The following is a 143,347-nucleotide window of genomic DNA, read 5'->3' on the forward strand; positions in this document are numbered from 1 at the left end:
GAAAATGTTACAGCCAAAAGACACCTCATCAAAATTTAGTACAACAGCCTAAAATTTCAAAACAGAAAACAGGGCAAAGAGATTCACAGATATTAAGGAATAGAAAGGAAAGTAGTACCTGGGGGCTCTTGGGTGGCTCAGTTGGTTCAGCGTCTGACTCTTGATTTTGGCTCAGATCACAATCTCACGGTTCGTGAGTTTGAGCCCCTCATCAGGCTCTGCGGTGACAGTGTGGAGTCTGCTTGAGATTCTTTTTCTCTCTCTGCACCTACCACTCTCTCTCTCTTAAAAAAAAAAAAAAGAAAGAAAGGAAGAAAGAAAGAAAAAGAAAGAAAGAAAGAAAGGAAATTAGTACCTGGAAGTAAAGAGAAGGTTTTATTTATTTATTTATTTATTTATTTATTTATATATTTTTTTAATTTTTTTAACGTTTATTTTTTATTTTTGAGAGAGAGAGAGAGAGACAGAGCATGAACAGGGGAGGGTCAGAGAGAGGGAGACACAGAATCTGAAACAGGCTCCAGGCTCTGAGCTGTCAGCACAGAGCCCGACGCGGGGCTCGAACTCACAGACCATGAGATCATGACCTGAGCCGAAGTTGGCCGCTCAACCGACTGAGCCACCCAGGCGCCCCTATTTATTTTTTTAACGTTTATTTATTTTTGGGACAGAGAGAGACAGAGCATGAATGGGGGAGGGGCAGAGAGAGAGGGAGACACAGAATGGGAAGCAGGCTCCAGGCTCTGAGCCATCAGCCCAGAGCCCGACGCGGGGCTCGAACTCACGGACCGCGAGATCATGACCAGAGCTGAAGTCGGTCGCCCAACCCACTGAGTCACCCAGGTGCCCCTAAAGAGAAGGTTTTAAAAAACAACAGTAAGTCCTGGATTTAGAAGTTATGAAATAAAGGTTTGGAAAATACAGTTGTTGTTGTTTTTTAAAGGGAAGCATTACACCAGTTATTAAAAGTGGTCCAGAATTTCAGTCAGATGTTAAAGTAATCCTTTGTAGAAAAAAAAAAAGGAAATATCTGTAGTATACATTTGATCCAATTTTATCTTTCTACACTTTGTCCGGCATGCCAGACAAAGGTGCTACAGGTGCCACTTTGATGATTTAGTTTTGCTAAATTTAACAAACTAGATATATGTACTGTTTTGGCATTTTTCTGAATTGGTAAATGTGTCTCGTGAGTAAATACCATGAGATTTTAAGTATTTTGACATTTACTTCTGAATTGTAAGGAGATTAAGGGTCAATGATACAGCCAACATCCCTGGACTGGGGTATCTTTATAAATAAGCCAGTTTAGATTGTAGGGGCTGTCTGAAGTCTTGTGGTCTCCATCCCCTTTGGTAGAATTACATACAGATTTGTTTTCTTTTCTTTTAAAACTTGTAAATCATTCTGCTTAATTTTCATCATTTTTTTTTTGTCTGTAAAAAAAGTGTTCATTTGTCCCCCTTATTACAACAGGGTGACTAGAAGTTATCTGGCGACCTCCTTAGATCTGGCCATCTAAAACAAAAAAGGCAAAGCAAGTGTCAACAGTGTATGACATGGAGAAAATTCAAGGGCTGTGATGTGTTCTCTGTGTTCCTTTAGTATTTATAGCTTTAGGGGCATCTGTGTAGCTTAGTCGTTTAAGCGACCAACTTCAGCTCAGGTCATGACCATATGCCCGTGGGTTCAAGCCCCTTGTCCAGCTGTGTGCTAACAGCTCAGACTCTGGAACCTGCTTCTGATTCTGTGCCTCCCTCTCTCTTTGCCCCTCCCCCGCTCAGTCTCTCTCATTCAAAATAATAAACATTAGAAATTAAAAAAAAATATTTAGTAGCTTTAGGGGATAGGTTCCCAAATTTCCTTCCTGTCACTGGTTGCGTCAGGACATTTGTTAAAAATATTGATTCCTGGAGGTGACTGGGTGGCTCAGTCAATTAAGGATTGGGCTCTTGGTTTCGGCTCAGGTCACCTTCCCAGGATCATGGGATTGAGCCTCACGTGGGGTTCCTCGCTGAGTGCGCAGCCTGCTTAAGTTTTCTCTTTCTCTGTCTCTCTCCCCCTCCCTCTCCTCTGCTCATGCTCTCTCTAAAATAAAAAATAAAAAATAGAGTCTAGCAATATAATATAGCACAAAAATACCATAAAAAATCACGTAATTAAAAAAATATATATATATGTATATATATTCCTGGACGCTACTCCAGACTTACTGAGTCTGAATGCCGGGAAGTACTTAGAAACACGCATTTTTTAAACAAGCCTGGAAGTTGGCTTGCAAACTGCTGCGGGGATTCACAAGCCCTTCACCCCTACTAGCTTTCACTAGCTTCACGCCACCCCAGGTCTTCACGCCGCTTCCCGCCCCTGTCCCCGCCCCTCGTAACCGGCCTTACCCAGGCCCCGCCCACCGCGGTCTCGTGTGGCCTCGCGGGACCATTCCCATAATGCCCCGCGCCAGGCCGCGGTTGCCAGGCAACGCGCGGGGTCCCCGCTGCGGGTCGCGTGGGGTTCCGCAGGGCTATGGGTTCCCCCGGCCTTCGGCCGCTCCTTCTTGTGCTCCTGGATTGCTGCGCCTCCGTGAGCGCCCAGGCCGCTGCCACCCCGCCTGTGACGACGGAGGGCTTCAACTCTACGGAGGCAGCCTGGATGACTCTCCGACCCGCCTTGTCTCCTAGGCCCCCCGGAACCCCCAAGGCCCCCGGGCCCTTCTCTGGCCCCAGGCCCACTCCGGTCACGGACGGTGGGTACCAAGTGGCAGTTCCTGGGGATCCAGAGTGATCCAACCTGGAGCGGTTAGCCCGGGTGAGGATGTAATAATGATAGTTAACATTTATGGAACACGCAGCTGTGTGCAGGCATTTCTAAGTATTTCATAGGCTTTGAGTCTCTCAGCAGCCCTTAAGGGTAGATAGACCTCATTATCCCTCTCCTACACATGAGAAAATTGAGGCTCACAGAGCGTAAGTGTGACAGTATAAAATCTTTACAATTACTTGCAGTGGTCCTGGACAACATTATGCTAGAGGTAATAATGAACGAATTGTTACACCTTTGCAGCCAAAGGTGAAATTATGTAAATCCAAAGTTTCTGGGCAGTTATGGAAGTTGAATGCGTAGGATGCGTTGAACTTTTGATTTATCAAAAAGAGACGCCAGATGTCTAGTTTACTAAATGTGACTAGGCCCTTGTCTGTTGACTTCAGTTATGAAAACCCAGGATTCCTCCCATGTTGAGTTGGAGGTGGGAAGCGATGAGGTGAGGGGTGATGCCCACCTCTTAGGATTCATCCTGAGGGATAATTAACATGTTTCTCAGAAAGTGACCTAATGCTGGAGTTACACATTAGTGAATATTGTATAATGTGATAAGACATGGATGACTTAAGGGGATGGCTGTAACCCTGAGATGCTCAGAGTGCAAAATTTTGTGAATATGCTTTTTTCTGGGTGAGGGTTCTTAGCAGTGAGCAGTTTCTCAAAGGGGTTTGTGATCTCAAAAAACAAACCAGACCAAAACATCAAAACTGTAAGCCCTCTGACTGCAACCCCAATAGGCATGAAGTATTTTTTTTTTTCCTTTGTGAGAGAAAAAGATCTTGAGTAAGGCTCAGTGTTAGTTGAAAAGTTGTGATTGGCTGACACCATGTACTCTAGGACTTCAGTTCCTGAATCATCATTTTTCTAGAGGGCCTCCTTTATACATTATGTGTAAGGAAACATACAGAGAAATACATTTTTACATTTTCTGTTTCAGTATATATTAACCAAACTTCTATATTGAAACTGTCAATTTGGTGAATTAGGGGAGGTAAATAAATGATATACAGGAACAGAATTCAATATCCACAATTCTCTAAGGTTGGGACTGGGTTATCCTTTATCCATCTAAGTATTCCATCTGTTTATGTACTTTCTCCCCACAATAAATCTATTCTTTTTTTTTCCAACGTTTATTTATTTTTGGGACAGAGAGAGACAGAGCATGAATGGGGGAGGCGCAGAGAGAGAGAGGGAGACACAGAATCGGAAACAGGCTCCAGGCTCTGAGCCATCAGCCCAGAGCCTGATGCGGGACTCGAACTCACGGACCGCGAGATCGTGACCTGGCTGAAGTCGGACGCTTAACCGACTGCGCCACCCAGGCGCCCCGCAATAAATCTATTCTTGAACCATCATTATTCGGGCATGTGTTCAGGGCTGTTTTTCCAGTATGGGGGATGCATTTGCATTTCATCTTTTTAAAGGACCCCTCTCTAGATCTGTGACTATAATGGTAAGAAATGACAGTTGGCATTTATTAACTGCTTACTGTGTAGCAGCAGGCCCTGTGCTAAGCTTTTCATCTTAATGTATCTCATTTAATTCCCAATGGTGTGGGTTATCCCCATTTTCTGGGTAGGTGAATTAGTTGCCTGATTTTAGGTCCCACCCCTGCCCTGAGTTGGAGCAGCAGCTGATGGAGTGGAGAACTGGATACCACGTGCAGAATGGGTTATAGGTAGAAGAGAAAAGTGATAACTTCATTCTTGGTCTGAGCTCTGTTCATTAATATCTTGCTCTAGAGCCAGGCATGTAGATGTTAAGAGGTCTAGAAGAGCAGCTGAGCGCTTCTTAGACCTTGGGAGCGCTCAGCAGATACTTGTTGGCTGATTAAGTGCACTCACATCCTGGATAGAGACCTTTTTTTTTTTTTTCTTCCCTAAGTGGCGTTCTTAAACACTATTGCTTTGTCCTTACTGGTCATATAGTTACTTACAAGGGTTTTGAGTTCTGAAAAACAAGTCAAGGTTGTAATTTTAAGCACATAAGGCAGGGAGCCTAAACAGTTTTTTTTTTGTTTTTTTTTGTTTTTTTTTACATTAGCTTGCACACGTTGCCTTTTCATTTCTCTAAGCACATAGGAGAGTCCTTGGCTAGAGGGAAGTATGTAAGCTTAAGGGGAAAACTTTTGTGTCTCAGATGAAGAAAGGATTGTGTATTTATTGGCAAAACCTTCCTCTTACACTTCCTTCCAGAGGATGCTGTTGTACCTTTTTTGAGGTGTATTTTGTAAAGCTGATTTTTGTTGTGAAATAGTTCATTCATGCAAATCAGAATGTTGAATTGACTCTCTACCACTATTTGCTTAAGATCCTTGTTTGTTTTGCATGAGATTTTTTTTTTTTTTTTTGAAAAAGGAAACAAAACATTTTACGTAAGACTGAAGCATGATCTTATTCTCCTCTTCTCAGGAATAATTACTACCATGAATTCCCTGTTTATCATTCTTATGCTCTGCCATCTTTAAAAGGGTTCTCTCCCCTGTTTGACAGAATAAAATAGAGATTTAAAAATCCAGATAGTCATTATTAAATATTAAATGTTGTGAACTGGGGAGATTTCTACCCTTTCTATCCCCCCCCCCATGTTTTATTGTCTAAATTACCAAAGATATTTCCAGAACCCCAGGTACAAAGCACCTGAGCCAGTTTGATTCTTGGTTAATAGTTTGAATGTGGGCTCTGTTTTAAAGCTGCAAGGTGACATCTGAGGAGAGAAATAAGATTGAGAACCCTGATTCCTGGTGGCCTTCATTGGGCTCTTCCTCTGAATCAGAGTCTCCAGAGGAGGGGCTTGGGAATCTGTACTATTACACCAGGTTCTTATGGTCCAGCAAGTGATTTAGCATGCTGGTTCTTAAATTATCAGCATCACCTGGATAGTTTTGAAAAACACAAATGTCTGGGTTTCATAGCTTACCAAATCAGAGTCTTTGTAGGTAAAGCACAAACAGAACTTTCCAAGTGAGTCAGATGATTAACTATTTTGGGGAAACTTCAGATTGAGGAGTATTCAAACTGACTAATTTTCACTTCACAAATTTCCCTCTCCGCCCCCAACCTGAAGTGCAGTGGGAAAAATCAAATGGACCTTTTGTATGATATGGACTTTTGGTACTTTGCAGTGGCAGGGGGCAGTCACTCCCTGCTGATTGTGAAGTTCTGCATCCCACCTCTTTTGTTTCTGTAGTTGCTGCTCTGTGTGTCTGTGACTTGTCTCCAGCACAGTGTGACGTCAACTGCTGTTGTGATCCTGATTGCAGCCCCGTGGATTTCAGTGTCTTTTCTGCCTGTTCAGTTCCAAGTGTCACGTAAGTTTGTGATGCATGCAGTTTTGATGGAATTGAACCAAGATTATAAAATTTGAGGACAGAAAGTGAAAACTCTTCCAGGCTGAAAAACCCATACCTGGTTTCCTGAATTTTGCATCATTCAGAAGCCATGCTGTCCAAACCAATATGTTTGGAGTATGCCTTATTTGCATCCAGCCAGCTGATAGTGCAGGCCAAAGAGAAGAGAGAGTCTGCTTGGTTGAGAGTATAAGGGAATCTTTGTTTCCAGAGACTGAATTACATTTCACTCTGATTTGTAAACAGATAATGTGCACGTTTTTGTATAGGTGAATTAGTCTCATGTATATAGCGTAGGGTGAAAAGTGCAGTTTAATTTTACAGCTTTTGTTGTGGATATAGTACTTGTAACAAAAAATTAAACAGATAGGAAAGCTTTGTTTATACTTTTATGATGTGTAAATCTACTGGGGATTCTCACAGTTCACATTGTATAGGAGAATAATGGCAAATAACATTCCCAGTTGATTATCAGGTTAAGAAATAATCTCTTCTGAATGGTTTGTTTCTCGTAATTCAGATTTCAAAGCTCTTTGAAAAATATAGCACTTAAAAGAGGTTAATTTATTCAGGATGGGACCAATTTATTATTCAGAGATAGCTAACTTAAATTTAGCTATCTCTGTAGCTAAATTTGTAGTAAATTGTAGCAGTTGATACTTGACAGATTGAATGCTTTTTGGAAGTAGGATGTGTTTTTCCATGAAGAACTATTTTATTGATCAATGAGAAAGTGAATCTACTCCCAATATTGTAAAAATGTTTGGAGAATGGTATGTTGTAGTCCGATTACTTTTCTGGTTATCTGGGCTACATCATAGTTAAATCTTTGTTAGAAACCATTCTGCTTTTCTGCCTTAGTAGGTAACAGGAGCCTGAGAGAGATTTCAGCTGCAATTCGAGATGATTATTTAGAATCTTTTTTTTTTTATTAGTCAATACTAAATTTTAGATATAGACTATTTAGAATATGGGTCAGCAAGCTTTTCCTGTGGAAGGCCACATAGTAAATATTTTAAGCTTCACAGGCCGGGGGTGCCTGGGTGGCTTAGGCGGTTGAGTGACCAACTCTTGATTGCGGCTCAAGTCATGATTTCACGGTTCATGAGTTCGAGCCCTGCATCAGGCTCCACACCAAGATAATGTGGAGTACGCTTGGGCTTCTCTCTCTGTTCCTCTCTCTCCCCACCCTCCCTCCCTCCCTCTCTGCCCTTCCTGTGTGTACTCTTTTTCTCAAAATAAATAATAAACTTAAAAAGAAAGCTTCATAGACCAGTGGTCTCTGTTGCAACTTCCTCAACTCTACCATTGATGAGCAAAAGCAGCCATAGACAATGTGTAAATGAATGGGCATGACTGTGTTTCAATGAAGTTTTACAAAATTAGGTGTGGTTTGTGGACTCCTGGTATAGACATTAGAGCTGAATCCATAGTGCCCTCAGGAAAGGACCTCAGAATTTTTTTTGAGTTAGTTTTCTGCCCCCTTATTTATTTATTTATTTACATTTAAAAAGTTACATTTATAAATATTCATTTTTAAAAATTTGTTTAATTTACATCCAAGTTAGTTAACATATAGTGCCATAATGATTTCAGGAGTAGATTCAAGTGATTCATCCCCTATGTATAACACCCAGTGCTCATCCCAACAAGTGTCCTCCCTAATGCCCCTCACCCGTTTAGCCCATCTCCCTACCCACAAACCCTCCAGCAACCCTCAGTTTGTTCTCTGTATTTAAGAGTATCTTATGTTTTTGTATCTCCTTGTTTTTATGTTATTTTTGCTTCCCTTCCCTTATGTTCTTTGGTTTGTATCTTAAATTCCTCATATGAGTGAAATCGTATAATACTTGTCTTTCTCTGACTGGCTAATTTCACTTAACATAATACCCTCTAGTTCCATCCACGTAGTTGCAAATGGCAAGACTTCATTTTGATTGCCGAGTAATACTCCATTGTGTGTGTGTGTGTGTACATATATATATATTCTCCATATCTTTTTATTTGTTTAAAAATTTTTTTTAAGTTTATTTTTGAGAGAGAGATATATGTATATTCTCCACATCTTTTTATTTGTTTAAAAAAATTTTTTTAAAGTGTATTTATTTTTGAGAGAGAGAGATAGCATGAGCAGGGAGGGGGCAGAGAGAGAGGGAGACACAGAATCCGAAGCAGGCTCCGGGCTCTGAGCTGTCAACACAGAGCCCCGTGTGGGGCTTGAACTCATGAACTGTGAGATCATGACCTGAGCCGAAGTTGGACGCTTAACTGACTGAGCCACCCAGGTGCCCCCCACATCTTCTTTATCCATTCATCCATCAATGGATATTTGGACTCTTGCCATACTTTGGCTATTGTTGATAGCGCTCCTATAAACATGGAGGTGCATGTGCCCCTTTGAAATAGCATACCTGTATCCCATGGATAAATACCTAGTAGTGCAATTGCTGGGTCATAGGGTAGTTCTATTTTTAATTTTTTGAGGAGCCTCCATACTGTTTTCCAGAGTGGCTGCACCAGTTTGCATTCCCATGAGTTAGTTTTACTTACGACTTTCTCCTAAATATGAAGTGTAGAAATAATGAAATAAAAATTAATAATCCTAATTAATTATTTTCATTATGTAGGTTCTAATTCATAAAAGGTTTGTTTACATATGCTTAACTGTCAGCAGCTAATTAATGATTTGTAAATTTATTGTTAAGGTTATTAGGTTAATGTCTGTTTTCCTCACCAGATGTGAGGTTCATGAAAGCAAGATTAATATCCCTCTTACATACTTTCTGTCACTAGTGCCTAGTCTAGCTCCTGCCACACAGTTGGCCCTCATTAGAAGTGAGTTGACTCTGTGGGTGAGTTTCCCCCCTCCACCCCTAACCGGCCCTCTGGTATTCTCTTTTGACTTCTCTACCACTGTCCTCTCAGGAAGACAGCCAGGCCAGAACCTGCAGGCTACCCTGACTCCTTCCTCTTCTTTGCCTTCTCCATCTAGCTGTCTTTCACACCTTGTGCTTCCATGAGCACCAGTGTAGAAGATGAGCTACATGCGGCCCTGCCCTCCAAGAGCTCACTGACAAAGGGAGACAGAGGAATGGTGGCAGTGCTGCCCCAGGCACTGAGACAACTGAGAAGAGTGGCATCTAACCTGGGCAGTTGGACTAAGGAAGTCTTTCTAGAAAAGACAATCTGAGCTGGGTCCTGAAGGATGTGAAGTTGGCCGGCATGGAATCGGGGAGGGCATTCCAGGCCGAGGGAGCCACGTGACAGAGTCCTGGGAGTGAGGGGGTATGGCCTGGCCTGTTGCCTTAACTGCAGGTAGCTGAGTGTGGCTGGAGAGCGGGACTGAGAGGAGTATGCTGCAGTGGCCGGGGTCAGATCCTGAGGGGCCTTGTGTGCACACTGAGGGTTTGGGTTTTGTCCTGAACTCTGCAGGATGCCGGGGGTGAGGGGATTAGATTCCCACCTTAAGCAGTTGTGCGGCAGCACGGATGATGATGGATCACAGGGCTAAGCCTGGTGGCAGGGAACCAAGTAAGAAACTGTTGGAGATACGGATGAACAGGTGCCCTCCTCCCCACGCTGAAGGTCGTGACTAGAGACATATGCAGAACCGATACCCCTCCACTGCACAGGATTTGAGAGCAGGCAGACTGGAAGGGGAAGAGTAAGGAGTTCCGTTCTACTGAATTCTTTACACTAGCCCTTGTGTCTGTCCATTCCTACTCCCTCTGTATAAGGTCACACCCCATTTTGTTGCTTGCTATAAAAAAGCCTTCAGAAGCTCTCATTACCTACATACTTCTTAGCCTGGATTCAGATCTATCCCGATTCAGATCTATCCCCAAACTCTTTCAGATCCTACTTCCTACTAACCCGTCTTGTCTCCTCCATGCATCCGAACTTTGGTACTCAAGAATTTTCTAGACCCCATCAGTACATTACCCATCCTTGGCCAATGCCATTCTTGCACTCTCTAACTCCTGTACATCCTTTAAGACGCAGTAGGCCTCGTAAATTTTTTAGTGATGGATCTTTTCTCATAAATACTATTTATAGGTTCTTTATGCCCACAGTAATGACCAATATGCCATTAGAAGTATACAGAGCTTTTGGAAAAGCAGCCACTTATAAAATTGATAGCTTCCTTATACTTCAGCAATAACCATCAAAAAATATAATGAAAATGGATCCTATTCATAACACCCCATAGAAATGTCACATAAAACGTAAGTACTTAGAATTTATGTGAAGAAAACTGAAATATGGTGCGAGACCTAAAACATTTGAATACATGGAGAGATAATTTTTGTAGTGGGATGAGAAGAATCATTATGTAAACACTTTAACTTATAAAAACTTAATTTGTAGGGGTGCCTGGGTGGCTCACTTGGGCACCCGGCTCCTGATTTCGGCTCAGGTCATGATCTCATGGTTTGTGTGCTGGTACCACACAGCGTGCTTGGAATTCTGTCTCTCCCTCTTTCTCTGCCTGTCCCCTGCTCACTGTCTCTCAGGTAATTAAATAAATAGATAAAAATAGTTAAAAAAAAAAAAACCTTAATTTGAAGTGTAATTCCATTGTCAGATGGGGGTGGGGTGGATAATACATCAGCATGATTGAAAATTCATCTAGAAGAATAAACCTGAGAACAGCCAAGACATTGAATAAGAAGAGCAAACTATCAGCTTTCAAACATGTCGTAACATTATAGTAATGAAAGTAATGCATATTGCTTCAAGACAGGTAGATCAGGATGAGAATAGTCCAAAAATCCGTTCTGTGTACTGATTTTAAAAACCCACAAAATACTATGTATTTTTTTCCTGTTTAATATATAGTAAGTATGATTTTACAACAATGGAGTAAAGTTTGGATCACTCAGTAAATGATGTAAGATGGTAACTATTGAAAAGTAAAAATGTTAGACTTCTGCATCATAGCAGAAGAGATAGATCAAAGAGTAAAATGTTAAAAAAATTAATGAAAAAATGAAAAATATAGGTGAAATTTGTTGTTCTTGTGTTAAGGAATGTCTTTTAAGCATAAGCCCACAGGCAAACCATAAAAGATTGATAATTTTATTTAAAAAATCAAGGGTACCTGGCTGGCTCAGTCCACGGAGCATGTGACTCTTGATGTCAAGGTTGTGAGTTCAAGCCCCATGTTGGGTGTAGAGATTACTTAAAAATAAAACCTTTGGGTTAAAAAAAATTTTTTTTAAAGTAAGGCTTCATGCCCAGCATGGAGCCCAACACCAGGCTTGAACTCATGACCCTGAGATCAGGACCTGAGCTGAGATCAAGAGTCTAATGCTTAACTGACTGAGCCACCCACATGCCCCAAAAAGAAAATCTTAAAAAAAAAAAAAAGATTAAAACTTCTTTATGACAAAAAACACCATAAAATTGAAAGGTAGCAAACAGGGAAAAAATATTTACAACACATGACACTCGAGATTCTTAAAAAATGGATTCTTGCAAACCAATGAGAAGACAAATATCCTCATAAAAAATGTTGAATAGGTATGAAGAAGCACCTTACCGAAGAAATACCAGTGAGCAATAACCATATGGAAAAATGTGTACACTCACTAGTAAATGAGAAAAGTCAAATTAAAACAATGAGATAGCAGATTTTTGCCTGTGAAATTGGCAAAGTATAGAAACTGAATAATGTGTATTCTTGGCAATAGTACAGGGACATAGGCACTCTTAACTGCAGTACTGGTGAGCATGCGTCTTCCCTTTCTGAGGGAATCTGGCAGCATGTCTCAGAAGCCTTGAACAATACACCTACCTTTTGACCCAGCAATTTCCCATCGGGGAACACAGCCTGAGGAAATAGCTGGAGACGTTCATAAATATGTGCAAGGGTGATGTTAAAGCGTTATATGTAATCGGGGAAAGCGAGAAACAACCTAGACCAACAGTAGAGAATTGGCTAAAAAAAATTGGGGTAGCTTACTTAAATAAATTGGTATAGAATGAAGCCATTTCATATAGTATTGCAAAAACATATTGATGACATGAGAAATGTTGGGCAGTATATACTGAGAAAAGGTCTTAAGAGCAGCACATAGAATATGATCCCATTTTTGTTACCTTGCTATCTTCACACCATACCTGAATCAAAATGATTACACTTTGTCAAATCTGGGATTGGTTGAAGTCTTGACTGTACCCTAACTTCTAAGCCCCCAAACTTCCAGATGACTTCACATTTTCTGATTTTCAGTCTGTTGAAGGCAGCTTTATTCTAAAGACAAGGAATTTTGGATCCATTCTGGGTACTTGTAAACAATCTGAAGTTCTGCAAAATTTTATAATTGATGGTGTCAGAGTTTTACAAGGTTCATTTACATCAAAATTATACCCTGATCTATATTCTGTACTTGATACGATTTCCTTAAAGGTTATTCTACTTGTTTAATATTTTCTCTGTTAAAGGAAAAAGTTTCAAATGCCAAACATTTTAACACTGAATAAACCAAATAAAAATGGATTCAGTTCTAACGTCACGCTTTCATAAATATCTTCCATGTAGTTGTTAACATAGTACGGTACAAGCATCTGACAGTTTTAAAATAATCTTGCTAAGATTGTGTGCATATGCCTTAAAATTTTGTATTATTATTTTTTAATTTCCAGGGGTGATAGTCAGTTTTGTAGTCAAAAAGCAGCCATCTATTCATTGAATTTTACAGCAAACCCACCTCAAAGGATATTTAAACTTGTTGACCAGATTAATCCATCTATTTTCTGCATTCATATTACAAACTGTAAGTATTTGATGCTGATATACTTTGAGAAGCCCTGGAAATTTTTTCTTTAAAAAGTTCTTTTATGGAAAAAATGTCTCATTCAGTTAGATTTAAAGCATTCAGTTTATGGTTTGGCTCAGGTGTATCTTCTGAGGCCTTTTCACAGGCGACTGCAAAAACTTGATAGGCCTGTGGGCACGCATGTTTTCATTAAAACTAATGTGCTTATGTAGTTGTCTTTTGAAGTTACATACTTTATTTCACAGGTGTTTATAATATGTAGGCATGCGTAGGAATCTAGATTTATTTAGGTTGTGTGTATATTTATGTAGTTTTTTATTTTCTCCTGGTTTTTTAATGGTTGAAAATCAGGTTCAGCTTTGGTTTCAATTTCCTTTTTTCTCTTTTATTTTTACTAAGAATATTTGCATGAAAACAGGATCTTTATTTTTATCTGAGCATTGAGCTCAGATAGGGGTCTAGAGCCAAAAGTACATATAAGTGCAAAGTGTTATTAAGATATCCAAGATCATTCTGTGTCTCCCTCTCTCTCTGCCCCTCCCCCGTTCATGCTCTTTCTCTCTCTGTCCCAAAAATAAATAAACGTTGAAAAAAAAAAAAAAAAGATATCCAAGATCAAAGACATATTTATGGTTTTATTGCTTAAACTTCATCATCTTTTCAGAACGTCTTTATATTTTGAGTTCGTTCCCTTGCAGTCGAAAACCAGGTGAATGTTCTGTGATTGGTAATCTAAAGTAATGACTGGTCAGTTATTGTCGGGTCCTATGACATAAGACCAGGCAACTGAGCATACCAGCCCATTTCCTCCTCTCTATTCCATACACAGCACATTGTTCTCCTGGGCGTTGGTTGGAGGTGGCTGCGTGATGGTAGAAACACAGTCTTTTGTCCCTGTCACCATCTGCAGAGAGCTGCACCTCAGAGGTTGATGCAGCCGGCTCCCCAGTCCGTGGGCTGCAGAAAGATTGATTATTATTGGCTTTTGTTGTGCTTCGCCTGCAGGCTTTACAAACCATTACTTCCACACTGTTAGAGAAACAGGCCGAATCTAGGGATCCTGTTTATTTAATAAGACTCGAGAAATTTTGGGTAAAGTAAATATGGAAAGAGACACTTTTTTTTCGTATCAGCCTTTAAAAAAAAAATTTAATGTTTATTTTTGAGAGAGAGCGAGCAAGCGAGCACGAGCGGGGGAGGGGCAGAGAGCGAGGGAGATACAGAGTCTGAAGCAGGCTCCAGGCTCTGAGCTGTCTGCACAGAGCCTGACACGGGGCTTGAACTCATGAACTGCAAGATCACGACCTGAGCCGAAGTTGGACACTTAACTGACTGAGCCACCCAGGCCCCCCTCACATCAGCCTTAATGCTACTTAAAAGCTGTTTCCGAAATATTATGTGTTATATATAATGCTCATATTATATTGTATGCTGACTTAAAATACTTTTTCTAAAAACAGATAAACCTGCATTATCATTTATTAATCCAGAAGTGCCTGATGAAAATAATTTTGATAAATTGATGGAAACATCTGATGGTTTTTCCTTGAATTCAGAATCAGAGATTTCTTTCACAATCCAGTCAGATGCTCCAGATACTGCAAAATATGAGGTGAATCAAGAACTTGATTAAGTCCATTCATCTTGTTGCAAATATCCTGTCCTTGTGAGTTAATTTTTCAGTATGTTATCAGCAAAACTGGTTTCCCTGAGACAGAATTCACATTACAGAGGGGAAAACTTCATGTTCATGCCTACAAATCAAAGATCACAAAGATTAAAATTGAGTAGTTGAATTCTAACATAAGGTTTTTTTCTTCTTTAGTAAGCCTGCATTTTTCTCTGCAGAAATCTTTGTGCTTCTCCACCTCAAAAGACGCAGCAGAGTGTGTGAGTCATGCTGTTGGGGACACAGAGTGGATTAGTTGTGTGCCTGGTCCACCTCTCAAAGCTGTATTTAGTTTTACAGATTTTAGAAAAATGTGTGCTATTTTATATACTATCCATTAGTAAACTTTTCAATGTAATATACATTAACTTTGAATAAACTTCAGATTTTTTGGAAACATCTTAAAAGAGAAATATAAAAACATTCTGTGCTAATTCTAAAAGGTAAAAGCATCGAGGTACATATGATGGAAAGGCCATAGTGTCCATGAAAATGCACATTGGAAATCACTGTTAATAGATCAGCATATATTCCTGATTTTTAAATGCCTCTATAAAGATATACATGTATAGTATTGTATGGAAGTAGGATTTGTAGTTATCTACATTGTTATGTAAGCTTCCTTTTTTATTCAGTGATAAATCTTACGCATCTTCCCATATCAATATAAAAATTACCATTTCTTGATCATTTTCCACATGCCAGGCACTGTGCAAAGCTTTCCAGACATTACTTCACACAATCCTGAAATAACGCGTCTTGTCCCCATTAACCGATGAGAAAAAGAAACTTCAGTCTAGGAAAGTAACTTATCAGAGCTACTGTCGGAGCTACAGTTTACTGATACAGAGTATACCCTCTGTGTATGTATCATCATTTATTGTTGAACCATTCCACTATTAACAGACATTTGTTTCCGGTTTTTGCTATCATAAATAATCCATAAGGAACATTCTGATAGATACGTATATCTTTGTCTGATTAAATCCTTAGGATACATTCCTATAACTGGATTAACTTGGGCAAAATGAATGGAAGTTTAAAACCTCTGTCTCAGGTTGCCCTCCAGAAAGATTATAGGAGTTTAAACTCCCAGGTCCAGTGAAGGAGAGGGCTTGTTTCCCTAGATCCTTGTTGGCACCGAGATTCAAGAAAATTGGCTGTATGCCCCATAGCTGCAAATTTGGATTTGAATATTGGGGAAAAGTTTCACATGGTTTGGTTTTGGGAAAGAAGACCTGTCATTTTTATGATTTTTATGTATACCGTATCTGTTATTAAATAATTATTGCTAATAAAAAATAATTACCTGTCTCACTTCCGTTGCTGGCTACCCAGTTTCTGTCTGCATTGGAAGATGCTATGTCAACTTCTTATATACCTCTCTGGAGGAATTCTGTAATAAAAAAACAAAACAAAAACCCTGCAAATACAATAATGTTCACACACAGAGACATACATCCTTGAAAGAAAGGGATGGGGCACATGGGTGTAAGCTCCGTGTGGGCAGGGACCATATCTGTTTTTTGTTCATCACTGTGTTCCTGATGCCTGTAACTCTGTCTGGCACATAGTAGGTGTCTAGTAAGTGTTGAATGAATGCTTTTAATAGCACCGTAATAGCTATTGGTTGGTCTGTTCACAGTATGGTGTTCGTCTGCAGACTTCAGATTCATTCTTGAGATTTCCCTCTCCCCTTACGTCATCTCTCTGCACTGATGATAACCCTGCAGGTAAGACAGTGGGCAATTTTTTCTTTCTCTCTATAAACAGAGTTTGCTCTTAGTTTAAATTTATAGTAGTCATAATGGAACAGGCTTCATAACTAGAAATAGTCTATCTTTGAAAGAGGTCTCAAAGGTTATGCAGTTTAGATTCCCAACCAGTGCCCAAATCTTTTCTACCATGTGACTGCATGAGCACTTGTAGTGATGGGGAACTCACTACCCGAAACCAGCCCACCGTTGTTTAACCCTGCCAAGCTTGGGGGGAGTTCTTTCTTCACTGGAGCTAAAGTTTGTCAATAGCTAATGTTTATTAAACACTTACTTTCTGCTGGGTATTAAGTGCTTCCATGTGTTTTTCCATGAGGAAACTGAGGAACATTCAGTTTCTTGCTCAGGCCCGCTCAGGCAGTGGCAGAGCAGGGATGCAGCCCATGCAGCTGCTTCCCATGGATCCTGCTTCTCCTTTCAGGAGCATCATAGACTCTGTGGAGTCACCGTCCTGGCAGTGGGAGGCAGCAGACATGGCTCTCCAATCCTTAAGGCAGCATCACAGTGAAGAAGCTAGCTGAGTAGTGTATGGTCACACGTGGCCAATGGAACATCATTTCGTACAGGAATGGAAGTGGATTCTGTTGAAAGGATGCTCAATCTTGCTCACAATAGGAACAGTGTAAATTAAAACCAAACTGAGATACCATTTCCATCCAATGGATTGGCAAAGCTTAAGAAATTTAAGACTCTGGAGAGTCTTGATCTCCAGGCATTGATCTTACATACCTGGTGGGACCACAAATTGGTACAGCCTCTGTGAAGAGCAATTTAGCAGTATGTGTCAAAATTGCAGGTGAATATGCCCTTTGACCTACTGTTCTGCTTCTAGGAGTTGGTCCTACAGAATGTCTGGCCCACATGCAAAATTGTAGATCGCAGCATTGTTGGTGATGGCAAAGCCAGAGATAACCTAAGCGTCCATTAATGTGGAACTGGTTGAATAAATTGTGGCAGATCTATGATAGAATACTGATTATCCCTAAAAAAAAAAAGGAGAAATCTCTTCATATTCTGAGCTAGACTGAACTCCAAAATATATTGTTCAGTGAAAAAAAGTGAAGGGCAGAATATATAGCACATATTTGTTTCTAAAAGGGGAAAGGAATACTAAAAATACATATACCCACGCTTTTATTTGCGTAGAATATTTCCAGAAAGATACACAACAAACTTGACGCTGATTGTCTCTGGAGACAAGCAGTTTCTGGTGGTGGCTGGGCTGGGGCGGGGATGGGGGGAAGGGGACAAGGGTTGGAGAGAGACTCTCAGTATCCTTTTGTGCCTTTTGAATTGTGTGAATGTATAACCTATTCAAAACACAATTTCTTAAACCCTATTTGAAGCATGTTGTATATCTGTGTTATAACTTATTTTACGATTTTACTTAGATTACAAGTTTTTAGTTACCATTGGACAGTTGAAAAATTTCTTCTCTCTCTCTCTCTTTTTCCCCCCTTGGGAACGTTATGATTTCTAGCATTTCTGGTGAACCAAGCTGTTAAGTGCACCAGAAGGATAAATTTGGCACAGTGTGAAGAAATTGAAGCCCTGGGCATGGCTTATTACAGCAGCCCTAAAATTTTGAGGGTAAGAATTATTTTGAAACGAAACTTATTCATCAGGTTTGTTTTCTGTTCTTTGCACTCTTTTATTTTTATAAAAATTTTTTAAACATGTATTTATTATTGAGAGACAGACACAGAGCATGAGCAGAGGAGGGGCAGAGAGAGGGGGAGACACAGAATCGGAAGCAGGCTCCAGGCTCCAAGGTGTCAGCACAGAGCCCGATGTGGGGCTCGAACCCACGAACTGCGAAATCATGACCTGAGCTGAAGTTGGCTGCCCAACCAACTGAGCCACCCAGGCGCCTCATGTTCTTTGCGCTCTTTTGAAATAATGACAAGTATAGAAAAATTTCAGTACCTGATTGACAATTCAAGTTTAAATTTGTCTTCTCTGGTTCTTCAGTATACTGTTACCAAAGATATTGAAATAATCACTTAAAATAATTTTTATTTTTACATAGCTCATATTTTGCTTTTAGTCATTGTGGTTTTGTTTTGTTTTTTTTTTTTTTGCGGGGCGGGGGGCTCTCGCTCATTTTCATGGTAACCGATAATGTCTGTCTCCTGAATAAAAAAAGACTTTATTTAAGAACTGAAAACTTTAGAAATTATAAAAACATCTTAATGTCTGTGGCAGAAATAATCACATTAGCACCAAAAAGATACCTCTCTGAGAAGCAGGCTGGAAAAGAATAGAAAATCCACGTTCTGGTTCACTGATGAAATAAGCAGGAAAAGACAGGTAGGAGATAGGGTTGCTGGAGAAGGGGAAGAGGTCACGGTGTTATCGAGGCCCCTTCTTTCTGGTTGCAGTGACCAAAGCCGGAAGGGAGTCAATAAGAGAGGCCACTGGCCCACTTGATGGATGGCATGGAGGGTTGTGAGAGGTAAAAGTTATTTTCAATAATGAAAAACCATATGATTGCTGTGAACCCTCACCTCCTGATTTCCTTATTTTGGGGGGAACGGGAAGGGAGGAGGGTGGTCCATGACATCAGTATTCATCTGGGCTGCAGTTTTCAGAACCAAGTTTAAGCTTTTCCTCTCCCATCCCTTTCCCTCTTCCCCTCTCCTCATAAGTCAGCCGTGTAGATCTTTGAATTCTTGCAGGTATCTGACCTCTCATGGTGCTGGAAGTAGCCCCTCAAGCGTGCAGTCTCCACGCTCTCAGCCCAGGCCTCCCCAAACATGTCTACTCAGCCCCCACCCCTAAGTTCCCTTTGGCCTGGTAGGGTGTCTTATGATGAAAAGTGAGGTTGGGGGAGACGGGGATGGAGAGTGAAGGGAGGTCGAGGCCTTCGGAAGAGTACTCTGCTGTGTTGGGGACGCAGGAGCTCGCCATTGAGTAGTTGGGCTAAAGGCAACAAGAGCAGTTAGGAGGCTGTGGAATCACCTGGGCCGGTGACAGTGGCCTTCCAGTGAGGACAGGTGCAGGAGGGTGACCTAGGAGGATAGGAGCCACATCTCCCCCACAGTACTGTGTCACTGGTGACCATGTAGAAGGTACGTAAAGATTACAGTGAAGCATGGAGGCTTCCAGAGACCAGCTCTGTCAGGCTGTTCCATTAAGCTTCCAGTCTAAAAGAAATTAATATAGAAGGAAGACATAAAGTTACCTTTGGATTAGGAGATAGATACAAAAATATGTTGGTGGCAAGTCTTGATTAAGGAAACTGTTTTCTTCTTTGTGAAGTCTGTGATAAGTTGAATATATCCTTTAACCTGCGGTCTGAAAAAGCAATAGAAATGTTTCTTTCCATTGTACTTAACAAAATTTGTTGTTTCTTTTTGTTTAGGTGCCTGGTTTAAGAACAAAGGCAGAGGTAAGAGTATTTCTTGGTGGAAAGTAAGATAGATTATAATATATGGTCTTATTTCTGAGCCCTTTGAAATGAATACACTTATGATTAGAAGGGTACCTTACTGCCAATAACAAAAACATTTGCCAAAAGGCAAACAGAAATGAAATAGGGAAACTCCTTAGTAGAGGACCTTTTTGTAATTAGAGATTTTGAAAATTTGTAAAATTTTGAAAAATACAAAATTTTCAAAACCCCTGTTTTCATAGTTTGCACTTTTTCATATTTAAATGGTTTAGCTATGTTATTGACAATGGGTTCACACCCATTGGCTTCTGAGCTTTCCAGACATCCCTTTAGGTCTTCTTGGTCTCCTGTCAGGAGAGCTGGTTAGCTACCAGGATGCCGTCTGTCCATCTGTCTGGGGTAGAAGGTAGAAACAGTGAATGGTCCTGTGAATGTCCACACTTGTGTAGGAGCTGAACCCTCTTGGTATAGCTTCAGGGGTTGAGGTATGGGTGTCGATTCTGTCCGACCCCACTCCAGAGGCTCTGTCAGGCTGTGGTCGGGAGGCCAAGGTCTTCTCGTGGGTATGTTAGAGCAAAGGAACATGAATCTACCCCTTATTTTTGGGTCTGCACCCTGTGCCTGTGAATACAGTTCCCAAGGAGGACCAAGTTGATGGCCTTGTCATGGTCTCCCACCGAAGCTCATGGAACTGGTTGACCTTGGTTCAAAATTGAGCTTCGCCATTATTTTCTCATATGACATATGCCTCACTCTCCCCAGTTGTTGAGCAGATGGTAAGTGTGTGCCCCAGAAAAGGTGTAAAGCTTGAGTGGGAGAATGCACATAGGTACTCTGCACAGTGTCTGGTGCCCAGGGAGCACTTGGGACAGTGATACCTACTGTAATTGATTTCGTTAAGTCTCTAGACACAAATGTGTTTGAGGTAGACATTTGAAAGGAAATAGTCATGTGATTTTGGACTTCACACTTCTGTGTGTAGGCCTGGATTTCCTCATCTGTGAAGGTGTTTTCAAACTTGTTCAGAGTTTTTCAAATGTGATCTTAAGCAGAACTCTCCCTACTGTGTTAAGTTGGATTGAATCCAAAGCCCCTGGTTGGAGCAGGGGTGGGGCCCAGAGCTCTCCACCTGCCTGGCCTCCCCATCTCTCTCCTGTTTAGTCCTTCTGAGGAACCTATGGCTCCCAGGAACCCAGTTTGAAAACCATACAATAGACTAGCTTTCAAATACCTCAAATCAAAGTGCTTTGATTCTACCATTCAAAACTTGAACGGTCTGTGGGGACAGCGATCCTGTCCATCTTGTCCATGACATATCCATAGTAGTAAGCTGGTGCCTAGTATGTACTGGGTACTCAGTGGGTTACGTGTTAATTGAATCAGTGCCTAGGGGATTGGTTCAATCAAGCAGGGAAGACCTAGTGTGAGGATGACGGGTGTTATGGGAAGGGGCGTGCTGTGTGCTGAACACTGTTCTCATTCCTGTGCACGTCTGAAGTCCATTAGTCTGTTAGTCTCAGCAGTCCTGGGAGTAGGGCCTGTTGTCATTCCCTGGCACATGAGTTACAGAGCAGTTGAATTAGCTTGCTCAAGGCTGCCCAGTGGGGAAGTGGCAGAGCTGGGATAGGAATCTCCAAAGACCTAACTCTCAACCACAACACTGGACAAGCTATACTGTGTGCCAGGCCCCCAGTTACAAGCTTCACACACATTCCTTCTCTGCCTCCTATGGCCATGCAGTCAGGAAGTGGCACTGGGACTTAGAACTCAGATTTGTGTGATACCAAAGCTTGTGCTCTAAAGGACAAATATATCAACTAATATCAGAGATTGTTTATAAAGATTTTTAAAAAGCAACTTCCAAGATTTGTTAGAGGACAGGAGTATAAAAATTGGATCTAGGCTCCCCATTAAGTGCAGCCTGTTAGGCTTGCCTGGAATCGTTGTTAATATCTATTGAACCATCAATGAAAGATTAAGTTACGGCACTATATTTCCACTGTTACGTATGCTTTAGTTCTTTGCCACAGGGTAGCTTGGGGGTGGGATAGGACTGAATAGGACATTCAGGAAACCAGAGTAGCCCCACCATTTTCATTCTGTGACTATTCCAGTGGCTGTTGCCAGACCAGTCTTTCCAAAGCTTGTCTAACCTGGGCCCTTTGGTTTTTGCCAACTACGTCTGTATACCACCGGAATGGCTCCATCACAGGCTGGTGTGGAAGGGTGTGCGCTTTCTTAGAACCCAGGATTCGTGCTGAACCAGGGATCAGTAGGTTCAGATAAAGAGATCCAGAGTTGTCTTTTGAGGATGTAAACCGAGGAGTTCATTAACTCATAGCAAGGGACTCCCTATGTAGGTCTTACGTGGATTGGTGGGCTTGTCATGCAGAGGGTGTTGTGGTGCTTGGTGGTGCCCTTTTGCCACTGTTGTCACATGACAGCTTGTCTTTGCTTCCAAACCCTGTCACGTTCCTAGAGGTTTGACTTATAAGGACAGTTACAGGTCCTCTTGGTCATGGGAGCAGATGTGTAACAACTACTTATTTATCTATAAAATGACAGCTTAAATACCTAGTAATTTTGAATTATAAACAGCATGGTACATGATTGAGGGCAAAGTTCAAAGCAATATAAACAACTAGATACAAGTTAGATTCCTTCCGAAACAGTGATTTCTGAGCACTGACATTTAAAGCAAACATCAGATTTGTCACATGGTATGAAGAGGCCCAACTCCCTAGAGGGTTGAGCCATTTAAAGGATTGCTTGCTGCTTGTTGTTCTGCTGGCTGTGGCCATAAATGAAAAATGTCCTTTATTTTTTAAAACAATGTTATTTATTTTGAGGGAGGGAGAGAGAGAGGAGCACGCAAGCAGGGGAGGGGCAGAGAGAGAGGGAGAGAGAGAATCCCAAGCAGGTTCCATGCTGTCAGCGTCCAGAGCCCGACACGGGGTTTGAACCGACACATGGCGAGATCATGACCTGAACCAAAGTCAAGTGTTGGACACTCCACCAACTGAGCCACCCAGGTGCCCCATGAAAAATGTCCTTTAATAGCATTGGGTTAAGCAGAGCTTCCTGATTCTGCTTGAAAGATTTATCTGTCTCTGTTTTCTCTTACCATGATCCCACCACTGTGTGTGTGTGTGTGTGTGTGTGTGTGTGTAAGGGTGTGTGTAGAAGTTGGGTGTGAAGTGGGCCAAGGGTATATTCAGGGAGGGTGTGGGGGTATAGGGAGCTTTGTTCTGGGACTGTGCAGAATGTGCTCGTGTGTACAGAATGAGTGCATTTATCGGTAGGAGCTGTGCTCTGGTGGTGAATATATGTGAATGTGAGATACAATTCACATACCATAAAACTCACCATTTTTAAGTGTGTGATTTGTGCAGTTTTTAGTATATTCACAAGGTTGTGTAACCATCACCACTACCTAATTCCAGAACATTTTTTAATTAATTTAAAATGTTTATTTTTGAGAGTGAGAGAGAGCGAGCGTGCGCGCGTATGTTGGGGAGGGGCAAAGAGAGAGGAGACGGGATCCGAAGCAGGCTCCAGCAAGCCCGAAGTGGAGCTTGAACTCACGAAATGTGAGATCGTGACATGAGCTGAAGTCAGACGTTCAACCAACTGAGCCACCCAGAACATTTTCATCACCTCAGAAAGAACCCCTGTGCTCATTAGCAGGCACTCCTCATTCTTCTCTAATCCTCTCCGTCAACCCCTAGGCAACCACTAATCTACTTTCTGTCACTGTGGATTTGCCTGTTCTGGACATTTCCGATAAATGGGATCATGTAATATGTGACCTTTTGTGTCTGGCTTCTTTCACTTAGCATCATGTTTTCAAGATTCATCTATGTTGTGGAATGAATCAGCACTTCATTCCATTTTATGGATGAATAATATTCTTTTGTATGGCCATACTACATTTTTCCATTTATCAGTTGATGGATCATTGCATTGTTTTCAGTTTTTGGCTGTTAGGAATGCTGCTGTGAACATTTGTGTACAAGTTTTTGTGTGAACATAGATTTTCGGAGATAACCACTTTGAAAGATTTGGTAATATCCTTCTCTAGTATTTTCTGTGTAAATATATCTACATATAAGCAAATGTATTTTTGCAAGTGTGGAACTATAATATGCATACTGTTGTGTGGCATGCTTTTCCCTGCTTGGCAGTCTGTCGGCGGAGTTTGTCTCCAGTTTTTCGTTACTGTAACCGATTCATCTCTGTTGGACGGTGTCCTCAGTGAGCCATCTCCTTTACTTGGCAGATCCCTATCACTGTTCAGTCCATCCTCATGGAGTCTCTGAATAAAACGCTAGCCCGACTGGAGGACACAGATGTAGTGAACCAGACTCTTGTTGAGGCTGGGGACGTTAAAATCTGCACTAACGTTGTTCTTGAGGTAGGTGCCCAGTTTGGCTTTGAAAGCAGAGTCTGTGTGGCAGACTCAGGCTGCATGGCCCCGAGGGAGGACCTGGACGCCCTTCAGAGGGGGCTCTGGCCCATTCTGATGTGTCGGTTTTCTTGGCTTGCCCTCCTGCTTGCCTTCATGCTCTGTCATTAGAGGATGCTTCTTTAGGCTCTCTGAAAGAATCACGTGTGATTTTTCTCCACAAACCTAGTGACTTTCAAGGATATACCAAAATTTGTTGTCGTTGCTGTTGTTTTACCACATTTCCCCTGAGGAGATGGACTGATCACGATCTGCTCAAACCTGCTGATTTGGAATACACGTAACTTGGTACAGAGAGGCTCAGATGACGCTGTCAGCTGGGGGTGGTGAGGCAACTCGTCCTGAAGTCTGATGAGCCAGGACAGAAAAGCTTCCATGAATAGAGAAATGGGAAAGGACTTGCCTTCTATATGTATTTTGAATTATTAATACAGCTACAGAAATGCAACAGGAACAGGTGGATTTGGAGTATCGTTTTGTTTTTAGGTCAAGTACAGCCTCACATATACAGATGCAGGGGAAATAACCAAAGCTGATCTCTCTCTCCTTCTGGGGACAGTGAGCAGTGCAATGCTTCCACTTGAGCAAAAGTTTGAAATTCGTTTCATTCAGGTAGGTTTGATCAATTTTGTACACATATTTAATTGCAAATAAAAAGAAATCATAACATCTTAGGGGAAAAGGTATCCCAATTTAGAAGTATTACCATCTATCCATTTGTACTAAACAAAGGGTTTATGTAGCATGTGTTTGTGAGGAAATCAGGCAGAGTCCTTGTATCTTATCCTTTCTGGGAGTAAGATTTTCTTCCATGTGAGCTTGTTCTTTTATAGAATGATCTACTCCTACACTCAGCAGATATATTTATAGTTCTGAGTAGGGGGGAGGAATTCTTTTATTGGTTGGAAATCCTAGATTTCACTGTGAAAAGCATTTTATTTTCACCCTATTTCCTTATTAAATTAAGAATTATTTGGGGGCATTTCTTCTTTGTCTTTCAGCAAAATACAAAGCCGGTTCCTCTCAGTGGAAACCCTGGTTATGTTGTAGGGCTCCCATTAGCTGCTGGATTTCAGCCTCAGAAGGGATATCCTTTTTGGTTCTGTAGACAAGGTTGATTTCCCTGTCCACTTGTGTGTGTCACTCTTCTCTTTATTTCTGGGAGTCCTGTGAGCTGGAGGCTAGTTCTGGCCAGGACTTCTCTGGTTGGCTCTGGTGGGTGGTGGGTCTGGCCGCAGAGCACGGGAGGTACGTGGGGTGGTTGGGGGTGAAACAGCGTGACCCTGGGAAACGTGTTTTATAGTGAAAATCTTAAGACAGAAAAGTTGACAGACTTTTAGATATATTTAATTGCATACTTAAACAGAGACTCTTAAACACATTTAGTGATTTTGAAAAATTGGAAATATTTTAAAGGAGGAACGGTTTCTGAGGATTTTCCTTCTGAGGATCTCCTAATCAAGGAGAATAGAACCGTTTTTTGCTCTGTCCCAGGAAATAACTGTCAAAATCGCAGATGCCTAGAGAAGGGATATTTGGGTTTCACTTCATGTCACACATGTGTCACTGTCTCCTGAAAATCGGACTGCTTTTGTACTGGGTGATTGTCCCTTAACTTTCTGTGAATATCTGGGATTATTCAGACCATGAACAGATATGGACAACTTACTATTCTTCGAAGCACAGCGGAGAAAGACTGCTTAGCACTCGAGGGGATCCGGACCCCAGTGTTATTTGGTTATGATATGCAATCTGGCTGTAAGCTAAGGTAAGAGAGAAACTTGTTTCTTTTGGAACTTGTGTTGATCAGAAAACAAGACATTCCTACTCTTCCCCCATCTCAGTCAAACCTCCCCATCAGCCTGCAAGCGCATGTGAAAGCCCCAGTGTGACCTGTTGGCACTAGTGACAGTACCTTTGTTTTCTAATTTTAGTTTTCACAGCCATACACCATTTGTCATGATTCAAAGGAAAATTGTTTAGATCATTTTTCTTATCAGATGTGGCAGAGTAAAAATCTCAAGGCTTTTGGAGATTTGGTTTTAAGGTTGCATACATAGCATCTGAGTTCACAGCAAAAAAAAAAAAAAAAAAAAAAAAAAAAAGCTGTCCCTGAAAGTCCTTTCTATATTTCTGAAATTTAATATACATAGTGCAACAAGCCCATTGAGAGGAAGCCTGCATGTGATCTCTGTTTTTACCATGTTAACATCAAACATACATATAACGTAAAATGTCAGCTCCGCATGGCTTACCCTCATTTCCCCCACTCTGCAGGCAATCTCTTGCAGTTCCTATAGCTGAGTTTTTGGAAACTTACTCCCAAATCTGTGAATAACCTTTATGTAATGCTGCTTCTTGATATTTTGGTCTTATGAATTATTGAGTCCCCACTATGGAAGACCAAGATTTGGCTCCTACCCCTTTCTTCTCCTACCCTACACTTCCCATCCCTACCTCCCCTCAGGGTAATTATAGCATTGTTTTGGTTAGACCAACACATTCCATTTCCATTATTCGTTCTGATCATTTTAGACCAGTATTTCTCTGAGGGAGTTTCAGGGACTACATTTCCACAAGAGTCAGTAGGGGTATGTCTGTGGTCCAATCAATCTGTTTGAGCAACACCAAACTAAAGTTAAAAACATGATTCCTTACTGTAAGGAGAGCCTCTAATATGCCAGTGTGCTTCAGGAGGGATGTGGGCATGCAATATTTCCCAAACTTTTGGCCATGGAAACTCTGCTTGTACAGAGCTAACCGAGATTTCTCAGAGTTAGAGACAGTTTGGATTCTGTCAAATGATGGGTTTGGAGTGAGAAAATAAAGCCAACTGGAGAGGGCACGTGTGTTGTTGAGCCGGTGAAAACTGTTGGAATGAACAACAGCCTCATTGCATCAACCTCTTCTTCCTTCCCACGAGACTGACCAAAGCCATCACGTGTCAGCTCGCAGTGCAGAAAGTGAAGAGCCTCCTGAAGGGCCATGGCTTCCCGGATTATGTGGCCCCTTTTGGAAATTCCCGGGCCCAGGATGTGCTGGACTGGGTACCCATCCACTTCATCACCCAGGCGCCCCACACGAAGGTAAAGGGGAAGCAGAAGGCCGCACCTCCGCGCGAGTGGTCTCTCCTATTCCCACTGCTCCCCCACCCCCGTGGGGAGGTAGGGGAGCTGTTGAGGAGATGGATGGCTCTGGGCCGGAGCCCAGGCTTTGCTGTCAGATGGGCCTGGGTCTTGAAAACTGTTTTTGCCCCTTGTTAGCGCTCTTGCCTTTGAGGGTTTGAGCCTGTTTCCTCATCTGTGAAATAGGGAGTGAGGGCTACAGTGTCAGCCACACGGGGTGGTGGAGTTAAATGAGGGACATTCGTGGTGCCTAGTGGCCGCTCCAAACGTGGAAACTACCACCCATCACCATCCTGACTTCCTATGATCACTGCTGGTGTGACGTGAGGCATCGTGACAGGACAGGGGAGTATGAGGACTGTCACAAAAAGACTCCTCCTGTCCACATCGCTGTCCCATCTCTCGTTCCCTGGTCTATAAAGGCAGCCCACATGTGAGAGCTTTCAGTTCCAAAGTTCCCTGAAGAGTTTAATGGAACTTGACATGCTACAGAAAGGTTCCTGATCACATGTGATTGCTCTGCCCACCTTTTTCTTTTGTCTCAGCCGTCAGAGCGTGGGCTGGTCCCCATCACCGGAGGCGTGCTCTCCATCTTATCCTTTAATTGCCCAGCGTTTGCTTGTGGCAGCTTCTCGGGCCTCTCATTATCTGCTTAGCGTATTTATAGCATGGGGACAATGGGGCTGAGGACTAGCTCTCTAGCTCTGATCCGGCCCTCCTCCTGAGTCCCCTGCAGAGACCCATGATTACTCAGTCCCTGCTGTTCAGCTGCTATGTCTTGGCTCGGGTCTGCCACCTCGGAGCGAGGCAAATTGCTTCTGGCTTCTGGCAGTTGGGTTGAGACATCCAGTTATTAGGACCCCTCAGAGGGGAAAACAGGTTGGGAGGAGAGGCAGTGCAGGCATTAGCATTTTCAGGGCTTTGCTGGTCCAGGGAGCTCAGAGGGCCTGGAGTGGGTTTTGTACTCCCCTTCCAGGAAACTCCAGTAGCAGACATGAGAGCTTGTGCTAATAAGCTCAGTTTCTGCCAGTGGTGTATCGCATCTTCTAATAACAGGATAGTCACAGGGATTTTTTTGCCTGCAAACTTCTTAAAAGGCAGTTCCAAGCTAAGGAGTTCCACCAGTGCCTTTTTGGCAGGCACCAAATTTAGCAGGCTTGGTAGCTTTTCATGCCCTAAAGAGGCGTATTTTTAAAAACTTGTTATTGTGGGGAAAATGTCAAACACACACACAGAAGTAGAGTATTACAATGGAATCCCTTCTACCGGTCAAGCAGCTTCAGTGGTTATCACATTTGCCAACAAACCAGATGTAAAGGCAGGAAAAAGGTTGGGAGGCTGCTGGCCTGTTCTGCCTGGGGGCAGAGGCCTCAGGAGGCGCAACTGTGGGAGCAATGCTCTCAGTCCACAGGAGACTTAGTATCTTTGACAACTTACAGACTCATTTCTATACGTTCCTGTGTAACACCTTGATTGCTAACTGATGAGATTAAATAAATGGAAAGAGAGCAACTGCATTTCTTCCAGGTGTGTTTTAACGTGATCTGCAATTAGGTTTAATTTCTGTGAATAACCCCATCCTCTCTTCTCTCCCCACCCAATGCCAGTTTCTCCCCTAAAGAATCCCTGAGCTGAAGTTGGGGCATTTGAAGCCCTGTGTTCCAGTTTGGTGTTGGGATCTCCACAACTTCCCAATGATGGCTGGTCTTTCTAGAAATGGGAGAGCACGGAAAAATGATGCTTTAGGTGTTAAAATATTTTTGGAGCACTGAGTACTTTAAAATATGTGCTCTCAGCTGTTTTCGTCTGAACTTCTAGAGTCTATTCACTCTCTTGTTCAGAACATTTTGTAATTTGCGAAACATTTTATAATTAAAACTGAACTGCAGATTAAGTTTGACATGAGGTTGTGTAATGTTCAGACTGGTGAATGGCATTTTGTTTTGCAGGATTCCTGCCAGCTCCCAGTGGCTTTGGTTATAGAAGTGAAGTGGACAAAGTACGGATCATTACTGAACCCACAGGCTAAAATAGTTAATGTCACTGCAAATCTAATTGCATCCTCATTTCCTGAGGTACGTCTAACTTGAGTACAAAGGTATTGGTTAAGGGGCCCCTGGGTGGCTTGGATGGGCGTCAAGACTCTTGATTTCAGCTCAGGTCACGATCCCAGGGTCATGGGATTGAGCCCTGTGTTGGGCTCCACGCTGAGTATGGAGCCTGCTTAAGATTCTCTCTCCTTTTGCCCCTCCCACACTTTTCTCAAAATAAACAAACTTAAAAAAATCAAGGTATTGGTTAAGATGTAAGTCCAGACAAAACTCAAGTGTGATAAAATTTATTCTGTGAAAAAATTATTGAAATTTAAACACTTTAGCAGTCATTTAGTTAGAAAATTCTGACAAGAGTTGAATTCACATTAGCGTTCTTGTTTAGATTTGATCCTTAAAATTCATTGAAAATTGAGTTGCAATTGACATTGATGGGTTAGGACAACCTGGGTAAAAGTGGTATCTTTCATCCAAGTTAGTGGCTGATGGGTCCTCCGCATACCTATGAGATGCACTGACCACGGTCACGTGCGGAAAAGAACGCAACATGTCTCATCTTTGTTAGCACACTGGAAGGCAGGGCTTACATCACTCTTTTTATTACAGACCAACTCAGGAAATGAAAGAACGGTTCTTATTTCCACTGCGGTTACTTTTGTGGATGTGTCTGCACCTGCAGAGGCGGGCTTCAGGGCTCGGCCAACCATCAATGCCAAGCTGCCGTTTAATTTCTTCTTCCCCTTTGTTTGACGTAAGTTTTTAATCAAGGAAATGACACCACACCTCTAGAATCAAGTGCTGTGGGGCGTGGGCTCCCTTGGAGACCTCCTGTGGTGTTACACCTCTGACCTGTGGGGTTGCCCTCAAACCACACATCTCCTCTCTCCGCTCACTTCCCTCCTTTTTCCTTTTGGAAATTCTACTTAGTGTGACCTTAGAATGGGGCACCGTCTGGTCTTGGCGATTTCCAGTACTGTCGGCACGTAGGCCACGTGTGGAAAGCAAATTGCAGCTTTGGGAAGATGGTACAGGGGACAGACCCTGAAGTAGCTCAGGCATCGAGGGCTCATCCAGTGTGTTCATCCTCTGCTTCAACATGACTTATTTTACAAATACTCACTGTTTGTAGCCCAGGTTTTCTTTCCTTTACTGGTCCCGTGGAAGCGAATACAAAAATAGCAAAACTGTACAAAATCATGCAAGTAGAGCACAGGGCCTCATGAGGGGATCTTTCCCCGGTGTCACCTCCACTACATGGAGTCTTGGGTCTAATTGCTATTTCGGTGGCCGGCACTGGAGCTCTCCAACGGGTGGGTTGTACAGGATACCACAGAGCAGTTCCTAGCAGTTGATGCTGGAAAGAATAGAGTAGGAGGTCCCGAGGGAGGGAGTTGCTTTTCTACATTAATTGCACAGTAATTGAGAAAAAAGTTGTCAGGTGGCGGAACTGGGTAGAGCCAGTTAGAAGCTAGATGCGGCAGAGGAGGGGCTGGGTACCTGAGGACAACCTCCCTGGAGGAATATGCACCAAGAGGAGCTGTTGAGAACAGCTTGGGAAGAGAAGACTTTTCTAGAATGGGCTGGTAGCTAAGGTAGCTTTCTTTTTTCCTTTGTCTTTCAGAATGCCCATGTGAAAGAATGCACTGGTTCCTCAATATACACGCGAAATGTGAAAAGTACACTGATGAGATAAAATTTTATATACAACTAGTAGTTGTCCAGCTTCGTTCATTTTCAAGCAAAAGTGTCAACATGAGAGAATATAGTTTATGATACACGGTGACATGGAGTGAGGACGGGATGGGAAGCTCTTGGTCACGCCAAGAAAGGAAGGGCAAGCCTTTCCCCCGCCTTCCCCCCTCCCCCTACCACCTGCCCACCCCGGAATCCAAGCTGGGTGGAGGTGAGGCAAAGGCATCGAACCAAACCTCTTCCCGAAACGGGCCCAGGAGAGGCAGCTTTCTCTCAGAGACACAAGCCCGTGGAAGCAGGGTCTTCTCGTTGGGGTGGAGCAGGTGCGCATCTAGTTGACCTCACCAAGAAGTCCGTGCTGTCTCAAGAGCTTGTTAAGTCTTTCAATTTCTTGTTCCTGTCATTACAAAAGCAGACAAACAAGTTTACCTTCTGAGCCTCCCCAGAGATGTGGCGAGCATTCAGCGGGTCCCCCGGATGCACAGCCGAATGAATGCTACACTCCTACTGGAGTCTGCCAGTGGAGCCTGCCTCAGTCAGATGGGGTCCAGTGGGCGACTCCAGTGACAGGAGGTACTCAGAGGAGGGACACTTGACATAGCTCTGGGGAAGGACGCGATGCCTAACCTGAGTCTGAAAGAACAAGGAAGACTTAGTCGAGGGCTGTGTCCGAGCAAGGGCCTGGCAGGGAGAAGCGCAGAACTGAAGGCAGACAGGTGGCATTTTCCCAAAACTGTGGTCTTACCTTCTCAGAGCAGCTGAATTCAAGGTGTTGGATCTTGGCGGCCAACTGTATATTCATCTGTTTTAACCTCAATAGTTGCCGTTCTGAACGTGTCTTAACAGAGATAATTATTCCTGTAAAATAATTAAGGGTCTCAGTGATACAGGTTTCTAGTTTAACCACTTGGAAAAAGCCCTGTATTATTTATAAATGTGTCCAGCTGGTGACAGCATGGTCAGTCCCTTAAAGACATAAGAACTAGGAGGGTCAGAGTTTATCTCTGAGCTACTCAGTACCCAGGTGCTCCCCAAATGAATATTCTTAAGGAACTTTAATCAGACCTGAACTGGCTCCTAAAGATTTCCCTTTTAGCCCACATGGGCTAAAAAGTCCTTAATAGTCCCTGACCACGTGAGTGTTAAGCTCCTGAACACAGAGCGTGTTCATGACAGCGTGGCTTATTAGCACTCTACACAAAAGCCACGAAAGTACAAGGCTGGAAATGCTCAAGCTTGGCCTTGGAATTGTCACTGTCCTGACTTTCCGCCTCCCACAGCTATGGCCAGTTCAGCTATCAGGCCATCAACAAAGCCTTGGCTGACAGGGGGGTCATCGGCCTTATTTGGTGGCTCCCAAATGCCCATGCCACAGTGGGGACATGACCTCAAAAGACTGCAGCAACTGGGGATGCTCTCTGCCTTCCAACTAAGAGTGACCATGTGTGGACTCGGTAGCCGTAGGTCGGGGAGCACTGGCCCCCGGTCCCCAGCATTCTTGATTGTCTGAATCCAGTTGAAGCTTGTGTTGCTTTCTCAGACCTTTCATGTCCTGCCCCTAAATTTGATAGCGATGCAACAGTGCGCATTATTAGGCAGTCCTGTGCCCTGCTACCATTTGGACCAAGAAAATGAACAGAGCTCAGGCTTTCGGTTTTATCTGTAAAAGCACATCTCACAGTGGTGTGCTAGGAGAGTAATGGGTAGTAACTATTCCGGAGTCATTCATAGTTTGTAATGGTTGATCCATTTCAATTGTGCTAACCTTTGCACAGAGTATTTCCGTTTGATGAATGAAATAATCAGCATAAGCATATTCAGTAAAGTGGAAAGCTTCCTTTATTTCCTTTGATGGAGCCCAAATTAATTTTTTTTTTTAATGTCTGTTTATTTTGTGAGAGAGAATGGGAGAGAGTCCCAAGCAAGTCTCCTTGCTGTCAGTGCAGAGCCCGACAGAGGGCTCAATCTCACAAACCGTGAGATCATGACCTGAGCCGAAATCAAGAGTCGGATGTTTAACCCACTCAGCCCCCCAAGTGCCCCCCAAGGGAATATTCTTAATAAACTTTAATCAGATCTGAACTGGCTCCTAAAGCCTGTGGGAGCCTGCAGTGCCCACAGGCAGAGCCCTGCATCGGAGCAGATGTGACCCCTCACCGCCAGCACGGAAGGCCGGGGTGGGACTCGCTGCTGCCCAGTGAAGGAGCTGCACATCCTAGGATGGGCCTGCCTCACTCTCCTGGCATTGACCTACAGTCTGTCGGGCTGGACGCTTGTCTAGGGATTCCCAAGCCTGTCTGGACACCCAGGTCACCTGGTAGCACTTCAGAAACAGACACCCCACGAGGGCCCACCCAGACGTCACATCAGACTCTCCAGTGAAAAAAACAAGAGCCCTGAAGGGGATTCTGGTGCGGTGGGTCTACAGACAGGCTTCAGAACAACCTGACTCATTCAGGGAGAGCTGAACCAGTTGGTGATCACTGTGTCCACCCAATAACAGCACAAACATGGCTTCTCCGAAGCAGAGCCTCCCTGCACCGACAGGGTGTGTATGAGGAATATGGTAGAGCATTCTTTCCCCAAGTGTGCTGTCTAGAGCCAAAGTCTGCATCATGTTAAGAGGTGTTACCTCCCCCCCAAACTGTCCAGTTTGTCCATTTGGGAAACAGTTCTCAAAGTCTTCCTCATGTTAACAAGTGCTGTGACTTCCTCAAAGGGCCAGAATCTAGGGTGCAGCGTTTGTCAGCTTACTTGCACCCCTTTTGGATGGTACCCCTCCCAGTGGGTGGGGTGTGGTGGAACAATCTTCGGGAAAGCACCACAAACAACAAAGGTGCTCGGGGGACCAAGCTGTAGGGACCAATGAGGCATTCGTCTGACCCCTTCTATAAATATCTTCTAATTATCATGAAAACAAGGCCTACAGGAGAAATGTGGTTCCTCTTTGAGCATGTGACGCCGTGTCGATTTGTAGCCACAGAGGCGGTGGTAGGAACCAACTCAGATCACCCCCTTTTTCCCTAGAAAATGCTAGCCAGAAGGAGGAGGAACCATGGCCTCTGGGTCCACTCTCAGGCTGTGCCCACCCTCCAATTCCCTCTGCAGCCCGGGAGTGCAGGGAACATACCGTTGATGATCCGGGCCACCCGCCACAGCCGGAGCAGAATCAGTAGGCCAAGAGCCTCAAACTGGTGCTCATGGAACAGGAGGACAATGTCAAGGATGAAGGAAATCACCACCACGATGGTGTCCAGGATTTCAAACTTGTGGTGGAAGAACTCCAAGCGGAAGACATATAATTTTAGAAAAATCTCCATCATAAAGAAGGTCAAGATGGCAATGCTCATGCAGTGAAACACCTGGAGAGGACAGAGGCAGCACAGTGAGTGCAGATCCAGGGCTGGTCATAGGCTGGGGCAGGGCACACAGACGAGCTGGCCTTGAGTGCACCTGCCCGGGCACCGGAGAGTGAACTCATTGATTTGACCCCAAACTCCACAGGCACAGTTCTTGGCCTGGGAATACGGCCGGAACACCACAGACCGGGGCTCTGCCCTGCCTGCCCTCTGACAGGCAGTTGGGCAATGGCAGGATTTGAAAACCATGTCCTTTGGCCCGGTGACTCCAATGCTAGGAATCTATCCTACAGCTAAGCTGACACGTGCACAAAGGCATGTTGTAGGGATATTCGCTGCAGCATCATTTACAGACAAAAGATCTTCTATATTCTTGGCAGTATAGAAATATTAGAGGGCATCTGGCAGATGCATTATGGCACCTCCATATGGAGCACTGGGCAAAGGACCAAGGCTGACTCCTACGTACTGACGAGAAATGATCTCCCAGGTAGACGGTAATTGAAGAGGACTGCTAGATCTTTATTTATAAATACTACGTTTCCTTAAAGTAACCATTTCCATTCTAGGACAGGGAAAGTACAAACTCAGCTGGGACATCGTCTTGCGCCAGAGAGCAAGAAATGCTCAGAGCCTACGGGGTTATGTTAAAAAGATATAGTCAGTTTGAAGAGGCTCACAGTGACCAAATTTGGGACAATTTGAACAGTGAACAGAAGGACTATGATTATCATACACTGAATACACCCAAAAAATCCACGAGTCCCCCATAGTGATATGTATACACACATGGGGGGAAAAGGAAAGCTCTTCTTTATATATATATATATATATATATATATATATATATATATATATATATATATATATATATATATATAAAAATTACCACCTACTAGATGTAAAATGAATGATGGAAATCTGAGTTCGCATCCCCCAATGTATTCACCGACTCAGACAGTGACCATCAGGTGGACGCTAATTGGAGAAGAGGATTTTTGCATGGCAGTCAAGTGTCACTGCAGATTATCTATAACTGAAAAGGGAAAGTGTCCCTGGACAGTGGAACAGCTCAGCAATTACTGCCTTAAGTGGTCTCAGTGAGGATCACCGGTAGCGATGTGCTCTGCTATAAAGAAAACACCCCACCAGCCAAGAACTCTTGCTAATTGTGCCTCCGGACCTCACCTATGGTGTACAGGGGATAGGGGAACAAGCTGGAAGGACCTCTGTGGAAACAGGCAAATCCAGAACACGGGACACTTAACAAGATGACTGGCTGGACTCCAAAAAGTCAGTGTCCTAAGGGGAAAAAATTAAAGGTGGGAGGACCCTTCTAGATTAAAAGAGCCTGTGGAGATATGACCGAGTATAATATCAGATGTCTGGATCCTAGTTTGAAAAAATAACAAAAACATTATAACAGATACTCTTGGGACAAATGAGGACATTTGAATATAAACTGGTTATTATAGAATCACTGATAACTTTTCAGGAATTGATAGTATTGTGGTTCTGTAGGAGAAAGACCTTTAAATTTTATTAAAAAAATGTTTTTAATGTTTATTTTGAGAGAAAAAGAGAGAACAGGGTGGGGGCAGAGAGGGGCAGAAGCAGGTTCCAGGCTCTGAACTGTCAACACAGAGCCCGATGCAAGGCTTGAACTCACAAGCTGTAAAATCATGACTTGAGCCGAAGTTGGACACTCAACTGACTGAGCCACCCAGGCGCCCCAGAAGGACCTTATACTTAAGCAACTTGAAATATTTGTGTCCTAATGTCTAACTTACTTTCAAATGGTCAAAAATACATGGGTGTGTTTGTGGATATAGAGAAAGCAAATACAGCAAATGTTTATTTGCCATTTTTCATAATAAAAAGTTGAAGAAAAAGGCACAAGAGCGTGAGTACAGCAGGTATGTCCGTGATTAAGTTTAGAGAGAGAGGAAAAATATTCCAGAAGGACTCAGGCTGGCCACAGAAGAAAAGCTAGCAGCTGTCTTGGGAAGGCTGGACAAACGTCTGGGGCAGGCTCAGGCAGCAGCTGTGAACTGGGGGATAAACAGTGGGCACATCTCCAACATGAGGACCACATCAGAATGTTGACAGGCAGAGAAATAGCTCGTCTGCCCCTAAAGATGGGACAGTAGCCCTCTCTCGGTCAGATCCTCTAGAAGCAGCAGCAGGCTCCAGCTCTGCGGTCTAGCACCACTTGAGATTCGAGCCATCACACGAAATGAGAAGGTTTCTTGTTTGTAGTAAATGCTTATCTACAGTTTGGAAAGAAAGACATTTTCTCTGCTCTTTGGTTAAAAGCACCCAGTCACCTTAACCTACTCTGTTAAGGACTTGCGACTCCCAGGCGGGTGCCGTCTGCCCCACTCTGCCCACCTCAGGAAAGATAACAGAACTGAGCCGTATTAAAGGGCTGCTGACACACTACCTTGACGGCGTTCTTGTCAGCCTTGATGATCTTCAGGTCCAGAATGAGCTCAGCGAGCACCAGGAGGGCATCCAGAATGACCAGGCAAATGATGATAACCTGCAGACCAAGGGAAGGCACAAGAAACATTAGGCCAGAAACATCTAGGGGAAACCATCCTGGGTAAAGATGCCAAGGATGGGAGGCCGCGGCCCACAGTCAAGCGCCTGCCAGGCCTGTTGCCTGCACCGCCCCCCCCCCACCGCCTCCACCCGCTGGGAAGTGTCTGTCCCCCTGGAGCTTCTCTGTGTGTTTGAGTGACACTCCGTCACCACCAGTCTTCGTATTCATTCACTGTGTCTCAGCATCTCTCAAGCCAAACTGCCGATTCCTAGATGGCAAGAAAATGTTTTTTAAGTTTTAATTTTTCTGTTTCTGGAGATCTTCTTGCCAGGGTACGCCCAGAACAGATGTTCGGTAAATAATTAAAAAGATCTGTCTCACAGATCTGAGTCATGGAAGGCCTCCAGGGACTGCCTGCTTCAGGCAGCCGGATTACAGTGATGTCCACGGGACACACGAAATAGCTTCCGTCCAGAGCCGCGAATATTTGCCCAGCTCACGCGTGCTCGTTAGGGGGCCAAGGGCAGAGGGAGTCCTGGGTCTCCTGGGGACTGAAGAGAGTGGTGGGAGGAGGACCATCTTGCGGGCTCCGTGAGAGCGGGGTGCAGTGAGGGCGTGCTCTCACCAACGGGGGTGGGGGGGCATGGTGACAGTGACGATGCTGGTGAGGCCTCTAATGGCAGGGTGGGGGTGACGGTGTCCGGTGGTGGAAATGGCAGCGATGGGAGGAGACCCAAAGGACGCCGTGTAACCCCTCTCTTCCCTCGGGAACTGTGGACCCTCCCTCACCTCCCTCAGGGCCCTTCCTACATCCAACACTCGGGGGTAGATTCCGCAAGTTCATCTGCCATTTTCTTGGCAGTGCCTGCAGTTTAGGGCTGAAACCCAACAGGCCTGTGTGAGGATGGACTAGTAAACCCTTTGACCACTTCAGCCCGTAGCTAATTATTTCAGTAATTACAGTGTTCAGTGACATGGTTTACTGTGAAAATTGCATGCCAAATTGCTCTGTAATGAAGTTTTCACACATATTCAAATTCAGTAGTTCAATAAAGATTCCAGCCTCTGGCAGGTTGTTTTTCCTTTTCTTTCTTTCTTCATCCTTGGTTTTATTTTAGAGCTGAAGGGATGTGAGAGCTTTGTCTGGTCTAAAACCAAGGCACAGAGACATTAAAAGCAGACTGAATATTCAGCCGTAAAACGGAAGCGGCACTGGCACACTACAGCATGAGTGACGGGGAAGACGTGACGCGGAGGAAGAAGCCGGGCGTCCAGACCACGCATTGTCTGATTCCATTCCTATGAAGTCCTGAACGGGCAAATCCGTACAGACAGAAAGCAGATTAGTGGTCCCCTGGGGCCCGAGGGCTCCTTGACCTTCACAATTGTCCTCCCCAGCTCAGCCACCCTGTCCACTCATGGATTCCACAGAGGCCCAACACACCCTATATTCTTTCCCTTCCTTGTACCATCCTGTGTGAGAAGTGATGGCAATTAACTATATATCTGGTCACCTAGGCTGCCTCAAACCGTGGGAACAGGTGGAGAACGCATCCAAGAAAGGGATTCCAGAATCCTTTTGCATGCCGATTCTACTGACAGAGATCAAACCCCTGCACTGGTATCCCCCACTCCGTGGTGGTCTGTCTCCCTGAGCCTCTCTACAAATCTAGTTGTGTCACTCCCTCCCACCCACGCATTTAGACTTTCCATGGCTGCCCACTGCCCACAGATGACCTTCCAGCACCTCCTCTCTTGCCAAGTTATCCCTTTACTTGCTACACGGAAGCCGATGTGGACCCTTCTCAATTCCAGGAATATGACAGGTCCTTTCCTATTTCGGCCCTTTGCAAACACAGTCCCTCTGCCTGGAAAGCTCCTCCCCTCCCCATTCACAGAGCTCAGCCCTGCCTAAGCTTCAGGTGTCAGGTGAAATGTCACCTCCTCCACTACATGTCTTCTGACACCCAATCCTGGGTCATGTGGCTCCTTGCCCCCAGGATCTCTGGGAGCCCCCTTCTGTTTTCTTACAGAGGGCTTCCCTTCACTCATAACCAGCATCAGTCTGGGTGATGGTTCCTGGAGTGCCTGCCTCTCCACAGACCGTGGGTCCTTCAAGAATAAGGACAGGGACACATCTGCCATGCCTGCTGCTGTACCCCTGGCACGCAGTGTGTGCTTGAGAAGTGACTGTCGAGTGAATGACTAAGCATCTCTACTTATGTTTCCACAGTCAGGCTTATCCAGTAGGAGTGTCCTTAGGGGTCCTGGCGCAGGGGGCCAGCCCTGTGCCCCCTTGGGAGGACCTCCCAGAGCTGGGAGGTCCAGGGTTTCCCTTGCAGCTGGAGGGAAACTGACGCCTTCCTTCTGCTCCTGAAATTGAGGGTTTGGGATTTCAACCCCAACAACTTAATACCACGTTTCCTTTCCTGTCACAGCCACAGAGGAAAGTGCTGAGCTGCAAGGCTCGTTGGACTGTTTGGCCTGCTTCGTTTCTCTAAGCTACGCAAGAATGAGAAAAAGACCAAAATTTAAAAAAAAAAATTTTTTTTTTTTTTTCTATTTTACCCTGGAACAAAGTCAGTGATGGGAGAGGCAAGGGCTGTTTCTGCTTCCAGAAGGGAAGTCAGCTTTGGGAGGCGCTGGTTTATTTTGCTTTAGGAGGATGCCAGCAACAGGGTCCCCAAAATGGCTCCATTACAGGACCTGGGGGGCTGCATGCTTCCTTAGTATCCCTGGGCCTCCTGAATTCTCCTGGGGCTCTCAGAACATGTTTCCAGACACTGCTTGCCCACTTCAGGGCTGAGACGGGGCCAGCCAGACTCGACCTGCGCTTGTCTTTCGAAGTCAGAAGATGCCAACAGACACTTTGCTATTTTCTCAAGTCCACATCTCCCTCTCGTGTTCTCCCCTAACTGCACCCCGAGGTCAGCCGTGGGCTACACTATGCAGATCGCTCTACAAAATTAGAGACTGAAGCCCCCAGGGTGATGTGTCTGGGACACGGGACCCATCTTGGCTTTGTTCAACTCAGGGCACGCGCTCAGTGTTTGCTGAATGAACGCAGGAACATTTTTTTCTGGCTCCAGTGTTTACCCTTTAGTTTACTTTTTGTGTATCATAAAATCTGCATAACCTAAAATCTACCATAAAACATTTGAATCATTTTTAAGTTGGCTTATAGTTCAGGGGCATTTAGCACATTCACAGGGTGGTACAATCATCACCACTATGTAGTTCTGGAACGTTTTCATCACTCCAAATGGAAACCCATATCCGGTAAGCAGCCCATTGCCATTCTACCCTCCCTCCAACTTGTTACCACCAATCTGCTGTCTGTCTCTACGGATTTGCCGATTTTGAACATTTCACATAAATGGAATCATACGCTGTGTGGTCTTTGTGTCTGGCTCCTTTCATGGAGTACCACGTTGTCAAGCCTCCTCCACTTTGTAGCAGGTGTCCGTGCCTCCTTCCTCCTCCTGGCCGAGCATGGACAGACTACATTTTGTTTATTCACTCATCAGGTGCTAGACCTTTAACTGACTTTGGATTGTGACTTATTTTATCCCTGACAACACGGGATCTGCCCAGTGCTGGACGGGGCACCTGACACATGGTTAGCATTCAGTAGGCATACAGTGGCAGAGACGGGCTCCCACCTTGGCCTCGTGACTCTTGGCTGACAGCTCTGCCCCACCCTGGGCATCTTGGGCCTCTGCCCACCTACCTGAAACCTGTGGGAGCTGAACAGCTTCCTCAATGTGGTCCTGAAGTCTAGGGGGGGCCTGGGCGCAGGGACAGGGGCCGCAGCCGGGTCGGCAGCTCTGCCCTCCTCACCGGAGGCAGGTGTTGGTGGCGGCTGTTCCTCCTCGTCCTCCTCATCCTCCTCATTCTCCCATTTCTTGTAGTTGATGTTCCAGGCATGGTAATCATCCCCAACGACAGTGAAATGCTTCAAGAACTTGCTCATCCTCTCTGCCGGAGCCACTTTGGCCCTGCGGGAGCCAGCCTGAAGAGGGGGGACAGCGAGCAAGTTCTCAGGTGGGGGGGGACGGCCCTCAGAGCCTGTCCAGGCCACTCAGACCCCACGTTGCTCTGGCAGGGAGCAGGGTCCAGGCCGGGCCAGGCCGTGGGGCAGGGGGGGAAACAGCCCTGGCGTTCAGAGGACCGTGCAAGCAGAGACCGTGAGGTCACGGTGGTTTCTTGTGCTTTTATTTTTGGAATCCGGGGTCTCAGTGCCGATGAGGCAACAGGAAACCCCAGAACCCGTCAGGCCTGTCACTATGGTCTGGTTGGCAATAACCAATGAAATTGGTACCACAGCTCAGTCACAAAATACCCACCACGTGTAAATACCGGAAGAGTGGCCCCATGGTTCAGAGACATCACAACCTGAAAAACCGGAGGTGAGAGTTGGCGGGGCAAGGGTGTGGAAAGTCAAAAGTAAAAGTACCCAGAGTTTCACGGAAAAGTGAGGCCCCCCTCTTTATGCCACAGATTAGTTCTTGATATGTGAGTGGCAAATAGCTTTTTCCCAAGTTCGGCCAGTGCTGTTTTAAGTACACTATGGACAGCTGTTTAAAGGCAAATGACTTCTTGGGGCGCCTGGGTGGCGCAGTCGGTTAAGCGTCCGACTTCAGCCAGGTCACGATCTCGCGGTCCGTGAGTTCGAGCCCCGCGTCGGGCTCTGGGCTGATGGCTCAGAGCCTGGAGCCTGTTTCCGATTCTGTGTCTCCCTCTCTCTCTGCCCCTCCCCCGTTCATGCTCTGTCTCTCTCTGTCCCAAAAATAAATAAACGTTGAAAAAAAAAAATTAAAAATAAATAAATAAAGGCAAATGACTTCAGAGCAAAAAACAAATAATCCTCCTCCCTTTGCCCAGCTTGCCCTGCCAGATAGCAAGTTTCTTATGAAGTTCAATAATGAAAACTTCTAGGCATGAGTCCAAGAATGGGCAATATGATCAGTGGATTAGGAAAAAAAAAAGCCCCAACCAGACCTATTCCCCTGTAGGAAATGTGTGTGATGGTGGTGGCAATGCAGATCAGTGGGAAGAGGCTGGAGAGGTCAGAAGACCTGGCCTTCACAAGAGGAAGCAAACATAAAAGATCCCTACCTCACACCCTACACAGAATCTCCAATGCATTAACCATAACATTTATAATTAAAAAAAAAAAACCTTTTAAAGTCTTAGAAAAAAATATATTGGCAAGTGTTTTTATGACCTTCAAATAGGGAAAGGTTGATTAAGACACAAAACAAAGCAAACACATAGATTTGATTCATCAAAACTCAAATCTATTTTGGGGTGCCTGGGTGTCTCAGTCAGTTGAGTGTCCAACTCTTGATTGCAGCTCAGTTCATGATCCCAGGGTGTGGGATCAAGCCCTGTGTCAGGCTCCATGCTGTGTGTGAAGCCTGCTTGGGATTCTCTCTCTCCCTCTGCCCCTCTTCCCTGCTGGTGCTCTCTCTAAAAACATCATCGACAAGAAAAGCAAAAAGCTTTTATATCACATACACACACATACCCACAACCCTACCAAGTTAAGACACACCACAGACTGGGTGTGACACACACATTATTTGCAATGTATTTAATGGAGGTTTAGTGTCCAGAATATATATAAAGAAATCATACAACTTAAAAAAAAAAAAAAAAAAGACAATTCCATTGAAAACTGCCTGATATTAACAGGCAGGTCACATGAAAGGAAACCCAAGTGGCAGAGACCCACCACCTCACTAGTACTCAGGAAAATGTGAGTGGCAAGAATTCTAAAGTCTGCAACAGCAAACGTTGGCAAAGATGTGGAGGAATGGGCCATCTCTTGAACACTGAGCACAGGCATGGACTCTGGTACCACTGTTCTGGGAAACAATCTGGCATTGTTTTGTCAAGTTGAAGAGGTGTATATCTTCCTTAATAACTAGTGATTCCATCCCTAGAAAGACTCCGAACAGAAACCCCCCACATGTGCTCAAATCAGTGATATGTTCAAGAACGTTCGCTGCAAATGTTCATGTAAATGGTGGGAGAGAGAGGAATGAGCCTTTTCTATTCACACGATGGCATACTATACAGCAGTTAACACGAATGGACCGCGTGGCTCTAGGTCTCTGATGACGTCCATATACCCACTTGGCGGCACCGAACACAATAGGTCACTCCTTCCCTCACACACTTGTTTCACTGGCTTCTGGGATTCCATATTCTCCTGGTTTTCCTCCCACCCCAATGATTACTTCTTACCAGTCTCTTCTGCTGGATTCCCTAAGAGGAAGACCTTACATTTAAGAATTGACATTCCTAGGGCTCAGGCCTATGATCACCTCTCCTCTCCATGCTCAGTTCCTAGGGGTTCTCATTTAGCGGCACAGCATTAAAAGCCATCTGTACACTGATTATACATAAACACCAGCTCCAATCCCCATCTCAACTAAGGGCATCACCCTTAGTTATCTGAGAGGTATCTTATACCTAGCAAGTTCAAGGCAGAATTATTCATTTGCCACCCAAAAGTCCCCATCTCAGTTTATGGCATTCCATTTGTCTAATTCCTTAGGCCAATACCATAGGCCAATACATTCTTTAAATGTCTTCTTCCTCATTCAATACTTACCTAACAGCAAATTGTTGGCACTGCCTGTAAGCTAACTTCCCAAGGAAGACCACCTCTCCCCACCATTTCTTGCCATCTCTTGCCTAGATTACTGCAGCAGCCTCCCACCTCCTCCCCATATCCATTCTCCGCACAGCAGCGAGAAAGAACTTTCTCGAACATAAATGAGATCACTTCATGCCCTTCCTTAAAACTCTCAAATGCTTCTTTCATCACACTCAGGCCCTCTTCTGGGAACTGTCTTCCCCTAGACATCTGCATGGCTCACACCTTCACTTAGTCAGGCTTCTACTCAAATATCACCTCCACTGAGGCTTTGTCTGGTCGCTCTTGCCCACTCACACTGTGTCCACTTACTCTGCTTCACTTTCCTTTATTGTGCTTACTGGCGACATTATATGTGTACCTGGCTGTCTGTGTATTATCTTCCTACCTTCCCAGACTGAGCTCCACGGAAGTGGAACTTTTTCCATCTTGTGCAAATGACATACCCAGTGTCTTGCACTTAATACACACTTGAAAACACTCAAATGTTTAAGTGACTGAATACACAAATGTGGATAGATCTTTAAAAACATGTTGAGTTTAAAAGAAAAATATAGAATATGAATATAAACCACTTATATAAACATGTAAAAATATATGCAAAATATTACTATATGCGTTTTTGGGAGTGTGTAAAAATGGGAGTGTAGAGGCTCCTGGGTGGCTCAGTAGGTTAAGTGTCTGACTTGGGCTCAGGTCATGATCTTGCAATTCTTGGATCTGAGCCCTGCGTTGGGCTCTAAGCTGACAGCTCAGAGCCTGGAGCCTGCTTCAGATTGTCTGCCTCCCTCTCTCTCTGCCCCTCCCCTGTTCATACTCTGTCTCTCTCTCTCTCAAAAATAAACATTTAAAAAAATGGGAGTGTAAGTGTACAAAAGAATGGGATTTCTGCTTCGGGTCATGATAGAGTAACTAGTACCAGATTAGGCCTCTTGCCATAAAAACAAACAAACAAACAAAACTGTAAAACTGGATAAAACACATGAAATTTACTGTGATCCCTGAGAGAAGAGAAACAGATGAGGTGAACCCCACAATCACCTGGCTTTCTGCCTAGAATTACTTTCTGGACTGTGGCAGCAAAGATTATAGTTCAAGGCCTCTCCCCCTCCCCCCCCCCCCCCCCACCGCCTCAAGAATTTACATGGCAAAATACCCAAGGAAAGGAAGCTCTACAGAGAAGGAGCTCCAAAAATCCAACTTTGGCTGAATTCTAAACAGCTAAAAAGCTGCCAGAGATGATACAATGCTGGGCTGGGAGATGTGTGAGTTCCAAACATCCCTAGTACCAATCTTGCTGAACACCCTGGGGGCATTCAGTAGAAATTCCAGAAAAGCCATGCCTTATACGTAGTCATAATCTAGTTCTGTAGGAAGAACTACCTTAGACCTGTCCCAGATACACTTAAAAAGAAGCCTCAAAAAGATCAAGCAGATCCCCAGGTAAACTGACTGCCTATTGGAATAAAACTCAGATTCTATTAGGGAGGACAACGAAATACACTCAACAAGGCAGCATTTATAAATGGATAGCATACAATAAAAAATTATAGAAAAATGTGGCCTGTAACCAGTAGAAACATTAGATTAGCTCAAAATGGACAGAGATAATAGAATTGGCCAACAAAGACTTATAAATAGCTATTATAAATATGTTCAAGGATTTCAAAGAAAATAGGAGCTTAATGAAGAAATATAGAATCTTTTTTTTTCCAGTTTATTTTGAGAGAGGAGGGAGAGAGCACGATCCCACATGCAAGTGAGAGTAGGGAAGGGGGAGAGGGAGAGGGAGGGAGAGAGAATGCCAAGCAGGCTCTGAGCTGTCAGTACAGAGCCTGACACAGGACTCTATCTCACGAACTATGCGATCATGACCCGGGCTGAAATCAAAAGTCAGACACTTAACTGACTGAGCCACCCAGGCGCCCCCAAATATAGAATCTTAATAGAGAAATGGAAACTATTTTTAAAAAATTCAAATGGGCTCAAATCTGATTAGATAACACAGGATGAAAGATTAGTGAATTTAAAGACAGAGCAATAGAAAATATCAAGCAGAAATGTGGTGAGAAAAAAGGCAGGGATAAAAACCCAGAGCCTCAGGGACAATATCAAGTGGTCTAATATGCACGTACCTACAGCCCCAAAAGAAGATGAGAGAGAGATTAGGGCAGAAAAATATTTGGAGAAAAAATGACTGAAAAAATTTCCGAATTTGACGGAAAAATATAAACATGTAGATCCAAGAAGCTTAACGAACACTTAGGAGGACAAACATAAAAATGAATGAACTAGAAGGAGATACCAAATTCATGATGGTGGCTGCCCTCGGGGAGTCATAAAGGTTAAAAACAGAAGGGTTCAAAAAGCACTTGAATGCTCTCTGAAAAACATCTTTTTATTATTTTACTTTAAATTTTTTTATTTTAGAAATTGAGCAAGCAGGGGAGAGGGGCAGAGGGAGGTGGGGAGGGAGAGAAGGAGAGAGAGGGAGAGAGAGAGAGGGAGGGAGAGAGAGGGAGGGAGACAGAGAGGGAGGAAGGGAGGGAGGGAGGGAGGGAGACAGACTTAAGCAGGCTCCATGCTCAGAGTGAAGCCTGATATGGGGATTGATCCCTGACCCCGGGATCATGACCGAAATCAAGAGTTAGATGCTCAACTGACTGAGTCACCAGGGGCCCCCAAACACCTTTTTAAATTACAAAAAAATTTGAGGAAAGTATGACAGAATGTTAACAGCTGTCAATTCAGGGTAATGATTATAGAAGTACTCGATAGTATTTTTATTCTTTTATATTTTTATACTTTTCAAAGTAAAATAAAATGATCTTTCTCCAACAGTACACCTTTGATGCATGTTCAGACTTTTTTCGTAAACGGTTTCACGAGCTCAGAAAAGGTTAGAGTCCAAAGGGATTACGGTGATCTCCCCTCTCTGATTCCAGGTGGCCTCCTCTGCCCAGTCTCCCATATGGTTCGGGTGCCTTAGGAGCTCCCAGTTTGAGATTTCCTCAAACAGAAGAGGTACGAGATACGAAGAGGTCCAAGGAGAGCTTATGACCACCTGAGAGTAAACCTTCTGATTTTTTCCGCATCCACAATCCTGGAGCCTGTTTGGATCTCATCTCCCCACGTATGCTGTTCATTTCTTCCTCCTCCCCAGTCCAAGTCTTCATCCCAAAGATTGCAACTGTTTCCTTATAGATTTCTCTCCCTGGACTTGGTTCTTCCAGTGCATTTTCCAACCAGCAGCCCAAGCAGGCCTCATAAACCCTCGCCTCTGATCATAGTATCTGATCCTATCACTGTCCCCTGTTTTTTGGATAAAAATCCAAGATCCTGGGGTGCCTGGATGGTTCACTTGGTTAGGTGTCTGAGTCTTGATTTTGGCTCAGGTCATGATCTCACAGTTTGTGAGACTGAGCCTCATATATGGCTCTGTGCTGACAGTGTGGAGCCCGCTTGGTATTCTCTCTCTCTTTCTCTCTGCCCCTCCCTGGCTCACATTCTCTCTCAAAATAAACACCAGGGGCGCCTGGGTGGCTCAGTCGGTTAAGTGTCCGACTTCAGCTCAGGTCATGATCTCAGTTTGTGAGTTCGAGCCCCACGTTGGGCTCTGTGCTGACAGCTCAGAGCCTGGAGCCTGCTTCGGGTTCTGGGTCTCCCTCTCTCTCTGCCCCTCCCCCACTTGTGCTCCGTCTCTCAAAAATAAATAAAAAATCCACACAAAAAATTTTTTTAAAATAGGGGTGCCTGGGTGGCTCAGTCAGTTAAGCATCTGACTTCAGCTCAGGTCATGATCTCATGGTTTGTGAGTTCAAGCCCCACATCAGGCTCTGTGCTGACAGAGCCTGGGGCATGCTTCAGATTCTGTGTCTCCCTCTCTCTGCCCCTCCCCGACTCATGTTCTGTCTCTCTTAATAAACATTAAAAATAAATGAAAAAAAAAGATAAAAGAATTTTTAAACAAAATCCAAGATCCTTCCTATTATATACCCAGCCCTGTGGCCCTTCTGTCCCTCCAGCCCTCTGCATTCTCCCCACGCCTGGTCTTCACATGGCATCTTCCCTCAACCTGGACTACTCTTCTTCCAACTCTGAGCTTGGCTCACTTTCACTCAAGCTTGGAGCCTCAGCTGAAATGTCCCTTCTTCAGAGAGGCCCTCCTTGACCCCTAAAACCTAAATCAGACCCCTTCTCAGGTTTGTAATCTGTGTATTCTTTTCTTTTTGAGAGATCCTCATGACAGTTTCTAATCAGAATTTTGTGTGTATGGCCGTTTACTTATGACTTCTCTTTCCACACTAGCAGTTAAGCTCTATGAACGCAAAGCCTGTGTCCCCAGAGTCTCATGTGACACCTGACCGGGAGCAGAAGCCCACCATCTGCTGGCTGAGGGCACTGGTACTGTCTTCCATGCTGGGCTGTAGCTGGTCTCAGGCTGGACCCTCCCTTCGTTGCCAAGGGCCAGCTCCATGGCTGTTCCAAAGCCCTCTGGGCAGCTACTGGCCATAATTCTCCCCTAAAACGCCTCACCTGGCAGACGGAAGCCTCCTGGGCTGGTTTTCTCAGCATGATGGGAGCCTTGGGGTGCTTTGTAAAAACCACATTTATATTTTACAGGAGAGGGAATTTTTCTTTCTGAAACCTTGTGACCAGTAAAAAGCAACTTTCTGTAATTTGGGATGAAAATATTTATGGCACCCAGCAGAGCAGAAAACAACTCTGGTTTTAAGTCAAAAATATGACATACCAAAAGCAGAGGAGTTTCAGAAAAGGTCAAAGATATAGCTGATCATGAAAATGCTGTGGGCTTCGGCAACTTTTCACCACCCACTTGGGGCTCTCAGCTTCCTCCTCCCTGCCCAGGCAAATGGGAGGATTGACTCAGTGAGCTACCCGGAGTACCAGCCTCAGGGCCCAGCCTGGAGCAGCCCTCCGTGAGCGCCTGCTATCCTTCCTCTTCAGCAGCGCAAACTCTCATTTCTGCTCCTCGGACATCAGTTCACTTCTCTGCTCGCTGGCCCACTGCCTGCCCCTGCAACCCCCAGACTTCGCAGTCACACGAACTGACAGATTCCCTTTGAGGCTTACGCTAGATTGAGTTCTGTCACTGACAACGCCAGGAATCTAGACTTGTAGGGTCCCTGGCACTGGACACGCCCATCTCTACCTCCCCTGCGTTAACCTTCGCTGTCCCCTTATATCCTGACACTACTCTCTCCAGGGTCACCTGGAGCAAACCACAACTGTGGTTGCCACCTGGACTGGACCGCATCCTCTCACACCGTTGACTCGGTTCTGTTTGACAATCTTGCCTCTTGATTTTTTCCCACGTCCGGCCACCCTCCTCAGCCTCCATGTCCCTGCCCCCATGCCACCAGGTCCCCCAGACCCCAAAACTGACCCTGTGCTGGTGCAGGGCCAGCCTCCCCCTTTGGCAGTCTCAGCACACCTGGGCTCTCAACACTGAGAACACATGCAGATCAGTCTCATGTGCAAATCAGCCTCCAGCATGATGTGTGGTATCCTGCCAGGTCATCTGTTTGCTGTGACCTGAACTGAATCCATTTATCTTCCCTGCCCCCCATCCACTACTCCTTCCATGTTCCCCTAAGGCATGGCATCATACCCACCCTGCTGCCCAAGCCAAGAGCCAAAGATCATCTTGGGCTCCTCTCTCTCCCTTGAGCCTTGGCAATCTGACCTCCTAAAAATGGCTCACGCCCCTTTTTCTTCTCCCTCTTCCCCTTTCCAACTGCCATCACCTCTTGCCTAGACACCTGCACTGGCCTCCTTGCTCACTTGGCCTTCTGCCTGGTCCTTTCTCCACACAGCGGTGGCCAGGGTCCCCCTTCTGTGGCGACAACCTGGCTGTGTCCCTAGCCTCACCTGCCTCCTCCCCCATGACCTTTAGTCCTCCACCCTACCTCCTGCCAACCACTGCCTACAGAACAAAGGCACAAAGCTCTCTTGGTGTCCGCAGGTCCCCTGCCTCCGCCATACCCCAGCTGCACCCAATGTCTTGTGGTTCTAGAATAAACCTCTCTCTCTCTTGCTCTAGAACTCCACATGCCTGCGCCCGCTATCTGAATTATCTTTTGCCTGTCGCACACGATTTTACCGATGTGTCTAGATTGTACCACCCCAGGGAGGTCTTCCTTAGCCGCCACCTGCTGGGTGAGTGTCCCTCCTGTTTCCATGTCTTACCATTTGCTAACTTGTGCTGTGCCATCTCAGTATCGTCTGTGTCCTGCCCTGGTCTGCAAACTCTGGGAGGGCAGACTCTTCCCCGCTCTCACAGGGAGGGGTATGAAAACTATTTAATAAACGAATTAACAGCAAACCACAGGAGCTACCTCCTCAAAGGTAAATGTATCGCCTACTTATTTTCTACACATGTCAAGTATCATACCAAAAAGATTGCTACCTGGGAGAGGGAGGAGAAATGAGAAAAACAGACCTAGAAGAGACAGAGAAAAAAAATGTTCTTGTGAACATTTAGTTTTACAGGTGTTGAAGCTGCCATCTATAGGAGGGGGAGTCCCTATTTCATGGTCATCCAACAATCACAGAAAAAGGCACTTTAAAGAAAAAAGAAATTCAGGGGATTCCCAATGTCCCTTAAGTCCCCATTTCCCTGCTTCCTCCCAGAGTCTACTTTGGGGACCTGATTTGCATATTCAACATCTCCTGCCCCCAAATTCCAATAAGACACAATAGCAGTGACATCTACTATTATGTTGTTTTATTATATTAATATACCACTAAAGTTCCTTAAATGAGCTATTGAATTTCATTCCTAGCAACCCTCTGAGGTTAAGACCATCATTTTGGGTCTTAGTGAAGAAGGTGGCTTGTCCCAAGTCACAACTTAGGAAATGGCAGAGCCACGATCTGCCCCCGGGCTGTTACGACTCGGAGCCCTTGTTTTAGAACACACGGCTGAGAAAAAGGCAGGCAGCCAATGACTGGAGATCTGCCTTCTAGGACCGTGTAGTGGGGTTGAACAGTGGCTGCCCCCGAATTCCTGTCCACCTGGAACCTCAGAACATAACCTTACTTGGACTATGGGTCTTTGCAGGTTTAACTAGTGAAGGGGCTTGAGATGAAATCATCCAGAATTTAGGGTGGGCCCTGATGTCCTTACAAGAGGAGGAGGGGCCGTGTGAGGGTGGAGGCAGAGACCGGAAGGCTGCATCTACCAGCCAAGGATGCCAGACAGCCAGCAACCACCAGCAGCTGGGAGAAAGGCATGGAACAGATGCTCCCTCAACGCTTCCAGAAGGAACCGACCCTGCCAACACCTTGATTTTAGACTCGGAGCCTTCAGAACGGAGAGAAGGCGTCTCTGCTGCGTTAAGCCAGCCAGTGTATGGTTATCATCACGGCAGATCCAGGAAGCTAATGCAGAGCCTGTGCCCGAATCAGCCTACGACAGGTGGCCACGGACGGTGTGCCCCCTCCCTGTATCTTGTGGGCCACACCCCAACCCCGGACTCCAAGGAGAAAGCGGGAGAAAGCGGGCTCCTTCAGAGGTCACAAACCACTTGGAAAAGCCTGTTTCTGCAGCCAGTCCTGGCAGCAGCGGCTTCCTTTTGCCCACAGCTTACAGGCCACCTCCACCCCCTTCGGCTCTTCATGCTTGTCACAATCCTGGGAGGGAGGCAGGGCAGGGAGGGGCAGGCTCTCCAATCCACAGAAGGGGAAACTGAGGTGCGGGGAGGAGAGGCCAACTGCTCAGAGTCACATGGCCTGGCAGGATGACAGAGGCAAGGGACGGGGGCATGTAAACGGATATGCCCTGCTCAGGAGGGCAGCGGGACAGTTCCTTTCATCTTTTGAAAAGATGTCTGAGCGGCTCCAATATGCCAGGCATGGGAGCGAAGGAGGGGATCAGCCTTAACCGGTTTCTGTCAAAATTGAAAATGTCCCTATCCTTTGACATGACAAGGGACTCACACATAAGCACATGGATGCTTCCTAAAGTCCTGCTACAACAGCCCAAACCTGGAAATGACCTCAAAGCCCATCATTAAACACGCTATGGGAGACCCACACTAGACAATACTAGGCAGCTGTTAAGAAGGCAGCAAGCCCGTGTACCTGTAGGCGCTGACACAGAAAGGTGTTCTTGGTCTATATGAAATCTAGGTGAAAAGCAGCACGTTGTGGACCAGATTGTATCATATAATGCCACCTTTGTTAAAAACAGACAAAATCAATACCCCAAACTAAATGGTTCCCTCTGGGAAAGGAGTTCAATTGGGTTGGAGGGTGAAAAGAAACTTTCAAATTTTATTCTATTAGATTTAATCATAAGAAATAGCCATTCTTGGAGGGAGATCCTGCCTACAGAGAATTGAATAGTGAATGAAGTATTGAGGGTAAGGGGGGAAGGAGGATGAACACACACACACACACACACACACACACACACACACACACACTACTGAAATCCCTGAATAAGAAAATCAAGACAGATGCCTGGGTGGCTCAGCTGGTTGAATGACTGACTCTTGATTTAGGCTCAGGTCCTGATCCCAGGTGGTGAGATTGAGCTCTGCTTCAAGCTCCGTGTTGAGCGTGGAGCCTGCTTAAGATGGTCTGTCTGTCTGTCTGTCTCTCCCTCCCTCCCCCCACCCCTTCTCTCCTACTCACTCTTTAAAAAAAAAAAAAAAAAAAAAAAAGAATGGAACAAATACCAAAAAACAGTGACTGATAAAGCCGGCAATATGAACTCAAGTCTACCAGCTTTGTTCCTTATATTACTTTTTTTTCTTTTTTAAAAAAAATTTTTTTTTTCAACGTTTATTTATTTTTGGGACAGAGAGAGAGCATGAACGGGGGAGGGGCAGAGAGAGAGGGAGACACAATCGGAAACAGGCTCCAGGCTCTGAGCCATCAGCCCAGAGTCCGATGTGGGGCTCGAACTCACGGACCGTGAGATCGTGACCTGGCTGAAGTCGGACGCTTAACCGACTGCGCCACCCAGGCGCCCCAGCTTTGTTCCTTATAAAACAAGGGGAAAATATGGTAGAAAAAGTGGATTTGTTTTAAAGCAACAAAATGATGATTTTCTAAGAGGTAGAAATCAGGTTCTGAGATGCTGTCTTCCCTCCCTTAGCAGATGGGGAAACTGAGGCAACAAGGCAAATGCTACCAGTCAACGGATAGTCCCGGACAGGTACCTGGGTCTCTGGTTTTCGGGTCCAGAACACGGAAAACACACTCAGGGAAGATCAGAGAAGTTGTCCCCGGTGCCTACCTTCCTTCCCCCACCCCCAGGGCCCACTCGGCACTAGGCCCTCTGCCACCACCGTGGCCCCACCTCTACCTCTCACGTGGAGGATACGGCAGCTCTTCACTACTCTCTGGCACTCTATCTGTGGCCAGACAGCACTTCTCAGAACATAGTCCCGTCACTCTCTGTGCAGAACAGGCTTGAGGCTGCTGTTCTTAGAAAAGGCCTGCTTGGTCCTTGGCTGGCATCTGGAGGGTTCCACCATTTACTGGTAAGAACAGCTCAGTGGGCCCAGACCGTGTGTATACACAATTCAGTTTATGTTGAACACTTGCTTTCCTTCAGGGAGCCTGGAATTTTCTAAGTGCTGTACAGAAGGTACCTCCTTGACCAGCCCCCGGCAGCAACCTTGAGCCCCGAGTCTCTAACAGGCTTCCCAGTGGACACGTCACTTCGCGCTGTCCCCACCGGAGGAACTGAGTCCTCTGTTAGAGACCGTCAGCCACCATGAGGGCCCTCCACGCTTGGCAGCTGGCAGTTCCCCACTGAACATACCTGGATGGTGGAATGAATCCCTGGAGCAAACCTCTCCTCTGGCGGGAGGGAGGCGGGAGGGCCTCCAGGCGCACAGTCACCTACCCCAGGGCCGCGCCCCCAGCCCCCGGGGATTGGTGTTCTGAGGAATGCCTATTTTTAAAATCAGGGAAGTCTTGAAATAAGCGTGGCAGCTTTTCCTTCTCTAGGGTGGGGAGGAAGTCTGAGGTTGGCAAAAACAACCACCACTGATGGCTGACTGGCTTGCGGGGGCCGCTGCTTATGGGCCAATGAGCCCGACCGGTGGCCCACGTCCCCCCCAGAAATGCTGCAATACTTCTCTCCTTTTCCTGTGGGGTCAGGATCCCTCCCGTCTTGACAGAGTGGTCCGTCAACCTGGCAAGATGAGGGTGAGGCTGGGTGGAGATGATGCGGGCAATAACTCCGGTAGCAGGAGCCACAGTGAGCGTCAACTACCTCCCGGGCACCTGCCATTTCTGAGCTCTGTACAAAGTCCTCTAATAACACATTGCAACAGCCTCGTGAGGTGGGGAGTGGAGACATCTCCATCTACAGGCGAGGAAACTGGGAATGGAGAGGCCAACAACTTTTCCCAGGTCACACGGCCAGTGAGAGTGAGACGCAGGCTGCCTGGCCCAGAGCCCCTTCCTCTTGCACAACCTCCTTGAACGCCGCCCTGGACCAGGCTCACAGCTGTGAGGAGCTCAGAGCCGTGCAGGGAGCTCAGCCGAGTGTTACTCAGTGAGAAAAATACATTTTACATGCTGACTTTTAGTACACTCTGACATACATACACGTGTTCCACAACCAACACTCAAGTTTCTAAGTGCGAGAACTCTTGTATTTTCCATTTTATTCTAGTTCATTGCTTAAATGACCGATTGCAGGAGTCACCAACAGGTTGAGTTTTAAAGATGCAGGTATGGGAGGACGTGCCCAGTCTATTTCCCAGGGGTAAGGAAACGAGGATTGCCAGAGAGGAGACAGTCCCGTATAAAGTGTGTGACGTCAGCCATGTTAACTGGGAAGCAGAAGTCAGGTTGTTTACAAAAACATAATAAAATGAAAGTATAGAAAGAAAAAGACAAACCGTTTTTCAGCCAGAAATTAAGACCTATCACCAACGTGAGACCGAGGCATCCAGGGAATTTCCGGCTCCAACATCTTAGCAATGCTTTGGCCCTGGAACAGAGCACGCTCTACCCCGCCTCACTGTGAAGTAGCCCATGGAGAGAGGCCCTACCCCGCCACAGTCTAACCAGTGGCTCTCAGCCCTGGCTGCACTTTGGAACCACCTGGAAGCTTTAAAAACCAAAACCAAAAAACCAAAAAACCCAATACCTGGGTCTCAGGCCCCAAGATTGTGATTGGTCTAGGGGTGGCCTGGGTGTTGGGATCTCCCATCTGCAGCCAAAGTTGAGAAGGTGCACCATAAATAAACCTGGTGCCTCCAGCTCATGAGAAATGAGCAAAGGGCTATAGTGATTTCTAAGCACACTGGCTCCCAGGTTCCCCGTGTGGCTGGCGACACGCAATCCCGAGAGGAAGAGGAGGTCAGCTGCTGGTTGAAAACCCAGCTCGTCCTCATGACCCAGGGAACAGCTCCCGTGGGTTGAGTCTGTACGGCCCTGCTCAGTGCTTCTCACGCACGAGCTTCTTTGAGCCCCCACCACTGTAGACGGAGTGTTTCCGTTCCCATTTCACAGAAGAGGAACTCTGAGTTGCAGGGTGGTGGGAAGGGGCAGAGTCCACGGCCCCTGTCTCTGAACCAGGGCTAAAACCCCCGCCAGTTTCTCCTGCAACACCATCATCTTCCCCTCAAACACTAGAGCAGCCGGACAATAAAGAGCTGGTAAAAGCATTTCTAGGACATTTTTTTAAAAACACAGTTGAGGCGTGGGTTAAATGGGTGACGGGCATTAAGGAAGGCACTTGTTGGGATGAGCACTGGGTGTCTCACTGGGACGAATCACTGGGTTCGACTCCTGAGGCCAAGACTACACTGTATGTTAACTTGAAAATTAAAACAAAAAAACCCACAACTGAGGTGCCTGGGTGGCTCAGTCAGTTAAGTGTCTGACTTCAACTGAAGTCATGATCTCATGGTTTGTGGGTTCGAACCCCACATTGGGCTCGGTGCTGACAGTGCAGAGCCTGCTTGGGATTCTCCCTCTCTTCCCTCTCTTCCCCTCCCTGCCCCACTCTTTCTCTCTCTCAAAATAAACAAACTCAAGAAAGAAAAACAAACCCACACAATTAACTGCACAAGGATAAATTACTAAAAGGAACTTCTTCTCTGAATCAAGAGAGGCTCAGGTGCTACAAGTGATCCTGGCCCAATCTTCTCCAGCTCCAGCCCTTGTACTGGCCTCTGTGGCATGACAAAAAGGCTCCTGTGTCCCCCCTCTCAGGGGTCATTCCCCCCCCCAACAACTGTTGTCATCGCCCTCCCCCCAGCATGTCTCCTTGGTTCCTCATCTCTATCCTGTGCTTCTGTGCCTTCGACCCTCACCCCACCAGCTCCCTGGTTTCATTCAGACTCCCCTGGACACTCCCCACCCCCACTTTACCTGCTGTCATTCACCCCAACGAACAGACCTTTATTCTAGATCTATTTCTTTCAGCATCGTGACATGAGCAAAAGGAAGTAAATTGATGATACTCCTAATACAACAGACTTATCATCCACCTGAGGTCTCTTTTACAATTGTAATCAAAGACCACACACAATCTCATATGTTATTTTTCCCACTAGATTTTTGGTTCCCCAACCCCCCCCCTTTTTTTTTAAAGAGACTGAGCGAGTGTGTGCAGGGCAGAGAAAGAGACAGACAAAAGAGAATCTTAAGAAGGTACCACACCCAGCTAAAGCCTGATGCGGGGCTAGATCCCACAACTGTAAGATGGTGCGCGACCTGAGCTGAAATCAAGAGCCAGTGGCTTAACTGACTGAGCCACCCAGGCACCGCAGATGTATGTTTTAATGGCCAAGAAACTTCACCAAGAAGTTAATGCTCTATTGCATTTACTGATTGCTCATTTTTAGCACCTTTATCACCAATTCAAAGGCCACATTTCCTCATATTTTGACACTCTTGAAATCTGAATGTCTCACAACTGACCAGTGTTAACATTATGCAACATAAGGTCACAGTAAATGGCAGTATTACGTTCTTTGTGATATATAAAATAATGGCGCATCTATAATCAATGGCACCTCATGTGACAAGAAATACGGTGCTGTCAGTCAGTTTTCTTTTCATGGGTTATCTCCTTTTAAGTGAGATGCCCACGTTTGATTAGGAACATTTTCATGATGCTCAACACACACTATCGAATTTTGTCCAGAACAACATGGGCTGGTTCCATAACCAGCATTGAGCATTTCCACATGCTCTTTTGGTTTGCCTGATTTAATACATTCCAAGCTCAGGGTAGCTTGGAAGCTGGTCACACAGCCCACAAGGGGCAGATGTAGCACTGGAACCCAGGCTGTCTGGCCCTGAGCTGCTCTCCCTGGGGCTGACCCGCTGGAGCCCCGGAGCAACCCAAGGCCGGCTTGCACAGGGGGGAAACTAGCGCCTCCCAGACCGGAAGGTAATCTGCTCCAGAACTAAGGTTCTCCATGGTCAAAGTGCAGATTCCTCAGCCGGCCATACAAGGGACCTTCACCATCACCTCACCCCTCAACTCCCCTCTGCTCTGTAGAACTTTACATGAGCCTGCCTCCAGGCCTTTCTCCATGCTGTTCCCTCTGCTGGAAATGCCCTTCTCTTGGATCCCGTAAGGTCAAATCCCAAGGCCCAGCTCAAAGGTTGCCTTTTCTGTAGAACCCTCCACGACCCTCCAAAGGAAAGGGGTCTTCCTCCTCTGAACATGAGCCCCACGTTCCATGTCATCCTCCCCAGATTCTGGGCACTGAACTCATAAATCCCTCCCAACTGCTCGCTTCTCTCCAGAGCCAGCGCCTCGCTCCCTGCTCCCCTGCAGGAGGGCTCCCACCTTGCTTGCCCCCCATGTGCTTTCTGGCATTTCCACCCATCTCCACAGGACACCAGAGAGGCTTTTCGAAGTCCAGGCCTGATCGGGGGCTGCCCTGCCCGCCAGTGGCCTGCCCACTGTTCCTAGCACCACCACCAGAACCTTCAGTGTCCCCTGGGCCCTGCCTGGCCTTGTCTCTTCAGATTGAGCACGTCCTGGCCCCCCACCATGCTGCCCCACCCTGGCCATCCGCCTTCTGGCCGTGGCATAGGTCGCTTCCTCTGCCAAGACTCACAGTCTTCATCCTCTACCTGGTTTCCTCCTCAGGCCCCACAGGTGTCAGGTCGGGGAGCCCTCTGATCTGATCAGGTCTGAAGGTCTCAGTGGCCCTTGTGAGGGGCCCACATTAACCATGGCTTCTCCTTTACTGCTCACCCCATGTGCACCTTCACACATGCAGTTTTGTGACTTGAGACCAGTCTCGCAGCTAGAGAGGAAGTCACCGGCAGGCAGAGACCAATGCCTTCAGTTTGGTAGCTATGGCCTGAGAGCTGTAGTTGGTTCCAGGACATGGCTGGTGTTGATATAAACATTTGTAGCTGAATGAATGAATGAGGGAAGGAATCCTCCCCAGAGAGCCGGTGCTGCCCCTGTGCTCCCCACTCCCAGCTCCCTTCCTGCCAGGGGTGAGCTCTTCCTTGGGCTCTTCCTTCTGGAGACCTAACCTGTCTTTGGGCTAGACTGTGTCTGAAAAGCAGACAGGGCACAATCACTAGTCAGTAATCAGGACATGGAAGCCAGGCAGCGTGGGTTTGAACCCCTTGCCAGCTGTGTGACCTTGAGCAAATTGCTAAACCTTGCTGGGCTTCAATTTCCCTACCTGGAAGATAAGGGAAAGAACAGTACTTAGCACACAGGGCTGTTGTGAGCATTACATAATCAAATACCCAGAAAGCCCTTAGCACATGCCTGGCACAGCAGTGAGTGCTCCAGAGACATTGCTTGTGTTATTATTACAACTTCTGCACCTTAGTTCATTAATTCAAAGACAAACATGTCCCCAGATTTCAACATTTCTGAAATCAGAGTTGGTGGCATCCACTGGCCATTTACCCCGCCACACTGTTAACAGACCTAAAATCCGAAGGACTCTTACAGTTAAAGGGGTCATCAATTTGATGAGATACAGGATGCTCATCATTATCATCCCATGGCCCTGCTTCTTGGACCCCGCCCTCCTCACCCTGCTGCCACCGTGAGCTTCTAACACTGCCCTGATGGCTCTACCTGGCCAGACCCCCCAGAACCTCCTAGTGAACAGGTGAAACGGAAGCCGTTTCCCTTCTGCCTTGTCCTCACTATTCACAACCGGTGTCCCCTCAAACCCAACAAACCTGCATCCAGATATCAAGAACAGGGTTTAACGGCTCTGTTTGGGATGGTCTCATGCCACAGGAAGCAAAGCATTCACTCTGGAGAGAGGCCAGGGTAAAATCCTACTTCGGCCACTTCCTACCTGTGTGATCTTGTGCAAGTGTCTTTATCTGTAAAATGGTAAAATGGGCAGTAGGGAAAAGCCCCGTATGCGCTCAGTATCAGCCTAGCATTCTGAGACCACTGTCTCTTCAACTCCTCCCAACCTTCAGGAACAAGGGTAATTTTAGCTCCCTTTTCCAGATAAGGACACAGAGACTCAGGGAGGTGAAAGTCTTGGCCTATGACACATGGTTATTAAAATGCAGAGGTGAGGGGTGTCTGGGTGGCTCAGTTGGTTAAGCGTCTGACTTCAGATCAGGTCACGATCTCACAGTTCGTGAGTTTGAGCCCCGTGTCGGGCTCTGTGCCAACAGTGTGCATCCTGCTTGAGATCCTTCTCTCTTCCTCTCTCTCTCTGCCCCTCCCCTGCTTGCACACATGCGCTCTCTCAAAAACAAAGAAACATTTTAAAAAATGCATAGGTGGTGTTTGAATGGTCTGATTCAGGTTATTAGGCCATCTTGAGGTTTGTGACTTCCTGCTACAGTTTTCACCTTTGTGACGAAACACTTTGGTAAGGCAGAAACACCCCAAACAGGTGTTTTCCTTTAATCTTGTTTGTAACACCAAGCAGAACTGTCTTCAATGCCAGGAAGTCCTTTAATGCTGCTGGTCTGCCAGAATTAATTTACCTTTTCATCCCAGGTGGCCATTTTCCTGTCCTCTCTGGATCTGGAAAGTAAGAAAACATTTGTCTGGATCTGACATTCTGCTCTCCTTTATCTTAGTATGTGCTTTGCAACACTTTGTTACAAATTATTTTTAACTTGCTTACTTTAACAGCCCCTGAAAATAGCATAAAGCTCAAAGTGTATGTGGAAGGATGCACATCCTTGGCATATACCCAAAGGAATTGAAAACAGGCACTCAAACAAATACATGTACACAGTCACTGCCAAAAGGTGGAAATAACCCAAGTATCCATTAAGGGATGAACGGATATATCAAAGATGTCATATCCATACAATGGAATGTTATCCAGTCATAAAAAGAAATCAAGTACTGATACATGCTACAACATGAGTGATTTATACTAAATCAAATAAACCACACACAAAACATCACACATTACATGATTCCACTGATCTGTAATACCCAGAACACACAAATCCACAGAGACAGGAAGATTGGCGGCTGCCGGGGAGTAGGGTGATGGGGGGCAGAGGGTGACTGTTTAGGGTGTGGCGTTTCTTTTTGATTTGATGAAAATGTTCTGGAACTGGATAGAGGTGACAGTTGCATGATATTGGGAATGCACTAAATGTAATGAGATCCTTTGCTAAATGTTCACCAAATGGTAAAATGGTTAATTTCATGTTATGTGACTTTCACTTCAGTTTACACTTAAAAAAAAAAAAAAAAAAAAAAAGACACACAGACATACACTCCAGTGCTGGGAATGCCTTGGAAAGCAACAAAGTATCTATATGTCCACCTATGAGGTTCTGGTTAAGTCAGTTAGGGTACATCTGAGCAGTGGCAAATGCTAGTGTTGTTAAATCTTAATATGCAGATAAGGAAAGAGGTGAATAATATAGTAAGATAAAAAAAAATTCAGGGGAGTCTGGGTGGCTCAGTTGGTTGAGCATTCAACTCTTAATCTCAGCTTGGGTCATGATCTCACCGTTTGTGGGATGGAGCCCCGAGAGGTCTCTGCTCTGCCAGATTATCTCTCTCCCTCTCTCTCCTGCCCCTCTCGTACTCTCACCTGCACAAGTGTTCTCAAAATAAACATTTTTTAAAAATTCATATTACAGCATAGTGTATACAGTATGACTCCATCTACATGAAAAATTACATATGCATTTTTATTTTATTATTACTTATTCGAGACAGAGAGAGAGAGCACAAATGTAGGGGAGGAGCAGAGAGAGAGAGGGAGACAAAATCCCAAGCAAGTTCTGTGCTGTCAGCGCAGAGCCCAATGCAGGGCTTGATCCCATGAACCATGAGATCATGGCCTGAGCTGAAATCAAGAGTCAGACACTTAACTGCCTGAGCCACCCAGGTGCCCCTACGCATGCATTTTAAAAAATACATCTGCAAGAATATAGCCAAACTCTTTACAGTGGTTATTGCTGGACAAAAAGGGAGTGTGGGTATTTTCCTTCTACTGACTTCTAGAAGGTCTGAACTTTTACAGTGAGTTTGTGTTACTTCTTAAAATTTATTTCTGGGCATCTGGGTGGCTCAGGCAGTTAAGCTGACTTTTTGGCTCAGGTCATGATCTCACGGTTTGTTGAGTTCGAGCCCTATAGTGGGCTCTGTGCTGGAGCCTGCTTTGGATTCGGGGTCTCCTTCCCTCTCTCCTCTCCCACCCCCCACTCACGTGCACTCTCTCTCTCAAAATTAAACAAACATTAAAAATTTTTATTTTTAATGTAGGTGACATATGCATATACTAAAGGGAAATAGGAACACCTGGACAGCTCAGTCGGTTGAGCATCCAACTCTTGATTTCTTGGGATTCTCTCTCCCCCTCTCCCTTGCTTGCCCTCTCAAAATAAACTTTATTTAATTTTTTTTAACATTTATTTATTTTTGAGACAGAGAGAGACAGAGCATGAACAGGGGAGGGGCAGAGAGAGAAGACGACACAGAATCTGAAACAGGCTCCAGGCTCTGAGCTGTCAGCAGAGAGGCCGACGCGGGGCTCGAACTCACGGACCGCGAGATCATGACCTGAGCCGAAGTCGGACGCTCAACCGACCGAGCCACCCAGGCGCCCCTCAAAATAAACTTTAAAAAGCGAAAGAACACAAAAAAAAATATATGACAAAAAAGCCTCCTTTCTACCCATTCTCCCCAGAAGCAGCCACTTTTTTTTTTTTTATAATATTGTGGGGAGAGCGCAAGTAGGGGAGGGGCAGAGAGGGGGACAGAAGATCTGAAGCAGGCTCTGCGCTCACAGACTGAGCTGAAGTCAGACACTCAACTGACTAAACCATCCAGATGCCCCCAGAAGCAGCCACTCTTACCAGTCTCCTTTGTGGCCTTCAGTGGTGTTCTAGGCCTTCACCAACACACCCGTATTTACTCTTTTTTTAAAACTTAAACAAATGTGAGCCCACGCATACTGCGTGAATCTTGCTTGTTTCCGTTTAGGGTGTGGCAGGCTCAGTGATGACCCACCCCCAAAGATATACATGTCCTAATCCCCAGAACCTGTGAATATGTCACTTTACATGGCAAAAGGGACTTTGCAGATATGATTACATTAAGGATCCCAAGACGGGGATTATCCATATCCAGGTGGGTCCGATGTAATCAGAAGGGTCTTTATGAATAGAGTAGAGCAGGAGAATCAGACACAGAAGGACAGGTGAGTACAGACCCAGAAGTTGGAGCCAGAGATTTGAGGATGTTATGCAACTGGCTTTGAAGATAGAGGGAAGGGATTGCAATCCAAGGAATGCAGACAGCCTCTAAAAGTTGCAAAGAAACAGATCCTCCTTTAGAGCCTCCAAAAGGAATGCGGCCCCGCCAAGGCCTTGATTTGGACCCAATGGATTGATTTTGTACATCTGATGCCCTCAGCACTGCAAGGTAATAAATTTATGTTGTTTGAAGGCTCAAATGTGTGGTGACTTGTTACAGCAGCCATAGGAAAATAATACAGTGTTTCAGATTGTCCTAGATCGATGTGTGCTAAATCAAGTGCACTCCTTGGAATGACAGCCCAAGACTTCCCTGTAGAAATGTATGTAGTCCCACTAGTGATCAGTGTTTAGATTATTTCCCCATCTTTTCCTGCCCCAATGTTCCAATAACACTGCACACTGTGTGATTTTATAATTGGGGGAAAAAAATGATCATTCTGAAAAAAAAATATTCACATAGACTTAGAAAAAAAAAGTTCTTCTCCTTAGTACCATGCTGGGGGCATAAGGGACTCTTGGAGAATTTCTTGCTGGTTGACTGACAGAACAGCTTCTGTAACCAGCAGAGTTCAGCTCAGTGTGTTCCTGTTCTTGCCCCTTGGGTCCCTCGACCTGCTCTCAGGAGATGGGCTGAAATGAAACCATTAGCACAAGCAAAGGTGAAGGGAGCAGTTAAGGCGCCTGGAGATTTCCTTCCTTCACAAGACAGGAAATAGAACCAGCACATATATATATATAAAAAAATCCCAGGTTCACTAATTCAAGCAACAGAAAATTTCAACCTACTACGAACTGCCCATTAAAACAGACAAAAGTGATAAAACTCAATGCTTGTGGGGCTGTAGGGAAACTTGCACACATTGCCAGGCATAGTTTTTCCTCAACAGCCATCTGGTGATAAGTGGCAAGTGCCTCCAAAATAATCATACTCTTGACTTGAACACAACAGTTTGGGAACTATTATCTCAAAGAAATAATTTGATAGCAAAAAACATGTACAGTGTGGACAAGCTAAGCTGGATACGATGCCTAGAAGCTGGAAAGACCCCACAAGCCCTGCTTTTGAGAAAAGCCGAGAAAGGCTATGGGCTGACAGAAGCAATGACAACTCTGGGGTGTCATGTCGAAATACAGAAAGAATTCTGTTAAGTAATGAGAAGTAGAACCCTGAATGGTTGCACACACTTGCTTGCAATTGTACAATATAATTGGAACATTCACTATGTGCCAAGCGCTGTGCTGAGTTCCGGGGAATCCAAAGCCAAGAAGATAAAGGCCATGGCCCTGACAGCCTGATACTTCAGCTGGATGGACAGACAAGGAACCAGGGAAACACATAAGCAAGGTAACACCACCCAAGACTAAGCATGCGAAGAAAGAAAAACAGTAATGCAAGAAGGGACCAGGCCAGCGTGGCTCCTGCAGGTGGAGTAGTGGGGGAAGACTTGAGTAGGAGACTTGCATAGTGGTCCCTGAATTGCAGAGAGGTTAAGTCGCAAGAAGATGGCTGGAAGACCATGTGCACAGGCCCTCAGAGGGCAAAAAAACCCACAGAAAAACACAAAAAAACCTTCAGCGAGTCCAAGGAAGAAAGAGGAGGTCGGTGTGGCTGCGGTAAGGGGGCGGTGGCAGGAGACAAGGGTCTGATCTCATAGAGGGCGTGGTAAACAACTCTGAACATTTGGGGGTCAAGCGTGGTGGCAGGGAGGCCAAGAGGAGGCAAACGATACGGGGATGCAGAGCAATGGCCGGATTCAGAACATGCCGAGAAGTAGAACCTGCTACCGGTTTACATGCTGGAGAGGAGATGAAGACCAGGTTTTGGGGCAAGAACACTCTGGACTTCCTCCTTCACTCTAAACCAGGGATGGGGAGGGCTTGGGGGCTGCACAGCAACTCTGAAATTGTGCGAGCCTCAGCCCAAAGATTTTCAAAACCCTGCCCCTACTTTCCCCCAGGTACTCGGAGGGTGAGAAGTTACCACTGCCAGCTTTTGTCTTATCAGAAGCTTCCAGCCGATGTTGGGCCTTTCCAGAAACACTGCAGGTCTCAGGTGGCCCTGAATGACCTTAGGTTAAAGGTGTCCAGGACAGAGGAGTGCTTTCAGAGGGGCGGGTGAGGCTGGAGGGGGACACAGCTCGGTAGCAACCTTGGGCCAGATGCTGAGCTAAGCTTTTATACCAACCATCTCATTTAACTCTCAGCACTCCTGTGAGGGAAGTACCATGCTCAACCCCACTGAACGGCGGAGGGAACTGAGGCATGGAGAGGTGGAGTCCCACGGCGAAGCCTGCAGGAGCCCCTGCACTCAGCAGAGGCGCGGGGCTGGGGGGGTGGAGGGGTGGGGGGTAAAGGTCTCTGAGTTCCTGCAGGGGGCTGGCTGTACCTCCTGTCCTGGAGTTTAACCTGTCCCCAGCCTACCCTTCTTGTTCCTCAGCACACCCTGCCCCAAGAGGTGAGTGCTTCCACTATTTCCAGGTGAAGGATTTGCTGCCCCGGAGGTTCCCTCATATCAGCCTCCCCCCGGGGTCCCCAGTACTACGTTTACCACCCCTTCTCTCTCTGCAGTCTCCCTGGCGGGGCAGCGAGAGGCAAGGAGGAGGAATAAAAGTATTTAGGGGTTCACACGGACCTGGGTGTGAGTTCTGGCTCTGCCTCCTTTGGCAGGGTGGCTTGGCCCGAGTGTCGGTTTCTTCACCTGTGAGAGGGAGACAAGGAGGGTACTTACCTCACCTGTTGCTGCGCTCAGCGTGTGATGAATGAAGGCACCTGTCCCCACGTTAAGCGCGCCGCCGCCGCCGTGCAGAAGGGCAGTTCTTACCAAGGCTCCCGTTTTTCAAGGGGAGGTAACTGAGGCCAAGAGGGACTTCCCTCCCATGTCGCGTGGCATACTGTCTCCTGCCCCCCCCCCCCCACCTGACTCTAGTACCCTCTGGACAAGGGCTGGGGGAGGGGTCCCCCGGGGAATGACCGTCCGCCCTGGTAAACGCTAGAACAGAGGGCAACTGGGGGCGGGGTCCCCGGCAGGCTGGCGGGGGAACGGCGACGGGGATGAGGGTCCGCTCCTCGGAAGGCGCCGGCTGGGAGGGCTCGGAATGGGGGCCGCGCGCCCCCCGTCCCAGCGCCGGAGCACTTACCCTACGCCCCTCCCGCCCGCGGCCACCGCAGCGACTGCGAGCTCTGCGCCCGCCGGGCCGCCCCGCCCGCCCCTTCCGACCCGCCCCTCCTCGCGACCCGCCCGCCCTCTCACCCCGTTCGCGTCTCGGTCCCTGGCTCCCGCCTGTGTCTCAGTCCCCTTGCCCTGGCCTGCCTGTCTCCCCTGTGGTCTCCGGCTTGTACCCCACCCGGCCGCCTCCCGCCCCGCAGCCCCGAGCCTGGCCTGGGCCTCTCGCGGTCCCGCGGATGGACAAAGGTCCGCCCGTGGGAGCCAATCGCGAATCACGAGAATCCTGTCCCAGGCGAGCCTGAGGGAAGGGGTGGGAGGAGGGAACCACTTCCTTCCTCCTGCGGGATGGAGTGGGGGCGGAAACGCTCCCCTCCGCACCGCACACACTCGGGGAAGCTGGGCCTGACTTCTGGCAGCACCCCTGCCCTCATTACTTGGGGGTGGCTCCGAGCGGCTTTGAGGGTCCCCTGCATTGCATCTGCCACGTAGGGGTTGGAGAGTGGGCAGAATGCCCTCAGGGGATGGCCAACCTTGAGGTGGTCGGGACACCCGTGGGGGGTGGGGGGGGGCTGTGTCTGGCAGTGGCGAGGGGTCCTTGCTGGGGGCTGGTATTGGCAAGGAGGAGGGCGCCTTCCTGCCAGGAGGCTGAGCCCCCTGGCCAGGCTGACTCCTACTCACCTTCCCGCGCAGCTCCAACGTCCCTCCCCGCCCAGGGCTTCCCCAGCACTCTGCACGCACTTCATTCTGGCACTGCTCTGGAATGGGTTTCTGTTAGTTTCCGTCTTCCAAAAAAGACCACTTGCCCCAAACGCCTCTGGGCAGAGGCTCTCTCCCACGCACCTCCCTGCTTCTGGTTTAATTGGGGGTGGGAGGAGTCTCAATCCTGGGAGTTCTGGGAGTTTCCCATTGCAGCTGTAACAGGTTACCACAAACCCAGTGGCTTAAAACAACACGAATTTGTTATCTTAACAGCTGTGGAGGTCAGTGGTCCAAATGGTCTTAATAGGGTTACAAGCAAGGTGTTGGGAGGGCTGTGTTTCTTTTGGAGGCTCTAGTGGGGAACTCATTCCTTGCCTTTTCCAGGTGGTGGCTTCACTTTGGCCTGTGTTTTCATCATCCCATCTCCTCTAGATCTGACCTTTCTCCTTCCCTCCTAAAAAGACCCTCTTGATTACATGGGGCCCATCCTCAACACCCTTGACTCAATCACACCCTTTCAACAGGTACTGTATTCACAGGTCTTGGGGCTTAAAATGGGGATATCTCTGGGGGGGGGGGGGGCCTGTAATCCCCAGGGGTATTGTTTCCATTGGCTTCCACTGAGTCTGCTTTCCCAATCCTGCCCCCAACCTCTTGCTGGGTAGTAAGTAGGCTTTCTTAAAAACATCTCCGTCTGATCTGACTTCTCAGTCACATTTTTGTTGTTTCAACATTCCTATTCTGGTCCCTAAGCCGTAGTCTGGTCCATTTTAAACTTCAACCTTCTTTCTTTTTTTTTTTTTTTTTTAAGTTTTTAAACTTTTTCTTTATTTTTTGAGAGAGACAGAGATAGCGAGAGAGAGAGAGAATGAGTGGAAAAGGGGCAGAGAGAGAGGGAGACCCAGAATCCAAAGCAGGCTCCAGGCTCCTGTCAGCACAGAGCCCAACACGGGGCTCAAACTCACAGTGAGATCATGACCTGAACCGAAGTCAGACACCTAACCGACTGAGCCACCCAAGCGCCCCTCAACCTTCTATTCTATTAAAAATGCCCCTCCCCTACCAGTGCTAGCTGGACAGAATGGAAAGGATGTGTGCACTAAACTGGTCTGTGCATTCACTCCCTCAGGGTCTGGGAAGGGAAGAGGTGGAGAGAACAGGTATCAGGTATCTCCCCACCTTACTGCCCGCCTGGAAGCTGCAGTCCTCTTTCCATAGGCTTTAACAATTGGTCCTCCCTATAGTTACAAGCAAAGTGCAGACAGGTGGTGGCCTCAACAGGCCCTAGGAAGCCAAGGCTCAAACCTCACCCCAGGCTTGATCTTCTGGCTGACCCCTGCTGGAGACATCTCTCAATATCCCTCCATCCCTCCCGTGTGCTGCCTCCTGGCCCAGCTCTGCAGGGGGCCTGGGGAAGCCCGCAGCTGCCAGCCTTACCTAGGCTCTGGAGACCGGGACCACCAGCAGGGACTTATTTCCATACCTTTTAAGAATCAGGATCCTGAGACAGCAGGTCGGCAAGTCTGGAGGATTTAGTAATGTTCTCAAGATTTCTGTCCACAGAAATGCCTCTATTACTCAATCTTCTCAGTTGGACAGGAAAAGATGTCAATTTTGTTACATCTTTATCCCCAGCTCAGAGTTGGGCACATAGTAGGTGCTCTACATTTCTGCTGCATAAATTAATAAGTGAATACTGAGCATAGTAAGATAAGGGTGCCCACCATCAGTGCTTCTATTCACCATTGTACCGGGACCCCAGCTAATGCAGCGAGACAAGAGAGGAGACGAGAAGGACAAAGATTGAAAACCTCTGGTCTGCAATCTATGTGATTGTCTATCTAGAAAATCCAAGAGACTCAACAGAGTGGTGTTGGATGCCCACCGTGTGGCAGGCAGGCCCTTTCTAGACACTTAATATAAGATGAAGGAACAGCTTTGTCCCCAGAGAGCTCCCATTTGAGTTGGGGAGGCAAGAGTGGGGCACATTCCTCTATGCTCCAAAGGGTCTAAGAGGCTAGTATTCTAGGATGGGAAAAAATTACTTTATTTTCAATAACCTCTAACTGAAATTGAGCAATTTCCTTCCATTATGAATATAGGTAACAGATCATACTTGTATTAGTAGTACCCACGATTTTGTCATCCATCGAGATCACAGATGTCTCCAAGTCACAAGATAGTTAGACACCTTAAAATATAACTTACCCTTCACCACTACTGCAAAATTACTGAAGTAACTAAACCAGCTGTTAGTTCTCATAGTTTATTGTGTTAGCAAATAACTTCATATATTTATCACATTTAAAAAAATAATTCAATAGCCGCATTTCAAGACAATGGGTCTTTTGTAATGGAATGTATTCTATACTATGCATTTAAAGACATTACCCTGAGGGGAGGACTCATGGCACAAAAAAGGACCAGGAACTCCAGCTTTAGAGGAAGGACTTGGCTTGGGCAACGCTAACACAGTTCTCTTGCACAAGGGAGTCCCTGCCCCACCTTCACATTTCATACCAAGCAGTAAGCCCAGCTTGCTCAAGTACGTGTCTGTCACTGTCTCAGGAGCTTTCTGGGTGTCTGCCTTTTGATGTTCATGGGGCATTCTGAGGAAGGTCAAAACACAGCCCCTGGGTCTGGGTCTGCTTGTGCCCTGGGCTGGCTGGCACTGGGCCGAGGCATTGGCCAGTTCCGGCTTTACCCAGTGGGAAGAGAGAGGGCTGGCTCGGCCAGTTTTGGTTCCTCCAGGCCAGTGTCTTCAGCTGCTGCAGTTGACCACTTCCCTTCCTAGGGCAAAACCCAGGTCCCAACTCCAGGAGAACGTGAGAAAACAGAAAGGAGGAGAGAAAGGTCCATGAGACCTCGGCAGGGGCCCTGTTTGGATTTCCCAGAGCTACGTCTGCGTCTGGGCCCAGAGGCTGTCTTGCCAGCAGATAGGATTCATCTATAGCAGTGACAGCCACACAAGTCTTGCATTCCTAGACACAATAATGTAGCTACATTATCAGGTCAGGGCTGGGGACCCCTGGGTGCCTCAGTCAGGTAAGTGTCCGACTCCTGATTTTGGCTCAGGTCATGATCTCGGGGTTCATGAAACAGCCCTGTGTTGGGCTCTGGGCTAACAACATGGAGCCTGCTTGGGATTCTCTCTCTCTCTCTCTCTCTCTCTCTCTCTCTCTCTCCTCCCCTGCTTGTGCTCTCTCTCTCTCAAAAAAATGTTTTAAAAGGTCATAGCTAACTCTGATCCCCTTCTCTGATACTTGGTTCAAGCTTCTGCATCATACATAGATAGTTGAGAATCATGTGGAGGAGTAGAAAGAGCATAGAAGTTGGCGTCAAAGAGACTTTGGTTTAAGTCCTGCCTCCATCCTTTCCCTTGATAGCCGGGTGATCTTTCATTAATTAAGGAAATTAATTAACTGGCCAACCACGTGCCAGGCACTGAGAACAGAGATGAACAAGACGGACAGGTCCCACCTCCTCTCACGGAACTCACTCTCCATAGGGATGCACACAAAGGCCCAATGATGGTTATGAAAGAAATGGCCAGGCAGTTATGGCAGAGAATTAGAGTGGTGGGGATAGAGATGAGGTCCCACCAAGGTAGGGTGGTTGGGGAAGGCCTCTCTGTGGCATTGAAATTAATACTGAAAACTGAGGTGGAGCCAACCGTGAAGGGAGGGGAAAGCCTTCCTAGAAGTAGGAACAGTATGTGCAAAGGGCCTGAGGTGGGAAAGAGCTTGGCCTGGTGAGAAACCGAAAGGAGGCCAGAATTATCCAAACATGGTAGGAGGGAAAGAGAGGTCAGAGAGGGGAGCAGAGGCCAATAGGAAGTGCTGGATTCATGTAAAATGCAAGAAGCCATGGGAATTTTAAGCAGGGGAGGGACATAGTTTGATTTTTTTTTAATTATTGTAAAATACACATAACAAAAACTTTACCACTTTAACCATTACAGAGTATACAATCAGTGGCATTTGCTCCATTCACAATGTTGTTCAACCTTTAGCACTGCTCAGTTCCAGAACTTTTCCATTATCTTTAAAAAAAAATTTTTTTTTAACGTTTATTCATTTTTGAGACAGAGAGAGACACAGCATGAATGGGGGAAGGTCAGAGAGAGAGGGAGACACAGAATCTGAAACAGGCTCCAGGCTCTGAGCTGTCAGCACAGAGCCCGACGTGGGGCTCGAACTCACGGACCGCGAGATCATGACCTGAGCCGAAGTCGGACGCCTAACTGACTGAGCCACCCAGGCGCCCCTCCATTATCCTAAAAGGGAACCCTGTACCCATTAAGTGGTTGGTCTCCATTTGCAACTCCTCTCCAGCCCAAAGCACCCACTGACTTGCTTTCCATCCCTATAGATTTGCCTATTCTGGACATTTTTATACATGGAATCATACAATATGTAGCCTTTCATGACTGGCTTATTTCACTCAGCATGTTTTTGAGGCTCCTTCATGTTCAAGTATGTATCAGTATCTCGTTCCCGTTGTGGCTGAACATCCATTGTGTGGCTGCAGCCATATATATTTTTATTCTTTCGCCCATTGATAGAGTTTGCTTTCACTGCAGTTAACTCTGGTTGCTGGGTACGGAGTAGATCTTAGGGAAGGCAGGAGTGGGAGTGCAGGCCAGAGAATGGTTTGGACTAGTATGCTGGGAGTAGGAAAGGAAAAGCGGGTGTGGACTCGGGAGGTAGAGCGGATACGAGAAGTGTGTGGACTGGACGTGGAGGGGGAGGAAGCCGCGTCAGAGTACCCTGTGGTGCCATCCCCGAGATGGAAAACCCTGAGAAGGGAGATCCCAGCTGTTGGTGATAATGTTTGGTTTGAATTGTCAAAGTGGAGGCGTCATGTGGGCAGTAGGATTTGAGTCTGGAACTCGGCAGAGAGTTTTGGGGTGTGATGTTGTGATAGAAGAAACAGACATTTTGGTCTTCATCCACGGCTCCGGGCCAGAGCTCCTAAAACCCTTGTAATACCCTAAGTGGTAAGAGCACAGGGAGCACCTTAGAATATTTGCGAGCTCCTAAGGATGGGGGGCCGGTTGCCAGGGGTTAGAACTTTCAGTCCCACCTCTACCACACTCCCCCCCCCGCCCCCATCCTCCTACCCCACCCAGCCCCAGGGGAGGGGAGAGGAGGTGGGGGCTGCCTTAGTCACCAGTAGCGGGTGACGGAATCAACGGAATCAACGGTGCCTGCATAATGGAATCTCTGTGAAAAACTCTAAGTGGAAGACAGGTCAGAGAGCTTCCTGGTTGGTGACCACGTGGAGGTGCTGGGAAGGTGGCGTCCCTGGAGGGGGCATGAAGTTCTCTATGCCACCCCCCAATACCTTGCCCTATGCATCGCTTCCGTCTGGCTGTTTGTAAGTTGGGTCCTTCTAGAATAAATCCTAAATTATAAGTAAACTATTTTCCTGAGCTCTGTGAACCATCCTAGCAAATTATCAAAACTGAGGAGGGGTCACGGGAACCTCTGATTTATAAGAGGGACATAGGTGACAACCTATGCGATTGGTGTCTGAAGTGGCGGGGGGGGGGTGGGTCTTGTGGGACTGAGCACTTAAGCTGTGAGGTCTGTGCTAACTCCAGGCAGTTAGTGTCCGACTCCCGGGTGTGGAAAACCCACACATTCGTTGAAACAAAAGTATGGAAGGTAGACAAACACATGGAGTTTTTCTTTGAGAAGATCATCGGCGCATAGCTGGTCTTGAAAACCCTGGACCAGGCTGAGATCCTCCTCCTTCGTGGGGTGTAGACAAAGGGTCCAGGGCTGAGCTAGAGGTCAAGCAGGCGAGGAAGAGCCTATAGAGGGACCACAAAGAGTAAGCGGAGGTCAAAGGGAAAGACAACAGCATGTGGGTCCTGGAGGCCAGGGAGCCAGTGGTCCAGGAAGACAGAAGTCTGAGCGGGTCAGACGCTGATGGGAATGGGCTGGACAGGAAGGGACAGTGCGGAGGAGGGACGTGGAGAGGAGACACAGGAACCGCTCACGGGACAATGGCTGCTCATGAAAGGGAGCCAAGAGGTGGGACAACAGGGGGAGGGCTGGCAGGGCCCACACACAGCCCCCAGCCTAGATGGTACCTGGAATGTAAGAACCTCAGACCGAGACATTCTGAGCATCCAGTCCCCACTTCATGGAGAGGCCAGACCCTGACAGTTAACTACAAGGCCACACAGCGGGTAAGCGGCAGAGCTGGGACAGGAAGCTGCTCCGTGCAGGCTTCTCAATGGACTCCTTCCCTGCCTGCGGCAGGAGCAGTGGGTGCTGATGTTTGTGGGGCGAGTTCAACAGTTCTCTGGAATCTTTCCCGCCTAGTGATGTCGGTGAGGCTTAACGTTGGGGAGAGGCGGGCAGAGGACCCTGGAAGTATTTTCTGACTCTCACGTGGACGAGCAGAACCTCAAACTAAAGGATCCAGCAGCACAGCCTTGTTCCACCTGCTGGTTACTCACGGCAACTACTCAACAATGTGGTTCAGCCTTCCTGGCCAGCTGGAGAAGAAGGTTCGACCAGATGGGTCCCACATCGGCCCAGAGCAGAACTGGGATAGACTCCCCCCACCTTCTCTGCACCCGGGAGATTAGTCTAAACCCATCCCTCCTTGCCCGTATGTTTCCGGAAAGGGCGTGTGATGCCATGCCCTGGCCACCGAGACCCCGGGGGATTGTCTGCGGAAGTGTCCTCCTCCCAGGAGTGGCCTTCCTCTCGCCTTCCTCGTCAGGTCTGCAGCTCCTGCTTGAAGCCTGAGGGCAGGGCCAGGGGTGGAAAGCACCAGGGCTCTGATGCGGCTGCAGCCGAGTCACCGACCCCCTCACCAGGGGCAGCCATGTACAGATGCCCATTTTTGAGAGGTGACTCTTGTTTGGGGCAGGGTCTTTGTTGCTCACTTCCAGGAGCATACAGACCCCATTCATACTTGGGCATTTGCTGCTCAGGGGCCATTTCACTTTCTCTTGGTAACAGCGTCCTCTTTCCGTTTGGGGAACGCATTTACCCCCGTTGGGTCCAGTCCAGTGGGAGTGTTCACCAAGGCGTCCCTACCGTCTAGCTGAGAGGTGGGCATGTGACCCAGATGGAGCCAGTGGGAGACGCACAGGGAGACGGCGGCCAGTTGGCATCTGCTCACATCAGGGTGGGACGTGCGGCTGCTGGTGCCCGTCAGTGCCCCGCCTCAGTGTCGGCCGCCCCTGCCGTCCTGTGGGTGCCTGGCGGTCTCCCAGCAAGCTGCCGCAGTGAGCCTCAGCTGGTTTCCATTGTTTGCATCCAAGGAACCCAGGCCAGAGGGAGACAGACGGAAGACAAAGTCCCTGCCGTGAAGGCGCGTGGCCTTAGTGCAGGAGGCAGACTGTGAACAAGCCATTCAAATGTGAGGCAGAAGGGAGTGGACAGGAGTAACCACACTGGGAGAGAAGAGCAGCCACGCGCATCGAGGGAGCGCCTACTGCACATCAGGCCCTGGGCCGGGCACGCCGAGCACATCCTCTCTCATTTAGTCTCCACGTCAGCCCCTGGGAGGCAGGGACCCTGATGGGTTCAGGCGAGGTTCTGCTGTAGCAGAAGTCCCTGAATCACGAGTGGTTTAAACAAACCACAAGTTGTCTTCGTGCCAAAGGCCGGAGGCATGAGTTCCAGGGCAGGTAGGGTGCCTCCGTTCCACAGAGCACTCCCAGGGCCTTCCTCCTGGTCAAAGATGGCAGCATCCGTGTTTCCAGCAGCAGGCCTGAGGAGGGTGTAAACCAGGGAGAGACAATTAATGCTCGCCAGGCTGTCTCTTCAGAGCAGCCTCTGAAACTGCTGTCCCCACCCCATGGGGAGCCCTTACTCCCAGGACACTTAGCTGCAAGGGAACACGGGAAATGTGGCTGTTATTCAGGGCACCGTGTGCCCAGCTAGAAAGTGTATGATGGTTGAGGAAGTGCAGAGAGAACTCTGAGAAAATGCCAGGTACTATACAGATGAGACTGACAAGGCTCAGAGAATGAAGTCACTTGTTCAAGGTCACCCAGCTATGAAGTGGCAGGGCAGGACCTGAGCCCCCTGTCCACAGGAGACGAGGAAGACCTCAAGGCCACAGGGCAGCTGGGGGAGGAGGCTTCTTGGGCAAAGTGAGATTTCAGCTGGGTCTCCTGGGTTAGGAAAAGGTGGAAGAAGGACACTGTGGGAGCTGAGGTCTAGAGGCATAACTATTTGGAAGAAAATTTCTCTTCTTGGGGTAGCTCCTTACAAATGCTCTCTGGCCATAGCCCGGATCATCTCCAGCAAGAGGGGGCTCACGCCTGTGAGAGCCCATTGTGTTTATGGATATTTCTCCTCAGAGCTCTCCTTTGGAGTGTGGTGGCCATCTCTAGTTTTTCCCTGCTCGGCATCTGTGTCCCTTCTCCTGGGAATGCCAGCTGTCCCCTAATTCCAGTCCAAGTGGCTCCAGAGTGGCTGACCCAACCAGGCCAGTGGGGCTCCACAGGAGCCTCCGGCGGGGACTCTTTGCCGACAGTTCTGCTGTTGGGACTGCCATTTGCAAGGACAGGTGAGCGTGGACCTGGGGGGCGTCATGTGGAGAAGGCCTGCTTGGGTGTTAGGCCAACACAGACAAGAGCAGAGGCATCTGATGGCTAAACGGGGGGCTGCATCCTGCTGTGCTCGGAGCTACCCTGCATCTGTGAGTTTCCACAAGCCAATAAATTCCCTTTTTGCCGCAGCCAGTTGGATTGGTGTTCCTGTCACTGTCACTGAAGAATGCCAACTAACAGGCCTTTTTTGTTTTGTTCGCTTATTTATTTTGAGAGAAAGAGAGAGAGAGGGAGGGAGAGAGAGAAGGAGAGAGAGAGAGAGAGAAGATCCCAAGCAGGCTCCACGCTGCCGGTGCAAAGCCCAACGTGGGGGTCTCGATCTCATGAACCATGAGGTCATGCCCTGAGCCGAAATCAGAGTCAGACACTTAACCGACTAAGCCACCCAGACGCCCCAGGCCTCTTTTTATCGCCACCCGGGCAAGGGGGTTGGGGAGTATCTGTGTGTTTCATTACAGTGGGGGCTGGTGCAATGTGAATGCCAAGTGTGATGCACGAACCCGGTGTCTGCACCGCCGTGATACCGAACTCCGTAAAACCACACATTACTGGGCCCCAACTTCCAAATGAGAATCTCTGGAGGTGAGGCTGCAACTCTGCATTCCTGTCAAGCACTGTAGGGGATTCCACTGGCACCCAATATGAGAACTGGCGGCTGAACTAGGTGACCTGGGATCCAACCCAGATCCTGCTGCCAGCTTGGGTGTTCGAGGTCTCTCTAGGTTTTCCCAACAACCGAACACAGCCCTTCCACTGACTGGCTGTTTCACACACGCCTGGCCCCGTGTGAGGAAATGCTTAATGTGCCCGCCCTTACTTAATCCTCACATCCGCTGAATATCTCTTTGAAGGAAAGAAACGGAGGTTCAGAGAGGCTGACTGACTTGCCTAATGTCACTGCTGGTGGATTTGAAACCACTTCTGTCTGTCCCTAAATTCCCACTAGCCAGCACCATGCTTCACTGCCTGTTGTCTTTAGAATGAAAACAGACCTTCTTACTCGTTAGGCATGTGGACTTTTCATGTTAGAAAAGGATCTCGATTCTTCCCTACCCCCCACCTGGTGACCGACTCGAAGCCCCATGATTCCACCTCCTGATGTTGCCGGGGTACATCCTCTCTGGTCTTTGCTGCAACTACCCTGGGCCTTGGCACCACTGTCTCTTGCTGTAATAGTCTCTCCACTTCCACTCTTGTCTTCCTCAGACCTGTTCCTCGCAGTACCGAGAGCACTTTTACATAATCTCACCGCTTTGTTAAGAAATATCACAGACACTCAAATAATTATGCGGAAAAGCCATTTCTTTACCACCAGGTTAAGGAATAAAGTACTTGTTTTCTAGAATCACAAAGCTCAGGAACCTTCCTTGGCTTCCCCTTGCTCTTGGGATTGAAATGCTACCTGTGGCCAAGGAGACCCTGTCTATCTGGACCCTGCTCCTCTACACCCCGCCCACACGCCTTTGCTCCTGCTGTGCTGGCCTTGACTGTCTCTCAGCCTCCTCCCTCAGGGCTGGCACACCTGATGTTCTTTCTGAAACGCTGGGCCCACCGGCTGGGTCGGGCCGCTCCTTCTCAGGCTCCCGTCTCCACTGTAATGGCATTTCCTTAGGCAGGTGCTCCAACACCCCCAGACCAGGTCGCCCCAGGTGATTGCCTCATGCACACCTACCCACAATGTTTAATTCTTGGCTTACTGCCTGTCTCTCCCACTAGACTGAGTCCCATGAGGGCAGGACCCCTGTCTCCCCAGGGCTTAGAGCAGAGTAGCTGCCATAAATAAAGGTACTAACGAGGTCTCAGCTTTTGCAATCTCAGTAAAATACACAACATTCATTCACTTGACAAATATTTCTGGAGTGCCTACTGTGTGCTGGGCTAACATTTAACTTTAAAAATGCTTCGTTTGCCTTAGGAATAGCCATCTGCCTTCGCTTCCTCATTATTCAGTAAAATGGGGATCAGAGTACCTACCTTGTGCTTGGGAAGACTGAATGAGCCGATGCAGGGACAGGGCTCAGCGTGGGGCCTGGCATCACTGTAAGGTGGGAGGTATAGGGCCAACGTCAGGAGAGGCACCGGGTTTTACACCAAACAGAACATGGGCATCACCCCACTTGTGCCGGCAACACCATTCCTTCTCCACATCCTCCCCCCGCCCCTCCAACTTTAGGCTGTGAATGCTCATCTACAGGGATTACAAAAGCACTTGAATGTGACTTCCTATAAGTGTGGGGGAATTCACTCCTCTGCTGGTTGTTACTTCTAGCAGTTAGGGAAGGAAGCAGGGGGGAAATGAGCACACGAAAGCTACCTCTCCTACAATTCCACCCCATCTGCAGCCAGATGGTGTGGGCTAGGCTGGCGCACAAAGGCGATCTGTGAAGACTTCTCCCAGGAAACACAAGGATATAGGTACTTGAATGATAGAACTGTTGATATTTGGTAGTAATCTTAAACCATTTTGTTGAGAAGCTGCTTTTCTTCCTATCACTCACTCAGTAAGAAGTCCATTTTGGCTATAAGTAACAGAAAACTAACCTATATAATAAAGGAAATTTGTTTCTTTATTGAAAGTCCAATGGTAGGATAGGTTTCAGGTATGGTCTGATCAAGGCTTTGGCAGTACCTCTGCTGTTCTCTTGGCCCTGCTATTTCCCTGGGATTGGTTTTGTCCTCAGACTAGTTTCCTCCCTTGTTGTAAAACGTAGCAGTTCTAGGCTTCACACTGGCATACCATAACTTCTAGAGGAGAGGGGCCTTCTTGGTGCTGCCCCCAACCCCCAACCAAAGGATGGTCCTGGGCTTCCCTTTGTTTTGATTAGATCAATCTGGATTATCTTTCCACCTCAAAATACACTCTAGCCAGGGGAATACTGTATGCTAGGGGGCGTGGGCTAGACTGACCATTGTTTTTTTTCTTTCTTTCTTTTTTTAATGTTTATTTATTTTTGAGAGAAAGAGAGACAGAGTGCGAGTGGAGAGGGACAGAGAGAGAGGGAGACACAAAATCCGAAGGAGGCTCCAGGCTTAGAGCTGTCAGCACAGAGCCCGATGCGAGGCTCAAACCCACAAGCCGTGAGATCATGACCTGAGCTGAAGTCAGAAGCTTAACCGACTGAGTCACCCAGGTGCCCGGGGGCTGACCATTGTTAAACCAATGTCTCTGCCAAGGAATGGGTTAATTCCATTCAACTTGGGCTCTATATACCAGGAGAGGGTAGGGAGCAAGTTAGAGAGGCAACTGTTCTGTCTCAAGTGTCCACAACAACAGGCTTGGATTATCTACATCTAAAAAGTTGGGGGAATATTTAACTGAGCAACAGAGCCTCCCCAAGTAGATCTGAGAGGAAAAGGGATACCTGAGCCCAGGGATGCATCCCGTCCTCAGCCTGAAATTCCCATCCACATCACCTGTGGGAGGCCCTGTATTTTCCTAATCATTTCCAGCTTCGCCCTTGTAGAAATTACCCTGGAGCCCAGGAAGGGCGAAGAGCTTGTTCTGGCACCTCTAATGTCCACTCAGGACATATCAGCATTTAATAAATATTTGTCTTTGAAGGGGGGAGCTGAGGGTGTGTTGACCGGTAATCAGAAGACACTTACTGACAGGTTATTGAGACTCGATGTCTGACACAACAGCCAGGTGCTCATAAATTTAAAGAAATGACTTACAAGAACACAGAAGAAATGAAAAGACCAAGGGGAGACTTGGCATCAAAATGGCCCTGGTTCCTGGTTCTAACTCAGCACAGTTCCATCCCTTCAGTGAGGCCCCGCGTCTAACTCCTGTGGCCAGTTACTAGCCAGGGGCTCAAGGGTCAAGCAAGGACATCTGTAACACACAGGGCTACCAAACTGGGTGCTACTGTCTTGCAAACGTGCATTTCAAATGACCAGTGTACTGCTCTCAAACACTGCTGCTGGAAGGCAGGCGGGCAAGTGAATATAGCAAACTTAACAAAAAGCACGTAGATTTGCCCTTTGACCCAGCAATACCTCTCCTCTGGACCAACCCGACGACACCGGGCCAGCGACATGGAAAGGCGTATATGCCAGTTGCTTACCACAGCCGTGAGAGCACGGGGTAGGAACTGCCCCAGTGGCCACTGGTGGAGACCTGGTCGAATAAGCTATGGTACACCCCACCCTGGAGCATTGCGAAGCTGGAAAAGGGCAAGATGAACTCAAATACTGCCATGGAATGGTCTCCACGAGACACTGTTAAGGAAAAATGCAAGATGTAATCAAGTGTGTGACATTCCTCCATTCTGTAAGAAAAAGGGGGCCTAGGAATATACAGGTGTGTTCCTTATATTAAACATGCACACACGTGCACACACACATGCACACACACTTAGGATAAACAGAGTGAGGTAAGGACAGGATGGAGAGGGCAGGGAGAGAAGCTAGACTTCTTTGAATATACCTTGCTCCGCGTATTTGACTTTGGGCCCATGTAAATATTTTATCCTTACGTACAAAAGCAAAATTAAATAAATAGAACTTAAAAAGAATCATCTCAGGTGACTTTAAAACAGCAATTGGTGCACCTGGAAGGACTAGAAATGACACTAAGGACAAAAAGAACTGTAGGAAAAAAATTAGAGGAGTCATAATGTTAATAATATTCATATAGTATTATTCTGAAACCATTATATGTACTATAGGATGAAGCAAATAATTATGTTACTATTGCTAGGAACGAAGATTTTCACTATTTAAGAGATATAACAATGTAAAATCAAAGTAAAAGTTGTGTAATTCTAAATAACGACGGGAAATATCAGCAAAAACTAATGACTTATTTTCTCTTTAAAAATATGTATATCGTGGCTTTATTCACTGAAAAGCCCTAGACACTAACAGGTCGGTGGCAGTGAATATCGACCTTATTACCCAGACTAAATGCCACTTCCCTCTGAAGGGAGTCATAGCTCTCTGGAGAGATGGAGACAAGCTCAAGATGCACCTAGAACCTCTTATCAGAGTGGAAGGCAAAGACACCGACTAGGAGAGTCATATCAAAAGGACACGGGGTAAAAAAAAAGGACGCAGGGAACGTGAAGAGGTTCTGATTGGCTAAGGATGGTGACTGTGAACATGAGCAAAATTATTAATTACAACAGATTGAAACATTTCAAATACTCTGAATTCCAAGGGTTCATCATGATACGGAAGCAGAGCAAAACAAAACAAAATCCTAACTCACCGGTCACCTGTAAGAGGATGCTGGGGGATGCATTTGTTTTCAAAGTTAATAAAAGGGAAGAGCCGAGCACATGTCCCGACTTTCCTGTACATATTATAATTCAGGGTAATCAAGTAGCAGGTGAAGGGAAGTTTCTTGGCAGAGACTTTTTTTTTTTTTAATGTTTATTTTTTTATTTTTGAGAGAGAAAGAGAGAGACAGAGAGCAGGGTAGAGGCAGAGAGAGAGGGAGACTGAATCCCAGGCAGACTCTACTCTGTCAGCACAGAGCCTGACGTGGGACTCAAACCCAGAAACCATGAGATCATGACCTGAGCTGAAATCAAGACCAACCGAGCCACCCAGGCGTCCCCGGCAGAGACACATTCTAGGTGACAAATAAAGAAGGCAGGACAGAATCAGAGTATGAACATTGTGCAATCCTTGAGATTTTCATATCACTATGAACTCATGGATTTCAGTATTTGAATGCTGACTAGATATTAGGTAGGATCATGGTGGTATAGTTATGGTTTTGAAAACCATCTTTCAGAGGTACAAACTGAAATACATATAGATACAGTGATATGTAGGGCATCTTTCACAACAATCGTGTTGGGGAGGGAAGATCATATAAGCTCAGCTCTCAGTTGGTGACCGATGGGGCGAGGTGGTAATGACCGAGGACTTCAGTGCTCTTCTGTCTACTTGTGTACGCATTTGACATCTTTCCAGAGTGAGGAGTTAAAAAGAATTTTTAAAAAATCGACTTCCCTTTTGATTCACAATTTGATTTCATGGAATATATTCAACACACAGCACCTGATTTGAACACGTGCACACCTCAGTACTGGCAACGATATTTATTCTAGCATTATTTATAGTAGCAAACAACCTACAAGTCCATTCATGGGCAGCTGGTTAAGAAAAGGAAAGCTATGTAAAGGAATACTGTGCAGTTCTTAAAATGCATAAGGCAGCAACATGTACACATAATATAGGAGGATCCCCAAGACCTATTATTAGTAGACTCACATAAAGCAAGACGTAGAAGTGTGCAAAAAATTAGTGTGTACAGAAAAAAAGATCAACTTATCCTTATAAACGTGCAGAATGAGGGATTCTTTGTCTCTGGGGAAGAAAATGGTAGCTTAGGGGACCTTACACTGTCTATCCTTTTCTATCCTTGAAAACGACTTTTCAGTCCCACGCATGACCATTAGCTACCGTGGACTGGAAAACACCCACACTCGCCCCCCAGGCTACATGAACACTGGGCAGCTAAGGAACCAGCACTGAGCGAGCCGCCGCTCGTGGCAGGCCTACTAGCCCTCAAGGTCCAGCCCTGGCTTGATTTCAAGAGTGTGGCCCCTGCCTCTTCCTTCTGGCACAATCACAGGGCTGTGTGAGGCCCATTGAGCTCATTTCCCTCTTCTGGCAACAATTCAGTAGACATTCCTCAACTGTACTTGAGGAACCAGGGTTGGGAACAAACGTGGCTTGTTACAAGAACAAATGTCTCTAGGTAAATACTGTCAGTTCTGCTGGCATAAAACAGGTCCTCTTATTGGGTTGTGATAAGGCTCCCCACCCCCCACATTTTTCTATTGTTACTCCTGACTTCACAATTCCCTATTTCCAAAAAAGGAAGAATGTTCTTCTAATAAGCTTTTTGAAAAATTAGGATCAATGGTTGAGATGAAAGAATGAGTTAGTTCTATAACATGCTAATATGGGGTGTCTACAGTATACGGTTAAGTAATGAAAACAACGTTTCAGTGCCATTTGTGTTAAAAAAAAAAAAAAAAAAGGAGATGTATACTCATACATGCTTGTGTATGTATATGGCATATCCCTGAACGGTACACCAAAACCAGGAACAGCTTCATCTGGGGGGTTGGGGTGAAGGGAAGATTTACTTTAACCCTTCTGGTGTCTGTAGTTTTAGAAAATGATTTACATATATTATGCCTCAAAAATAATTTAAAAGATTAAAAATGCTAAAAAGATTAATTTATAACTGATTTGCTGAGACTGTATTAAAATCACAGTTTCCTGGTTAGCTTGGTGTTACAGGAAGCCTGTGGATATTCGTGGAGTGGAATTTTCTAACAGTGCTTTTCACAAACGAATTCTACGTCTGGTTATCAAGTACATGATGGTGACGGGGGCAGGTCAGGGGAGGAGGGGCATGAAGTTGTTTTTTGTTTTTTGTTTTTCCTTTAACTGTTTCATACCATTCATTTAGTGCTACCTGGATTCGGTGGCAGGAAATAGTCACAAAATAGTAATAATGCATCATATTTATTGCACAGCTATTATGGGTCTAGGTCTCAGGTCTTTCCATGTATTAGCTTTTAATTTTAATCTCCCAGCATTCACTGATGTAGATGTCATCATCCCTGTTTTATCCAAGGGAAGCACTGAGGCACTGAGAGATTAAATGACTCACCCAAGGCCACATGACCAGAAGTGGCAGTAAGGATCCCCACTCAGGCCCTTGGCTGTAAAGCCCGTGCTCTAATCACTGCCCAACACACGAGGAGGAAATGCTGCAGGCTGCTGCCCATGGGGGCTTCCTAGACTGGGAAGCTAGTGTAACCAGCCCAAGGCCACATATATTCAAACTCATTACAAAAATGGGCACCTCTCTCAGTTTATGTAGGAAGTAGCTTGAGCAGCATACTTTGTAGAAAACCTTATAATACTGGGTTTGCATTCCTACTTCTTTCTAAGAAATGATTCCTTAAAAAAATTTTTTAATGTTTGTTTATTTTCGAGAGAGTGGGGGGAGGAGAGAGAGAGAAAGAGAGAGAGAGAATGAGAATGAATGGGGGAGGGGTAGAGAGAAAAGGAGACAGAATCGGAAGCAGGCTCTAGGCTCCAAGCTGCCAGCACAGAACCTGATGCGGGGCTCAAACTCACGAACCACAAGATCATGACCTGAGCCGAAGTCTGACACTTAACCGACTAAGCCAGCCATCAAGCGACCCCTAACAAATGATTCCTAAAGGAATAGAAAGCTTAAACTGAATCTCACTCATCTATATTGTTGAGAAACTATTAATAATTCAGAAAGTCCCCTTATGGCTGGAAGATGTATGATTCTACTATTTATTCATCAAAATGAACACAAATGTGCACTATAACATAAATACTAGTTATTACCAATGGGATCTCTGTTACTTGGCAAAGAAACCATGAGTGAGATAATTACTAACAAGAGTGTATAAATACCATTTTAAAACATGAGATCAAAGAGGGGGAGGGGACAGAGAGAGAATTACAATTCTAGGCCTAAGAATTTATCTTTGTATTTTAGAAGCGCTCTAGAATTAAAGTAGTAATTATGAGAATGGCCACCTTCAAGTCAAATGAAGTTTGAGGTACTACCCAAGCCCACTCACTCATTTTAAACCACCACTTAGGCCCCCTAATTATGCAAACTTGACAAAACTATAAATCCTTTCCTTAGAAATATTCACACAGGCACTCACAGGTAATACGATGCATATAATTTCAGGGAGCTCACGGACCCACATCCACTGTCTGGCCTCTGTCAGTCCTGATAATTCAGCTCTCCACGACAGCAGCTTCACTTCTGGGTGTGCAAGTCAAGTGGTATAAAATTCTTACCAGAGGAAAACTGCACAGCAAATCAACAGGAGCTTTTGAAATAACAGTAGCAATACACCCACCCAGTAAACTATTTTCTACACCAAACTCTGACCTTAAACGGATCTGCAGGTGGTAACTTCAAACAATTTAAATATGAAGTAAAAAATAATTTCCATTTGAAGTGGGATCCAGGATCAAAGGATGAAACTATTAAAGAGAAATCTGACAGGCACCCAAGACCCTAAAGTCTCTGGGTTTAAGTGATGGGGTGTTTGAATTCCTGAAACAACAATGCCAAGGGTTCAACTTAATTATATTAACTACTGAACTAGAAATGAGCTGAGAGAAACTTAGGGAGACCAAAGTATGGAGAAAGACCCTGAGAGACCCTCCTGATTAAAACACCTAAAATGTTAAATATAAAAATTAGGTTTTTAAAAAATAAACTACAGGGTTGGCATTAAAGGGATTGACAGACTGATCCCTAAACAAAGCAGAAATAAGAAACTTGAGCTTGGGGAGGCAGGTGAGCATCAAAATGGTTTCTGTCTTCAAGGCTTCTACAAAACCCCGGAGACCTTCTGCTTCAGTTCTTACGACTCTCTAGGGCTAGTGGGGAAGGGGATAAAGTCCAGAAACTGCTAAAGGGTAGGGGAAAGGGAGTCTGTTAGAAAGCTGCCATTTTCTATGACACTGCTGAATTCTGTAGGCATCCTCACGTGGTTCAACTGAATTACAGTGGACCGTGAATACAGCTGCGTATATGGCATAAAGAAAAAGAAGAAATAACCCTGCCACACGTAAGGGGACAGCAAAGAAACCTGCCTGTCTTGACCCTGGCACTGGGTAGAGGGAAATGAAAAGCTCTCCTGAGAATTCACAACTAGGACCTCTAGGTTTGAGACCTAATTTTGTGATACCTGCATGATCTGAAAAGTGTCAAGTGAGGAATTTAAAATTTCTCCACCATCCCTGTCCCACTCTACCCGCAGAGGCAAACTCAATCTTGACTGACAGAACTCAACTTCAATCCAGGCCACAGGGACTCTCCATGGGTAAAGATGCAAGGAAAATGGGCAACTCCCACTCAAAACTCACAAAACACACAGACCAAACAACAATGAAAAACCAGTAGGAGGAGTAACAAATGATAGAAACAGATTCCCAGAGACTTCAGATATTGGAATAATCAGATGGAATATAAAATAATCATGGTTATTATACTTAGAGAAATAGAACCAAAGTTTTAAAAGATTAGCGGGGGGGCGGGGGGGCGCCTGGGTGGCTCAGTCGGTTAAGCGTCCAACTCTTGATCTCAGCTCCGGTCATGATCTCACAGTTCATGAGTTCAAGCCCCACATGGGGCTCTGCGCCGATGGTGTGGAGCCTGCTTGGGATTCCCTCTCTCCCTCTGTCTCTGACCCTCCCCAGCTTGTGCTTGCTCTTTCTCTCTCTCTCTCTCAAAATAAATAAATAAACTTAAAAAAAAAAAAAAGATTAGCAGGGGAAAAATAACAACAAAGAATGACCGAGCAGGTTTTAGAAAATAAAACAAAAACAGAACTTGAAATAAAACTATAGCAATTAAAATTTAAAAATGCAGTGGCTGGACTAGATTAGGCATGAGTGAGGAGAAAATTAGTAAACTAGAAGCTAGAGCTGAAGATAGAGAATGTAGATCACAGGGACAGAGATGGAAAAGAGAGGTTACCGGGAAATGGAAGAATGGGGTCGAACACCTGTCTTATCTTCAATTCCAAAAGAGAGAAAATGAGAAGAGCAAAGATAGTAACTCTTAACACGATTAATGCATATTAGAATTACTAGAGTAAGTACTAAAAGAGCAGTCATAAAAAATATAACTTCAAACAAATAGAAGAAAAGTAGAGGGGAAAAAAAAAGGAGGGGAACCCCCCCGGACCCCAAAAAACCTTAAAATGGGAATTGAGCATGTCAACATGGATAAAAATCTCTAAAAAAAATATGTTGAGGGGCATCTGGTTGGCTCAGGTGGAAGAGCATGCAACTCTTGATCTTGGGGCGGTGAGTTCGAGCCCCACATTGGGTGTAGAGATTTACTTAAATAAATAAAACTTAGGGGCGCCTGGGTGGCGCAGTCGGTTAAGCGTCCGATTTCAGCCAGGTCACGATCTTGCGGTCCGTGAGTTCGAGCCCCGCGTCAGGCTCTGGGCTGATGGCTCAGAGCCTGGAGCCTGTTTCCGATTCTGTGTCTCCCTCTCTCTCTGCCCCTCCCCCGTTCATGCTCTGTCTCTCTCTGTCCCAAAAATAAATAAACGTTGAAAAAAAAAAAAAAACTTAAAAAAAATTTTTTTAAATTAAAAAATGCTGAAAGAAGCCATTCACAAAAGAATACACCCAGCATATATAAAGTTCAAAAATTGGCAAAATTTAACAATATATTGTTTAGGGACATACACAATAAAAAGCAAGGAAATGATTAATCTCAAATTCAAGACAGTGCTTAACTCTGGAGGGAGTATATGTAATTGGGCAGGTACATCCAGGGGGCTCCTAAGATATTGGTAATATTCTGTTTCTTAACCCAGGTGGTGGGTATGTGGGTGTTTTACACACACACACACACACACACACACACACATATTTATATTCAGGTATTTCATAAAAAATATGAAATATTTCGCCTGGGTGGCGCAGTCGGTTAAGCGTCCGACTTCAGCCAGGTCACGATCTCGTGGTCCGTGAGTTCGAGCCCTGCGTCGGGCTCTGGGCTGATGGCTCAGAGCCTGGAGTCTGTTTCCGATTCTGTGTCTCCCTCTCTCTCTGCCCCTCCCCTGTTCATGCTCTGTCTCTCTCTGTCCCAAAAATAAATAAACGTTGAAAAAAAAAATTAAAAAAAAAATACACCAAAAAACCTACAGCATATAAAATATGTAACACATAAAATGGTAATATATACACACACAGTAAAATACACTTAATTAAAATTACACACACATCAAGAAACAAAGAAAATGGCCCGGGAACCCCCTCAATGAAACACCCTGGCCTCCTAAAGGATGTTGTGTTCAGATCTGCAGAATGCTTTCCTGATCTGTGTCCTGTAATGCAGTGCTAAGAAGGGAAAGCAAGCTAAATAACCCCAAAGTGATAATCTGTTTGACTTTCTATCAGGACAGTGCCTGGATTAAATTTCTTAGATACTAGACAAGGCATCACGAAGCTGAGAAAGTTCTAAGACTGTAAGGTTGTATTGGTATCTTACCGATGCTGGTCTACAAACCCAGGCCTGTAAGCAGTTCTCTTAAAGCAGTGGTTTCAATCGTTGGGGACTGAAGCTGGTGGGGGACAAGGAGCCCCCAGCCTCTGCTTTTACAGAGCCATTCTGATTTTACTCACTTTATGTATGCCTTTGATAGGATTTTGTTTGAAGGGTTCCACCTGTCAAAAGAGTTTGAACAGCATTGTTTTAGAGAAATGCTAGCATTCTGGAGTTGGGAAAACAATGCAAATCACCTTTCTCAACTCTCTATAAATGTAAAAGCAGAGGGGACCAAAACGTACACCCAATAAGCAATTTGCGCTGCAGCAGATCTTGAGATAGCTGGCTCTCTCTCCCCTTTTGTCCTTATCCCATTGCCTTGAGAAATACCCAATGGCCCTAGAAGAGCGATAGGAACAGGAGGCAGACTTGAAACCAATCTAAGCCAAGCTGGTGGGCAAAATGCCCCAATCCACACAGCTTATCACTTAGATTGCACAGATTCCCAATTAGGCGATTATTTGAGTCAACTCCAGCTACCCCTTTATCATGAGGGTTAGCACTAAACATGCGAAGGAAGATACTGGTGTTTGTGGGTGGACTACCAAAATTGGAAAGACAGGATTTCATTTTGGTAACTAACAGGTATAGAATTTGACTCCTCTAAAGGCTCGTGACTTGGTGAATGGAGCAAATCTCCAGCAGATGGCAAACGAACTTCTGCCAACCACAGCGAAAACCTCTTTATCCCACCCGCTCTCCTGCCACACCTCCCTAACTTGCCAGGCTTTTTCTGGAAAGGTCAAGCAGCCAGTCTGTCCAAGAACATAATGACTGGTTACTGTTCTCTTGTACACCAGCCCTGAACAACTGGTGTGTGGGCTGGTCCTCTCTGGGAGACACGGTATTTGATACTGTGCTAATTGGGTGGCTAGAAGAAAAAGGGAATACATTTTAAAATGGCTCCTTCGAATTTCTTCTACAGTTGTACCAAATCCACATCTAGGCTGAATGATTATTAAAATTCTGTATTTGGTCACAGCCAAATACACTATTAAATATCACTTTTAAAGAAACTGGCTGTTGTAACACAAGAATGTGACCTCCAGGTAAAAAAAAAAAATATTTTATTTAAACTGTTAGTATTTTCCAAAGTTTGACATTGGGCAGGAATGAAACTTTCTTAGCACCAGTGGTCCTACTACCAAATTGAGTGTTGTGTCCTAATCTTAAGATAACGACTTGGGTCTTCCACAGCTCCTAGACTTTAAAAATTCTGGCTGATGACAATGATTTAACTGTACACAATCCTTCCATCTCAAGCTTTATTGTAAGATGCTTTCCTAATATTTTCAGAAGCACTTAAGATTTTTGCCATGTTGATTAATTTCCAGTATTTTGCGTGCCTATTTAAAAATTCTTAAAGCCTTTTGTTAGCTTAAAGAATATAAAGTTCTTCCTGAACTTATTTATTTTCCTATTTATTGCATTCTTTAATTTTTTGATTGTAAAAGTGCTCAAAATTAACTGAAGTGTTCATCCTATAACATACATTTATACTTCAAATAACTGTCAAAAAAAAAAAAGACTATCTGCACAACTGAAAAGCTTACCTGTATTTGAAATTATTCAGATAAATGGAATAAATCCAAATGCCATGTCTTTTCAAGCTACTGCAGGGATTGGCTGATAAGATCAACAGCTGTCATCTCTGTGACCACCCAATCGTTAATCACACGCCAATTCAGGGATGCCAGGAATTCTAAGTATTCATTCCACTGGTTTTGGGATGAGGTTTTCATTTTCACTCTTCATCTGAAGCTCACATACGTAATCCAGCAAGGATGAATGAAAATTGATTTTTTGCCTATGCCTGGGCTGAGTTTTCCTAATTAAGTTCCTTTTTGTTGCCATTGATGTGAATCTTATATTCCTTGGTATCTTAGAGCTGCCTAGTGAGTGCTCGTTATATGTAAACCAAGTTGTAGACACCATTTGTGGGTTTTCAGTCTTCACAATCCCATCAAGGGATCTATCTTACAGGTTAGGAAACCAAAGCCTGGGGTGTCTGAGTCTTCTCATCTGGGCTGATGTCTACATCTGACTTGCAGAACTCAAAAAAGCAGATCATGATCCTTGCAGATTCCAGCTAGCTGGTTTGCAAGGCTGAATGGGCTTTGGGTCTTTTTTTTTTTTTTTTTTTTCCAACGTTTATTTATTTTTGGGACAGAGAGAGACAGAGCATGAACGGGGGAGGGGCAGAGAGAGAGGGAGACACAGAATCGGAAACAGGCTCCAGGCTCTGAGCCATCAGCCCAGAGCCCGACGCGGGGCTCAAACTCACGGACCGCGAGATCGTGACCTGGCTGAAGTCGGACGCTTAACCGACTGCGCCACCCAGGCGCCCCGGGTCTTTTTCTAAGAGGTGGGAGAAACGGGCGTAGAGAACTTGAAACCTTTAAACCTTTTTCTAAAGGCTCCAGCCCACCCTGCCTTAGTTTCGCAGCTATCCTTTTATCTGCACTTCCCAGCAGTTTCCTTTCAAAACCTCCCACCACGGTCCCACAGTGGGAAACTTATGTGATTTCCCTTCCCTTTCCTCAGTCCAAATCCTGTGTCTTCTTCACGGCTCAGGACTCAATCATTTGTTCCTAGTTCCCATGTCCCGTGTCCCATTTATGTGCCTGTTACTTGAAAAGTATGCCACATCAGCATCTGTGCTGTTTGTTGTAGCTAGACATGGGCAGGTCTAGTCAAGTAGGCACAAACCAGTGATTTCAAACGATGGTTTCAATTATATTATATAGACTATTTAGCTACATAAGGATAGCTATTACCTTTCTGCATAATGGTATTGTAATGGTGCAGTCATCTTAAGAACAGGGATGCTTAAAAATCACACAGAAGCAAACTAGAATTTAAAATATTACACTAATTGCAACGTCATGTTTCCTGGTTGTTTCCTTTGTATTTGCTGAAAATATCTATAGGTGTTTTATGTGCAGTCAGTGTTCAATTGCTTGGCTGTCCATGGCTTAGTATCAGGTCATTAGATACAGGTTGCTACTTAGAACCCAGCTGGCCAGATGAGACACTCAACCACGACACAACTGGGATTAATTATAAAGCAAGAGAGAGTGAGGAATACTATTAGGAGTCAAGCATTATTCTTACTGTATCGTATCACTGCATTCAAGATTCACCATGAGGCAGGTACTGTCCCTGTTTTATTAAGACACTGTTGCTCAGCATTTAAGTCATTTACTCAAAGTGAGAAGGAGAGCCAGACTTGGATGGAGTGTAACCAATGGTTTATAAAGGCAGATGTGACTTCAGGTGCAAATAAAGATAAGAAAAGAGAAAGTAAGGTTAGAGCAGACTGGGATTTATAAGGCAAGGTCTCAAGTTTTATTAGCACATGCTAGTTTCAAATTATGAGCCTCTCCTAAGATTTCATGTCCTAAAACAAAGATTGACTTTCTTACCTATTTACCTAGTGCTAGGTTTTCTTTCTGAAAGAATTTTAAGGAGGCTACCACACTCCACATTCTATAACCTGAGTAGAGTAGCCCAATTTTACAACTGTAGAATTCTGAAATCCTAGAAGGGACACAATCGACAATCTGTCCAGGGCACAGATTAAGGACACATGAAATCTGCCTTTGACATAATCAACTACTGCTCATCTTTCTTCCTACAATTAAAGAGACCTGGAAGAGGGGCGCCTGGGTGGCTCAGTCGGTTAAACGGCTGACTTCGGCTCAGGTTATGATCTCGCGGTCCGTGAGTTCAAGCCCCGCACCAGGCTCTGTGCTTACAGCTCAGAGCCTGGAGCCTGTTTCAGATTCTGTGTCTCCCTCTCTCTGACCCTCCCCTGTTCATGCTCTGTCTCTCTCTGTCTCAAAAATAAACGTTAAAAAAAATTTTTTTTTAAAGAGACCTGGAAGAATAGGACAAGAAAGTTAAAAATAGTACAAATTTGGATCTGTCACAGAATGTGGAATAGAAAAGTACAAGAGGTCAGGGGGTCTGACCCCCTTCACCGACTGAGGAACATGGGTGGGAGGAGAGGGAAGATGAGATGAGGCCAATGCCTCAGGACCAAAGCTTGTTAGTGTAGAGAGGAGACTGGCCCCCAGCGGCCCTGTGCTTTTCCCTCCACATGCCAGCACTGGCTTAAACAGCTTCTTCCTCCAATTCTGAGGTGAACCAGTTTTTAATAGGAGAAAGCACTTTGCAAATGACGTGCTCTTCACCCACTTTTAATGTACTTTAAGAAATTAATATCCACTTGACACACGTGTGACACATGTAACATGACACAACACCATGTTCCATATGAATTAGGGAAGGGAGAAGAGAGCAAATTACTGTGCATGCTAACACTGGTGGTTGAGCCCGAGAAAGCAAACAGTTGTTCAACTGAGCCCACGCCGAGGGAAAACCACGGATGCAGGGGACACTGCAGCTCGCCAAGCCCCACCCCTCCCGAACAACACGGAAGGATGGCTCAATCTCATCACCCCACTTCAGAAACGTAGCTCCATCCAGGTTAGACCACCACAAACATGAGCATCCGTATTATAATCCCTCTTTGCAAAACAGACTATTTGAAGGAAAACAAATCCAAATTGAAACTGTGTGGTTTCCAGAGCAATTTATTCATTAAAATCTATTCAATATGCCATCAACAGTTCTCCTGGGTGTATTGTGCAGATAAATAGACACTGAGAGAATTTAACAAGTTCGTCGTTTAATAAGTCTGAATTCATTTTCACCACATGGTATTGTACACGGTCATCTGTTGAAACAGATTTCTTTTTAACAGATTAAGTTTAAAAAAGTCATAGATACTGTGAGTTCTGTATAAATTGGTGGATAGTAAGTTAGTTCCTTTGTTTTGACTTATAAGCCTCAACTTCACCGCAGAATAAAGAATGCAGGCCAAAGAAAGCATAATCGGTCACTCGTATAGAACAGTATTGTTTCTATAATTTGAAGCTTTCTGAATGGACGGGTTCAGGCCTGATGTAACTGTAAAAAGATTACTTAATGAATAGACTATATGGAAATTGTACAAAATGTTATTAACTTTAATCATTAATAGCTTAAACAGCACTATGTTACTAATTGCTATTCAAAACCAAAAACCTGTTTTTGAATCCCAAGTGTGGTGTGTGTACATAGCCACGCCACCTTGGACTTAGGGGGTGTGTCAGTACACATTTCAACAGAAACTTTGGCTTTAGGAAAGAGTCACAAACATTTAAAATAATGGCTTTAATTGTCATTTTGAGTATACGGTAGGGGAAAGTGTGCTTTAATTAAATATACATCATACCAGTGATGCTGGCAAGGTTGAGTTAATCCTAATGACAGCTATAAAAACTAGTTTGTACACGACAAGACAATGAGAGAAAAAAGCAATCCCTTTGAAACAAAATTAAAAAAAAAATATGTTCACAGTGGTTTGTATCAACAGTATGTATTTTATGACAATAACATGTACAGACTGAGCACCCTAGGGCTCTCTTTATATTCTAAAGAAAACAAGCATTTACATAATTCATGGATTGAACTAAATTTTAAAAAGATCAATTGTACACTGACCCCTTAGACAGGATAAACTGTCCTGGGGTGTACAGCTTTAACACCATCATTAAAGTTGTTTGCAAAAGGAATAGACAATTAAAAAACAAAACATTTTTTCTTGGGAGTGGAGAGTCTTTCATTTGCTGTTATAACCAGCAAATGCCATTCATTAACTCAAAAAATGGAAGGGGGAGCCCACAAACACACTATTTGAGCAAGCTGACCAATACACATTACAGTTTTAAAAATGAAGGTTATATACTATATGTTACAAGTCCCAACTAGGCAATGTCAAAATGACATCTATTTCTTTGCTTGCTTTGTGATCATACCCCTTGGAGGTGTTACAGGTCTCGTGGCATTCGGCTTCTTTTTCTCTGCAGGCTTTAAAATCTGCAAAGATTCAAAATATGGTGCATTTTAGGAAATATTCTCAACCGCCAATCTTAAGATTTCTTAAATCTCACTCAAATCTTTGCTCAGAAACGTTTTTGGCCATTTAAAACTGCCCCCAAAACTTTGAAGGCCCCACTAACATATTAATATAAGCCAAGCTGACATGAACATTTTGGTTAAAAATGTTATGATGAACACATTAAATGCATGGACAAATTATTTTGTCTCTGGATAAAATAACAATTTTCTGAAGTCAGACCTTGTAAGTACCTTCAGGCTATCCCTTCTCACACAAAGGAGGAAAGTTCTTTAGAGAGAGCAATGTTTGAGTCTCTCAATCTCTGGGAGCTGCAAGTTCTCCCAGTTAATTGGCAAAACAACATTTTACTGCCACTTGACTTCAACGGCTTTATTTGTGTTAATGATTGGGCTAGGCTAGCTTGAAGCTGTATAAGTTTAATCGTAATCAGTGAATGAGAAAAAGATTCAGGCAGACTATACATGTAAACGATGCTTCTGCGCCAAGTGAAGGCCAAATGATGTCATGGACAATCAACAGGTTTTGTAGAAATGAGAGCAGAGTGGTGGGAGAAAGGAGTAATCACATAGCACATTTGACACCTGGCGGTTAGTTCTATTCTCACATACAAGTGGTGATTAATTTTAGCTGAACACACTGATGTTATAGTTTCAGATTTATAGTAAAGAAGACAGGAAATTCTTTTTACCCCACTTAAATAATGCAAAAACAGTTAAATTCAACACTGCAAGAAAGGTTCTCTGATAATTTTTTTTCCCTTAAAAGGGGTCCACTCATTACTGAGTTAGGACAAACACTGATTATAGGAAAGTAAAAATTGAGTCTATTCAACATAGATGAACAGTAGGCAGAAAGTAGTCTTTTTAAATCAGTAAAATTCAGACATCATAATAAGAAGCAATGTTGAAAACATCCTCTACCTGAAAAGAACACATTAGAGTTTCGTCCACACTCATCATGGCACCTGCATTGTCAAATTCTCCACAATAATTGGGTGCAGAAAACAGAGTGACCAACTGCCTCTTTGCAAAAAATTCATATCCATCTTCAACCACCTTGGAGAGAAAATGTTTTCAGTATAAGTAGGTGTAAATTGTAGGTGAGTAAAACCATTTTTCAGTTTCCCATTGAGTCTGATATCCTCTAGGTCACTTGCAGAGACATTTTGTATGAATAAGCAATACCTACCCACTAAAATCAACAAGGAGAATCTGTGCTCACACACATGCTGTTAAGTGTACATGTAAAATTCAAAATCAATACCTGATGGGCTCTACATATAAGATCCAAATCATGCTTATGGAGAAATTTTGCAACCACTTCAGCACCAAATGTGAAGGACACTCCTCTGTCATTTTCACCCCAGCCTAAGACATCTTTATCGGGGTCAGACCACAAAAGATCACAAAGAAGACCTTGATCTGGTACATCAGTTGGTCGCATAATTCGCCGAATCTGCTCCATAGATTGAAGATCTGGTGATAAACCTATTCAATGAGATGAAAATTGAAGGAAACAGAATTTTAAAAAGGATGTTTGCACTTTAATGGTTCCATTTACTTACATAGAGATGCAATGACTCTAACCTGGAAGGCTTAAATTAAATCTACGGTTAGGATTTTTTTCATGGCTATGCTTTCTTATTTAGCTTTGGTTTAAGAAAAAAAAAAAAAAAACTCAACTGAAAAGGCACTAGAATTTATTATAGGCACCAATCTGTGGGGCACATTATGTTTAAATGGTATAAAATTAAGATCCAGTGATTTAAAAACAACTACTCTTCAACTCCTTTGATGATGGTAGTGAACAGTGTACATTCTAGATTTTACTACTGACCATTAGTAAGGACTGGGTGCAGATGGTGCAGATACTCAGGTGTGATAAGCTTTCCAGGGAACCTGTGCTGTCCAAGGACCATTGAATCTATCAGACCAGTTCAGATGTAGCTGACTTTCATCTGAGTCTAAAATCACATGCCCAGGGGCTCCTAGCTGGCTCAGTGGGTGGAGCATGAGACTCTTGATCTAGGGTTGTGAGTTTGAGCCCCATCATGAGGATAGAGTTTACTTTAAAAAATAAAATTAAAAAATTTAAAAACCGTATGTCCATCTCTACCAAAACCAGTTAAAGTATAGGAGGGCAGGAATATTGGCTTTATTAAAATATATTGTTTTGGCTCTCTGATGGTTATCTAATTTCTGACTAGAGATGAAAAGAAATTTTTCTTGCAATTACTACTTCACAGAGCACAACCACTGAGCAAAATCCTTTTAAAATCCAAATCAGGGCACATGGGTGGCTCAGTTGGCTAAGCATCCGAATCTTGATTTTGGCTCAGGTCATGATCTCATGATCTGTGAGACTGAGCCTTATATCAGGCTCTGAGCTCTCAGCACAGAGCCTGCTTGGGATTCTCTCTCTCTGCCCCTCCCTCAGCTTGCACTCTCTCTCAAAAATAAATAAACACTAAAATAATAATAATAATAATAATAATAATAATAATAATAATAATAAAATAAAAATCCAAGTCATAAAAATTTCTGGAGGATCAAAAACAGACCAAGGAAAGTCTACTCACATTTTTAGTATTCTAGAGGATCTATAGTACAGCATATTAATCGTACTTCATTTTAGATTTAAAAACACTTTCTGCTCTATTTTCAAGTCAAACTGTTACAGAGCCTAGAATTCCCTGTAACAAATCAATTTCTTACTTTAGATTTCTAGCCAAATGATCCTGGATGTGCCAGACTGGACCCATGATACAACACATCAGTAAAGGAGAGTTCAGAGGAAGTTATCCCAATGACAACTCATAAATGTCAAAGTGTACACACACCCTTTAGAAGGGACAAAATCTATCTGGAACTAAAATCGGCCCACGAACCTCCATGACAGCAGAATATCTTCTCATCCACGATGGCTGCTATCGGTAAACAGTTAAAGCAGTCTGTGAAAGTTTTCCATAGTTTAATGTTATATCTTCTTTTACCTGTGAAAATTTTAGGATGGTTAAAAAGAGATTGGTGTTCTATAGGTTCATTCTCTCAGGACCATTTCTCCCAAAGCAAGGTGCTAATTACCTTTTAAGTAAACAAAAACTATGCTTTTATTAAAACCCCATTGGAGGTTTTTAGCAGAACTAGATACACTTTAAAGTTACATAGAAGTTTGAGATCAGAATCCCAGATGCAACGATTAAAGATCATTAACCCCCAATTTGGTAGCACCTACTCTGTTTGAAATCTAGTCTGTTTTGTCCAATCTCAACCCATAAGTAGCTCCTGTGTCTAAACGTAATTATGAACAGATTACACATGTGCCATTACCATCTTCCTTCTGTGGAAGCTTCTGAGAATTAACACCCATCCTATCTCCCACTATCATCAATAGCCTACTGGTACCAGATAATTCCTAGTCCTACATACTTTAGTAGCAGGCACAAATGACTTATAGGGGAATACAGATTTACTGCAGGCACCCCAGGATAACCATTCCTACAACTGCCATAAAAGCTCGCGTTCCCCATAGACACGATGTTATAGGATGGTTATGTTCCCTCTACCAGCCCTGTATTCCATACATGCTGGAGTCACAGTGTGATCTGGACAGAGCATGCCTTTTAAGGCACTGTTCCCACAAGAAAATCATATTCTGAGTTCAAGACCTACTCATAAACCTTGGAAGCACAAATCTGTCAGAAGTGGGTTGAGAATGGCCCAATTGTTGGGTGCCTTTGTCTCCTGTACTCTCCATACCAGAAAAACCAAAGATCAAAGCACAATGTTCATTCCTAAAGCCAAGTTTGTCCTTCGTCTCTTTTTTCCTTTCTTATTCTAGGGACATCTACAGGTTTAAAGCTGAATGTTCTTTGAAAATTAGAGACTGGCCCAAGCAGCAGGTTCCTGAACCACACCTTCCACTCTAGTGCAAATCAAGTCGGGTATGGAATTTAGCAGAGTTTGGAATGTAATGTAAATTCAACAAATACTTGACTTCTCCCTCTACAGAGGAGGACTGTCCTTTTTTCTCATAATAGTCTATTTCTCTGCACCTGGGTATAACTCTCACTATGGTTTACACTGTTTGTATTTCTTGGGAGGTCACTAATTCCCTATGCCTTATCCTCCTTCATTGGAGGTTTCCAAAAGCTGAATAGAATTCCTCTCTACAAAAGGCTGAAAGGGAACCTGTTCACAATCACCACCTCCAATTTCCAATAATGATAATAATGGAAGAACAAGGCTGGGCTGGTCCTGACCTCCATTCATAAAAGTGATTTGGTTCTATCTCCCATTTTCCACTGTATCTCTGAAAGACCATCCAATGGCTCACTTGGATTTTTCCTTTGCCCATATGCCGCATCTGCCAGTGCTGACGAACCCTCTCCCTTCTTAAAGTCTGCTCTGCTCCCTGATTTTTTATTCATGCAACACACTCCAGATTGTCTTGCAGAGTCCTTTGCTATCTTTGTTGGTTTCTTCAACAAAAACGAGGATTCTTCCTTCTATTGCCTCTGAGCATCTTAACTAAGTCCTGGGGCCCTGTTTTCTCTTCTTTCTACATTTCCTCTCTCAAGCTACTTCACACCACTAGGAACATCTGGCTCCAGAAAGGCTTAGCCTGGATAAATGCCAACGTCTCTTCAAGCTTCCAAATCTGGGGATTCTGAGCCAGAACCCCTAATGCAGTTTCCAATTACTACAGATCAGACCATTCTGGTATCAGAAAAGGGTAACACACATTCACATCTTATCTAACAACAGATACCAGGACTGCAGTCATAAAACTGGGGTGGGGGTCAGGGGGAGAAACCGTAGTAGAGAAGAACACTTATTATACTTGTGAAATAAGCCTAGCACTTAAAGCAGTGGTTTTAAATTGTTCCATGAAAGTCTACATTTGAATAAAATTTTTCATTATAATTTAAAATAAAATTTTAATGAAATTATCGAGTTTTTTAAAAGTCTGCAAACCATGAATTGAAGGCCACCTATGCCAAGGACACTTTTATGCCTGCAAGTAGACTAGATGGCAAGTTGTACCTGCCTGATGGGGGACTGGGGGAGCATGAGCACAGAGTCAATGAGTCTTGACCAAACAAGAATCAAAACTGATTCCAACCATCTAAAATAACTGTTAAAGTCCTCTGCATTAAATAGAAACTGAAAAGGACATAACTAGTATCCTCACATTTGGATATATGTCACAACAAAGAGATCATCTGGATTTGAACTTCATCAATGAAAACATCAAAGTACTTGAATAGTGTATAAAAGGAACCTTTTTTTTTTAATTTGAGAGCAAGCGAGTGCGCATGAGCAGGGGAAGGGCAGAGGGAGAGAGAATCTTAAGCAGGCTCTATGCCCAGGGCAGAGCTTGTGAGATCATGACCTGAGCTGAAACCAAGAGTGGGACGCTTAACTGACTGAGCCACTCAGGTGCCCCTAAAAGGAACCTTTTCTAAAAAGTAGCAACTATAGCAAATATCCAAAACACAATTTATAAAACTCGCTGCCTTTCATCTCACTACCTTAGGAGTAATAACTGCTTTACTAGTACTTCTCTGATAGACTCACTGTCAAAATTAAACACCTTTCTTGGGTACCTGGCTGCTTAGTCAGGAGAGCATCTGACTCTTGATCTTAGGGTGGTGAGTTCAAGCCCCATGTTGTGTGTAGAGATTACTTAAAATAACAACAATAAACCTTGCCACAGACTCAGTTGCCCTGGTCAGTTCAGAACCCACAAGATTTTTCTTTGGTGATCCCTCCCCACCTCATCTTACCAGATGGGTCTCAGGGCCTTAGACCACCAGGCAAGTATACAATTGTGGGAGAGGGTAGGCAGGAGTAGGAGAGCTAAGTCTAGAAACATAATCTTTCCAGCAGTGCACTTCTAACAAATGAGCTATGTGGAACTGAGATAGAAAGACACATTACAGGTTATGACTACAGTCTAGGGGAGGGCCACAGGGACAATTCTTTACTGATCTTGTTATCATCACTGGCAAATGCTAGTAACTCAAATTCCTCAACCACCTCTCTCGTCCAAGCCTGAAGCCTCTCCTAGCACAAATAAGCACAAAAGGAGGATGGGGTAAGGACTCAACACATTTTTTAAAAAAACATTTTATACTTAACACGACAACAACAAAAACCTCCACCAAAACTGGCAATTTTTAAGGCTTTAAGAATCTTGGTTTTTGTCAATTACAACTCAAAGTGCACCTTCAATTAAACAATCCAAAATGGATAATATGTGTAAAATATTACACAAATAAATTTTTGTTTGTTTTCTAATTTTTCTTTCTCCTTTCAGCACATTTTAGGATAGTAACTGGCATTTCTCCTGGGTGCGCATGTGCCAGAAGGAAAAAAAATACAGTATCACAAAATTTAAAAAGCATTTATTTGGGGGCGCCTAGGTGGCTCCATTGGTTAAGTGTCCAACTCTTGGTTTTGGCTTGGGTCATGATTTCACCGTTTGTGAGTCTGAGCCCCACATTGGGCTTCACGCGGGTGGTACAGAGCCTTCTTGGGATTCTCTCTCTGCCTTTCTTCCCCCACTCTCAAAAATAAATAAATAAACTTAAAAAAATAAAAATAAAAAGCAACTATTTGTGTATTTCAAGACACCATTTATAAGAAATATCCAGAAAAGGCAAATCTATAGACAGAAAGCAGGTCAGTGCTTGCCTGAGGCTGTGCTGATAGTTGCACAACCTTATAAATTTACTACAAATCACTAGGACAGATTTTATGGAATGAAATTATATCTCAATAAGGTTGTTAAAAACAAAACTATCTATTTGGACAGATTCTCAGAGTTGTACTAAGAATTAAGTTATCTGTGAATTTTCACAAAAAAATGATCTTAAAGAAGTCATCACTGAGACCATTACTTCTTAATCTGATAGTCACATCATAAAAGAATCTAGGGCATTATTATACTGCAGCAGCACTTATTTTTCTACCCCAAGAAAGAAAAAACTACGATAAAAACAATTAATAGAAAACACGAGAGACTGTAACATTTCATCTAAACAGTCATAAATCCTAACAGAAGTATGTGATAGTTCAATTTATGACCAAGTATCTCAGTTTAAGTAACTCTTCCTTAGAGGTAGAAAGTACTTACATTCATCATAAAATCCATAAATTCTATTGATGCTGGCACATTCATGGTTTCCTCTGAGAAGAAAAAAATTCTCGGGATATTTGATTTTGTAAGCCAGTAAGAGGCAGATAGTTTCCAATGACTGCTTCCCCCTGTCCACATAGTCCCCAAGAAACAGGTAGTTGCTTTCTGGCGGGAAACCACCGTACTCAAAAAGTCGAAGCAAATCATAGTATTGCCCATGGATATCACCTAGAAACAAGAATTGTGTTACACAGTAACTTCATACTTCTTGTCCAATCCACTAAAAAGCTCTGGAGAGACCATCTTTAAACACTCCCTGCATAACGGGATTGATCTGTAATAATGAGAGTTAAATTTGATGGCTAACACTAATTCCCAATCTTGTACTATATTTCAGTTCAAGTGAGCTTTACTGAAAATTTTAAGCATATGTATATGTCCAGAGTCTCACACAAAACTCAACTAATTAAGAATTAATTTTGTGGAAAGAATTATTAATGTCCAGGCAGGCCTTTCTGCCAAGTAACATCACTTTCCTTTCAGGTCGGCTGATCGATATCAGACCTCTGGCAACTCCGTCCGCAGGGACTATGTCAGCAGAACTGCTGCACTGCTGCTGAGCCCTGGACCGGTGTGAACAAAGGCACATACACAACACCCACCAGCTCATTCAGCTCTCAAATTCTCCCTGCTAGATAACGCCAAAGAGCGTTTTACTTTAAAAACATCCATATAAGCTTTATCAATGTAGTCAAATATGCTAGAATATAGAACATTACTCAGATGAACTTCAGTTTTTATACAGATTATCTGCATCTATCATGTAGAAACAGATGACAAATGGCATCAAGGAAGGTCTATTTTTAAGCATAACCAGTCTTACTTTAAGCTTAAATAGAATTCCTATATATTCATATAGTTCAGACCTTTTCTTAGCTCTCTATTCAGTTTCATCTCTTTTCTGTTTATATTCCTTTAGTGAAATAATTTTTAGAAAATCTGAAGCACATCTAAGTAAACTAAATCCATTAATGGTATTTATTCAAAAGCTAAAATTATTTAATTTTAAGTAGTTCCAGGTTATTCATAAACAGCAAATGATTCTGCTGGGTAATACAAGCTCATCTCTATATCCTTGAGTCAATCAATCATATAAGCAAAAGCTGTTCATGTGCCAAAACCTACCACATATTTTGAGTGGTGCTTCAAGTTCTAGTAGGATAGGCTGACTGAGAAAGATCTCTCGGGACTTTAAGCAAAGTCCTCGGATTTCATTCTCCTGTAGCTGGACATTCTTACCAGGCTTGGACCCTCTCACTGCAGAGAAGAAAAACTCCAGTTAGTCAAATGAAGTCAAAATCCAATTTATCAGAAAAATTACAATGATCTGAAAAGGCACAAGTTTTAATGAGGAGTCAAAAACACAGTTTAACTGGCTTTCTGACTTGACTCTATTTTCTCAACACTTATCAAGAATATGGTTTTAATGACTAATTATAACTATAAAATCTTAGACAGGATTTCATCATTTAGTTACATCTTCTATACCAAGTTAAGACTTCTTATGCTGTCCTGAACAAGGAGCACGCTCTGTATGAATACTGTTAGAAAAGGTCTTCCTTGCAGAAATCAGACTCCCTGTGGCACAGCTCGAGGCCTCCGTTTGCATCCAAGCCACACAATTGGCTTGTTCACCTGCAGCCTGCCCACCAGGCCATTGCTTTTTGCCTCCGATCTTGTCTTCTCTTCTCCAGCCTTATAAATGAATCAGTATGTGTACAGCAGGGGGTTTCAGAGATTGTCATGTTACTGAGTTGGTTCTAAGAATTTCTTGTTTTAAAATGTGAGATTGGTAATGCTCAGAAGCCTGCCCCCATCAGTCCTTTTCAAAGGGTGATAGGTAATCTATTTTCTTAAGAGTTCTATGAAAAAATTTAGGTGTTGTTTGCATTTCACTGAAACACTTTAATGTTCATTGTACACATTTTGCCGTGCAACCTCGGAGCCTGCATCTGTGAATACAATCATGACCTTACAGGGCAAAGGTTGTCCATGAATGATGTAGGGAAGATTTCCTAGTAATCTGAACAAATAAAAAGAAAAGGGAGAAAAGAAAACATGGTATAGTACTAGGTGTTGCCCACATCCAGGCATTCTTGTTGGAGTTCTGTTCACTATCAAAGTTGAGCACTCCAGCTCCGTAACAGTTAATTTATCAGCAAGTGGGCAGGAAATGAAATTTTGTTTTGATTTCAGTTGTAACAGATTAGACAGTCACTAACTACAGATTAAAGAATTGCTAATTTTACCTTAACTTTACAGTTATCCAGTGGCCTGGTTAAATACAGGGATTGATTATCCTCAACTTGCAATCAGTCCTAATACTCGTTTTGCATAAAAGACTAATGAAAGCAGGCATTCTATGAACTACAAGCGAAGCAAAAACAAAGAACCAGACTAAATATAGAATGTTACATCACATCCCTCCACCATTAAACCCAGTATAAAATGATTTAGTTTTAGCAAAACCACAAAACCCATCAGATTACATTATTGTTGCTAATTTAGGGGTGCCTGGGTGGCTCAGTCAGTTAAGTGTCTGACTTCAGATCAGGTCATGATCTCACAGTTTATGTGAGAGATCAAGCCCCATGTCGGGCTTTCCACTGTTGGCTGGAGCCTGCTTCGGAGCCCCTATTTCTGTCTCTCTCTGCCACTGACACCCCTCCTCCGCTTTCTCTCTTAAAATAAACAATTATAAATAAATAAATAAAGGTTGCTAGTTTAAATTTCATCAGTTTTGGAGGCTTTATATTCCAATTACAAAATCATTCAGTCTAATAGCTGAATAAAAACAGTAAGTTTAACTGCTTTGTTCTGTAAATATCTGATGTTACAGAGTGATAAAAATTACAAGTAAAAAACCCAATTGTCTGTTGAGAACTTTTTTCCATTAAAAATGTCTGTGTTAATTGGGTGCTCAGTCGGTTGCGTCCAACTTTGGGTCAGGTCATGATCTCACGGTTGGTGAGTTTGAGCCCCGCAATGGGCTCTGCACTACCAGTGCAGAGCCCACTGGGGATTCTCTCTCTCCCTCTATCAAAAATAAATAAATACACTTAAAAAAACGACTGTGTCCAAGTTTGAGAAATACTGTCCTAGGCAAAGCCATTCTTCAACCTGAATAGCCACTGAAACCCTGAGTTCTCTGAAGAAACAAGTTTGAGCAGAAATGGAACACTGTGTGGAGGGGGTTTTAGTTTTTTCAATGAACGACAGTAAACAAGAAAAGATGACAAGAGGGAAGGGCCAAGCTCTTGAAGCACACAATGAAGAGAAAACGTTAAGGGTGAGCAGTGGACTGGGAGCCGGCCCCAAGTTTCTGTATTAGTTCTAGAGCCTGAGCAAATCACTACTTTGAACCCCAAAATATGTAACTGAAGTAAACAACTGCCAGTCTCCTTCTGATAAAAATATTACGAAATGAGAAGCAACGAAGAGGAAAGCTCAGTAATGATAACGTTTGAGGGAAGATATGGAATAGACACACATATAATACTACAGCAACTGGGCAACAAAAAATGGTTTTTCCAGAACCACAGTAATTTTCTCTCTAGATACACATAGTGAAGAACTCAAGAAACGCTCCTGATGGAAAGACGGTGGGATTCCTGTTTCACTGGCCAGAAAACCCCAATCATTAGCAATTATACCACAAGTCAGCCAGAAGTTTGGGCAGACAGCCCAGCAGGAAACTTTATTTTTGGCTAGGAGGGGACTCCTAGAAGCTTCGGGTTTTCAACCTCAATCTTTTCAGCAGAGCCCTTTAAGTCCTCCAGAAGAGTATGCAATAATAACTTACACCTATATGGAACAAAAGCTATACTTTTTATAGGAGAATGCTATCATAATAAATCAGTGCCATCAGATTAAATCAATCTTGTTAATATAAATTTTACTGGTTTTGAAGGCTTCCCACTACAACCTTCAGACATAGTTTATGTTAAGTTTTTTTGTTCTGTTTTCCTGTTTGTCCTATGAGTGGAGTGTATAGATAAGTAAAAAGCAATATTGCCAACATTTAAAAATTATCCTCTACGTGAATAAGGAACAACTGCAGTTTTTCCAGAACATATCAAGAATTTATATCTGAAGGACAGTGCTCATTAAAAATAACATGGCCCTGTGGTGCCTGGGTGGCTCAGCTGGCTAAGCCAACTGAACTCACGGTTGGTGAGTTTGAGCCCCGCATCAGGCTCTGTGCTGACAGCTCAGAGCCTGGAGCCTGCTTCAGATGGTGCCTCCCTCTCTCTCTGCCCCCCCCCCCCCCGCCCCCAACAAACTCTGTCTCTCTCAAAGATAAATAAACATTTAAAAAAGATAACCTGGTCCCAAGGCTTCTTGAATTCCCTACAATCAGCTCAAGGAATAACATTATAAAAACGGAAACTCGGCCAAAACCACCATCTACCAATTGGCAAATACCTGTTCATCCTTCAAGGACCGCCCTGGAGAGCCTCTTCTGTCTACCTCCTCTCCTTTCATAAGCCTACTTGCTTTCTGAAATGCTCTCACGACACCTGGACACCACTCAGCACACGTCATACTTAGTACTTTGTACTGTGATTGCCATTTCGCTTCCACCTATTCATCTGAGCCTCCCGGCAGACTAGAAGCCCCAAGACCACACCACTTGCTCAGCAGTGTACATGCCACGGCCAGTATGTGGCAGGTGCTCAAAATTTGTTGTGTGAATGAAACCTGGATAAATCTCTAAGCGCTGATGACTTGTGGTATCAGAATTAAACACGTGTACCATACTACATACTTTTGATTAGTTAAAAAAAAACCAACAACCCGTGTCTGTTCTTTAAGTTAAAAATCAATAGAGTCATTTTCCTATCAGCCTTTAATAGAGCATTTTTCTAGTTGTAAAAATCCAGGATTACTCTTAAATTTCAAGTTGAAAATGATAACAATTAGAAGATAAAGATGTCAAAATGTGTTTTAGCAAACCAAACGCACACTGGATATTTCTTAAAAATGGCCATATGGCAGGGGGTGGGGGGCGCCCAGGGGGCTTAGTCAGTTGAGCTTCCACTTTGACTCAGGTCATGGTCTCGCAGTTTTTGAGGACTGGTTTTTGAGTTTGAGCCCCGTGTCAGGCTTGCTGCTGTAAGCGCAGAGCCCACTTTGGAGTTTCCCTCTCTCTCTGTCCCCTGCTCTCTCTCGCTCTCTCAAAAATAAAAGATTTTTTTTTAAATAAAAAAAAAGATGGCCATATCGACCAATAGCACATAAATCTACTTCATTATTTTCGACGTCCATCAAACAGAATTACTTACTAGTTGTAGATAACATTTACTAAGCACTCACCATGTGCTGGGCACTGCACTAAAGGGCTTTACGCTGCCATTTAATCCTCACAGCAATCCTATGAAGTTAGGCTCTCACTTGTTATAGCCTGGGAGAGGTTTAGTGACTTGGTCCAAGGTCACAAGAGCTTTTAAGCACACCGGGCCCCAAAGAACTCTATAGTTCTAGGATAGTGGTGCTTCTATCATACTACTTTCCTCTCAACTGAGGATTTGTTCTTAACTTCCAAACCAAAGGAGCTTTTATAGGACAAACTATCAAAACCCTAATATATGGTCACTGCTCCCTAAGAAAGTTCCAAGATGGGATATAAAATCATAAGGCATCCTTACAAATGAGAAGCATTAAATCAGAACTAAATTAGGCAATCTGTTAAAACTGTCAATACTTATTAACTATGCTTCAAACATTCAAGAGAATAGGTGTAGAGTATCTACTATGTGCCAGACCCTCTGGCGGAAGCTGGGGATACCCTGGCAACAGGATGGACAGGAACCTTATCCTTTCTCTTGTGGAGGACATGAAAAGTAAGACCAACTAGGTAACTGCATCTTGTTATAAATGCTACAATGAGAACTCCCTCCCCCCCCCCCCATAAAGATTATAAAACTAAAAGGTTTACCTTAAGGGTATCTTCAATATCATTAAAAACACAAAGGCTTTTAAAATAAAAATATCTCTATTTTATCACTAGTAGCTACAAAGAGAATTACAATGCAGCTCTACTCAATAAACATCAGTCGATACTTACCTTGAGGTTTAAAGCCCTCACTGTACTCTGTGCATAGTGGGAGAAAGGTTCATAAAAAAAGAGACCCTAGGTGGAAAATTCAAGACTTGTCACCCCATGTCACCTTCTTTAGTAGCAGCCAAGGTAAGCTCAAGTAGTAAATATCAAATTATTTCAACAACTGCCAAAGGAATCCAAAATATTCCAACAAGTAAGAATTCCACTTTCCAGATGGAGTGTTTCTCATAAAGACAGATGCTAGGTATTACATGGAAATCAGTAGGTATTGTGAACATGTATAGGTTAGTGACCAAATACATTAATTTAGACCTTAAACATACAACTTTGTAAACACTTTTCCCTTTACCTGGCTAGAAAAAAAGAATTCTGAAAAATGCATCATGGCTGTTAACAGCCAAGGCTGTTCTGTAAAAACTTATCTATTTATCTGGCAAATCACTAACATGAGCATATGATAAAAACTTCCATGCAATTTTATCAAACTGACAAAAACTTGAAATAATAAAAAGAATGTTTTCGGTGATTATTTGCAACACCAGCTTTTTCTTACAAGTAACACTAACTTTTCTCACAGCTTGCCAACAAGCAAAGTAGAGATGAAAACTATGCAAGGAAATTTAAGACTACTTTGGGATTATTTATGAATAATAAAAAGTATTCTTCTTGCTCCTTAATTAGAAGTCCCTTAATTGTTGAGGGGTGCCTGGGTGGCTCAGTCGGTTAAGCATCCGACTTAGCTCAGGTCATGATCTCACAGTCCGTGAGTTAGAACCATGCGTCGGGCTCTGTGCCGACAGCTCAGAGCCTGGAGCCTACTTCAGATTCTGTGTCTCCCTCTCTCTCTGCCTCAAAAATAAATAAAAACATTAAAAAAAAAAGTCCCTTAATTCAAAGTCTTACTGAAGGAATGGCATACACAAAAAAAGCCCCAGATGAATTACAATGAAGTTTTAGAATCTATGAATGACACAACCAGCAGAAAAATAAGCCAACACAGATTTTGCTGTTTTAAGATAATCTTATTAAAGCAGGTGGTAATCTTAAAACTACTGCACATCATATTCACTGCAGTGACAGAATCAATAACTTCACTAAATAGAAGACAGATTTAGGAAAGGAAGACTTCAAACCAAGACAAACAGGGAATATTTGCAACATTAAAACTTTCCCACAAACAACTGAATTCTTTTCTGCAAAAAATAGAAAAGACAAAAATGTTATCAAGAATCCTTTGGTTTTATTGCAAAGTCACCAGGAGGAAGACTTCCCACTTTCGGGCCGTCTTAAAACTGTTTCCTCACTATACCCTCCCCTCATTGACTTTCCTAACTGCTGCCCTTATACTTTGGCCATTTTTTAAAAAAATTATTTTATTGAAGTATAGGTGACACACAATGTTACATTAGTATATACTTTGGGCATTTAGAGGTGATACCAATTTTCTCAAAATAATCAGGATATAGTTGCAAAACACTTATCTACTTGCTCTCAAAATATTTTGAGTTTTCTACACCTAGAGTGAACCCAGTTTATTGAAAAGCACTTATCTTTTCAGTCTAACAACCCATCTTGATAAAACACTACTAACTGGACTCGAGGTCTGACCCTACTAATATCAGTGACACCCATTCCACTCTACACAAGGGATGCCTGCAAATCTTAGAGCAGTGGAGAATTTGGGAGATTTCAGGTAAATCAAGACCACTAAGTAAATCATCTGTTCCTACATGCTTTGGATACAGGGGTCTGATCCTAAAACTTAATAATTCATCCCAGAGTTCCATAAAGTCCAAAATTATGAAATCTTTCCTTATTCATCATGAATAAGACTTTTCCAGTTTTGAAGCAATTCACATCAGAATACGGTCTCCTTCACATATCAATCTTTAAGGTCTCCTAATAGCCCTGATTTGTAAATGAAGTGAACGAAATAGTCAAGTTGGTATAAAATCAGTACCAACCACTGCCTTGCTTCAGGATCAGTAATCCTCACCTACCTCAAGTAAACTGGCATTGGCACACATTTTTGCAAACAGGTCAAAGATTATTATAGGACTGCAGCGTCAAAGACATAAAACAATCTCACCAACTAAACTCTACTTCGGCGACAGATTACTAATGCGTGGCCCAGCACTGTTTCCACCTCACCAGCTTGGGAGAAGGAAAGCCTGGCCTTTGCTCCCGTGGCTAACATTCCCTCAAACACAACATCATGACGCACACCATCCTGTTAAGATTTCACTGATGCCTCCTGCTACTGACAAACAAGGGGGCACTTCAGGCATAAGGAGAGCAATCCTTTCCATGCTGTGGGTTAGGACTGGTGCAAGCTTCAGTTCGTGTCTCCAAGAGATCTTTCCTCTCCTGCCTCACAGGAGAGGGTGAGGCTTACTGCAGACATGCAGTAGCAGGGACAGCAGGGAAGAGCAGAGGCCTCACAACACAGACTTCTTGTAAATTAGGGAGTTAGTGACACAAACTTGGGTATCACTGTCTTTATCAACAAAACGCCCTATGGTAACTGCTTCCAAGAAAAACCTGTATCGTTAAAAGCATGACCTATTAAAAAATAATAAATGCAGAGGTCTCATTAGAAAAGATTACTTTTGTTTTGATAAGAATTTTACTAACTGTATAAACATGTTTCATATTACACCAAAGAGCTAAACACATGGGTCACTTAATTTTAGAGAGTATCTGAACACTCACTATTTTCAGATGAACTCTTACACATCAGAGGATTAAAGTAGTAGGCGCTTTCTGAGGGCTGGGGCAGAAGTCATTATTTAAACACTAAAGTAAGTAGGACAATTATGCAAAGCCTGACAAAGTCTTGCAGTCTGACAATGGCCATCTTCAGAGCCAAGATGCTTTTTGCAAATCAAGATGTGAAATGTTACACTGCCTGCTATGTAAGAAAAGTACTAGCCATCACTGCTCCCTGAACCAGCTCACTTACAAAGTTAAAACTCTGCCCTCTCACTTTTCTCTAACATGGCAGGAATATCAGACCAAATCAACACCTGGCTTATTTTCTCTCTAAATCTCCCAAGTTTTAAGGTACAGGCAATTAAATAATTGAACATTAGTTAAACTACGAGTTTCAAGTTTTATCACCAGCAAGGCAAACAGCCTGGATAAAGCTTCCGAGATGGATCACATAAATGATGCCTCAGCTAAGTAAAAACAACTTAAGAGTTTAGAGTAGAAAACAACTGCCAAGCTGTACTCTAAATCAACACGCTGTTCTTCTTAAATAAGACCTCGCTTTGAGTTGCCTTGTCAGTACTATTACTGAGCCACTTCTCAACTAAGCTTGCACAGTCTTTGACCTTTTTATTTTTTAAGTTTGTTTATTTTGAGAAAGAGAGAGAGAACACGCAGGGGAGGGGCAGAGAGAGAAAGAGAGAATCCCACACAGACTCCACACTGCTGGTGCAGAGCCCGACGTGTGGCCCCATCTCAGGAACAGTGACACGAATGCTAGAGTCTAGAGTCGGAGGCTTAACTGAGCCACCCAAGCGGCCCCAATCTTCCACCTTATATGAACATACAAAAAGAGATCACAAAACTCCTATTCCATTGTCAGATATACTTACACCTTAATTAAAATTCTTAGGGGAAAATGTTTTGGGGGCATTACCCCCAAAATCACAAAATTTATTATTAACTTCTAACATTATATATATATATATATATATATATATATATATATTCACACACATATAATCCCCTCCCTCAATGGATCATCTTCAACCATTTCTCTGCCAAATTAACACTGATGAGAAAAAAGGGAATTTAAGCATATAGTACTGTAGTACTGTGCAGGTAGCCCATTCCCAAGGCATTAAGATACAATGCTTTCTTATATTAATTTCAATGAAAAATGAAATAGTAAAAAAATCCAGTTTTCAAGTGCAACATAACATGTAAAGAGGAAGTATTAAGAAATGATTGATCTCATTTTAGATGATCTAAGTTCATTAAGGTAAATTTCTTAGCATGATTTTAAAAATAAGATTGAAATGAACAAATCTCTTATGTGAATAGAATTACAGGCAACATAGATCTTAAGTTAACAAGACTTAAATGGTTTTAAAGTTCTGATGATTCTAATCAACACAGATTCCAATTTTTGTTTCCTCAGTGAAATAAAGCCCATCTAATCTAGAGACACATAACCCTGCACAGACAGAAGTTAGATTTAAAATGAAAATATTTAATAAAAAGTTCCTTTCTTACTGCAGTTTTAATTGGTTTCTGTGGCCTTATATAAATCAAAGGACTATATTAACTAGCATGAAAATACAGTTCTTATAATAAATGTCAAGTACTTAACGAGTGACAAGTTTTTCACACAATGCACTGACATTTCAGGGATCCTTATACACATTCAGTGAGGTTTTCCTTTAAGAAGGTATAAAAGTAAAAAAACAAAACAAAACAAAACAAAAAAACCAAAAAACCCCAGCACGGATTAAGATATTCCCAGGGGTTTCATTTTAAATGACTTATTTAAAAGACCTGCAAATTCTAGAACCAGAGTTACCCCAATTGTTCTTAGTCTGGACTCCATCCCTCAAGCATTTACAGTGCACTATTTTAAGAGGACAGTATAAAGGCAAAAAAGCAGTGAAAACTCAGCCAAACCTACATTATCCAGCGCCCAAATCAAGAGAGAGATTTGAATTCTCCCAAAGCCTCAGAAAAAGACATCAGCATTAGACCTGGAGGGGGTGGGGTGGGGGGATTCACTTCCGCGACCCTCTTTGAAATCCAAACTTCATCGGTCTCCCAGGTCAGTATCAATCAACTGTCAGGCACCTCAGGAGTCTCAGGTCAACCAAAATCCAAGCTTTCTTTTAACCTCTGCCTAACCGCTGAGCAGCTCCTTCCTTCAGACACAAGGTGGGTTGAATGTAGCAAGTTCTAACTCCTGGCTGCCTGGGTTTGAAACCCGACTGTCACTAATGTGTGACCTTGGTCAAGTGACTTAATGTCTCTTGTGTTTTAGTTTCTTCTGAAAAACAGGAAAAAAGACCAGCACCCACCTCTCAAGGTTGTTGGGAGAATGAAACTGCTCTATGTCTGACACATAGTAAGCGCTTTAGAAACGCTGACTATTGCTATGAACGTAATTATGAGATGAATGCAAAGCCTCATTAATACAGAGCCTGGCACAACCGGAAAGATAACGAAACTGTCACCATCGCTGGTTTCAGGTTCAGTGGCACGTTCAGAAAAGAGCGCGGAGACCTCTTCAAGATAAGGATAACTTAAGAAGAGTATTTGGGAGGGCAGGAGGAGATGGGTTCCAAGATCCTCTGGAGATAGGAACATTCGTCACCAAGTAATAAGAAATGGGCCGCCCGACACCAGCCCCACACAAAAATAAGCAAGACAGGAAAGAAGCCCCCATAGCCGGTGGAACCCACAGCCCCATCAAATTCCCTTCCGAGAGGACGAGTACCAGAAAGTAAGGAACACGCCGTCCTGCAGGTCGGACCGGGTCCCCCAGCCCTCTCGCCTCCAAAGACTGGTCCCGTTTGCGGGGCGCAAGGGGGTACGGACCGGAAACGTGGGGGTGGGGAGCGGAGTTTTCAAATCTCTGGGAAGAAGGCTGCACCTCTGAGCAATGAATGAACGGGGCCGGGAGGGTCTGCGGGGTGGGCCGTGTGCCGGACCCCGGCCGGCCTCCCTCGGGCTGCAAACCCTTGGCGCCACGAGCCAACTCGCGGGGCTCACTCCCCTCGGCGCTGCAAGCCCAACCGGCCTCCCAACTCCCCCTCCCCCGCGAGCCCCCGGGGCGCCCGCCTCCCCTCAGCCCGTCTGCCGACCCCTTCACCTTCCAGCAGCCGTTGGATGATGCTGTCGATGTTGAGTTTATCTATATCCGCCATCGCCTTCCCACCGCCGACCCTCCCGCAGCGGCGCCGCCGCCGGCTCGCGCCCGGGACTCACACCTCCTTTCCCACGCCACGAGCACAGAGGCGGCGGTGGCGGCGGTGGCAGCAGCCGCGGCGGGTCCCCCCCCCAACCGCCCCGCTCCCTGCTTCCTCCTTCTCTCCCCACTGGAACCACGAGAAGAACAAGATGGCCGCCGACTCCTTAGCCAGTCTCTGTCGGCGCACGGATGCGCGCGGCGGAGTGCAGCGGCCCGGCCGGGACTTCTTTATGGGCCATAGGGCGCGCGGGAGGGGGCGGGACCAGAGCGCGGGAAGGGGGCGGGGCCAGAACGCGGGAATCGGAGAGGACGGTTGAGCGTAACCGCGCTCCCGCGCGGGATCCCTCCGCCAAACGGGCCGAGCAAATAGGCCCCCTGGCGGGAGCGGGAGCTGCAAAGTTGCACGCGGGAGTTGGAGATGAGGCGGTAGACGCAGGTGTGCGCTCCTAGGTTTGCAGTCTCCGCCAGATACTGTTCATTAAGCTAGATGTTTGCAGACTTGGCCATGTGGAAGCCCACCGGGAGAAATCGGGAGTCCTGGGATTTACCTCCTAAAATAAATCTGGGGTGGAGGTGAAGACCGCATTAAAGAGAAGTAGGTTGATTTATTTTGGATTCAAATTTGATGGGATTTGGGGGCAAGGACAGGTTCATTTGGCCACTAATTTAAAAAGTCGTCTCCCAGATAAATCAAGAGGTTAACAGTTTTTCATTCTGAGCGGTGGGATTATGGGTATTTGTATATTTTTGTGTATGTGTGCGCTCTGTAACTTTTACGTTTGGGAGAAAATGTTTTTAATCCACTCAAAAATTTTTCATCTTTCCTATCTTTGGATTATCTTTCTTGAACTCGGGAACTTATATAATCACCGGAACGATTACCCTGATGTAAACCAGAATGAAGGTGAACAAGCGTGTGCAAGCAGATAAAGGGAGAAGTTGCAGAATTCCCGCGTCGGAGCCCGAGGCCGGAAGAGAGGAGCGAGTTTGCAGAGGCCGGCAGTGCAGTCAGTCCTGTCCTCTGCAGACATCCTAGGAAACTTTGGCCCGTTCCCCTCGGCTTCCCAGTCTTTCCAAGTGCACCCCTCTCCAGGAAGCCCCCAAAATATGCCTCCTCCGAGGGCTCCGTGTCGCCTTTAGCTAGCTTTGGAAGTGCAGCCCACGCTTAGCAAAACATACGCTCTTTCCTGACCTTTACATTTGCCTGTTTCCTCCCGCAGCATTTTACGGTTTGCAAAGCTCTTTCCCAACCCCTGAGAAATTAATTTTGTTTCCCAAGGCATTCGGGATGCACATCCCATCCCCAAATGCCACTGAGGTTATTGCACCACCTGGGCATCAATCCTTGCGGGTATGGGTGTCCTCCCTGGGCCGGCTTCTTGCGCGTGGACTTGTGGTCCCATTGCTGCTGGCGGGGTGGGGGTGTGGGGGTGGAGTGTTGAAGTTCAGGGTTCCCCCTGCTTGACTCAGCTACCAACTCCACTTTCCCCAGTCTTAAGCTCATTCCCTCGTGCTGTAGCTCTGTCCACCAGAAGATACACAAGTGTCATTTTTCAGCCTAGGGCACAGGGCCCAGTTGGTGACATTCAGAGTTGATGCCCAGCACTGTTGTGAACAGCTGGCTGTTGAGGTCAGGGTGGCTCTTGCTGGATTCTAGGAGACTTTGGGCTCCTCCGGGGCAGGGTGCATCATGGCAATGGCAATTAGCACAAGAATATGAAAGACAGCGATTCATTCAGCAGACAAATATTTATGGAGCACCTACTCTGTGCCAGGCATTGTTCTAGGCTGGGAAGCAGGGGTGAGTAAGATAGACAAGGCCCTTCTCATGGAGAGTCATCTAGTAAGCCAGACAGACAATAAACAAAGATGCAAATAAAAATGTCAGCTTCTGATAAGTGCAGTAGAGAAAAAAAAAACCAAACACTGCACTCATTTTCTTAGTATGTGCCAAAAATGACCTCATCAAATCCCCAGGACAATCATCCCCATTTTACAGATGAAGAAAGTGAGACACAGAGAGGCTAGGTTGTCTTCTGAAGGTCACACAGCTAGTAAGTTACAGAGCCAGGGCTGGGACTCAGGACAGCTAAAAACCAAAGCCCTTGTTCATATGGAACAAGTCACCATTGTGAATGCACCACACCAACCAAGCACAATCCTGACACGTAAACGTGTCTCTACCACAACAAGAGTGCCATGATTTTCCACTCACAAAATGGCAGGTATGTTAATATCTGTTGACATCATCAGGGCTGCAGGAGGAGGACTTCAGACTGGACTTGGACATAGGGAGGGCCTCTATCCACGTGCCATTCTTCACTGGGCAACCCCCCTGGAGTCCAGTTTTGCTGGCATGTGTCTATGCAAATTAGCTGGCTTAGAGCCCAAGAGTGGCATCAGCTCACAAAATAGGTCTGAATGACTCCCAGAAACCAGCTCTTGGAGGAAAGAGCTGATTGGCCTTTTTCTGCCATTATCGATACTAATGGTCTCCCAAAGGACTAGCAGACAAGTATTTGCCTGAAAGGCTGCTGTCTCATAGGTGGAGTCTCCTCTCTATGCCTCATTTTGCCTATCTAGAAAATGAAGACAGTGGATTAAAATGTGCTTTTTGTGTGTTCTTCCTTGGGTCCACAGAGCTTTTTTTATGGAGCTGCTGGAAATGATGGGGAACTGATGGGGTTCTGGTCCCTCATCCTTTGCATCAGCCAAAGCAGAACCACACTACACGCTAAACGATCAATGTTAAGTATCACGACTATTATCTTTTATACATTGAGTTTCCGTGTAAGAGGGGCTGTGGCCAAAATGTCTGAAAACTCCATGGTATTTCTAGGGATACTTTAGCTTTGAGGAGAATTCAGGCACCATGAAATAATTAAGCCAAGTGGATGGGGACCATGGTGAACTGGAGAGCCCATACCCCATCCACCTAAGGAGCAGCCACTTTCACTTTCAGTCTGTTGAGGCCATGTGGGAAGCATGCCCAGTGTGGCCAGATCCTCTGAGTTTTCAGGAGAATTTAGGCATATGGGTTTTTATGTGAAATGTTCCAATTTTTAAATTGGTTGGTCATAAACTCAAATCCTAAAACACCATATGAGACTGACAAAACCTATCTGGACTACATTTGGCCCTTGGCCAATAATTTGGAACTCTGTTCTAGAATGTTGGGGGTGAACTCTTTTCCCTCCCTTATCCCAATTTAATGAGCATTAGGATTCTTGTTAAATGATACAAAGAAATAGTGTTGATGAGGTTTGCCAGTACATCTGGACCCCCCGCCTGGATATTCTGGAGGTTTTGCGCAAAGTCAAGGACCATAGGAAAAAATATGGGTGAAAACCTTTGACAAAGTCCACAGTTTTGTTTCAATATCCTGTGGTATTACCAAGAGACACTGGTATTCTTTTTGGCAAATGTTCCCTGGGGCCTTACTCTGTGTCAGGCACCATGTGAGAAGCAGGGGAACACAGCAGTAAGCAATCCAACATAGTCTCTGCCCTCATGGAATTCTCAGTCTAATGGAGAAGATAGACAGGAACAGAGAAACCAGTCAAAGATGGTAATTTCAGAGAGTGGTGAGTTTTGTGAGATAATTAGAAGAAGTCATGTGACTACATAAGAGAGGGACTCTTAGGATTTGACATTTGAATCTAGATCTGAAGGATAAGAGAGAGAGTCATGGAAAGAACTACACAGGGAAAGAGAGCTTTCTCAACAGAGGGAACAGCAAGTACAAAAGTCCTGAAGCAGGAACAATCTTCCAGCTTTGGAAGATTGAAAGATGGTCAAAGGGTCTGGAGGATAGTGTGAGGGGCGAATGTTGAGAGGGAGGTTGAAGAAGTGGGCAAAGGCCAGACCACTCAGGGCTTAGTAAGCCATGGAAAGAAACTCAGATTTTATTCTAAGCCTAGTGAGAAATCACTGTAGAGTTTTAGTGAGAGCAGTAATATGATCTAATTCATTTTTAAATATAAGCTTTTTATTTTGAAATAATTTGGAATTTACTGAGAGTTGCAAAGATGGTACAGAGTTCATGCATACCTTTCACTCAGTTTCCCCTTAATGTTAACATCTAACCCAACCATAGCATTGCTCTTAATTTTTTAAGACACCTATATCATAAAGAAATGTTGGATCAGAAAATATATAACAGGGGTGCCTGGCTGGCTCAGTCGGTAGAGCATGTGACTCTTGATCTTGGGGTTGTAAGTTCAAGCCCCACGTTGGGATGTAGAGATTACTTAAAAATAAAATCTGTAAAAAAAATATTGCATACATTATTACCCAGAGAGCATTTTCTCCTAAATATGATCTGACTTCGTTTGAAAAAGACCCCTTTGGTGTCTGTGAGGATAATGGACTAGTGGGGTAAGAGTGGGCACTGCAAATCAGGGAGGGGGCTGATGAAAAATATGGAATCACTGCTCTGAGCCTCCTTTTCCTCATCTTCAAGATGGGGACAATATCACACATCTCAGAAGGTTGTTGTGAGAATGTACCTTCAAATGTACTTGGGGAGATAATAGTTACAAGATGGCAATGAAGATGCTGATAATAATAGCATATTTTTTGAGTACTTTGTGCTAGTCCCTGTGCTCGGGGCCTTTCACGCATGATTAGGGAGAGCAGATTCTTTGGGATATTCCCACAAGCTTCGGGTGAGGGGGATTTCCATGGGTCTTTCAAAATCTCTCGAACCATCCTTGGCCCTCATGGAGTTTATGCGGACGTTGGGTGATGTACTTCCATCTGGACTTACTCCACAGGGAAATTAGGATGATCATCACCTGGTTAAACATTCCTTAGCTTCACAAAATAGCAAGCTATTCCAGTATCTGGAGAGTGGACTGCACCGTCATCTGGAACTAAGTCTGGCAAAAGAAGGCTCACTTGAGAGTAGGGTCTTGCAACCTGGGCACTGTTGACATTTTGGGCCAGATCATTCTCTGCTGCGGGGGCTGACCTCTACCTATTAGATGCCAGAAACATGCGCCCCTCCCCAATAGTGACATTCGAGAATGTCTCCAGGTACCACTGTGTGTCCCCTGCAAAGTCAAAATCACTCCCTCTCCCATCCCCCTCATAGGGGACCACTGTTTTCAAGCATTTCGAGGCCTGTGACAAAGTGGCTTTGAAATTGTTTTGTTATTCTGTAACTTTTAACCCTATGTGTCACGTGCCTTGCCAGACGAGCCTCTTTGACTACTAACGGCCATCAGCTATTCAGAATTTACTACGTATTAGGCATTGACCTAACTTTTGTGTTATGCATATCTTCTGGTTTCATTCCCACTTAATCCATAGAATAAGTCATTATTTCCATTTGATACATGGAGAAATCAAGGATCAGAGAGGTTAGATGGCTCACCCAAAGACACGCAGCTAAGAAATGACAGAGCCTGGATTTGAACCCAGACTTGTCCAACTTGAAGGGCCACAATCTCTAACCACTCTGTCACGCTGGGCCTCTGAAGACAGGGTGTTCGAAAATCACGTGGAGAAAAATATTTTTTAAACAATAAAATGTCATGCTAGTATCAAGTCGCAGAAGCAGAACGGAGAGAACTTGTTGGACTCAGGGATTGGAAAAGCCAAGTTCTAGGGCAAAGTGCACATGTGTGCGGCTTTGGGCAAGTCACTAGCTTGACTTCCTTGGTGAGACATGCTCCGTCAGCCCAGTCCCACCTTTCCCCACGTGGCGAGATGGCCCTTTGAGGACCAGGCAGTGCCGGGCCCTTGCGTACATGTTCATGTTTACTTCCAGCCTCAATAATGCTGGGAGCCACAGCCCTCCCTCCTTTTTAAATTTTTTTTTTTTTTTCTTCAACGTTTATTTATTTTTGGGACAGAGAGAGACAGAGCATGAACGGGGGAGGAGCAGAGAGAGAGGGAGACACAGAATCGGAAATAGGCTCCAGGCTCTGAGCCATCAGCCCAGAGCCCGACGCGGGGCTCGAACTCACGGACCGCGAGATCGTGACCTGGCTGAAGTCGGACGCTTAACTGACTGCGCCACCCAGGCGCCCCCCTCCCTCCTTTTTAAATTGAGATGAAGTTCACATAAAATGAACCATCTTAAAGTGTACAATTCAGTGGCCTTTTGTACATTCATTGGGTTGTACAAACATCACATCACCTCTATCTGGTTCCAAAACGTTTCCATCACCCCAAAGAGAAAGCCCGTACCTGTTAGCAGTCATTCCCCATTTCTCCTTCCTCCCAACTCCTGGCCACCAAGAGTCTGCTTCCTGTCTCTCTGTTTTTGCCCGTCATGGACATTGCATCTAAGTGGAATCCAGTGCTATGTGACCTTTTGTGTCTGGCTTCTTTCACTGAGCTTCGTGTTGTTGAGGCTCATTGACATTGTAGCAGATGTCAGTACTGAATAATGTTCCCTTGTACGGATATGCCAACTTTTGTTTATCCACTCCTCCACTGACAGACTTTTGGGTTGTCACAGCCCTCTTTTTTTCAGATGAGGGACATGAGGCCCAGGAAAGTTAAATGACTTCACCAAGATCACAGAGTAAACAGAGAAGCTGGCAGGTCTGCATTTTATTTTATATTTTTACAGTTTTTAATGTTTATTTCTGAGAAAGAGAGAGAGAGAGAGAGAGAGAGAGAGAGAGAGAGAGAGAGAGAGCACGAGAAGGGGAGGGGCAGTGAGAGATGGAGACACAGAATCTGAAGCAGGCTCCAGGCTCTGAGCTGTCAGCACAGAGCCAGATGCAGGGTTCGAACTCACGAACCACGAGAACATGACCTAACCCACTGAGCCACCCAGGTGCCCCTGACAGGTCTGGATTTTAAACCATGGAGACCAAACTGTCTTTTACCTGTTTTACCTGTATTGTACATTTTCTAACTCTGGTTGATGATGAAATGTTTTAAAGAACTATTTAAAACTTAGAGAAAGTACAATTTGGTGATAAACTTTTTTTGTTTTGTTTTGTTTTGGTGGGTTTTTTGTTTTTGTTTTCTTTTTGTTTTTTGTTTTAGTGAACTATTTAAAGCCTAGAGCAAAGGTTGGGTGACTCTGTTCATACTCTGCAGTTCATAAATGTTAACATTTGGCCATTTTTGATTTGGACTTGTTTTTCGGTAACAAAAGAAACGAAACGTTACAATTGAGACTCCTTTGGAACCCCTTCTCCATTCTTCTCAATCCTTCTTCCTCTCCCCAGAAGTAGCTAGCCCAAGATGGTTGTGTATGTAGGTGACTTATGTTTTTACCAGTTTACAATGCGCAAACTAACAGTCAACAAGGAAGAAAAACAATAATCTTGACTCCAGGGCAAATGGAATGTATTTTCATGAAGCCAGATTTATTCCATTTAAAAGATTGCCTTTGATTCGGAGTATAGGGCTTTCCAACTTTATTTATATTAGAATGTCCTTCCCAGTATGAAATGTCCTTCCCAGTATGAAACGGTGACGGTGACAGATAGCTATTTTTTAAATGTCCCATTTGGCAAAAGAAAGAAAATCCAATACTGGGAGGGGGGAGAAATAACTTGGGCATGTTTATGCAGTGGTGGAAATGAACGGAAGCAAGCTAATGGATCAACATGGATCTATTTGGAAAGTAATGTCAAGAGAGCAAAAGCCAGTTGGGGTAGGATTAGGCTACTATTTACGCAAAAGTTTAAAATGACAAAACTGGGGCGCCTGGGTGGCCCAGTCGGTTGAGCATCCTACTTCAGCTCAGGTCATGATCAGACGGTTCATGAGTTCAAGCCCCGCGTCCGCCTCTGTGCTGACAGCTCACAGCCTGGAGTCTGCTTCTGATTCTGTGTCTCCCCCTCTCTCTGCCCCTCCCTGCCTCGCACTCTGTCTCTGTCTCTCCCCCACCCCCACCCCCTTCTCTGCTCAAAAATAAACATTAAAAAAAAAAATAAAATGACAAAACGATATTGTACATTTAGGACAGTGTTTTTCAAACTTTTGGGGGGGGGGCACATTGTGCTATAAGAAAGGTATTTTATGACCCAATCCAGTACACATACACACAGATATAAAACTGGAAGAAAAGTTTCACAAGACAATAATACTTGCCTTCGTACATATGATACACTCTTATTATTTTTAATCCTGTCTTATCCTAGCCTATCCTAATTTTTAAAATGCTGAATTGATTTTACAATCTGCTAAAGGGTTGCAACCTGCAGTTTGAAAACAGTGGTTTAGGAATTTACAACACGATGTGGTAAAGATACATGAGAAAGATACATATATTCAGGAAAGTGTTACCATGTAGTAAAACCATAAAGACCCATTCATGAAACGCATCATATTTAGGAGGAAAGGAGAAAGGAAGGAATTGGGGATGGGCCCACATTGGGTGCAATTTTCTCTCTAATGTTTTCTTTCCTAAATGGGAAGATGGTACGTGGGGGCTTGTTACATTACTGTGTTTATTTTATTTTTTTATATATTACTGTTTAAAATCAACTTCACTTAGGGACAACTTATGTACAGTAAAATGCACCCATTTTTAAGTGTATAGTTCCATGGATTTTGACCGGTGAATACACCCATGTAGCCACCACCCAGTAAGATGTAAAATATTTCCATTGCCCCTGAAATTTTCTCCGTGTCCTTTTGTAGTCAATCTGCCTCCACTCCCGAACTCCGGTTCCTGGCAAGGGCTGATTTGCTTTCTACCATATAGATTAGATTTATCTTTTCTAGCATTTCAGCTGAATGGGATCACACAGAGTGAGCTCTTTTTGTGGCTGGTTTCTTTCACTCGGCATGATGGTTTTAAGATTCATACATGTTGTGTGTGTCAATAGTCCATTTCTTTTTAGTTCTGAGTGGTGTCCCTCGTATGAATAGATAAGAATATGTTTATCCATTCACCTGTTGGGAGGCACCTGGGTTGTTTCCAGTCTGGGGACTTAATATCATTTTTTAAATGCCTGAGATGGTTCATTAAAAAATTTATTTATTTATTTATTTATTTATTTATTTATTTATTTATTTATTTATAAGTAGGCTTCATGCCCAGCACGGAGCCCCCCATTAGACTTGGATTCACGACCCTGAGATTAAGACCTGAGCTGAGATCAAGAGTCGGACGCTTTACCAACTAACCCACTGAGGTACCCCAAAAGTAAATATACAATTTGAGATAGTTAAAAAAAAAATTTATTTGTAACATTTACTTATTTTTGAGAGACAGAGAGAGATAGAGCACAAGTGGGGGAGGGGCAGAGAGGGAGGGAGACACAGAATCCGAAGCAGGCTCCAGGCTCCAGCTGTCAGCACAGAGCCTGTCGTGGGCCTTGAACCCACAAACCGTGAGATCATGACCTGAGCCGAAGTCAGACACCCAACCGACTGAACTGCAGTTACTTCATAATTCCCTGATCACTAAATCTTTTTTAAAACAAACAAACAAACAAACAAAAACAAACAGGGTTGCCTGCCTGGGTGGCTCAGTCGGTTGGGTGTCTGACTTCGGCTCCTGAGAAAGCTTTTAAGAAAGAAAAAGAGGGGCATCTGGGTGGCTCAGATGCGTCCAACTTCAGCTCGGGTCGTAATCTTGCAGTTCATGGACTCGAGCCCCACATCAGGCTCTGTGCTGACAGCTCGGAGCCTGGAGCCTGCTTCGGAGTCTGTGTCTCCCTCTCTCTCTGCCCCTCCCTCGCTCATGTTCTGTCTGTCTCTGTCTAGAAAATACACACTAAAAAAAAAAATTTTTTTTTAAGGAAAAAGGAAATGCAAAGAACAAAAAATCATAATAAACTCTGTGACATCCCCTCCCCCTCATATTATTCTGGCAATTTTTCTGGTGTCCAACCCCAGGTCCAGCAGCAAGCCAATGCTTCCTTGCCAGCATGCTGGAAAACCACTGGACGCAGCCCATTGTGGGAGTTGAAGATGGGACCCTGGGCAAAGAAACCAGTGCTCCCGAGAGACCATGTTGGTTTTAGCACCAACCTGGCTTCTTCTCCTAAAAAATATCGACTGCAGTTAAGGGGCTGCTGACTTAGCTTAGAGAGCCTTCTGTGGATCTCGAATTTGTGTGGCCTGGTATGCCTGGCCCTCTAGCTCCCTTGCTGAGAAGCTGAGCCACACATTGATGGTTTCTGGAATAAGTGCTTTCCGCTAGCCTTTCCATCTGCCCACACGTTGGCCTCCACCCAGCCTGGCCAGGAAGCTCTGTCCAGATTTTGGGGCCCTCCAGAGCCAAGCCAGAGCAGGCTCCCAGGGCCTGCCCCAGAGCAAATTGTCTTTTCTGCCTTTGTGTGTTCCAAGCTTATCTCCTCCCACACCACAGCCCTGTAATTAGAGGAACACTGTGGCCTCAGAGCCATTTGGGAAACAAAGGCCAACTTTGGGGAGGCCAGAGGGGCTGTAAGGAGGTGCAACACAGCCAGTTCCCCAATGTTGGCCACACTGTCCCTGAGTTCCCCTCCAAAGGCTCTTCCTTGCCACTCCAAAGTCGGCTTGGCTGGTGCTTGCCTATTACCTGGAGTCAAACCCCAGTCTGTCCCCTTAGTAGCTGGGTGACCTCGGGCAAGTGACATCTCTGAGCCTCAGTTGTGTCATCTGTGAAGTGAGAATAGTGCCAGATTGGATGAAATTATGAATGCGGGCTGCATCTCATGGCACCTGAAACACAACATGATGGGCTGTATTTTCCAAAATTGGCCATGACAATATTTCCAGTCCCACTTGCTCTTCTAGAACCTTACCACTCCCCTACCAAGAGATGGAATCCAGGTTCCGGCCCCTTGAGCGGGTGTGACCATGACCACGTCAGAAGTCGCTACGCGGCTCCCCAGGCCGTGTCTCAGAAGGTAGGATAGTCCATCTCGCTGTCTCCTGGCCTGAAATAAGTCAGACAGAGAAGGACAAAGACTGTATGTTCTCATTTACATGCTGAATCTAAAAAAGTGGAACACAGAGAGAGAAGAATGGTGATTGCCTGGGGCTGGGGGGAGTGGGGGGAGTGGGAGATGTTGGTCAAAGAGCACGAACACCCAGCTCTGAGATAAATCAGATCCCGGCATTGAACGCACAGCATGGTGAGTACGGTTAACAATGCTGTATTGTATCCTTGAAAGTTGCTAAGAGAGTAGGTCTTTAATATTATCACTATACACACACACACACACACAATTATGTGAGGGGATAGAGGCGGTAACTAACCTAATTGTGGCCATCATGTTGCAATATATACACGTATCTAATCACTTCTCCACCTTAAACTTTTGCATGTTATATCTCAATAATATCTCAGTCAAGCTGGGGAGAAAAAGGTAGTAGGGCTTCCCATGACTCTCTCTTTCTCTTGGGACACCTGTTTTGGGAAGACTGCCACTGTGCTGTGAGGAAGCCAGGCCACATGCGGAGGGCCCGAGTAGGTGTTCTGGCCACAGCCCCAGGTGAGGTCCCAGTGAACGGCCAGCACCAACCATCACGCATGTGGGTGAAGGGTTTTCAGATGATTCTAGCATCCAAGTGGCCCTCTGAGCTCCCCCCTCCCCCCAGTTGATGCCAAGTAGAGCAGAGAGGAGCTGTCCTCATGGAACGCTGCCCAAATTGAGGATTTGTGAGCTGAATAAATGATCGCGTGATTGTTTTAAGCCACTATGTTTCAGGGTGTTTTGTTAGACAACAATAAACAACCAGAACACAACAGCCACGATAAACCTCATTATTGACGTCTCTCTTTTGCTCACGCTTCCCACTCCTCATCCATCAGCAAATGCAAACACATCCCAGATTCAAGCCCAAGCCACTATCATCTCTCGCCTCCGTGCTCTCCGTCACATCTCCAGCCTAGGTCCCCGCCACCTTCCCCCTTGCCATCGGCAGACCTTCTGGCCTCCTTGTGATGCCTCAGACATCTCAAGCATGTTCCCGTCTTAGAGCTGTTCCTTAGACAGAAATGCTTCCCCCACCCCCCAGATGATTGTTCCCTCGCTCCATTCAAGTCTCTGCTCAGCTGTCACCCTGTCAGAGAGACCTTTTCTAATCACCCTGCCCCAAATTGCCCTCCTTCGCCAACCCTTCCATCTTGTTTCTCCCCTTACCTAGCTCTATTTTTCTCCATGTCACTCTTCATCATCTGTCATTGTATTATGTCTTCGTCTGCTTATTTTTTGTCGCTGTTTCTGTCTGCAGGGGTTTTTGTCTGCTTGGTTCACTGCTGATTTCCCAGTGCCTGGCATACACCAGGTGCTCACTAAAAATCTGTGGAATACACAAATGAATGGAAACTACTAACATTATAGTTGCAAAATGGGGATAATAATAGTTGGGGGCAGGAATCAGTGAAATGATATAGGTGAGTGCTTAACACTGCACTTGGCTCTGAGTGGGTGTGCATCGGAAGGTTGCTATTTACCACTTGTCACAGGTGTGGGTGAGGCCTAGGGGACAGCATGTGGGGACAGTGAGGAGCAGCGGCCATCTGTGGTGCATCCCATGGAGTGAAGCAGGCCTCTGCCTTGCCCTGAAGTGTCCATCACTGCAGGATAAGAAAGCGATCCCTGGGGTCTGGGGTACTCTGGCCTCGCTGCTTTACAGGCTAAGGAAAGGAGAGCACCGAAGGGCTATTTGGGGCTTGTAAACCTTGTTTATTTTGATGGTAGGAATGGGACTAGGCGACAAATGGCTCTTTACTGATTTTATTTTCCAAAGCCCCAAATCAGCATTACAACATCAGCAACAAAATTACAAATTAAAACCACCACCCATATTCTTTCTCTGGTTTTTGTTTGTTTAGTAGTGATGTTCAAAAATAAAATCGGAGCACCTGGGTGGCTCAGGTGGCTAAGTGTCCAACTCTTGATTTCAGCTCTGGTCATGATCTCACGGTTTGTGGTTTCAAGCCTCGCGACGGGCTCTTTGCTGACAGCTGGGAGCCTGAAGCCTGCTTCAGATTCTGTGTCTCCCTCTCTCTCTGCCCCTCCCCCGCCTGCACTCTTTCCCTCTCTCTCTCAAAAATAAACAAACATTAAAAAAAAAAAAAAAAAGAGGAGGAGGAGGAGATTTGGACACAGATGGGTGCAGAGGGAAGACTTGGAGAAGACACAGAGAGAAGACGGCCATCTATAAGCCAAAGGGAGAGACCTCAGAAGAAACCAACCCCACAGACACCTTGAGCTTGATCTTCTGGGCCTCAGAACTGTGAGAAAATGAACGTCTGTTGTTTAAGCCACGCAGTCGCTGGTACTTTGCTATGGCAGCCTGAGGAAACTAACACGACATGGTAAATATTTGGAAAATACAGAAAAGTGGAAAGAATAAACTCACACATAATTCTACCACCCAGCAAGCCCCCAGGAAACAAGGGGCACTGACCACTCTTCCTACCTCCTCACTCAGGATGGGGGAGACATTTCTGGCCTGTTGCCTTCAGAAAGCTGGGAGGGATTTTGTATTTGACGCAAACCGGCTGGCATTTGATGTTTTCAGATTGCTTTGGGCTTTTTGTTAAAAGGAGATGCTTCTTCTAAAAGGTGATAAAATTCCACACCGCAGAATTTGAATGTGACCTGATTTAGAGTAAGGGTTGGCAAACTTTCTCTATAAAAGGCTAGATAGTATATATTTTTGACTTTCTGGGCCAGTCTCTGTCACAACTACGCAACTCTGCCATGGTAACAAAAGCAGTCACAGACAATATATATGAATGGGTGTTGCCAATAAAACTTTATTTGCAAAAGCATGTGTCAGAACCATGGCCTTTGCTGACAACCCCTGGTTTAGAGGAATGAGTTTTAATTTCAAATTTTAATTAGAAACAATTATCTTAAGGAGAAGGTCTCCATTGGTGCTTATAAGTCTTTAACAGTGTCCTAACCCTGATAATCTTTTTTTTTTTTTTTTTAATGTTTATTTTTGAAAGAGAGAGAGAGAGAGAGAGGATGGGGAGAGGCAGCGAGAGAGGGAGACAGAATCTGAAGCAGGCTCCAGGCTCTGAGCTGTCAGCACAGAGTGCGGTGCGGGGCTGGAACTCACAGACCTCGAGATCATGACCTGAGCTGAAGTCCGATACTTAACCGATTAAGCCACCCAGGTGCCCCGATAATCTCTTTTTAATAATGACAAATTAGACCTCAGGTCCAGTCCTTATGAGTGAAAATATTCTATTAGAATTAAGGAAATTGTTTTGTCTTCGACCTATATGTATAGTTATCTTCTGTTTATGGCGAGTGACACTGGATTTCCATTTATGAAATCTTTCTTTTTTTAAATATTTATTTATTTTGAGAGAGAGAGAGAGAGAGAGAGAAGAGAAGCATGAACAGTGGAGGGGCAGAAAGAGAGGAGTGGGGAGAGAATCCCAAGCAGACTCCAAGCTGTCAGCCCAGAGACTGACACGGGGCTTGATCTCACAAACTGTGAAATCATGACCTGAGCCAGACACTTAACCAATTGAGCCACCCAGGCGCCCCTCCCCTTTCTCTCTCTCTCTCAAACAAACAAGCAAACAAACAAAATGCTTTAAAATAGATTTTCAAGGGGCGCCTGGGTGGCGCAGTCGGTTAAGCGTCCGACTTCAGCCAGGTCACGATCTCGCGGTCCGTGAGTTCGAGCCCCGCATCAGGCTCTGGGCTGATGGCTCAGAGCCTGGAGCCTGTTTCCGATTCTGTGTCTCCCTCTCTCTCTGCCCCTCCCCCGTTCATGCTCTGTCTCTCTCTGTCCCAAAAATAAATAAACGTTGAAAAAAAAAAATTAAAAAAAAAAAAAGATTTTCAATACAAAACTTTCAAGTTGATTAAATATGCTCGATATGTAATAGTCCAGAGGGCGTAAAGATATGGCAAACATTGTGAAGAAATTCGGGAAAACACTGGCCTTTGACATACCCGATACTTTTATTGTATTTGCTCTGCCTAAATTTCGGTCTTTTGATCTACTATTCTGACAGGTAAACAAGTATCTTAGTCCAGCTGGGCTACTAGAACAAAAATATCATGGACTGACTGACATATAGACAACAAATACATATTTCTCATCAATCTGGAAGCCAGGAAGTTCAAGATCAAGGCGTCAGCAGGTTGGGTGTCTGGTGAGAGCCTGCTTCCTGGTTCACAGGTGGCTGTTTCCTTGCTGTGTCCTCACATAGCATAAGGGTTGACAGAGCTCTGTGGGATGTCTTATTAGAGCACTAATCTCATTTAAGAACCTCCGTTTCTTTATCTGTAAACTGGGATAATACTGGCACATGCTTTGGTGGAGAGTAGAGAGTTAGATTCAGTAAGGCAATTCATGCAGAGGGTTCAGAGTTTGCCTGGAAGCAGCAAGAGTTCAGTAAAGGGTAGCTGTCACGATAACTATGTTGTTTCAGAAAGATAAAAGGAAGTTCAGTGCAATAATGTAAGAGTAGTGGACTTTGAGCCAGAAAGATTTGGTGTAAATATTAGATTGTCCATTAATTAGGCCAGTCACTCTGGACACATTAAACTTCTCAGCCTCAGTTTTCCTTATCTGAAAAATGGGAACAAGGTCCAAATGAGGTTATATATATGATATCTCCTATTTAGGACTATTCAGGACTCTTCATTCTCTATTCAAAAATAAATATTTAAGGGGCACCCGGGTGGCCCAGTTGGTCGAGTGTCTGACTTTAGCTAAGGTCATGATTTTGCAGTTTGTAAGTTTGAGCCCCACATCAGGCTCACTGCTGTTAGCCTGTCAGGGTAGAGTCCGATTCAGATCCTCTGTCCCCCTCTCTCTCTGTCCCTTCCCCCCTCAAAAAAGAAATAACGCATTAGAAAAAAATCTCTTTAGAGACACCTGGGTGGCTGAGTTGGTTAAGCATCTAACCCTTGGTTTCGCTCAGGTCATGATCTCATAGTTGGTGAGTTTGAGCCCCACATCAGGCTCTGTGCTAACAGCTTGGAGCCTGCTTGAGATTCTCTCCCTCCCTCTCTCTCTGCCCCTCCCCTGCTCCCTTTCTCTCTTAAAATAAATAAGTAAATTTTTTAAAAAGTTAGAAAATATTTATTGGGGCACCTGGGTGGCTGAGTTGGTTAAGCATCTGACCCTTGACTTTGGCTCAGGTTTTGATCTCACAGTCTGTGAGTTCAGGCCCCACATTGGGCTCTGTACTGACAGTGCAGAGACTGCTTGGAACTCTCTCTCTCTCTCTCTCTCTCTCTCTCTCTCTCTCTCTCTCTCTGTGCCTCTCCTGCTCATCCTCTCTCTCTCTCTCTCAATCTCAAAATAAATAAATAAATAAATAAATAAATAAATAAATAATAAAACTTCAAAAAAAATATTTATTGGGCATCAGCTATGTCTGCTGTTTTGGATTCTAGGGCTATGGCAGTAAGCAAAACAGAACCCCTTCCCCATTCCAAAAAGATATAAATTATTACCTTTATGCAGCACTTGGGGGAAGGTTGGGGACAATAGACAAGATAAGTAAACTATATAGAATGTTATAGAGTGATGTAATGAGGGAAGGGGGATAGACAATTGGGAGTTTTATTTGAAGAATCCAAAAACCCAAGTCAAGTGGCTTAAGCAAAAAAGTTAAATGCTTACATGAATGAAGAGTGCACGCATAATTAAAAAACATTCAGGAGAGGCCTGAGTGGCTCAGTCGGTTGAACGACCGACTTCAGATCAGGTCATGATCTCACATTAGTGAGCTCAAGCCCCACATCGGGCTCTGTGCTGACAGCTCAGAGCCTGAAGCCTGCTTTGGATTCTGTGTCTCCCTCTCTCTCTGCCCCTTTCCTGCTCACGCTGTCTCAAAAGATAAAATAAATAAAACGTTAAAAAAAAAACAAAAAGAAAACATTCAGATGTGGCTTGATCCAGGAGCTCAAATGATGCTAACAGGGCTGGTCTCCATCTCATCTATGCACTCTCGTCTACGCACTCAGTTTAGCTTCCTTTTGTGCTAACTCCACTCCCTTCATCAGATGCTGCCCGGTGGGTGGAAAGATGGCTGCTACCAGCTCCCACTCTCACAAGTCCAAGACCAGTTGAGAAGGGAGCCAACTCTCAGTCAACAGATGGAACCAAAGTCTTCCTCTGACTTTTCAGTGATCCAAACTGGGTTGGCAATCACTGTGGCCAGTGGCATGTGAGGCTCTGATTGGCCAGGGCTGGGTCACATGACCATCCTGGGCCCTGGAAGTGCAGTTGCCAGCACGCAGAAAAAGTGAACCACTGGTAGGAGGAGGGGGATGTTCTGCAGAAAATCGAGGTGTCCTTCCCTAAAGAAGGGTGAAAAAATGGGAGGGGGTGGGTGAGGTGATCAGTAAATGGCGGTCGAATTTGAAGATAGTGGTTGGCCTCCTTTCTCCCAAGTTCTAACCCGGTTGTCCTTGGCTGAGTCAGAAAATTATTTCTGAAAATTGTCCAGCAGTTTCTGACGTCTCCTGCCAAAAAAATGCAACAGTCGGAATATAAAGGCCCAGCTGCTCAATCAATGGGCCTGGCAGGAAGATGGACAGGTGTGTGTGCTGGTGAGCACAGGGAAGAGAAGAGAGGGAAGAAGGCCGAGTTGGGGAGGGGGGGGCAGTTCCAACCCCTGTTCATCTTCGGCAGCCTCAGGGGTGATCTGACATTGACGGATGTATCTGCTGCTTGTTTTTAGAGAAGGCAGGAGGCACCCAGGTTAGAGCAGAACAGGGGTGGAGGCCTCTGACAGGTGACAGAGACAAGAGGAGGGCTGGACTCCAGGAACCCGGCAGGACAGCCAAACTCATCAGGAGTCAGCCTGGTAACTGTCTCCTCCTTGCAAGGCTTGAGAACTTTCTCTGGTGACCTCCAAGTAACACAGTTCTCCTCCACCCCCCCACCATGTGTCCAGAGCATAAAAAATAAAAGACAAAGAAAGATGGGTACCATGGAATTCATTGTGGCTGCATAGAACAGAAACTCAAGCATATACTACTTTGTCTCTCATATAAAACCAGGTTCACGGGTGGGCAGCTCAGGGCTTGTGGAGGGGATTTGCAAAGTCATCAGAGACCAAACTTTTCTGGCTTTTCCCTCTGTCCTCTTCTGAATTGGCTTAAGATCTCAAGGCTGCTGGAAAGTTTACTCTGCCCGTTCAAGGAAAGAACAAAGCAAAGGGCATGAATGTGTGATTCTATTAAAGTAGGAGCACAGATACTCCAGTGCACCAAAAGGGCCAAGATGGAGTGTTAACACTTCTTTCTAATAGCCCTTGCTTCCCATCTTAGTGTCTTGCAACTGGCAGGTGTGCAGTAAATATTGCTGAGTGAATTGTGTCTTCCACAACAGCAACTTCCTGCTTGTATGGAAAACTGAACATGCAACAACCACGCCTGAGATTTATCGCACCCTTGACTTCAAATCAGGCACAATGCTTACGGAAGCACCTTGCATGCATCTTTTTATTTATTAGAATTGTTTTTTAGTTGTGGTAAAGTGTGTTATTTTTTAGTAATGATTTTAATGTTTATTTATTTTTGAGAGAGAGGGAGACAGAGCATGAGCCAGGGAGGGGCAGAGAGAGAGGGAGACACAGAATAGGAAGCAGGCTCCAGACTCTGAGCTGTCAGCACAGAGCCCAACACGGGGATCGGACCCACGAATTCCAAGATCGTAACCTGGGCCGAAGTCGGATGCTTAACCAACTGCGCCACCCAGGTGCCCCATTAGTAATGATTTTAAACATCTGGGCTCTGAGGCCCAGAGAGGTTAAGTGACTTGCCTGAAGTCACACAGTAAGTGGTGGATCATGGACTTGAATCCTCGTTTGCTTGACTCAAAAGGTCCTTTTCTTAACTATTAGGTGATCTTGCTTCCTTGATTCTGAAGAAGCTATGTCAGGAACTGTGTGCTGGAATATTCATTGCAACATTATCAGATATTACGCTTACGAGAGGCTTATTTTGTGCCCAACTCTGTTCTAAGTGTTTTATGTGAATTATCCTGTGTAATCCTCCCAAACAGTCCTACGAGGTAAGTACTGTAATTATCCCAGTTTACAGATGTGGAAGCTGACTCACAGGGAAGTTACGTACGTAGCCCTTGAGTGGCTGAGCTGGGATTCAAACCCAGGCAGTCTGGCTGCTGAGCCTGTAGGACACGCTGTCCGTGCGTCCCCGACATCTTTTCAGCAGCCACCTTTCTGTGCAAGCCCATCTGATTCTTCAAACCTCCCGTGCCACACTTGCACAACCCCAAGAGTGAGGACATTTTGCAACCTTGTCACCTCACCCGCCTCCCTGGAGTCCCGGACCTCCTAACCGCCCATACTTGGACTTGGCTCTGTCCACCAGGGCTGGCTTGGCAAGTGTGGGGGCGAACCAGAAGTGCCAGGGAGTTCACGTTTTCTGGGAGCATCCCCCAACGGATGACTGACGGGAGTTCTTGCTCTGGAAGATAAATACCCAGCTCCCTTGCCTCCAGGACAACTCTGAGGTATGTTCTATGGTTCCCAGTTCTCCCCAGCAGGCGTGAGCTCCAGCTGCCCACGGTGGTAATTTGCTTGGTAAAGTGTCCCTTTGTATTAACTTCCCTCCTCTCCCTGTCTCCCTTTCCTACTCCCTTCCTCATATGTCCTGGAATCACCTCTCAACTAAGTAATTTGCAGTAGAGCCCTTGTCTCTGAGTCTCTTTACAGGAAACTCAAACCAAGTAGTATCTAAAGTCCTAACCATTAAACGCTGCCTTGACACATCGATGTTGTTTGTAAGTGCAAACAAAACCAGCAACTTAGAAAAAAACCCGGAAGTCGCTTAAACAGGGAACTGGCTAAATCAAAATCAATCCCATCCCACTTTGTATTTTATTTTGTTATTATTTTTTAAACGGTTCTTTATTTTGAGACACTGGGAGAGCAGGGGAGGGGCAGAGAGAGAGAGGGAGAGACAGAACCCCAAGCAGGCTTTGCCCCGTCAGCATGTAGCCTCACACAGAGCTCGGTATCTCACAAACCGTGAGATCATAACCGGAGCTGAAATCAAGAGTTGGACGCATAACCGACGGAGCCACCCAGGAGCCCCTTACTTTATTACTTTTGATGCTCTGGGCATGGTGTGGGGAGAGAATGGTGTTAACTGGAAGTTGCCAAGGGAAGCTCTCAAGTGCAAGTGTGTATGTTGTCGTGTATGCATGTGCGAATGTCTGCCTGAGTGCGATGTTACATGGGCACAGACCTCCTAGATGAGCCGCTACCACACCATAAAAACTCGCCTGAAACTTCACGGTCATACAGTCCAGCCAAGAGCAGGCAAACGTTGACTAGTGGACCAATTTCTCTTTCCAGACAGCCTAACAGGAAGGGCATCTATTGATAAGATCAGCACAAACGAATTTGCCATTTGATGTGAATTTGCAGAGTTCAAGCCAGAGTACCTCCGGCTCTGGGTTTTCTGTTTTTGTGGGTTTTGAGGGGGAGGGTTTCTTTCAAAAGGCCGAAGGCTGGAAGAGGAGTGTGTGGAGGAAGGAAACGGAGGCAGCTTAAACTAGAGACTGTTGTGGGGTTCTTGTCAACAAAAATTTTGCATATGTTTTTTAAAAATGTTTCTTTTTTATTTTTGAGAGAGAGACAGGGAGGGCATGTGTGAGCAGGGGAGGAGGAGAGAGGCGGGCAGAGGGTTTGAAGCAGGCTCTGTGCTGACAGCAGCAAGCGCGATGTGGGGCTCGAACTCACGAACCGTGAGATCATGATCTGAGCAGAAGTTGGATACTTAACCAACTGAGCCACCCAAGTGCCCCTAAATTTTGCATAGTTTTTTTGCCAAGTTATTTAGGGGTACTTTGCCAGAGCCTGACTCAGAGAGGTTACTATCCCAGTCTGAGGTCCAGGATCAGGCATTGGTCAGGCCTGGGATCTGAAATGTCAGCTGAGCTCAGGCAGTTAGGCATCAGACTCTTGATCTCAGCTCAGGTCTTGATCCCAGTGTTTTTATTTATTATCTTAAAAATAAACAAATAAGTGAAAGGTCAGCTGAACTGGTCCTTCCACCTGAGATAAAAGACCACGCCTCAGACCTTTCTCTCTCCTCTGAACAGAGCCCTTTCTCAACACCAAGTCCTTAGTGTACCTCATGTCATCTTATCCTCACCCTAACCCTATGAAGTATAAGCACTCTTATTATTTTCCTATTACGGATGAGGAAAATGGGGCCCTAAGAAGCCAAGTGACTTATTTGTTCAACGACGCCTAGTCTTAGATATGTGGCAGAGCTGGGATTTGAGGCAAGGTCTACCTTCCTCCCAAGCTCTCAACACTTCTTAGCAGCTGAGGGAGAATGTGTGAGTCAGCACTGCTGCATAACAAATAGCCCCAAGATTTTGGCGGCTTGCAACACACACACATTTCTTGTTCTCATTAACGTTTGTGCTTCTGCTGGGCTCTGCCCCATGGGCCTTCTTGTTCTGTGCCCTAAAGGACATGTCCATTCCTGGGGCAGAAGGGAAGTACAAGAAAGAAGGAGAAAACTCTAGCAATGCTCTTTAAAACTCTCTCTTGGAGGTGATGTGCAGCAGTCCCCCTCAAATCCAATTGGCTAAGTCAGTGGGGGCAGTGACGGACAATCCTTTTATAGGGAAAGTGGGAAGGGGTGAAAAGTGGAGAACAATAATACAATCTCCTGCCTTTTTGGTCACCAATATTAACTTCTCTCCCATCACTTAAAATACCATCCAACCCCCTCAAGAAAGACACCTCAAAAAGTCACATACAGCTATGATGGAAGGCTTGGAGCATAGGACGTGATGGTCTCTGCTTCATGTGTTAAGAGAATGTTGTCTTTTAAAACCTCTTCTGCAGGGCCTTGTATCACCGGGGAGGGATGAATAGGCTGTCACTGTTTCAGCCTCCTGTTGGACAAGCTGGGGAAAGGCATTTCAGCAGCGGGAGAGCTAGAAGACCAGCCAGGCCGGTCATAGCAAGAAATAACAACAGCAACAAACATATATTGTGCACTTCCTATGGGCCGGGCAGCATGTTAAGGACTGTGTTTCATTATATCCCCACAGCAATACCTTTTTATGATTTGATCCCATTCATTCACATTATCAACTCATTTTACAGATAAGAAGGCCAAGGCTTGGAGAGCTTGACCCCAGTTTATAGAACCACTTGCTTAACGCTTATTCTATATGGTGGTTTATGGTCCTGAGATATTAACCCTTCAATTTCTATAGGTGCCATCTCACTTCTAATGCCTTTAGTGGCATCTGAGGCAGTCTAACACTCCCACCAAGCTCTCCCAACAGTCCCACTGGTCTACAAGTTTAGTTGCTTTCATAATGAGATACCAACTAGTAGTTACTGAAATAATATAGAAATGTATTTCTCTTTTATATAAATGTACAAATAGGCAGCCTTGGGCTAAGTGGCAGCTCTATAATCATTAGGTACCCAGGCTCCTTCCATCTTGTTTTTCTTCTATTTCCAGCACGTACCTCCCTTTTCGTGATACAGTATGGCTGCTATAGCACCTGCCATAACATCTGCATTCTAACCATGGAGACCTTATAAAGGGGAAATGAAAGGTATGTCTCATACTTTTAAGCATACTTCCTAGAACTTATACATACAACTTCTATTTGCATCCTATTGGCTGGAAGGTAATCATATGGTTATATCTTGCTGCAATGAGGCTATGATGAAGTGTAATATCTATTCTGGTTGGCCTTGTGTGGTTTTATTACTAAAGGAAGAAGGGAGCACAACATTGGGGAAAACTTTTTTTTTTTAAGTTTATTTATTTATTTTGAGAGACAGAGAGAGAGAGAGCACACGCAAGCAGGGGAAAGATAGAGAGAGAAGGAGAGAGAAAATCCCAAGCAGGCCCCACACTGTCAGTCCAGAGCCCAATGCGAGGCTCGAGCTCATGGACTGTGAGATCATGACCTGAGTGGAAATCAAGAGTCAGATGCTTAACTGACTGAGCCACCCAAGTGCCCCTTGGGGAAAACTTTCTAAAGAGGGGCTCACCAAATCTGTTGGTGAGGTGCCCCACACTGGTTAATAAATCAAACCACTACTCTTCCAATATATGCCCCAGATTAATTTAAAGCTGGGGCTGGGCCTTGCAATGGGTAGAGCAGAGAAAGGGGAGTGGTCTGGTTGGTTTCTCCTCTGGCTCCCAAATTCATTACACAACATCCCTCTTTAAAAGGCTGGTTATGAGATGGGCTTTCATTTCTCTTGGGGCTTTTGCCCTTTACCCGATGCCAGCAAACTTTTCAAAGTCTCCTCTGACCACACTTGACAATGAGGTGAGTCCCCATGAATGGCTTTTTGATCTGTCGCTGTACAGGGTTAATCCCATAAGTGATGGGTTCAGATTGCTGCTTTGCTGCTTGCTTGCTGGCCATGTGACCTTGGGCGAATAACTTCACCTCTCTGAGCCTCAGTTTTTCCCTCTGTAAAATGAAGGTCACAGTAGTGCTTGCTGTATACAGCTATGTCAGGGGCTGGATGCGATGACGACGGGAAGTGTTTAGCCTGCTGCTTGGCCCTGAGCACTCAATACAATTGAATGATTGTTACTTTTCTCAGCGAATTTTTAAAAAATAGAGTGTCTCCTTGAGCAACTGTTTAGAACAGTACCACCCATTAGAAATAGAATGTGAGGGGCGCCTGGGTGGCGCAGTCGGTTAAGCGTCCGACTTCAGCCAGGTCACGATCTCGCGGTCTGTGAGTTCGAGCCTCGCGTCGGGCTCTGGGCTGATGGCTCAGAGCCTGGAGCCTGTTTCCAATTCTGTGTCTCCCCCTCCTTCTGCCCCTCCCCCTTTCATGCTCTGTCTCTCTCTGTCCCAAAAATAAATAAACGTTGAAAAAAAAAATTTTTTTTAAAAAGAAATAGAATGTGAGCCACATGTGGAATTTGTATTTTTCCAGTAGCTACACTAAAAACGTGAAAAGAACAAGTAAAACTAATTTTTAAAATTTTTTTAAAGTTTTTTTTTATGTATTCATTTAAGTAAGTTTTACACCCAATGTGGGGCTCAAACTCATGACCCTGAGATCAAAAGTCACATGGTCTTCCTCCCAAGCCAGCCGGGAGTCCCAAGAACAAGTGAAATTAATTTTAATTTAGCCCAATATATCCAAAGTGTCATTTCAGCATATAATCAATATAAAGAAAAATATTCATGAAATATTTTTACCCCCCCCTCCCATTTTTTAATGCATTAGGCTTCAAAATCCATTGTGTATTTTATACTGACAGCACACCTCAGTTTGGACCAGCCACATTCAAGGGCTCAGAACCACATGTGGAGAGTGGCCTCCGTATGAAGAAGATAAACTTATCCTTCCCTGGTTTTGTCTCTGTGCATAGCCAAAGAAACATTATTGTACATCCAAATTGCTGGGACCTTGGCTGAGTCTATCTGCTGGAAGCTTTCAGCATATTCTTAGGTCACCGATCTCTAGAAAACAGAAAGTGAGGACATCTCCAGCCCCCACCAGCTTCCTCCGATCTCAGGGTTGCTGCCTCAGCTACTGTCTTCTAGAGGCCAAGCAGAAAGGGTCTGATGCAGCAGCAAGTGCATATGTAAATGTACAGGAAAACGTCTGTAAGATTCTTACCAAATTGTTGAGAGGAACGTCAAAGCAGACTTTGTAGTAATGCCCCTGAATTTTTCCATTGAGAATGTATTCATGTGTTACTTATTTAAGCAAAAAATGAGAGAGAAAGAAAGGTAAAGGAGTGTAACCATGATTTGGAGTAAGTCTCCAAGAATTTGAACAGAAAACAGGGCAAGTGTGGAGACTACAAGATGGACCTTGGTACCAGCTGCCTGCATTTGCAGCCAGCCCTGCCATCTACCCGCTGGGTGACCTGGGGCAAGTTTCTTTCTTTTCTTTTCTTTTCCTTTCTTTTCTTTTCTTTTCTTTTCTTTTCTTTTCTTTTCTTTTCTTTTCTTTTCTCTTCTTTTCTTTTCTCTTCTTTCTTTCTTTCTTTCTTTCTTTCTTTCTTTCTTTCTTCTTTCTTTCTTCCTTTCTTTCTTTCTTTCTTTCTTTTAATATTTATTTGGGGGGCGGGAGGGGCAGAGAGAGAGGGAGACAGACTCCGAAGCAGGCTCCAGGCTCTGAGCTGTCAGCACAGAGCCCCACGTGGGGCTCGAACTCGCGAGCTGTGAGATCGTGACCTGAGCCGAAGTTGGAGGCCCAACTGACTGAGCCACCCAGGCACCCCTGGGGCACGTTTCTTATGCTCTCTGGGCCTCAGTTTCTTAATAAAACGGGGAAAATCAGGGGACATATGCCCCTGGGTTGTTTTGCGGATGAAATGCGTGAACATGGCAGGGTGCTGTGATCATGCCTGACAGAGAAAGTCCTCAAAAAATGTTTTTGTGGTTTTTGGTTGGGAGAAGGTAGCAGGAAACCCTCTCAGTGAAGACACACTGAAGGGGGATCCGGATGAGGGGTCTGGATCTGCCATTACCTAGTTTCTGTGAACTTGGGTCTCAGTTTTATGCCAATACTAATTCTAATATTAACAACAGCAACGTATGTGTTTGCGTACTTACTATCACCCAGGAACCTCACGCGTTTTATTTCGTTGGCTATTCACAACATCTCTCTGAGGCAGATGCTATTATTATTTCCCTTCTCCAAATGAGGAAACAGAGGCTAAGAGGTGTGAAGCAGCTTCCCCGAGGCCACACGGCTACTAAGGCCCAGAGGAGGGATTTGAATTCAGGGCTGTCTGCCAGATGCGAGAGCCTGAGGCGATGCCCACTGCACCACCCTGCCCCATCTGTAAGGTCTTTCCCAGTTTTGCTGGTCTGTGATGCTGGGAGGTGAGTTGCATGCTGGGAGCTAAGAGTTCTGGTTTCAAGTGCTAGTTCTGCTGAGTTTCTGGACCCCAGAGTGGGCCTGTCAGTTTTGTCATCTGTAAACTGGGGCCAAGAAAATGCAGCACCCTGCATTTGAAGGTTGTCTTGCCAGCTGCCTTTAGACCTTTGCTACCTCTTTTTATTTTATCTTCCCAAACACCTCACTCATGAGGTCACGATGAAGATCACAGGATGTAGGTGGAAGGTCTTTGAGATGCTTAAATAGCACCAGGCTTCTAAGCCAGACTACCCAAGAGGAGGGGGAAGGAGGAAGTTGTAGGGAGAGAAATCCGAACCTGATTACATTAAAGGATGCATGTGGGGTTTTGAGAGAACAGTGACTTTTGCACAGAATCTCAGGAGGGAACGCACGGCCGCACACACGCATATGTCCTCACGTAGGCACACGTCTGAGACACCCTGGAAGCTGACATTTGGGGGATGGGGAACAAGGAAGTTGTTAAATTATCCAGCTGTTCTGTCTAAATATGTTGTACATCTTGGCGGCCTGGAAACCTCTGGGTGACTTTTCACTTTACAGTCACCGTCTTGCTGTTTGGACTCAACCTTAGGGCTCTAGAGGAGGAAATAGGAAAGATGAAAAGAGAAACATGGGTAGATTGGAGGCAAGGGGGATGGGGGGGGGGGAAGCACAGAGAGAGAGAGAGAGAGACAGACTGAGAGATAGACTTAGACCCAAACATACAGAGACAGACAGAAAGACAACAGGAGAGAAGCAGACGGGGGAAGTGGGGGGAAAGAGTGAGGGAGAGGAGACCCAAGCAGAGAGACGGAGAGAGATAAACACAGAGACAGAGAAATTCACACAGAGGCAGAGACACAAACACAGGAAGAGATAGAAAGATAGATGAGATAGAGAGACTCACTCAGAGAAAGTCAGACCCGGACGTACAGAGGAAGAGAGAGAAAGAGACAAAGATTGGGAGCAGAGAGACCCACACACAGAGATGGAAGCAACACGGACACAGACACTCAGACATACTCCAAATGACAGATTCGCATGAAGAGATGGGCTGCCTGTCCAAGGAGGAAGTAGGGACAGAGCTGGAGAGGGACAAAGAGATTGAGATGGCGAGAGGCAAACACACAAATGGAGCAGAGAATAGAAAGAGACAGAGAATAAGAGAAACGCTGAGAAAAAGGCAAAGAAACAGAGATCCACAAAGAGAAGAAAATAAACCATTCAAACGAAAAGAGCCGTCAGGATTTTCTGTTCTGCCAAAAAATCTTGGGAGTCAGAATGTGTTGTGTTAGGGCCTTAATGCAAAACATTAATCTCTTCAGAGGAAAGAGTGGGCTTTAAAATATGGTTTTGATGCAAGTAATTGCTCCCCAAACAGGAAATTATTTTATTCATTTTTTCCTTTTCTTCTTAGAACACCAGGACCTTCTGAGGAGCAACCAAAGACAGCATTTGAGTGTTTATCTACTTTCCACAAACATCTCGCGTCAGCGGTTTCTTTTTAACAGGAGGAAAAAGTTTCTGGACAAGAATGAGGCCTCTTGATGAATGCTGTGGGGGCACAGAGTAGACTGCCATGTAGAAAGTGCTAGAACAGGGAAAGAAATCCTCCTGCACTTCTCAGGCTGATGGGTGATGAGTAGTGGCTTCTTAAAGTGCTCTCTGTGAAAAGGAGTTCTGAGGCCACATCTCAGGAAGGAGGATTGCTGTGATCCACAACTGATGTCTGTCACGCTCATGGTGGCCATATCTCGGGAACATGGTCCAAGATATTGACTGGGTGAATTGAGATGGCCACCTTTAAACTGAAGCAGCCACTTTATCCTCAATGCTGCCTTTATGTCTAATGCATAGTTTTCTCAGTAACTGTTTTTTTTTTTTTAACGAATTCTTTAATTTATACTTCTTTGGATGTGAGTTCATTTGAGTCTGTCAGGTCCTACAGCTCAGTGATCCCTCCCAGAAGTGAGTGGCCAGGGAGTGCTGTGAGGAAGGCGGTGCTGTTTCTGTTTCATACACGTGGTCAGCAAAGAACTCACTGGCAGAGTGACATTTGAGCCAAGACTGAGCAAGTGAGGGAGCAAACCATGAGGATATCTGGGGGACGATGTTCCAGGCAGTGGAAACAGCCAGTTCAAAAGCCCTGAGGCAGGACTGTGCTTGACATGTTTGAAGAACAGTGAAGAGGCTGGGATGGCTGGAATGAAGGGAGTGAGAGCCAGAGCAGTGGATGTGGTGGTGAGAGGTGCCTGAGACTAATTCCTATAGGGCTGCACGGTCATATTACAGGCTTTGGCTTTGACCCTGAGCAAGATATGGGCCATCAAAGGATTTAGAGCCTAGAATTGACTTACGTTTTAAGAGGATCCCTCTGGCTGCTGGGCTAAGAACAGACCAGGTAGGAGGAGTGAGGAGGTCACAGCGTTTCCAGATGAGAGGTGATGGTGGCTGGGTCAAGGGAGAAGGAAGGGTCCGATAGGGACCCTTCTCCCCATAGGGAGAAGTGGTCCGATTCTGGATATGTGTTGGAGGCAAGAGATGGCAGAATTTGCTAACGGATTGGATTAGGTGTGGGATGTGAGAGAATAAGAGAGTCAAGGGTGATCCAAGAGGACAAGAGAGTCAGGATGATCCCAAGTTTTGGCCTGAGCAACTTAAAGGATGGAGCTGCTACCACTCCCTGAGTCTGGGAGGGGCTAGTTTAAGGCAACAGATCAGGAGCTCAAGGTCAGACATGGATTCTGGGGTGAGATCATGGAATTCAACTGAAGGCCGTACTGGCTGCATCAGGCGATTGCCCTTTCTTTTTTGCTCCTTCTATGGCCTCTTGGCATGTCTATATTTTGATTCTTCCTCTTCTCTTTGCAAACAAGTTTTCTCTGATTATTTTTTCAACATGCCTCAGCATGAAAACATCTGCCTCTACCCTGATTGGCTACTGCCTCTCTTAGTGTGTGGTTTAGAGCAGCAATTTTCAAATTGTGTGCCAAGGCACCTGGGGGTTCTGCAGCAAACTCATAGGGGCACCATGTAATGTTTTACATTTTCAAGGCAAATACAGTGATAGTTGACATCTCCCCGATGCCTCTTGAACTACTAGCTCAAGGTAGCTCAATGCAGTTTCAGCATTAGACTGCACGACATTCCTTTCCATGCCGCCATATCTTTGTAAGGTGGGTTTTCCGTGGTTGTTGTAATAAAAAGCAATTGTTACTTGAAAGTCAACCTGGAACGGGAAAGAAGGTGTTGCCCAATCTGCTGCCAAGGTTTGAGAATTCACGCAGTGCCCCAACATCCCATTGACAGCAATTGTGATTAAGAATGAAATAAAAAAAATTTCTTTCAATTTATCTTTTCAGAGTCTAAGTTCTTAGGCCATAAATTCTTATGAAATTGTTTGGATCTAGCTACTTAATACATGGAACTGTTACCCATTTCTTTCCACCTAGCGCTTCCCGGAAAAAATGATGGAGAAAATAGATACCCTGCTCGCAGGGGAAGTTTGGGAGCGCCTGCTCGGGACAGCGTCTCTAATCGGTTACTGGCCAGCCAATGGGTTGTCTAGCTTTGGATCAGGTGACCATGACTGATCCAATCAGGTGTCCAGTTGGTCTAGGGCCCGCGCCCTGAGGAGGGGAGTGTGGGCGGGCAGGTAGGTAAATCACTTCCCTTAACCATATCCCTGACGCCAACTCGCGCGTTAACTGCAGAAACCTTACTGTAAGTCTCAGCCTGAGCCCTGCTGGTGTGGGGAGTTGTAAGATCCCAGAACTTGGTCACCTTTAAGACTCTTTCAATCCTTTAGGATCCATTTTGGCGTCCATCCCTCGTCTCTGACACGCCTGGCACACATTGTGGTAATTTCTATTTTTCAGCTGCTGAGCCTTCCTGAATTTGGGACTTGCCCCCATAACGGCTCTCCCGGGGGCAGGCGGCGCCCACTCCCAAGGAAGCAGAGGTTGGCGAGTCCTATCTGAGCCTCGCCTGCAGCTGGCTCGACCCGTCAGATGCCCGCACTGAGGGTTTTGACCGTGGAGTCGGCAAAGCGGCAGGGACAGGGAGAAATTGAGGGGGGCTGTGTGGGTGGTGTCGAAGCGGCAACACCGTCTATGTTCCGGGGCCAGCAGCGAGGTTGGCAGGAGCGTCGGTCCCTTGGCCGGCCTGGCTGGGTGGGCAGCACCAGCCGCAGTGGGAGGAGCTGTGTGTCCTCAGCGGCCTGGTCCGGGCAAGTTTCTGGCCGTGGGCCCTGCTGTGTGCCTGCCTTCTGTTTGTGCCTATTTTCTGACCTCGTTCTCCAGCCTTCCTGGCAATTGTGTGAGCTCAGCGCTCTCCCTGTCATAAATTCCCTTTCTGCTGAATTTAGTCAAGAGTCTGCTTCTGTATCTGGAGTTGCTACTAAAAACTGAACTGATTCTGGAACCCACTTTATTCATTTGTTGGTTGAAAAAAAAAATGATTCTGGCATATATATAATATATTTGTCCAGTCTAAAGGCACTAATAAAACAAGTTCCCATGTCTGCACCCACTGGCCATGAAAGAATAGCTTATGTGTCTCAGAAGTAGGGTGATCTTTGTTTTTTGAGTTTATTTATTTATTTTGAGAGAGAACGCGCATGAACGCGTGTGTGCATGTGTGCGCAAGTGGGGAAGGGGCAGAAAGAGAGGGAGAGAGAGAATCCTAAGTAGGCTTGGGGCTGTCGACACAGGATCCAAGGTGGGGCTGGATCCCACCAACCGATCTCAGATCATGATCTGAAATCAAGAGTCCAATGCTTAACCAACTGAGACACCCAGGTGCCCCAGAAATAGGGTGATCTTATGTTCCGGTTTGTTTGGGACAGTTTTGGTTTGTACCTGTTATATGCCATAATTATAACTAGCATCCTCCCTTTCATCCCCAAAGTATGCCAGTTAGGCAACAGAATACATGGTCACCTTACCCAGATGCCTCCTGTGTGTCTCCAGGATAGTCCCCATCCTAGACTCTTCCTTCCCTCAAATAACCACCATCTGGAGGTTTGCTTTAATTATTCTCCCCTTTTCTTTACAGGTTAAGCACCAAAGCAAGAGTGCCTGGGTGGCTCAGTCGGTTAAGCGTCTGAATTCGGCTCAGGTCATGATCTCATGGCTGGTAAGTTCAAGACCCGTGTTGGGCTTTGTAATGTCAGCTCAGAGCCTGGAGCCTGCTTCAGATTCTGTGTGTGTGTGTGTCTGTCTCTCTGTCCCCCACCCCCACTCGTGCTCTCTCTGTCTCTCAAAAATAAATACACATTAAAAAAAAACAACACCAAAACAATGCACTGTTTAGTTTTACCTGTTTTTGAGCTTTATATAAACAGAATCATACTGCTCATTTTTTGTGTGTGACTTGCTTCTTCCACTTAGCGTTAGGCATGTGAGATTTATGCTTGTTGCAAATTGCTGTTGTTTGTTTATTTTCCTGCTGCATAATATTCC

General features: G+C 45.0%; 3 protein-coding genes and 1 long non-coding RNA gene across 16 annotated transcripts; 2 read left to right on the top strand and 2 right to left on the bottom strand.

Annotated features, from left to right (window-relative positions):
• Positions 1 to 2,443: 2,443 nt before the first annotated feature.
• Positions 2,444 to 31,143, top strand: TCTN1 (tectonic family member 1). 5 transcript variants are annotated; one of them, XM_045459530.1, is made up of 15 exons: positions 2,444 to 2,743; positions 6,013 to 6,133; positions 12,821 to 12,951; positions 14,415 to 14,566; positions 16,269 to 16,356; positions 17,879 to 17,988; positions 19,763 to 19,789; positions 24,072 to 24,206; positions 24,744 to 24,869; positions 25,259 to 25,344; positions 25,885 to 26,025; positions 27,181 to 27,343; positions 29,332 to 29,457; positions 30,040 to 30,184; positions 31,055 to 31,143. In XM_045459530.1, the coding sequence occupies exons 1-14, from the start codon at positions 2,524 to 2,526 to the stop codon at positions 30,181 to 30,183; spliced, it is 1,770 nt and encodes a 589-aa protein (XP_045315486.1). In that variant the 5' UTR covers positions 2,444 to 2,523; the 3' UTR covers position 30,184; positions 31,055 to 31,143. The 5 variants fall into 5 exon arrangements, with proteins under 5 accessions (XP_045315486.1, XP_045315485.1, XP_045315487.1 ...); XM_045459529.1 differs by having other exon boundaries at positions 30,040 to 31,143; XM_045459531.1 differs by lacking the exon at positions 30,040 to 30,184.
• Positions 29,705 to 66,402, bottom strand: HVCN1 (hydrogen voltage gated channel 1). 9 transcript variants are annotated; one of them, XM_045459535.1, is made up of 8 exons: positions 66,237 to 66,401; positions 65,025 to 65,090; positions 59,645 to 59,684; positions 40,760 to 41,041; positions 36,928 to 37,026; positions 34,256 to 34,487; positions 31,871 to 31,983; positions 29,705 to 31,522 (listed from the first exon to the last, which is right to left on the bottom strand). In XM_045459535.1, the coding sequence occupies exons 3-8, from the start codon at positions 59,663 to 59,665 to the stop codon at positions 31,457 to 31,459; spliced, it is 813 nt and encodes a 270-aa protein (XP_045315491.1). In that variant the 5' UTR covers positions 59,666 to 59,684; positions 65,025 to 65,090; positions 66,237 to 66,401; the 3' UTR covers positions 29,705 to 31,456. The 9 variants fall into 9 exon arrangements, with proteins under 9 accessions (XP_045315491.1, XP_045315493.1, XP_045315494.1 ...); XM_045459537.1 differs by lacking the exon at positions 66,237 to 66,401 and adding an exon at positions 65,643 to 65,686; XM_045459538.1 differs by lacking the exon at positions 66,237 to 66,401 and adding an exon at positions 65,530 to 65,573.
• A 25,133-nt stretch (positions 66,403 to 91,535) lies between these two features.
• PPP1CC (protein phosphatase 1 catalytic subunit gamma) lies at positions 91,536 to 112,307 on the bottom strand. The gene is made up of 8 exons (XM_045456859.1): positions 112,037 to 112,307; positions 101,250 to 101,381; positions 100,062 to 100,292; positions 95,809 to 95,913; positions 94,185 to 94,408; positions 93,842 to 93,976; positions 92,818 to 92,878; positions 91,536 to 91,927 (listed from the first exon to the last, which is right to left on the bottom strand). The coding sequence occupies exons 1-8, from the start codon at positions 112,089 to 112,091 to the stop codon at positions 91,857 to 91,859; spliced, it is 1,014 nt and encodes a 337-aa protein (XP_045312815.1). The 5' UTR covers positions 112,092 to 112,307; the 3' UTR covers positions 91,536 to 91,856.
• Positions 112,308 to 137,288: 24,981 nt separating this feature from the next.
• Positions 137,289 to 141,234, top strand: LOC123587449. Its single transcript, XR_006707322.1, has 2 exons — positions 137,289 to 137,869; positions 139,303 to 141,234. It is a non-coding gene; the product is annotated as an uncharacterized LOC123587449 (long non-coding RNA).
• Positions 141,235 to 143,347: the final 2,113 nt, after the last annotated feature.

Source organism: Leopardus geoffroyi, chromosome D3, assembly GCF_018350155.1.
Source record: "Leopardus geoffroyi isolate Oge1 chromosome D3, O.geoffroyi_Oge1_pat1.0, whole genome shotgun sequence".
Classification (NCBI taxonomy): domain Eukaryota; kingdom Metazoa; phylum Chordata; class Mammalia; order Carnivora; family Felidae; genus Leopardus; species Leopardus geoffroyi.

Bases quoted from the DNA above. Each gene is read 5' to 3' on its own strand.
- PPP1CC (XM_045456859.1), bottom strand. From the start codon at position 112,091: ATGGCGGATATAGATAAACTCAACATCGACAGCATCATCCAACGGCTG. The intron at 92,879-93,841 runs GTAGAGGATGTT...GAATCTTTGCAG, and splicing joins CTCTAATGTGTTCTTTTCAG to ATTTTAAAGCCTGCAGAGAA. The intron at 91,928-92,817 runs GTATGATCACAA...ATCTTTTTACAG, and splicing joins ACCTGTAACACCTCCAAGGG to TTACATCAGGCCTGAACCCG.
- HVCN1 (XM_045459535.1), bottom strand. From the start codon at position 59,665: ATGGCCACCTGGGATGAAAAG. The intron at 34,488-36,927 runs GTAGTGTGTCAG...TGTCCTCTCCAG, and splicing joins CTGACAAGAACGCCGTCAAG to GTGTTTCACTGCATGAGCAT. The intron at 31,523-31,870 runs GTAAGACCACAG...TTGTAATGACAG, and splicing joins AATTCAGCTGCTCTGAGAAG to GAACAAGAAATTGAAAGACT.
- TCTN1 (XM_045459529.1), top strand. From the start codon at position 2,524: ATGGGTTCCCCCGGCCTTCGGCCGCTCCTTCTTGTGCTCCTGGATTGC. The intron at 24,207-24,743 runs GTAGGTGCCCAG...TTTTGTTTTTAG, and splicing joins GCACTAACGTTGTTCTTGAG to GTCAAGTACAGCCTCACATA. The intron at 24,870-25,258 runs GTAGGTTTGATC...TTTGTCTTTCAG, and splicing joins TTGAAATTCGTTTCATTCAG to CAAAATACAAAGCCGGTTCC.